At 38.3% G+C, this 121,896-nt stretch overlaps 1 protein-coding gene and 1 pseudogene across 2 annotated transcripts; one reads left to right on the top strand and one right to left on the bottom strand.

Moving 5' to 3' along the window:
* Nucleotides 1-358: 358 nt before the first annotated feature.
* On the bottom strand, nucleotides 359-65,894 carry CALCR (calcitonin receptor). The gene is made up of 12 exons (XM_082633023.1): nucleotides 65,820-65,894; nucleotides 52,760-52,916; nucleotides 49,880-49,990; nucleotides 44,855-44,967; nucleotides 38,862-38,953; nucleotides 30,729-30,855; nucleotides 19,290-19,443; nucleotides 13,139-13,199; nucleotides 12,992-13,058; nucleotides 10,276-10,494; nucleotides 7,815-7,856; nucleotides 359-733 (listed from the first exon to the last, which is right to left on the bottom strand). The coding sequence occupies exons 1-12, from the start codon at nucleotides 65,868-65,870 to the stop codon at nucleotides 461-463; spliced, it is 1,467 nt and encodes a 488-aa protein (XP_082489149.1). The 5' UTR covers nucleotides 65,871-65,894; the 3' UTR covers nucleotides 359-460.
* Nucleotides 17,303-18,002, top strand: LOC309810798 (ragulator complex protein LAMTOR3-like; annotated as a pseudogene). The gene has a single exon. The product of its transcript is annotated as a ragulator complex protein LAMTOR3-like (transcript).
* Nucleotides 65,895-121,896: the final 56,002 nt, after the last annotated feature.

Here is a 121,896-nt window from a genome sequence, read left to right as displayed (position 1 = left end):
AAAAAATTAAAAATCAGATCCATAGCCAAATACAGAAGTATCCTAATTCAAAGTTTAGAGTTAAAAGGAAAAACATTGACAGTGATTTTAATTTTTCAAAGGTATAAATGGCTCAAGATTAACAAGGAGCACCCTGTATCTGAACTAGGTCAATTTAACTGTGTTTTACTCAGACACTTTGCTTGCATTACTATGACATTTGTATCTCAGTCCTGGATGAAAGATGGAATTCACAGGAGTTCACAAGTGTTGCAGAGGGAGACTCCATTCTGAGACTGTCTCCCGGTAGCAAGAGTGTCAAGTAAAACTTTCTTCAGGTTCACTATGGACAAATGCACTTAATAATTCTCACAAATGAGATGTTTGCTCCTGGGAGGATGGAAATCACTTTAAATGCATGGTCGGTCTTTCTCCCAGGAAATGAGGGCTCAGTGATCACGATGCTGTATTTGCGTCACGTTCAAGCGGATGACTCTTGCTCGATGATTTCCATGGCGATGACCTCAGCACCCTCCATAACGATGACCTCAGCCCCCTCCTCGCCTAGGTTGTTGGTGGGCTCGTTCCTTGGCTCCTGATGGCAGATGTAGACAGGCATCTGAGGAGCCTCAGCCAGGGCGGCAGCGGCAGCGGCAGTGGCAGCAGCAGCGTTGGCGGCACGGTTGGCGCGGCGGCGGCCACTCCAGCGCTGGGCTTGGTATTGGTTCCATTGACGCTTCAGAGCAGCTTGGACCTGGAAGAGAAGAGAGAACCTTGTGTTCATACAATGGTAGGAAATGATCTGAGCCAAGTTCATGAGCACAGGTCTTGGAGCTTCTCAGAGGTTAGTGGAGGTTGAATTGTAATTCTCATCTAAAGGGCCATGTGGTAAATGCTCTGCCTGTGGAATATACCATCTTGGAAGAAGAATTTGCGAACTGGAGAACTGAGTTACTTGCCTCAACTACCACTGGCAAGGTTATTTGCTGTTTTGAGCAAAGTTTTCTTCATTAGCTCTTACAGTCAATGAATGAAAATTTGACTTGGTTTCACATTCAGTATGGTATCCACGCCATATTAGGGAGACAGAGTTTGAAACCTTTTTATCTGCTACAACCTCTGATACAGCAGAAGGTTTTATCTAAATCTATACATTATTGGTCATGAAAAAAATATATGGAAACCATTCCACAGTTCTGGATTTTATGATAATGGCCTCATACTGTTGATTTTCCTTTATCCAACGTGGCTTGAGATGGGGTGTGCCCGATAAAGCTCTGGTTAGTGGTTAACTAACCATGTCTTATTCATTTTTGTATTACCAGATGTCGTGGTGTTTGGCATAGAGCAGTTATTCAACAAATGTTTGTTGAATGGTTGTCAACATCCATTCTAGAATGATTTTCTCCCTCTTTAAGCCAAGAAAATGATCATCCATGACCATATTGTAATTAGTGCGTTAGCGTCTGGTGGTATTAGGGTGGGATGCTAAAACTGGCTAGAGTAAATTTGAGGAAGAGACTTGAATTCCTCCCTGAGGTGAACTGTAAACCACTAGGTCATCTACAGTTGTGATTAGGTCTTCTCTCTCACGCCATGGTGTATGATTTGGGGAATTACTCTTGAGCTCCAATGGGTTGCTAATTTTGGAAATTATCAGAAGCAACCACTTGTAATATTGTACCAGCAACGAGCTGTGTGGGAGGGAATGGTTGTCACTGGGTAACATCACATCACCTTTCCTTTCCTTTCCTTTTCCACTGATAAGGCCATTTCACTGGGTCTCATTTGATGCCATGAAAAAGTATTGAACTTTGGGTCAAGAAACTGATTCTGCCCACATTAGCCATGAAATCTTGGGTAGGATAGTTAACCCCTCTGAGACTCCTTTCTTCAGTACAACTCTTCTACCCCACCTAGCTGTTTGAAGGATTAAATTGTTGCACTGTGAATCATAGTGGCTTCTAAGATGTAAGTACCATACAAGGAGGCTATTATTCCTATTATTATACTCTTATTATGGCAGGATGGTGGCCTCACGTCTTCAGACTAAAGGAAACTCTTACATCGTATGTGTGGATATATATATATATATATTTGGAGGGTGGTGGTGTTAAGAAAATAAAAAAGAGCTCTTAATTACATAGTTTCTGATCTCATGTTCAGTTCTCTCTCATATATTCCAAGGTAGGTCTCCACAAAGAGTACTCTACAGCCTGGTAAAATATCTGATGCTAATACAAATGAAAGTTTTCTTCACATTGTGATTTGCACTGGCAAAAGGGTGTTGTTGGATCTTTTGGGAAAAGGAAAGAAAATACTCTTGGTGGGAAGATCACCCTAGGAATATGTTTTCAAATACAAAGGTGTTTATTAAAGGTATTAATGAATAAATAGTTCAGACTCTCCCCTTCCATCACTCACTTTGTCCTTCACTTCACTCCCCAAGAAGACAACTATGTTTCCCTATCAGTTTCTGGGCTTTTGCTTTGCAATCTGTGCAGTAGGGAGAGCTACAGAATTGAAGGGAGACTAGACTGATTATATCAGAAAGGATTGATATGAAACCACAGCTGAATATATCTGGGAAAGAGCATCCCTACTGAGTTATACTTTCAGATAAAACATGAGTAAATTTTACTTTTTGCCATGCAATGAAATTTCTCTTTTAGTACCTCTTCAAGAATCTAGTAAATATTTAAATTGCTTTCCAATTCTCTTTTGAACTTTGGATTTCTTTACAATGTATTTTCCTGTTGAGACTAACAAAGAGATAGTGATGCTTTATTTGGGTTGTACCATCTATTAAACAGGTCCTTAAATGCCAGGTTTATAATCTAGGAACTATCAAGTGCCCTGTTGAGGAATTAGGAAATATACTGGCTCAGCATAATTTTGGAGAAGCAATGTCCCCAGACAAAGGGAACTGATAGTTTCCGTGGATTCAGCATCTCTTAAATACCAACATTGTCTTTATAGCTAAAATGCAACACAGATATTTAGAGCTATCCGAGGCAGACAGTGCCCAGCAGGAAAAAAAAAAAAAGGAAGTCTTTGTTTTGCCTCATCTGTCCTTTTAAAACAATCTCCACTGGAGTATCCATGCATACTACAGAAGTACCCAGCATGAGGCCAAAGGGTTTGAAGTCTATTTCAATTTTCTAAAATTGTTACAGAAATGTTCATAGCCTCCTATAACTGTATTCCAAAATTATAACCTATCCTCTTGTGTGGAGATGGCAATCTGCTTCCATTTGTAAACCACACAGAGGCCCTTAGCAGCATGTGAAAGACACTTCAATTTAATACAGTTTAATAAGGGCAATTATCTCCTACAATACCACAGGTTGAGCCTAACGCTGCTTTGATCACAAGAATGTGGGCATTGAATCTGAAAAATACAGGGGAGACTCTGGTTGCTCCTGAAAAGCATCAGAAATGTAAGGAGTTGACCACGGGGTAAGTATAATATACAAAGTTTTGAATTACATAAATTAATTGCTCATTATAAAAGCAATTAACACAGATCACTTCACATTTCCTCGATTATGTCAATTTATTTATTGCCAACTTTAAAAAATAGAGCCCTGGTCTGATGGCTTGAAGACATAATTATTACACCTGGCTCTATTATTGACTAACTGTATAAGGTTGGTAACATTTGGGGCCTCCATTTCTATATTTGTAAAAAAGAAACCCAGGTTGGAATGTTTGTGGTTGAATTTGGATGTTTGTGTCTTTGGCCTTTGTTTTCCCGTTAAGTTCATTAATAAGCACTTGCAGTTATGTGCTGCTGAATGGAAAGTGGGATTTATCCCAGGAGTTCTGATTTTTTTTTTCTTTGTTTAGGACAAAGAAATCCTTGGTTAGCTTTGAGTCCCAAAGCTTTCTTGAGTCTCTAGAAAGACAATATTTTTGAAAACCAAGTTTTATTGAGAGAAAGAATTTCTAAATAGAAAAACTTATTTTTGCATATGAAGTGGTCTGAAAATAGAACTTTACTAAAAGCAATAGTATACAGCCACTATGGAGAACAGTATGGAGGTTCCTTAAAAAACTAAAAATAGAACTACCATACGAACCAGCAATCCCGCTACTGGGCATTTACCCAGAGAAAACCATAATTCAAAAAGAGTCATGTACCACAATATTCATTGCAGCTCTATTTACAATAGCCAGGACATGGAAGCAACCTAAGTGTCCATCAACAGATGAATGGGTTAAGAAGATGTGGCACATACATACAATGGAATATTACTCAGCCATAAAAAGAAACGAAATTGAGTTATCTGTAGTGATGTGGATGGACCTAGAGTCTGTTGTACAGAGTGAAGTAAGTCAGAAAGAGAAAAACAAATACCCTATGCTAACACATGTATATGGAATCTAGAAAAAAAAAAAAGTTCTGGGGGCAGGACAGGAATAAAGACACAGACGTAGAGAATGGACTTGAGGACACGGGGAGGGGAAAGGGTAAGCTGGGACGAAGTGAGAGAGTGGCATGGACTTATATATACTACAAAATGTAAAAAAGATAGCTAGTGGGAAGCAGCCGCATAGCACAGGGAGATCAGCTCGGTGCTTTGTGACCACCTAGAGGGGTGGGATAGGGAGGGTGGGAGGGAGACGCAAGAGGGAGGAGATATAGGGATATATGTATATGTGTAGCTGATTCACTTTGTTATAAAGCAGAAAATAACACACCACTGTAAAGCAATTATACTCCAATAAAGATGTTAAAAAAATAAAAGCAACAGTATAGCAAACATGCAGGATATGACATAGGGAGAGTCCCTTATAGACAGGAAGGGGAAGTGGTGAGTACAGAGCCCTTCCAGTACCTCCCCCCCCAGAGGAAGAGGAGAGAGAGATATAAAGAGACACAAATGACTTTGCATTTCCACTTCATGGAGGGAATACTTGAAAAAATGGAGAGAAGAAAGCAAGGAATAACAGAAACATTCCTGTATAGCAGGTCTTTCTCTTTGCTTCTGAGAGCACAGTCCTGAAAAGTGATAGCCTTGTAAAGAAGTCCCACTCTTGGCCTGGTACCAGGTCCAACATGGTGCCTGAGCAGTGGAGTGGCAGTGACTATGGCACGTACTAAAGACAGATTCACAGGCCCTTCACAAAGGTGAAGAAAGGGGCCTGAGTTTCCAGGCTCCTCCAGTAGCCTGGAAGGGAGGACTGGTGTCTCAGGATAGGGCTGGGGCCTGCAGAGTGAAAGGATCTCTAGGGTCCTCAGAAGTGAGGGGAGCCACCATGAACTTCAACAGGGGGTACCAGCATAATACTTGGAAACCAGCTGCCCATTTGTTCAAAGGCTTTTGAACTAAATATTTCCTAGAATTCTGAGACTGTTGTAAACTATTAGAGGCTGGTGGAATGAGCTCTTCAAAGCAAGCTAAGTTACAGCAAATAAACAAAATTTTAGTTTTCACACATTTCAATTTGTGACTATTAAATTGAGATCCTTCTAGACCTTGCTGCTTTGATCCACAAACTACTTTATCCACAGTACATGGGCAATAGCAAGAAAAATGAAAAAGGGAAAACCTGCACTGTGTTGTTAGTACTCTCAATTTTTAAGCTACTGCTTAGAAAAATTGGGCCTCTCCATAGGTGTAATCATCTTTTTGTGGTCTCTTAGATACTTAACAATTTACTGAAATGATTGGGTGGTCAATGTCCACACTCTTGGAAAAGCTGTGGGAAATGTCTGTTGCACAAGCGTGCTCTCATGGTCATCTCCTGATTCCTTGTACTGTAATGCTCAAAATTCCTTTCCTGCTTTTAACCTACCCATTGACTATCTGATCCATTTCCATAGTAGGAGTCACTGATAACATATGGATAATAAACAAAAATTAAAACCTTTATCTTCATTGTAGAACTGACATATTAGCTCCCTAGATCTCTGCTAAAATGTAACAGTCAGCCAGGCAAAGCCTGATCACAACCATGTGGCTGGAAATCACTTTCCACGTGTGTAAGTGCCCTGCCCATGTTCAGTGTTGTAAGACAGTAAGCTCACAGGAGGCCCAGATGCCTGCAATCCATGGGGCTGAGCTGATACTACATTTGCCACAGTACACAGTTTCTGTGTTATTAGAAATGTCACACTGGTACGTTCCCCCAGTAACATGATATTAACTAAAACGGGGATGGTTTCTTTACTTCCAAAAGCAGAGATAACATACTTGAATTAGAGACTTTAAATTGTTAGGAGCACCTCTGGGCTTGCTTTCTATGCCTGCCACTTCAAAGACGGCATCATGGATAAGACACAATCAGTATTGAAGTATTTTTACAAATGCATGCAAGCCTTTCATGTTTTCAAGGTATGCCCTTCCTGAACCTGATTTTTATATTAGCCCTATATCGATATTATTTTAGATGAAAACATTTATTTTGTATGCCACCTGAGCCAACTCAAAAGGCAGGGATATTAATTCACAGAAATTGATATGAAGATGGGGTGACCTAAGCCCTATTTATTTGTTTTTACTGTTCTTAAAAGACACTTTAACAGCTGGTAACAGAAGGATGTCTTTTCATTTCTATCCCAGACTTTCAGTATAGTCCCTAGCAATAGTGAATGCACAGTATATTTTTGTTCGATTAAGGAAAGAGTTGATGGATGGATGAATGAAGGAAGGAATAAAATGTATCAATTAAAAGGGAGAGCAGGGGCAACCATCTTGCAGTTTTGGGGTTGGAGAGGAGCAAGAGGTTTTAGAGCTGCACAGTATTACAGGTGCTCACTGAATATTATTTAACTGAAAAAATAAAGACTAGAAAATCCATTAAATATCAATTAATAATGGTTAGAAAATCATTCTTATTACTAACTAGAAAATAATACATTGATCTTTTAACAAAATGTGATTTGCCTTGGTATAAAATTATTAATAGGAATTAATTTAAAATTATCACAAATACTTTTATATTAAAAGTTATGAGGTGTATAAGTCAAGAAAGTGTACTAACGAAACTTCAGGAAGGAGTCATAGACATAATGCCGTGCAGTGGAAGACTTAGTCCATTTAATTGGAAATCAGGAATTCTGGGTTCTAGTCCTGGTTATAAACTATGATTGTGACATTGGGCAAGTCACGTGATCTTTCCGGAGTTTAGATTTCTCACCTGAAAAATGAGGGAGCTTTCAAATCATGTTCTTTAAAGCCCTGGAAGTTCTTAGGTACAAATTTAAGCAGCTCCACTTTAGTTTTACAAATTGGGCTCCCAGGCAAGATATCATTGGAAGAAAGGGAACTCTGGCTAAAAAAACCCTTAAAACACTGGCCATGTGGATCTCTAGATTTTACTGATCTAAATACGCAGATAACAAATTACTTATTCCCTTTTGAGTCTTAACTCCAGGGTGATTTTCAAAATGTTGAATAAGTGGTATGACACTGGCATCAAGCAACTGGAAAAGAAGTCAGTGAACCAGGACAAACTGGCTGGATATTGGTTCTGCCCTAGTGAGGAGTTGGGTCTTCCAAAGGGGATGGGGATGTGACTTAGATTCTATGGGAATCCAAAATAGCTTTCACTGTTGCTGCTCAGGGTGCTGACCAGCTTAAGGTATAATCCAAGGAAATGAGAATTTAGCTACCTGTCTGGATAATATCTTCAGTTGTACCACACAAAAACACAGGTAAGATTCAACTTGCAGTAGTGGAAAAAAATATGATCCAGCTAGTCATGAAACCCTGTAAGGTCAACTGTAGAAGTGAGAGCAAATGAAAAGTGCACAGAGGCCCTTTGGAGACTGTAAAGTGCTGGCTTTATATAAACGAGTGACGGTATTACATGTAACACACACTTACCTCGTGGTTGCAGAAGCAGTAAATGACGGCAACAAAGAATCCCTAAAAAGAGGAGGAAAAATAGAGTTGAAATTATTTTTGTGTGCATTGTGTTGTTTAGTAATCAATATAAACAGACAACCTGGAGAGGAACATTTCACTACGGCAATAGCAAGTCAAGGCTCGATGAAAGTTACTACCACTCGTGTTCAGTGCTTCACTACAAGAATATTCTATTAGAAATGCCTTTTTCTCGTTAGGATTCTATTGTTTGGCTAAAAAGACTACTCTCGTCAATCTGGTTAGTATATTACGGCCTTTAACATGGAGATTTATAGCAGAACGTGCTGGTTACAGGGGGTTTGAAAAGAATCTTTGTACCTAAGACACTTAAGAACTGAGATCTTGTAGCATTTAGTAGAGAAAACTTTTGCAAGCACGAGTGTCAGAGTCAGTGCATGGCTGCGGGCCTGGCTGTGCCCTGTGTCCTCGTGGTGAACTAGTGCAGTACTCTTCCCACAGCCAAGTCCACCTCTCCAATAAGGACGTGGACTAAGTAACTTCTGAGGTTCCGGTCACTACTCAGAAGATTCCTTGTGTCCAAGCTTTAACTGCCTATAGAAATGGCGAAACTAATAGATCAGATTATTAAAATAATTCCTAAACTTAATTTTAAGCCCTATTAATCTTGACCTCTTTCTTCACATTAAGCCTCAGCAGTAGAAAATAAAACTACTTGGACATGAATAATCGAGACAGCAAAACTCTGGCCTAAGAGCCTGTAGCAGACTCACTTCTGCCTTAGGACACACCATGTCCCACCCTTGCTTTCAAAGTACCTCACACTGTGCCTTCAACGAGGCTTTGGATCTGAAGCAAAGTGAACGGAAACAAAGCAGCCACTCTCCACCCCTGTGTGGCAGACATGGGACCACCTGGGACGACCCCCAAGAGGCTGCTCCATTCTCTCCCACATGAGAAGAGACCTGGATACATTTCCCTGTGTAGTCACTGAACTGTCAAAGATGGATTCCTGACATCCCTCTGACAGATGGAGGGGGACAGAGCAGGAGGCGTGGATGCTCTGTGCAAATTCATTACAGCTCCTGGAAAAACAATTCAATGCGTGTGTATGAAAGGAGGGTCTGAAAATTACTGTATGGGAGACAGAGTATATGCGTGGGTGGGACCAGCTGAAGGTCCTGGGAGTAATGGGAAAGCAGAAGCTACAAAGTGCTCACAAAACCTGGTTTCCTTCACAGTTTTGGCTGTTAGCTTGGAGGCTGTAAGTTATGAGATTTTAGGTCAGCTTTAGAGTTATATCTCCTGACTTTGCCACTAACCAGAAAAGTCCATTTCCTTATCTGTAATAGGCATGAGAATACTTACCTCACACATGAAGTGCTACAGTACATATTAGTGAATGGTAGCTATAATTATGATGATTTCTGATGGACAACGTGACAGTGTCAGCCATACCCATTCTCTGTGGTCTGCCTGACATTGTAGGGATGGCTAAAATATAGGTATTCTAAGTTTCTGACCTCGCTAATCAGAGCCAAGGCAATGAAGTGAAGTGACTGGAAACTGGCTTCCAGTTTAAGAGGGATATAGATTCCAGCTCGGGGTCCAGTGTTGGCATTTCACACTGATAGAAACATCTGCTTCTCTGCCCTGTGTTTTCATGGCATTAGCGACTATACTGATAATAATCCAGGTTGGAAAGCCAATTGGCATTGGTTACATTGGTCTTCAACAGTCCCCTCAGAAAAGCAAAACCAAATGTGGCCCTCAGATGCTGGGGAGGGGAAGGAAAGGTCAAAAGCACTGTGGGAGGGACTTCCCTGGTGGTGCAGTGGTTAAGAATCCGCCTGCCAATGCAGGGGGACACGGGTTCAAGCCCTGGTCCTGGAAGATCCCACATGCCTCAGAGCAACTGAGCCCTTGTGCCACAACTGCTGAGCCTGCGCTCTAGAGCCCATGAGTCACAACTACTGAGCCTGAGTGCCACAACTACTGAATCCCGTGTGCCTAGAGCCCGTGCTCTGCAACAAGAGAAGCCACCGCAATGAGAAGCCTGCACATCTCGATGAAGAGTAGCCTCTGCTCACCGCAAGTAGAGAAAGCCTGCCCACAGCAATGAAGACCCAACGCAGCCATAAATAAATAAATGAATGAATAAGTGAATGAATAAAAAAAGCACTGTGGGAGTAGCTCTGCAGTGGGTCAGTCTCTGGACAAATATATTTGTTTTCTAAAGATGTATTCTCAAAGCTCATACCTCCTATATCCTGTCTCCTTGCCCAATTTTAAGATTCAAAACATGGGAAAGCAGGAAGTGAGAGAGACAGAGAAGGTAACAAACGTTGCCTTCCGGGTAACACGTGTTCTAAAGGGTCATTCTTATCTCAGAGGAGCCCCAGAAAACTGTGGGCCCTGCACCAACTAGTTGAGTGAGTGGTTGAAAAAGTGCTTTCCCTACCTGGAAGTGAATCAGAGAGTGCATCACGTAGTCGTAGATCCGTCCAAGCACTGGGTGGGAAGGTCTCCAGGGAAGGACGACGAACTGGACCCCCAGCAGGGGCACCAGGATCAGAGTGGCCCTCACCGCCTTCAGGTACATGTGCGATTCCTCCTCCTGGGATTCCTTCATTTTCTTCACAAGCACCCGGACGATGTTGAGCAAAAAGAAGAAGTTGATCTGCAAAGATATGATCGTTCTGAGCAAATTCTCCAGGTCAGCACCCCTGAAGGACACCCACTTCCCTCAGTTCTTGTTTATCCAGTGTGGGGAGCAGACAGCGCCTACACGGGACACAAGTGACTGCCTGAGAGGTAATATAATCGGCTCCGTGTTACGAGAACACGGAGCATCAGCAGAGCCAAATACTCTTTTCAGACGTGAATTAACATTTCCCCCCCCTTTTCCCTATATGAGAAAATAATCTCCTGTATATGTAAGTATATTAGGTTCAACTCTAAGGAAGGTATTTTATTCTTTATTTAGGTTTTTATAATTTTTACAAAGGAAGTCATAAATGACACTTTTAGATTTATCTTTTCATTATGAAGATTTTTCCCTTAGGCAGGACTACTTAACTAAAAGTAAAATGAGGGCTGAAAAATTTATCTGTAAAGCTTATGCAGTGGAGAAAGCTAACCCAGACTTCTTTTTTTCTAATAACACTTTCAAAAGAAATCACTTCATTGAGGTATAATGTACGTTCAATAAAATGGAGATTTTAAGTTTACATTTGGGAAGTTTAGACAAATGTATGTACCTGTGTAACAACCACTCCAAACAAGAGAAGAGCATTTCCACCACCCCAGAAAGTCCCCTCTTGCCCCTTTGCAGTCAACAACTCCCGGACCCCACCTCCAGCAACTGCTGATTCCTATCATCACAGAAATGGAATAATACATGGTGTGTATTCTTTTGTGTCTGGTTTCTTTGGTTTAACATACTATCTGTGGGATTCATTTGTATTGTGTGTATTAGCATTTCATTGATTTTTACTGCTGAGTAGTACTGCATTATATAAATAATACATATACATAATTTGTTTATTCATTCTCCTGTTTATGGAAATTGGAATGGTTTCCAAAATTTGACTATTATGAATAAGCATGCTGTGAATACTTGTATACAAGTCTTTGTGTGGGCATGTTTTCATTTCACTTGAATAAGTGTCTAGGAGTGGAATGGCCTGTTCATATGGTAAGTGTATGTTTAACTTTGAGAAACTGCCAAACTGTTTTCCAAAGAGGTGGCTTCATGTTACATTCCCTCCAGCATTATATGAGAATTCCAGTTGCTCTTTACCCTTGCCAACACTTGGTACAGTCACTTTTTAATATCAGCCATTCTAGTGGATCACAAATTACTTTTGGCTGTAAAGATTACTTTTAAAACCAAGGTTGTTTTTAAAATTTAATTGATCATTTATTTAAAAATAATTAGAATAATTCTTCTAGGGCCTCCCTGGTGGCGCAGTGGTTGAGAGTCCGCCTGCCGATGCAGGGGATACGGGTTCGTGCCCCGGTCTGGGAGGATCCCATATGCCGCGGAGCGGCTGGGCCCGTGAGCCATGGCCGCTGGGCCTGCGCATCCGGAGCCTGTGCTCTGCAACGGGAGAGGCCACAACAGTGAGAGGCCCGCATACCGCAAAAAGAAAAAATAAATAAATAAATAAATAAATAAATAAATAAATAAATAAATAATTCTTCTACCTGGAATAGAAATAAATGTTATTACCCCAAAAATTCAAGAAAGGAAAGAGACCTTTAATAAACATTGAATTCTTATGGGGTGTTGTGTAAATATTCAAGACCCATGTTATTAGGTCCTTGTGAGCGCAGTTGAACTAGTAAGTACACCACTACTCTGAAAAATGGCAAAAGAAATTGAATTTGCATTGGAAAGGCCAGGAAAGTTAGGAAACAGGCCGGGTGATAACCCAATTTGATCAGTTACTAATGGATGCTTCTTCAATGCAGGAGCAGAATATGGTCTATGACTCCGACTGTTTTTATTTTTCTTACTCTTACCTGAAGAAAACACTATCTTTGAGGTTAATGGGGAAAATAATATCTAAATTTTAAATTTGATGGTTCTGATGATGGCCAACATACAGTAAACCATGGGTGGAAATAAAGAGCTTGCATATAGATTCGGACAGTCATATTTTCTCCTGGCCCAACTTCTTACTAGTCATGTGATCTTAAGTGAGTTTACTTGAGTCTTTGGGTCTAGTTTTCCTAATGAGTAAAATGTCTCAATGTATCCACTTGGAAGGTCTGCTGTTAGTAACAGCATGGCAAGGTATGTGAAGTGCCTGAAATGCTTTAAGTGCATGTTCAGTAGTAGTTATGATGATGGCTCATGGACCAAAGGTGAAATGGAAGATGGTTTCGTTTGGCAAAGCCCAGGGAAAAATGCTGCAGGGGGACTTTGTGGTCTTTCGCTTTCTTATCAGCAACATCTTTACCTTTGGTCTTTAACTAGGAGAATTTATAAGTTGTTGGAAAAAAAAAAAACACCTATATTGTTGCTATGGCTTGTATAGAAATGAGCTTATGCCCCTCTACCCAATTATAGTAAATAAAAATCATTTTTAAAAAGACTCAAATCAAATTGTTCTTATTATAGATTATCACTAAATTAACTGTTAATAATGGATTTAAAAAGCATTTCTCACCACTAATGCCCCCATGACAGGACCATGGATGATGTAAAGCAGGTTGGTGTCCACACTCAGCCAGCAACTAAAAAAAAAGAGGAGGGAATACATCAATACAATTGCATTTTATTTACAAATACATTAACTAAGAACCACAATACTTACTTGTCATTGAATAACAGTGCCCTTGCGATAGCATGGGCAGTGGTTGGCACCAGCGGGAGCCCTAAAATGTGAAAAAGTACAAAAGCTATAACTACAGTTTTATAAAAATTGTAGTTTACTTTCAAGAATAGTGGCAAATTTAATGTCTTGTCAACATATTGCCCTGATGTTTTTGTGCAGATTATCTTTGGTCAAACCAGGTAAAAATGCTCTTAGAACATCATGTGCTGTCAGAGAGTTTGGTTAACAGCATCCAAATAATTAAAAGCCTTTCACAAATTATCCAGTGTGGTAGGTACATTATTACTCTCACTATGACCATAATACCATTGTTATGCCTATGTTGATGATGATGACTATTAATTGAGACCAGAAAGCTTTTCATTGTGTGTGAACTGGGCTCTCTTACCCATGGGAGGTGGGTTGTTCTGAAGGGAAGGGACCTGAGATGGCATATGAAAGCCATAGTCCGATTGCTCCAAAGACTTCTTGGTGCTCTCAGTATTTCTTACAGGCTTTTTGTTTTTCTGTTTATATCATGTGCATTGATCCTATTTTCTTTCAACAAGAACACTTGAGAGTAGCTAGTACATACCCTACCCTCTGTAAGTTCTGGCTCCAGGACCTTTTTTTAAAGAAGCTCAGAATCTACTTCCCTGAGTAAACCTGAAGTACTAGTCAAAAACAACTTTGAGTTTATAAATGGAACGATGGAGATAGCTGCTGGCGATGCGTCCTGTCAGTCTGAGTCTTTTAAAAATCAACCTTTATTCTATAAAAGTAATCTAGAGTAAAGCTGTAACTTTTGTAAAAAAAAAAAAAAAAAAAAAAAAACTTCCTCAGATACACCCGTGCACAATAGAAAATTGATTTGGTTGACACATTTGTAGACAGTTTTTAAAACTATTATCAATTAAGAAATGTGTCTCAGAAGTGAATCAGACATCCACACTTCTATTTTCTGTGAATTATATGCAAAAAGAGACTCAGAACATCGAGTTTTCACCAAAGAACCATCTCAGCTTCTTAACCCATGAAGCATATAATTCAAAATAGGACCATCAAATGTTTGACTTCGAAGAATTTTGAGTCTATTTAACACAAAACCTGATTGTGTTTTATTCACAGCAGTTCTAACATCCCACTCAGGTTTAGAATCAGAAATTCACTCTCTGACTTTACTTTGAAATACAAATTTTAGAATTAGACAGCAAGAGAGGCAATATGGAGACTTCACTTCCACCTTGTCATTTTGTAGAAAGGAAAATGTGATTCTTACTTAATACAGAGAAGAGTATAGACCCATATCTGTTAATTTCTAGGGCTCTTCACCTGCCTCTAGCCATGATGTCACTTTTTACAGTTTATTTTTTCTTTCCTTTTCCTCTTCTTCCAGGCTTCAAGCGTCATAACAACCTTTTCCGCCCACTAAAGATGGTCAGAGTAAGAATAATCCTCTCTCCCCAGTATTCTTCTTCAGGAGTGCTGAATAAATTCTACTTGTTCATTATAAAAGTCCATGGGTGGGGGAGTTCCTTCTTTGATTTATAACAATGGGAGAAACAGCAAGGTGAAGAATCAATCTGAAGAGGATTGTAAATGATTTTTCTGAGAACTAAACTTCAGTGTTTGAAGTTGCTTCGATTTGAGAGAAATTGACCAGTAAGCTGTCCAGTGCAGACTTTTAAGGAAGTAACTACTGAAAGAAGCCTTTTTTCATTTTCTGTTGGGGGGAAGTTCACCACCAGATACTTTTCACCCAGAGGGTGATGTCCATACTGTCTCATAATTCTTTGAGATGGACTGGGTAATATTACAGCTGAAATGAATGGATGAGATGTACATCACCTGCAAACAAAGTTAGGTCTCAGGACGTAGCTTTCTTGGGTCAAATTTTCTGCTGTCCCACTTTCAAACTCTTTTCAAAACATAGGTTACACCTTATTTCATGGCATTGGACCTAAATTTTAGGACCCATTGTACTGTTTTGGTGTGAAAATAATTTCAAAAGGACAATAAAAATATCCACTAGAAATTTCTTCTCTGCTCTATTAAATTCTTTAAAGTTTCTGTGAAACTATTTTTGTTGAGAATTTATTTTGGTTGTAATTTTACTTGTTTTCCTCCCATCCAAAGATAATGCTTGCCTGAAGTTCTAAGAGAAGGCTATTGTTTTAAAAGAAGTCATCATAGCTGTCTTACAATTTTGTTCTCAGAATTGAGATTTGGTACTGTGATTTTTGAATGGTAAAGAGTTTGGTGGAATTTTAGTGTGTGCAGGAGTGGAGAAAGATAGATGTAGCCCAAGCATGTTAAAAAAAATAATTACATTTTAGAACTATACTTGTTGACTATCTTTCTAAACTATGGAAATTTAAATCCTTCTCATTCTTTTAAATGGATGATTCTGTGCTTACCTTACTGAATGTGATGTTCCTTAGGATTCTGCTTGAATCATTCTGATAAAGTTTTAAGTATTCTCTGATTAAGATATCCCATAAATATTTTACTTATTTTCATTACCTTCTTTTTGATACAACAGCTTGTTCTTTTTTCCTTTGAATTGTAACACACATGTACATGTGTGTTAAGCAGATGTCTTCAAAGAGCTGACTACGATGATGCTGAAAGTTTTATAACGAATTCACAATGCATCAGTATGGAAAAAGCAGTATAAATTGCTCCTTCCAGGGTGCTCTCATCTCTGCTGAATGTCACAAGCAAGAATAAATTTGCAGCCTTTTCCTTCCATGAGAAATTTTCTGAGTGTGGCAGACAGATGTTTTTAAATAGTCAAAATTGGTACAAGAAGTATGCCATACATTTTACTTCAAAGGAAATAAGTAAACTAGATCAGACAGAAATGGTGTCTGTGGCGGGGGGCCAGGGGGAGATGTTTTTTTCAGGTTTTCAGTTTGAAGGCATCTGACCAGTAGCAATCATTATTATTGTGATAATCAGAATTGCTATTGGGGGGAATTAAATTGTAGCTAGTTGATTCCTGGCATGACCAGTTTCAGAAGACTAGAGATCACTGGGGGGTATGTATGAAGCTGAGAAGGACAGGGAAAGGAAAGAGGGGCTTCTTGTGGAAGGCAGGGACTAAGAGAAAAAACAACAAAAAACAAGTTTGATTGTATGCTGGCCTCTTTTGAGGACAGGGAAAAACAGGAGGACCTAGCACCTGATGTGGGATGGGCAGGATAGTCACAAGCTTGATTTCTAACCTTACTGGATGGTTAAAAAAATCCAGGATGCTGGGCTGTTGCCAAGGTACAGCCCTTTTAGTAGCCCCACTGCATTTTGGCTCTTGACTTCCATGAGATACTCTAGAGTGTGAGAATTTCTCTTTCTGATTAAATTAGAATATCTTATTATCTGTTACTTACAACCAAAGAGCTGTAGCATCATCCGTTCAACTTTGAGGCAACCCAAATATCTGCCGTATTGACCCACCATTAAAGGATTATCCCATTGGGTTTGGGTAATGTATTGATACTTGGTTAAAATCCATGTGTTCCTATGAGGGAGGGTTGACAAGTAAATGAATATTGCATAGGGCCATCCCTGGCATAAATCGTGGAGAAGACTTTGGGCTGCTTACATGACTTCCCTGAGGCATTTCTATACAGTTGGTAACAATATCTGTTGGGCAGGGGTTTAACTACAAAGCGTGATGTTTTCAGAAAGCCCTCGGATTATCCTCCCTCCTCATGAAATCTTGCCTCTCTTATGGATATTTTAGGGGCTCCCCCAAATGCTGCATTAAAAGTCAGGCTTAGCTGAAGGCAATCCACAGCTTCTGCTCCAAGAGTCATAGTCACCCTGTCAGTGGAGAGTAAGGGCAGCCCTTGGCTCTATAGACAGTGTGGAATGGCCCTTGGGATCCTCCTCCACTATGGAAGTTTCACTGAATGTGTTTTTGTCCCAGAGCTTTTTCCCTCTCACCGCCTTACTATCTGTCTGCTTCCCTTCCAGCAGTGGAGCTGTTCTTTTAGCAGCCCTCGGGGAAAGGGAACAATTCTAGAGAGTCCCCAAGGACCTCAGCACCCTACCTTAGTCAATTTGTACAGAAGTAGCCACACCTCACAAATCATGTGACAGTGGCTTTTAGAGGAAGCTGTCTCAGAAGCTGTCCTCTGAAGTGACAGCTCAGAGAAGCAGGCAGCCCAGAAACCCAGGCGTGGAGGTTGATCCTGCCAGAGAAAGGGGTTCATGATGGCGGATGACCTACAACGATTCCTGTATAAAAAATTACCACATGTTGAGGGGCTCCATGCTATTGTATCAGATAGAGGTGGAATGCCTTTCATTAAAGTGGCCAATGATAATGCTCCAGAGCATGCTTTGAGACCTGGTTTCTTGTCTACTTTTGCCCTTGCAACAGACCAAGGGAGCAAACTTGGATTTTCAAAAAAATAAAAGTATCACCTGTTACTATAACACCTACCAGGTTGGTTCAATGCAATCGTTTACCTTTGGTGGTGAGTTTCATAGCCAGCAGCAATGCTAGTATAGGACTAATCGTCAGCCTAGAAAAGGAACTTGCTCCATTATTTGAAGAATTGAGACAAGTTGTGGAAGTTTCTTAATCTGGCAGTGGTTTCTATGTATACCTTATTTTCATTATATCAGACAGTGTCAATCCAGCAATCTTTAAACTACAGCAACACTCTTATCCGTGTACTCAAGAAAGGGCCCCTTTTTCCACCTTACACTAGAGAAAGAGCCTATAGATAGAATTTATGGACAGATTGATTGTTATTTTTTCTTGTGTAGGGCCTTTTCTTATTTGAGAGATCTGGGGATTCCACAGAAATGGTTCAGTCTATCACAGCTCCTATGGAGTTAATCCAGTCACCAAATATGCCTGAGATTCCATTCAGTGGCTCAGAATCAAAATGATACTTTGATCCACTTCAGCCATGAAGTGCTCTCTATTGTACAATATGCCAGACCTGCAGAATGAAGCAGACTCTTTATATTGTGAATGGTGAGAACATATTTTTCTTCATATTATTTTCTTTACATTGAGTGTGAGGAAGATAAAATGGCTTAGTAAAAGTAATAAAATCAGTACAATCACTAACTTTCCTTTGTATATATTATTTTGCAGTATAGGTGAGTATTACTAACTGATTTGATTCTTCTCAGAGGGTGCTGCTCTTTAATGGAAATGAAAATGATAGCTAATCGTTTTTTCTTCTATTCTGCTTTCTATAACCAGTGTTTTTTAATGTTTGTGTATTCTTTATAAAATTTAGATGTGATTCATTATTGAATTGTTTCCAATATTGGTATGTATGTAAACATGGTAGTATAGCCCTTTTTTTCATACTTGAGTATAAATAAAATAGTATTTTTAAAAGTACAGTTTGAGCACTACATAGGTTTTTTTCCCCCAGACTGTTTTTAAATGTTTAAAGACTACAATTAACTTAATTCACTCTTTCAACCACATGAATAAGTGACTGTTTCTCGTCTGGTTTGGAGACTGTTTCACCTAACATAAACTATCAATTGGAAAATAAACCTCATCCATGAGCCTTAAAAAAAAAAGAAGAAGAAGAAGTAGCCACACTTCAAACAGTCCCACCATAAGCTTTTCAAAGCCATTGCCATGCACTGTGAAGTCAGGTAGGTTCTACTTGGAGGCCCATGTGGTTATGTCTATTGCTTAGCTGGACTCCACTTCCTGAACCTTCACTAGAGGAGTCCTGCTGATGGATTGACAGGAAGGAACACTCTTGAGGAAGGGAAGTGGGTCCAGGGTAGGGGAGTACAGAATTCAAAATGTGAAATTCTCCTTTGCTCTACAAACAGGTGATAAATAAAACTGAAGGGGGTCTAATCAGATCTCTCAATCAGCGCATGTTTTCAGTCCATCTGTTAGCTGGGTTTGTTTCCTGAGGACATTCTCATAGTCATACCTCTCCTTCACTGCACTCACCCTCCCGCTATCACAGTCCGTGTGAACTTGTTAAAAAGCTTCTACCAAGTTCTCCTGGAGACTGAACTCCTGCCAGCACCTGTGTCCTGTCTCTCCTCAAAGGACCTCAGCCCCTGCCTGCTCTCTGACCAAGACTAGAAGACTGTGAATATACAGACAGAGGTAAAGGTGGCTCAAAACTCAGCTGCAGAAAATACATACCCCAGCCCAGGACATAATACCACCACATGCGTTGTCCCTCAGCAAACACAGACACCACGATGAGTGTGTGAAGATAGACCCCTTCGCAGAGCATCCAGAAATAGTTGCACGACATCATGTACTGGTGAAAAAAGTGCAAAATCTTGCAGATCGGCTGTTGGAAAGAAATGGAGATACTCAGTGGAAGACATCTGTAACAATTTGGCCGAGAACAGAGGGTGAACGTGAGAATGAGCCAAAGTATCTGCATTCAGCCTGAAAGGCAGTTTCCCCAAATGTCTATCAATGTGTCACCCTCTAGATTCGGAAATCAGAGTAATAGTTCATAGGTTATTAGTATTACATGTAAACAAACAGCCAACTAGGGCAATGGAAGCCTAGTCTCCCAAATGTTCTTTTCTCATTACATCCTGGTTACTTATATAGTCTAGACAGGTTTATTTTTCCTGTAGTGTGTCTGAGACCCATAATTTTTGATAGCATCCAAGGATTTGTCCCACAACTTTTAGGGCCCCTTTTCTATGGCCAGTGAGGAGAATAACACAGAAATTGTTAATGCTCTCCTGAAGTTCACTGATCTGCTAGTGATGTTTACTTAGCAGTAAAAGAGGAGAGAACCAGGTGGTTCATTTCTCATATATGAGCCAGGAGCTATGCTGAGCCCAACTGATGTGATTTTACTTTCATAAGGGAGCCTTAGTTTCTATATGGGGGTCCATGTGTTTGGGACACAGAGAGGATGGATGGAAACCTCGCTTGGTACTCTACTGATGTGGGATCCACATTTCTGGAGCAATCAAGATTAACTACATATTGTTGTCTGTACAGAAATAATTATTGCTTAAACTACATAACAGAACACCCTAAATAGTTCCCTAGTCACCTCTAGAGTAGGGCTTGTCATCTTGGCACTATCGATGTTTTGGACTGGATACTTTTTGTCGTGGGGCTGTCCTGTGTGTTGATGGGTGTTTAGCAATATTCCTGACCTCTATCCCCTAGACGCCAGTAGCATCCTCTACCCAGTCATAACAATCAAAAATATTTCCAGACGTTACCAGATGTCCCCTGAAGAGGAAAATGTCCCTGGTTGAGGAACACTACCCTAAGGTATTTAACTGTGCTTGACTCCCTCTAACAACAACAAAAATAAGAACAATTTAGCATGCAAGACTTTACATATTAGGGATGATTATTTGCATTATTATTTTATCAAATGCTCTGCTTTACATTTTGAATCTGACTGGATTTCAGGCCTTCTTTTTTACAAAGCAAATTAGCCAGAAAGTGACTTTCAGTATTGCAGTAACCTTTTCAGGACCACTTATTTCTATTCAATGCATAGCAATAGTAATTCATTTACTGGGAACCTGATGCACTGAGTCCTTTCAGAACTCATTGAACGTAAGAAGCAGCCAGCTGGGTCCATGAGAAGGCAGATAGTGTATTTTCAGAGATAGAATCAACCTCTGATTCTGACCAAAGTGGAACAGTAGTGCAGATAATTCAAAACATCAGGTAATCTAAAAGTAATTTATATTGGCTTACAAAGGCACTGACTTTATCTGATTACCTTCCTAATTGGCATTATTTAATATTATTATTAGTTTGCTAAGCAAATACTTGCTATGTGCACATGACAAACAAGTAAAATAAGAAATTCAGTTGATACTCTGGATTCATTTTAAAGACTACTCTTACTTGAAAACCCTATTCCTTCTGGACCAAGAGGTCCAGAGCAGAAGCTTTGGTGGCTGCCATTTGTAGAGGAAGGGATAAGAAGAGGGCAAAGATGATGGCCCAGGGAAAAGCTGGGGCTCTGTGTCATCCAAAGCAGCTTTGACTTCACATTTTATATGCAGCCAATCCTCATTATTCACTGTAGTTATGTTCTATATGGCTAGATACAGTAGCATACTAAGGAAAAAATTGTGAGATGTTTTGTTTTTGTTGGGCTTTAAAAAATTTGGCAAGGGAGAATTCAAAATAATAACCATTTCTTTTTTTTTTTTTTGCATTATGTGGGCTTCTCACTGCTGTGGCCTCTCCCATTGCGGAGCACAGGCTGTGGACGCGCAGGCCCAGCAGCCATGGCTCATGGGCCTAGCCGCTCCACGGCATGTGGGATCTTCCCAGACCGGGGCACGAACCCGTGTCCCCTGCATCGGCAGGCAGACTCTCAACCACTGCGCCACCAGGGAAGCCCGCAACCAACTATTTCTTAAAGGACATTCTGCTAGAGTTTGGTTAAACACATGTTATTATTTAAGATCCTTTGATTTTTCAAAATGGTGGCTAAATTTCATGAAGAAACTATGCTTATTTTTTTGTGTGTTCAATCCTGGACTAGGTCCTAGAATTGCGAAGACAAAGTTCAGTGCTTGCAATTGAGAAAGTCATCTTCTGGAGGGGAGATGAATACAGAAATACATAAATGCAGCCATGCACAATGACTTCTAAAACAGGTGATTTCTGTAATCAACATTAATACCATTAAAAATTCTTTTTTCAGGTACATAGCAAAGCCTGGCACCTAGATCATAGCAAATAAATGAATCAAACTAATGGGGTTTGTGTTATTAACATTAAATAATCCATTCAATTTGTGAGAAAATTAACAAGGAATGAACTAGTAGATTCTGCCAAAGTTGAACGAATTATTAAGCGTTGTCAAGCATTCTGCTCTTCCTCCAAGTTTTGCATTATTTGGGGGCTGCTATACAGACTAATTTATAGTAAAAGAGGTGGCTAACTATAAATTTACTTCTCGAATTTGCATGAACAATATTGTAGCAAAATGAAGAGTATGCTAGGAGGGTCTCTCTTTGGTTACTGGGGGCTATCAGAAGCACGTTTGAAAACTTATGGCAAACAGTTAAAACCACATCCTCCACTATACAAATATATTAATAAATAACTAAAAATATTGAAAAATTAGTTTGAAATGGCCTAAAGCATACTAACTCCATAATACTTTGTACCGAATCAAAGCTGCCAAGTTTATTTCTGCTAAATCTTGTTTTAAAGCAGAAATAAACTTTGGTGTAGGTTCTGGTGATCTCCAGCACTGTGTCTATAGGTTGTTCTGCCTCTGTTTCAGTGGTGTATATATCATTCCACCTCATGTGGGCATACACTTTTGGGGAATGGAGGTTGCAACTCCATTATCTTCCCTGAACTGCTTAGAACTGGAGTGGGAAATACTGTGGAGAGAAACTACTATTGTTTGTCTATAAAAGTGAATGGATCCAATGAGACTGATATTTGATTAGGTCAGTAATTTTCCCAGCTCTCTTTTGAAGTGTGAGAGTGATTTTGATACACAGAGAACTAGAAAGGACATATGGCTTACCTTTTTCCTCTCCATTCCTTCATACATCTTACAAGCTTGAAATGCCCTTTCATCTACCACTTGAAATTAAACTCTAAAGGGTGTGGGCATGGGTTATTGAAAGGAGTTCTTGAAAGCAGTGATGTAATAATGAAGCTCTCCAAAAATATCCAGTTCAAATATAAATAATGAAAAAGTTTATAGTAGTGCTTTTTCAAATTTTAGCATGCATCAGAATCACTGGGAGAGCTTGTTAAAACACAGATTGTGGGTCCCATTAGCAGAGATTCTGATTCAGAAGATCTAGCATGGGGTGGTAGATTCTGCATTTCTAAGTTAAGTACCGAGTGATGCTGATGCTATTGGACAATGGGGCACACTTTGAATAGGTTTAGGGTACAGAGGGAGTTTACTCAGTACCTGACTCCTGTTTTGGTTACTTGCTGGGCTTCCAGGACCTATAACTCTAACCATCAAAGAGCACAAGCTTCTTGTTCCAGTAGACTCACAATGCAATGAGAAACGTCCTGACTTTGATTCACATGTATACTAAAACTTCATGAGGAGGAATTACAGAAATGTTTGTCAAGATGCCAGTGCAGTTGATAAACCAAAGGGCAAAAGGCTTTCATTTCAACCTGAAAACTGTCAACTTGTACAGTCTTTAAAGCTAGTTAAATGAAGGAGAAAAATCCCCCAGTCAGAAAGTCAGCATTAACTTTGTAGGAAACTACTGCAGTCCTTCTCTAGAGAAATTTAAAGATACAACGTTTTCAATTAAATGTGAGTCTGTCATGCAATCCTGGGCTGATTTCTGATAAAGCCTCAGAGAAAATAATCTGTGCAACTGTAGTCACGATTGGGTGTGTTTAGGGAAAAAAAAAAACCAAAAACAAAACACTGGAGAAAAAAGTCCCATTTGAGATAAATACACTGGAAAATGATCCAGAAATTGGCAAAGGAAATACTCCGGAAGTGTTCAGGAAACAAAGCCAGAGAAAACAGAAAACATTTTGGGGAAAAAAAAAAAGCCTGTTAGAAATGTGGCAGGGGAATAAAAATTAACAGCTTGCTATACTCAAGGGTCTTTGCCTACATGCTGTAATGAGGATATTATCACTCTTCACTGGGGATTTTCAAGCCATGACTGAATGAGTTTTATATGCTCAGGCTTAGGCCACAGCCCTTTTTGGTTATTTGTGATCTAAAACCTCTGAGTATGTGCATTCTGCTTTCACACTTAGTCCTTTTAGATTTAAGCAGTATTTTACACATGCTCTGAGTTTCCACACCTCCCATGGTGTGTTAACACAGAAATGGAACTGAGTACACCACAGTTAGAAAATGATGAGTGCTTAAGTCCATGACAATGGTAACAACTCTAGTATAAATAATGATAGCCAGGGGCTCCCCTGGTGGCGCAGTGGTTGAGAGTCCACCTGCTGACGCAGGAGACGCAGGTTCGTGCCCCGGTCCAGGAAGATCCCACGTGCCGTGGAGTGGCTGGGCCCGTGAGCCATGGCCGCTGAGCCTGCACGTCCGGAGCCTGTGCTCCGCAACGGGAGAGGCCACAACAGTGAGAGGCCCGCGTACCACAAAAAAAAAAAAAAAAAAAAAAAAAAATCCATGCTGTGGGTGGATTTATAAATAATAATAGCTAACATTTGAGAGTTCTGACTCTTAAATGGATTTATGGATCTTAAGTATATTGGTTCATTTAATCCTCACAAGCAACTCTTTGAGAAAGGTACTATTATTATTGATATCTCTATCAAGAAAGTGAAGCACAGTGAGGTTAAGTAACTTGCTCAAGATTAATCTGTAATCTGTAATCTGGGATCTGAGATCCTGCAGTTCAGCGAGAACAATGCTGTAGTATTTGGAGCAATCTGCCTGAACACAGCTAATATCAAATTGATTATTGCTCCAAAACTTTCTAACAATTAACCAACATACCCAAGGGAGTGTACAAAACTTCTAGTAACTCAACGGAAAGTTTTTTGAGAATGAAAACAAATCTATAAGAAGTGCTGCATGACATTCATAACAGCTTTCTCAAAGCAAGGGAAACAAGCTGCAAATGTTGAGATGAAGACGCACTACATAAACCATACCACAAGATACCATTTGTAGGTGACTAATTTCTCATGCAGAGGTATCACCCAGACTGGTCAGGTGAGAGAAACTGGAGATTGGGTTGATGTTTATAGCCATTTTAGGAATAATTCTTCAAATCCATATGGAAACGTGGTTGATTATAAATAATAAATTTTAAAAGGAATAAAGAAATCCTCTATACTTTTCTGTACCATATGATCTTGGTTAAAAGACCATTTATTGGCTTTGAAATGTAAGTAAAGTGAAATAGCATAAACGACCAGGGTAAGATACCTCAATTCATTACCGTGTCTTGGCATTATTCTCTCTGCACTGTCCCTCAAATCCATCATACTTTTCATTCTCAATCTAATGTCTTTCATAGGCTACCAAAATGGATAATTCCAATACAGTTTTATCTGCCATTTGATCTCTCATCTCAAAAACTCTGCTATCGCTGTCACCTCCCTCACATTTACATGCTCTCCCTCCCACCAGCCTCCTCTGGGCTAGGTGGGAGGAGTCAAGTTTCCACCCGTGGTTTCATCAGTTTCTAGTGCCTCACTTCTGAGCATCCATTCCAAGCTGATCTTCCTGTGACTAAGATGATGTTCTGACATAGCCTATTGGCTCAACTGTCCTGAACAAGTGAGACTTAGAAGAAATTCACTTTGGTTTTCAGAACTTGGGACTCATTTGACTTTACTTATATAAGAGGCTATAGAAGATGTGACCCAATTGTTTTGGCTTTTGAGGTAAATGCTCAGGTTCCCAGTAAAAACTAATCTCACTGTGTTGTCCCTTTCAGACTCAGATAAAAAGTTCAGAGAGACATTTCTTTCTAGAAAATGACTAGTATGCTGCCAGCTTCCTTTAGATGCAGCAAGAACAATGCTTTTAATTCTACCTCCTAACTCTCTACATGAAGATCATCAAATAAGCAGACAGAACAAGAAAATGAAATTTTAGATATTATAGAAATGAAATGTTCAAATGACACAAATGACAATGGGCAATTTTCACATCACTCAATAAACTGAGGATTTATTCAGCCCTTATTTATTCGATGAGTTATTTTGAGTTTAACTTTAAAAAAAAAAAGTTGTGTGAAGGAATAAGATTCTCACCCTTGGTTTTACAGGAGAGAATCTGCCCAACCAAAAAACTTTCAAGGGAAGAGACTGACTACTTTGATGGGAAAGGGACCATAAACCCACTGGGATTCCTGCTGAGGAGTGAGAACACTGTTTTCTTTTGCCCCCAACAAAATAAACCCTTACAGAAGTAGTGTGAAAGCACGGGGATAATGCAGCCTCCTTTTACAAGAAATAACTTTCTTTTTAATATATCCCCTTGGGCACTGGGAAGGAAAATATTTTTACCTCTTAACTACTGATTCAGTGACCTGAGAATTGGGTCAAAATGGAAAAAAAACAACCCACAATTCTGTCTTTAGTTTGCTTAAGAAAGAAAGTCTTTTAAAATTATATATTCTTTTTTACATAGAAAATTATGTATTCTTTTTTATAGAAAAGAGACATGCTTGAATCACAGATAGATGGAGTGCTGATGGATGTGCTTTAGGTTATGACTTTGGTTATGTTTTTCATGTTAATTGCAATTTCAATAAATATTTATAGACTGAAAATGTCTAATATCTTCCCTTTTTCAAAAATTTCTTCTGCTAATTTTTTTTTGTCTGTCTCTTCTTTCTTGGGTTTTTCTTTATTATCTCCACTTTTCTTGGCTAGGGAGGACCTTAATCTAGTGTTTTCTGGAATGTCAGTTTTTCAAGAAAAATGCAGCATTTCATATAATTTATTTAGAGTAATTGATTTTAGAGTATCTGATTTTGCACATGACTTAGTAATACGTTGATGACATGACTCTCAATATTTGGATGTTATTTTCTCTGTCTTTTTAAAGGTGGGGAATTTTATTGCTGGGAAAGATGGGGTTTTTCTAGTTAAACCTGGTTAAACCTTTCCTAGTTCTTGTTTATCCCCTGGGTATTCAAATATATTACAACAGTTCCTTTATTCTTAATGCCTGCATTTGTAGTTTCAAGTGCAATTTACTTTAATAGTCATTTGGACAGGAAAAGATCCTCAAGAAATTAGACTTCTATGATAGCATTTATGACAGAATATGCATTTTCAAGATAAGGTACAATACAAAGTTTAAGACCTATGTCTCTCTTGGAAATAGTAAATAAGCAGTTTCAATGATGAATAACATACAAGATATATCTACCTGAGATTTCTTTCCTACTTTCTTTTTTTTTTTTTTTTTTTTTTTTTGCGGTACGCGGGCCTCTCACTGTTGTGGCCTCTCCCATTGCGGAGCACAGGCTCCGGACGCGCAGGCTCAGCGGCCATGGCTCAAGGGCCCAGCCGCTCAGCGGCATGTGGGATCTTCCCGGACCGGGGCACGAACCCGTGTCCCCTGCATCGGCAGGCGGACTCTCAACCACTGCGCCACCAGGAAAGACCCCTACCCTTTCCTGAACTAATTTTGCCTGCCTAGAGAGAGCAGTCCTGTGTTGTATGTGGAGGATTAGATAAGAGATGTACCAAAATCTCACTGGAAAACAAAGACTGTTCAAACAGAGAAAGTACTAACAACAAATGTCCCAGTTTTTTTCCTATGGGCCAGTTGTATGCTTCACAATTTACAAACGTCAATTAATTTTTGTCGTTGTGGTCTTTGGTTTTTAGCCTATGCTATTTATATGTATTTGGTGAAAGGCACATGTTTCCAAATTCTGTCCTATGGAAGAAAACAGACATTTGGAAATGTGGAAGAGGGCGAAGTGTGCTCATACACGCCCCGTTTTCCACTGTAAGTGGGCTGTGATTGGTGGCTTATTCTCATTTGAATCTCAGAGGAAAGGAGACTTCTCATTCAGGCACACAGAGCAAAATCAGACTTTTTGCTCCTTTGTTTTCCACTAAAAAAGAGACATACACACACTTTGAAATAGGTAAATAAATGACTGAGTCTCACATATATAATTGCAAGACGTAGGCAGCTGTTTCTATGTGAGGCTGCGCATATTCCTAGGGATTGTGAAGAGAATGTCATAAATAGATATTTCCCCCAAATGATATGAATTTAGTTCAGCCTGAAGACTAAAATTTGAGTTTGGGGTGCTCAATAAACACTTGATTGATTGGATGAAGTTCTACCTTTCAAGAGTTTTATAGTTTTTTCCTAGGAAGTTTGCTCTTGCATAGCTAAAAAAAAAAAAACCTAAGTCTGTTAGGTTAAAAATATATTGATTAGGAGAACCCGGTGTTAGTCATGCCATAAAGATAAACTTCTTTTCAGTTTTTCAAACTTATGTCACCTTGAGAATGCCTAATGTGACAGAGCCACCCTCCCATCTCCATATCCAGAAGAAAGCTTCCTATTAATTTCTCTGACTCCCCTATGCTCACATTCTCCCAGGGAATCAGCTGCTTTGTGGCTAAGCCAGGTCCCTAGATACCTGCTTACAGGCTTTATTAAAGGTTTCGAGGCAACAGGGGAGCTGGAAGGCAGAGCTGAGCTGGCTGCTTGGTGGCTAGGAGGCAGCCTGTGTGCTGTGACTGCCAGAGCACCTAGGAATGTCTGTCCCTAAAGTACCTATGAAAGTGAAAACATCTGTCAATGATAACTTACCTGTCTAAGAAAATGAAGAGAGTAACAGATTGGTTGGGAAAGTCATGTGCAGGGACCTAGGGAGCTAGCCACAGGGCAAGGGTTAGCAGTTACCTTGTGAGCAATCGTTTGCAATATCACGCTCTTGGGAATTTTTAAAAGCTTTATGCTTCTTTGGGACTCTGGGACAATCCCTTGGAAGTAAGGGCAGGTTTTTATTACTCTCATTTGATGGATAAGGTTAAATGGCTTCTACAATTTAATAGTGAACTCAGAAAAAGTCCTGAATGTATACTATTTCAGGAGGATAACAGGTTTAGTATGATCTCATAATGGATGAAAAGCCCCCATTACCCTACATCCAGAGGGTGGGCTGGAGGCATGACATGTGGGTGTGAGACCCCGCACAAGAGAGATGGGAGAGAGTCTATTCAAGAATGACAAGACCTCTGCTCCCAGGTTGGTGGGCTGATTGTTCAATAACTAAAGTGCCATTTCCTGGCCTACTTTGTACAGATAGTAATTTTCTCAGGGTTTTCATATTTAATGGGAAATGGGATGCCCCAAATTTGAGTTTTCTTTGCTGAGATATTCTTGGTTAATGGCTTCTACACCTGTTTTAATCTTAGTGGGAGTCAGCTTCTCTAATGAAATGGAGTGTGCTTGTCTAATTATGGAGAACCATTACTTTGAAATGGCTGAGCCAATATCTTTAAGAACAATCTTCCTAAGGAAAGAAATCAAGATAATCAAGAGCACCATGTGGTACAGAGGAGAGAGGATGGGCTTCTGCGTGGGACAGGTCTGGGTTTGAATCTATCTATCTAACTATCCACGGTGGGTAGGACAACTATCTACGTCTAACTATCCACGGTGTGTAGGACACGTGCCTTCACTGAGCCTCCATGTACTCAGTTAATAATGGGGAGATGGCAGGACAGGAATAAAGATGCAGATGCAGAGAATGGACTTGGGACATGGGGAGGGGGAAGGGTAAGCTGGGACGAAGTGAGAGAGTGGCACTGACATATATACACTACCAAATGTAGAATAGATAGCTAGTGAGAAGCAGCTGCATAGCACAGGGAGATCAGCTCGGTGCTTTGTGACCACCTAGAGGGGTGGGATAGGGAGGGTGGGAGGGAGACGCAAGAGGGAGGAGATATGGGGATATAGGTATATGTATAGCTGATTCACTTTGTTATAAAGCAGAAACTAACACACCATTGTAAAGCAATTATACGCCAATAAAGATGTTAAAAAAATAATGGGGAGAATATCCACCCTTCGCTGGGGTCTTGTGAGGATTAAGTGAAATGAGATTACTTTTCTTAAAATCGGTTGACATGAAAGACGAAAACTCATCAAGGTAAACCCATTCTGCACCTAAGACACGACTGTCTCAATAACAGATGCCATGGTTTTAAAAGATGGAGCGCAATGCCTTTCTGGATGTATTCACACTGCAAAAATTATTAGCACTGTGGATCCATTAGAAGCCAAATTAAGCTGCTTTCCCATGCCATGCCACTGTCACGCAGGATGCACGCTCTGGGCAGATTTCACGCATTTTTGTCATTGGGTTGGCAGAGCTGTCAAATGCCAGTTTTGAAAGATGAGGCTATCTACAGATGCTTGCATAACACAGTTAAGCAGAGAAACAAAAATGAAAATATCCCTTGGCCATTCATTGTGTGCTGGATAACTTCTGTTTGTGCTTTCAAATGCACTCTCTACCCAGCTCCTGGGCCTGGAGAAGTTGCTCTGCACATCTCCTTCAGGGCTTCCTCGCCCTCTGGTTTCTGGTTGAGCTCAGTTAATGGGGGCCATTAACAGAGACTGGGAGATGACAGTGCCTGAACTAGGGACATTTAAATCTTTTTTCTAAGTCATGCAAACATAGAACACAATAAAATTTATATGAATCACTAGAGTAAAGGCATAGCTACTTGCAGCTGAAGTGACTGGCCCAAGACCAGCTTGGCACCAGAATGTGTTACACCTGTAACCCATTAGTGACACACTGGGGCCACTGCAAAGCACTGCTTTAGTACACCTAGTATATGTGCTCAGTGAACTTCCCATAGATGTTAATAAATTATTGATTAGTCATGAAAATTCATTATTTATGGTATGATTCTTATTGGGCTATAACTTTATTATTCCCAGCCCTTTACTATAGCATATAACCATTACTTCCAATAATTACACAGAAATGATGTGCCTTGTTAAATGCAAAACTCAACTGTAAAAGTAAATATTATTATATATGTAAACAGCTGCTTAAGTAAGACAATGACACCATGTTCACTATTTATACTTACTATATCCTTAAAAATAAAATGAAAAACAAATCATGTAGTTCTTACCGGATCCCTTTTCACGAGCTCTCCATTGGGCACAACTTCAACCAGGTGGATGATGATAATGATAGAATTCAGAATGTAAGTCAGAAACATGTTCTTGTGCAGAGTCACCCTTTGGCACTTAAGGCTCCTGGATGGAAAAAGTAACAGAAAGCATTAACCAGTGCCAAAATGTCAACGTACCTGGAAAAAAAAAAACCCACTCTGTAAATATTTTTAATATTTTCTTTAGCAACAGAGGAAAGAACATATAGAAATAAATGAAGCTGTTTTCATCTTTAAGACTCATTACTACCTTTCTGCCTGATTTTTTACAGACAGTTTTCCGGTAGCTCATAGTTTTCAGTCCTCAGGGTGACTTCCTACAATAACTAAAAGAGTGAGTGATAAAAATCACTTTCAATTATAACAAATGTCATAAAATTAATTAAGAGAAGGACTTTTACAAGAGAAACTATTAGGGTTTGGAGTTGTGCTTCAGATGAAACGTCGACTCTCCACTGATGTAACCCAGCAGAAATTGAGTGGCAAATGGGATAACAGAGCCTGAAGTCAGAAACAAGGCTGCCTGACAGCCTGATTGAATCCATGTCCTTGGCCCATCACATACACAGATTTTATTAAGTCTCCTGTCATCCTTTTCTTTCATCATTTCTTTTAATACCTTCTTATTTCTTGTATTCCACCTGGAAATCAACCCTATGGCTCCTTCTTTCCATGTCCTCCTGATGGTGGAGCTCAGACACAGGCAGAGAATTCTAACTAGTCTCAAATCTGATCTCGTGCTGAGGCTCAGTGTGGTTTGGACCTGGGACCTATCCAAATGCACTGCTTGTTGGAACAGCCATGTCTCACCTCTGGCGTACTAAACGGTTTGCTGCATTTTTCATTCCTCTCTCCTCCACTTCATAAATTTGAACTTGTGTACTTGTGTGAATGTTCAACTAAATAAACATTAGTTTGAATATCCTATTTCACTTTTTTTTTTTTTTTTTTTTTTTTTTTGCAGTACGCAGGCTTCTCACTGCTGTGGCCTCTCCCGTTGCGGAGCACAGGCTCTGGACACTCAGGCTCAGCGGCCATGGCTCACGGGCCCAGCCGCTTTGCGGCATGTGGGATCTTCCCGGACCGGGGCACGAACCCGTGTCCCCTGCATCGGCAGGCAGGCTCTCAAGCACTAGCGCCACCAGGGAAGCCCCTCCTATTTCACTTTTTGATGCAAATGTAGACAGCCTGCAGGACAGCTATAACAAAATTGGAGTGATTATCCTAGATGAATTAAGATCTCGTGTTTACCATATTTGATCCAGTCAAAAAATGTTTAGCATAATGTGAGAAATTTAACGTTAACATTCAGTTAATGATGCCAATGAGTGATCATAGTAACTACTCCTTAAAAATATTCATGGAATAAACCTAGAATCCCAGGCATTTTGACAAGAAAATTCTGGGGAAAAATGAATCATGAAAATGCTTTCCTATATTTTCAAATCAAAGGAAAAATGAGTTGTCAATTATCTGTAGTAAAAAGTAACTTTAAGCAATAAGGGCAACTGTTAGAGTATATTTTGATTATTGTAGCCCTTTTTCAACTCTTCAGGAAGCACAAGTATTAGTAAATAGTTAATACAGAATATTTTAAAATCCTCCACTTGTTGAGCAGGGGTAGAATGCAGGAGGCAGCCAATGGTAAAGATGGGGTTTAGAGGAGAACTTTCTCTCTTTCCCTCTCTCTCTCTTTTTCTCACACACACCACCATGTGCTACTTTATGTAGCAGCAGAAAATTTTGTTAAATAAACTGAACCTAGTTGGTTTTTTAACAGTACTATAAAAAGTAGGATGCAAATTTAAGGCTTTAAAAAGAAAAAAATATTTATGTAAAACATCATGCCCATTTATACTGCATAAACTCTTCCCATAAAGTAACTGTTAAACCTCTGACCTGCCATTTTTCATACAGTCGTAATAGCATTTTATAATTCTTCTCACTGGGAGGCAAATATCTGTGTTCTCATTATTGGATTCAGCCTGGCTTAAACCAACGACAGTTGACATTATGCATAACTAAGGAGTATGGATGAATGCATCATTCAGCATTGTTATTCTCATGCCTGATTTTCTTTGGATTGGGTAGAGTTCAATAATCTGTCAATGGACATTAGCTTACAGAACTGGTTAATGTTCAGTCTCCTATGTAAACCAGAACTGCCCTAAATAAAATATACTCCCTCCACCTCCAGCTTACTCTTGGGTCCTTGTATCCCTGTTTTATTTTTCTTCTTAACACTTACTGCCTCCTGACATATCGTATATCTGTTTACTGCCTGTTATTTTCTCTCACTAGAATGGAAATGCTAAAGGAATTTGTTTTGTGTACCTAGGACAGCTTCTGACACACAGTAGGGCTTAATACTCTTTTTTGCATTAAAAATCTTTATATAATAGCAATTTTCTTTGAGCCATGACCACTAAACAGTTTTTCCAGTACAGAGAATTACATTAAATGCCAGATGATCTCATATTTCATACTTTGTATCATACTGAACATTTGCCAGATTCTTAACTAATATTGGACATTATCCTATTGTTCAACATTAGGTAAAACCTATATACAGTACTGTGTTATGTACACAATGAGAAAGTGATGGTTTAAAGCTGGATAAACTGTTAGGTTCCAAAGGAAGAATATGACTAATATATGAGTCTCTGTTTCTTGAAGATTTCAATTTCTCCTTATTGAGTTTTAAAAATTTTACTACACTCACTTGATGACATTTACACTCAGCTTTTTGAAGCAAGTTAAAGGTACTTTAAATTTATTAAAATTCTTTCAATAATCCAACACATATTACTGTGTATCCATTCTGATTTAAACCTTCTTGTAGATGCTAGGGATATATGGGTGAACAAAACAGCTTCTGCCTTCAGGGACCTTATATATTACATAATTATTTACTATTATAATAAATGTTCTGAAAGAGGTATAGGATGCTGAAGAGGATTAGCTGAACTTAAGAAATTATGTGTTTAATTGTTCTCAATACAAATATCCTGTTGCCTGAATGAACATGAGAGAAGCGGACATTTTCCTGTCAGACTTGAAATGTCTTTAGTAGAAATGGCATGAACCAGATGTTAGCTCTACTTTATTTCTCTTGATAAAAAAAAAAAAGAAACACAGGTATTTAGATGGACAGGATGTTGCTTACTCTGAGTGACAGGGAACTATAAGTACTATAGATTCTCCAAGAGTGGGAGGATAAGACAATATAATCTACTCCTGTCTTGGCCCAATCAAGGTGTCATTCACATGTGAGGATGAGGTAACGATTTACTTTCATATGAATCTCAAGATGTCACACTTTAAAGTTAAAGCTAAATGTCATATTTATGATTTTAATTTACCTGGTGTAAATCTTTCACAATGAAAACTTTGTTTCAAGTTATTGGTATCCTATGCATGTATATGTGTGCTTGCAGGATCTTGAAGCTGTATGAGAAGGTGCTTAATATTTGCCTTGAGTCTTGCAGATTATATAGATCAGTTTGATATCACAGGACAAGGCACAACTTTAAGTTTTCCTTTACTTAGGTATCATACCTTGTTCATGATGGACAAGAGGAGTGAGGGAAGGAGGGAATGTGAAATGGATTGCATTAAAACTCCTTGAAAGGGCCTCCCTGGTGGCGCGGTGGTTGGGAGTCCGCCTGCCGACGCAGGGGATACGGGTTCGTGCCCCGGTCTGGGAGGATCCCATATGCCGCGGAGCGGCTGGGCCCGTGAGCCATGGCCGCTGAGCCTGCGCGTCCAGGGCCTGTGCTCCGCAACTGGAGAGGCCACAACGGTGAGAGGCCCGCGTACCGCAAAAAAAAAAAAAAAAAAAAAAAAAAAAACCTCCTAGAAAAATTCAGAACAGTATGTTATACATCTTTCCTATCTGACAAGGACTTTATATCTTTGGATTTAGCACAAAATCTTTATCCTTAAGGAACTCCCTTTCAATCATAACTCTTGCTTCTTTTCCTATTACTATTGTTCTATGAGTGAACATGTGCCAAGAGATGACCAACAGTTATCTTTGGTGTCCTGCCATGTCAAGGGTGGGTTGGGAGAAAGGAGGCTGTTTTTGCTGCCATTGATTTAATGGTTTCTCTGGAGGAACAGGAAGGCAGCCAGAGATGTATAATAGGATACTATATAAGATAGTTATCTATCCATCCTCTGTAAAGATATGAAATAGAATAATAGGGAATACTGAGTAATAGATGAATCAATATTCCTTTTAGAGGTCCCAGTGGAAAACTTTTTTTTTTTTTGGCCAACGTGGTCAATGTAATGTAATGTAGAAAATGTAATGCAATGAACACACTTCTCTTTCAGCATATATCTCTGTTAACTTTCAGGCAAGAGTAATTGATATTCACAATATTTAATCAGCAAGTAGTACTTTGGTACCAAGTAGTCAAAATGAATGTTCTATTATTGGACCTTCCTTAAGAAAAAACAGTGAGATATTTTAGTATTTAGAATTAATATGCAGAAATGTAAATTGATAAATTGTACATGGAACTGATAAGTGAATTTATTGCAAACTTGCTTAAAATGGCAGGAAACAAACACAAATGTCCACTTATGTGACTTTCTCAAGCCAGTCTTCTCTAAAGGCATTTTTATTTTAACCCTCTTATTGACATTTACTCTTGGCACCTAGTCGTGAGGAGTCTTAAGTAATTTGATGGTTCTATTTAATTCCTTTCCATGGTATTACTCCTAACTATTTTTCCCAGTATAGGTCCTAAACCAAATATCCTAAAAAGGCTGTTTTCAACCTTTAACTGGTGGATCAGAAGTAACCTGTATATCATCCTGAATATTATTTTAACTCTGCCACTTTGTACAGTTAAGATCTTCAGTATTGCCTTTTCTATGATTTAAAAATTTTTTTCCTTTATCTTGAAGAGGGCCTAGAAGTTCAATTTTATTCTTTTAAAATAATGAAGACTTTATATACATTTCTACAGTCATTTTCCAGTAGCACAGGGAGCATGACTCTTATTTGTTTCAGGTTACACAGTCCTGCCTTTTATCTTCTCCTGAATGCTCAGAGTAAAATCACATTAAGATTAGCAGCATGCCTTAATGATCTCATTCTGAGAAATACCCCAGGATTTTTAGCAAAGTACTGGCAGTTCTACAGCCTCCCATATATTCAGTAACTCCTCTACAGGCCTTCCTGGCCTGCTGGCTTGAGAAGGACACCTGCAGGGTTATTCCTTTTTATAGACCCTAGAAGGCACATGTTAGGATTTTAGAGTGAGATTTCAATGGGATGATTATGAATGAGGCATTAGGTCTCAGAAGGAGAGCTGAGTGTAACTTCTCATTTTGGTTTCATGAACGTTTTATGAAATTGATTATTTGGATTTTGCAAAATAACTCAACCCTGGGCATGCAGAATTAAGCAAGGGAGTGATGATTGCTTGCTCAGGTTTCACACAGATGATGCCATTTAAGTACATAAATTGTAAAACCTCCCCTTGTAATGTGCAGTAAATATCACAAGGGTGATGTTGAGTGTTTGAAAAACACCTGGGAAAATATTTCTAATTAAAAGATAAAATGCAGTCATAGATCAGTTATTTTATTTTTATTTTCACAGCCACTTTGAATATTTCTGAAATCCAAATGTAAGAAAAAATGTGACAAATTAGAAACATACTTTAAGAAAAACAGATGGCATTGATAGTTTTAGTTTGGGCAGATTTAAGGTAAGATTAAGAACAGGTATAAAAATCAGACATGACTGCTTCTGGATTTGAATATTTAGCATATTAGCAAAATATTTAGCAAATAAAAATATTTAGCAAAAAACACATATGTGTGTTTTTTGTATCCTAGTCACCTTTTACTGTGTGCACCCCTAGAGAACCAATTGTTTCAGTTTGTGTCTTCCCATTGTTATATTCAGATTCTACCTATAAGACATGTTTTTCCTCCCAAGACTTAAGTTACTGTTTGGAAGGTTCTTGAAACAGAGAGACAGTAAGGGCAAAATCTGTGCTTCCTAGATAGTATGCCCCCACTCCCAAGGATTTTACCAGATTTTGTTTGGGGACTAACTGGAATTGAGAAATATTTCACTTTGCCTATGTGCTACACTTTTAAACACCCATCTTTAGTGGCTTAATAGAGAAATTATTGAAAGAACATTCTTACTTTCTTTGCTGATTTGGCTCTCATACCTCATCACTTATTTAAGTGACTGGAGAAGAACTAAGAAATCTCCCTTGACATTTTTTTATCTTTAAAGTCCTGTGTACATTTATTAGTTGCAGAGTTACAAATTTGGGGCTTTTTATTTCAATTTTCTTATGGTTATATTTAAAAAATTTAAAGAACAGACTTTTAGTGACAGACTTTTTAATCAAAGTTATATGAGAGCCATGATGATGTATTTTTGCTCTGTGGTCAAGTGTAGTTGAAAAATGAATAGACATTCAAAGATTAATCATGCTATGTGTTTACTCTGCTGTATTCTGATCATCATAATTGAAAAAATTATTCTAATAATTAATCCTTCATGTCTTGTTGCTTTATCAGTCTTTCTCTTGTTAAACCAAATATGGAAGAAGCTCACTCTGCTTATTTGTTATTATTTGCTACTCAGTTAAAAAATTGCTATTTAGTTATATTGCTTAATCAACATAAATTGATGATGTTGACATAATACAATATGTAATTATGATGTAAGTTATAGACAAAGATTAAAAATGGGGTCAAGGAGGGCTTCCCTGGTGGTGCAGTGGTTGAGAGTCCACCTGCCGATGCAGGGGACACGAGTTCGTGCCCCAGTCTGGGAAGATCCCACATGCCGTGGAGTGGCTGGGCCCGTGAGCCATGGCCGCTGAGCCTGTGTTTCCGGAGCCTGTGCTCCGCAACTGGAGAGGCCACAACAGTGAGAGGCCCGCGTACCGCCAAAAAAAAAAAAAAAAAAAAAAAAAAATTGGGTCAAGGAAAAACGTAATTGTAGTTGTATTAAGGGTGTGGTAAGTGTGATTCCCCCCTTGGTTTAATATTTTTTAGTATTGTCATGGCAATATTTTAACAAAAGTCAAATTAAGATTGTTCTTTTATATATGAATCACTATACATTTAATTACATATCACATCTTTTAAGTGTGGAGAATTATTTGTAGTCTGTGCCTATGAACTTTTCTTAATCATTTGTATAATATCACTAAAAAAAGTATCAGTGGAAGGAAATAGCACTGTAGCATGCCTCCTGCCTTTGATTTTTAAAAATGACACTAAATTTAGGACATGTTTTTAGGATCAAATTTAACATATGTTACTCTCTCACATACATTGTGGTCATTCCTAAAACTATAGAATATTTTAAATTCTCCATTATTGTAAAATCAGTATCTATATCAACTTAATCATTTTGCAGTAGGTAATGCAATCATTTGTATGGACACAGCCTCAGAATAGAAACCCTCATTGGAATTTTGTTTCTTACAGTTCTTAGAAGACACTTTCAGTTAACAATGGTAGGTGTGCAAGGGCAAAAAACTGACACTTGACAACAGGCCATCTTCTTCTAGAGGTTCTCCTTGACTCTGGCTGAGTTAGTCAAGGCCAAAAGAAACTTCCTTTTCTGGCTGAACATGATCATGGCCTTACCAGCCCCACTTCTCTTCTGGCCCAATCCACTTACAGTACAGCTCATAATTAAGCAGGGTGTGCTTGAACTTGCGGCCATGGCCTCCATATTTTAGAGTGAGGGTAAAAGAAGGAGGAGGATTATTTCCTCAATACTTCATGGAAGCTTAGCCATGGTAAGTGGAACTTTACCATGTTAATGCAGTGTATTTACGGGCTCACAGTATTATTTCATTTTGGGAAGGAGGCATATCGCCTTTGAAAATTATATGTATCCATCCTATTTTCCTCAAAGATAGGGTTAAAAAGCATATTTTAATTAATTTCATTTTTCTTGCTACTTCATGACTCCCAGTGTTACATGTCTTGTAATCAGCAGACTTCCCCCTGCCCAACACTCTTGCAGAGTATACCATTTATTTTAGTACCTAAGAGAAGAAAATAAAAGGCAGATGCTATAGCTGTACTTACCTAACAAGCATGAAAATCGCCAGGGAAATCACCAGGGTGAACATCGACATAGAATGACCCACAATAGCCAAGTAGTATAGAATGTATGCATTCTGCAACAACAACAAAACCAGTTACAAAAGCAGAAGGTGAATAAATTATTATAGAAGAGGGAAAACAGTTTATTTTTATAATTATTGTTTTCATCAGTGTATACATGTCAATCCCAATCGCCCAATTCATCACACCACCACCACCGCCCGCCGCTTTCCCCCCTTGGGGTCCATACGTTTGGTCTCTACATCTGTGTCTCAATTTCTGCCCGAAAACGTTTATTTTTAAATAGCGTAAATCAACAAATGTTTTTCTCCTTTAAAAAAATTACTACAATGATAAATATTTCAGAGAATTAAATTATATTGAATTATAAATTGGATTAATAGATTAACTTTCCTAAGAATATCAGTTTTACTGGAATATGCGCGACATGGTGGGAAGAATAGAAGATGGGATTCATCAGAGCGTTCTTTACTCAGAGTATTATCATTAAGTGTTTGTGTGACACTTATAGGTCCAGTCACTTCAATTTTCCAGACTGCAGTAGTCCTCATCTGTAAAATCATGTGGTTGGAATAGATGATTTTTAAAGCAATTATATGTTGTAAGGAACATCATTTAATACAGGGATACAGAAATATTGGATGTGAAAGGACGAGAAAAGATGACCCAGGTAAACACTAACCGTAAGAAAACTGGTGTGATATCATACAAGTCCAGATGTTAAGTCAGGATGATACAGCAGTGCTAAATGTCTATGCACCTAATAATATAAACTCAAACCACACAGAGCATAAAGCAAAAACTGACAGCTTCTAGTAATCAATAGAATGAACACAGGGAGGAAAAATCTAGCTATAGAAGATTTGAACAACATGCTCAACAAACTTTACTAATTCACATATAATAAGCATTGCACACAACATCTGCAGAATATCCACTCTTTTCAAATGCACAAAGAATATCCAAATTGACATACACTACTCAGTAAAGCAAATGAATATATTTCAAATAATTAAAATCTTAAATAGCATCTTCACTGACCATAATACTCTAGAAATCATTAATAAAAAGATAACTTAAAAAACACCTTCATATTGTTGAAAAGCAAGCAATATATTTCTAAATAAACACTGGATCAAAGAAGAACTCACAATGACATACCAAAACTTTTTGGATGTAGATGAAGCTGTGCATAGAGGGAAGTTTAAAGACTAAAATGCATATATGAGAAAAGAAGATTGAAAATCAATTACCTAAATTTCCATCTAAAGAAAATTAAACTTAAAGAATGTAAAAGAAAGGAAATAGAAATGATAAAGAGAACTTGAATATATATTGAGTGGATCAAAGACAAAACCTAGTTCTTAAAAAAAAAAATAATTTCAATACCCCTTAACAAGACTGATCAAGAAAAGGAAGACCCAAGATAAATGAAAATATATGTGCACACAAAAACTTGTACACAAAATGTTTATAGCACCATTCATAATAGTCAATAAGTGGAAATAACATAAATGTCCATCAACGGGTGTATGTGGTTTGTCCACAGAATGGAATACTATTCAGCCATAGAAAGGAATGAAGTACTTACACATACTATAACATGGACGAACCTGAAAACATCAAGCTAAGTGAAAGAAGCCAGTCACAAAAAACTACATATTATATAATCCTATTAATATGAAATGTCCAGAAAAGGCAAATCTCTTAGAGACAGAAAGTAGATTAATTTAATGGCTACCTAGAAATCCATCTGTTATTATTTGCAGCTGATATAATACTATACATATAAAATATAAAATTTATAAATTACTAACATTAATAAGTGAGTTTTATAAAAATTGTTGGATATAAAAATGAGAACAGTTTTAATACATAAACAACAAATAATAAAATTTCAAATGTGGCATTTACAATTGCATTAAAAAAATCAAATGCTTGAGAATAAATCGGCAGAAGGGGGACTTCCCTGGTGGTGCAGTGGTTAAGAATCCACCTGCCAATGCAGGGGACACGGGTTCGAGCCCTGGTCCGGGAAGATCCCACATGCCGTGGAGCAACTAAGCCCATGCACTACCACTACTGAGCCTGCAAGCCACAACTACTGAAGCCCGCGTGCCTAGAACCCATGCTCCGCAACAAGAGAAGCCACCACAATGAGAAGCCCGCACACCACAAGAAGAGTAGCCCCCGCTCGCCGCAACTACAGAAAGCCCACACGCACCAACGAAGCCAAAAATAAATAAATAACTTTAAAAAAATCTGCAGAAGGATGCGTGTGACCTCTACACAGAAATCTATAAAACATTATTGAGCGATATTAAAGACAGAGATGGGGCCTCCCTGGTGGCGCAGTGGTTGAGAGTCCACCTGCCGATGCAGGGGATACGGGTTCGTGCCCCGGTCTGGGAGGATCCCATATGCCGCGGAGAGGCTGGGCCCGTGAGCCATGGCCGCTGGGCCTGCGCATCCGGAGCCTGTGCTCCGCAACGGGAGAGGCCACAACAGTGAGAGGCCCGCATACCGCAAAAAAAAAAAAAAAAAAAAAAAAAAAGACAGAGATGAATAGAGGGATATATTCTATTCAATGTTTGGAAGATAAAGATCTCAAAATTTTCAAACTGATCACAAGGTTTCTTTGCATGTAAAATTTGACAGACTGCTTCTAAAATTTGCACTGAAAATACAAAGAAAAAATATAGCCAAGACAATCTTGAAGAAGAACACAGTGGTAAGACCTACTCTATGGAACATCATGATTTGTTATAAAGCCATTGGAATCCAGCAGTGTGATACTGGTGCAAGGAGAGACAAACAGACCTGTGCAACGCAGTCCAGAAGAATGTAGTGATATGTATGGCCACTTGATATATGATAATGGTGATGCCACAGGGCAGTAGGGAAAGGATGGTCTTTTCAATAAATGTTGCTGGGTCAGCTGAACAGCGATATGGAAAAAAAAAGTACAATGAATCCCTAACTCTAATTTTCAACAAACTAAAATGTGTGTTCCAAATTGAAAAGAAATAGCACCTCTTAGGTATAATCTTTGACCAGCAGTAGACATAGCTCAGCATTTAAATCTAAGTTCTTTACTTATGTTATTCCACATTGTTATATTTTCCAATGTTGCCTTTTATGTTTATGACGCCAATGGGAGAGACATTTAGGGGCAGGTGGACCTATGACACTCCTCTGACAATAGTGGATCGTTTCCTTCTCTATTTACTGATAGGTAGAACTCTCTAAGCACCTAACTTGTTTTCAGAGCTGGGTACCCTGTATTCTATTTTGTCTGGGAGAAAAAGAGACTGTAATATCCATTTGGCGGGTGAAAAAAACCCAGAGACTCAGAGAGGGCAATGGCTTGAAAGGAGGACAACATAATCTCTGGGCTTCTGGTGTTAAGTTCCCTCCCACAACAGGTTATTGGGTTGTGGGAGGAACTTAAGGTATTTTCAATAACTTATTGGGTCCTGGTATGAATGTGAATGCAGTGTAGATAAGCTGGAAAATTTCTATGGAGTTCTTTGAATTCCTGGGAGAAACGCACCATTTATGTACAAATCATTACCCTTGAACATTTTGATTCTTATCAATTTCCCTGTGAAGGGTCTGAGATTGAAGCGCTAATTCTGCTTAAAAGGCTCACAGAACAGAGCCCTTTGCTTGGTTATGTGTATTGCTAGACAGAAACAGATATTGCCTTGTAGGCCTCAGAGTTTCAAAATGAACGTGTCAACTCATCCTGAATTGTGGCTGCATCATTTCACTAGGCATTTACATATTGTTCGCCAGTTTCACTGTTGACACTGCTCTGCTAACGGTGCTTGTTTATCCTTGCAGGTAATGATAGTAAATCTGGAATAGTGGGTTTATACCTAGAGCTGATAAAAACTTCAGTATAGCTTGCAGGTCCCTTCTTAGGAGGTATTTAGGAATCTTTGCAAGAAAACGCTCAGCTCCTGTCTTTTTTCCCCAAGAATTCATTTTCTGGCTCTTTTTCTAACTTTACCACTAGACAAAAACAGGTGTAGCATTTTCTAACAGTTTTCCCTTTTAAATAGTTTACCATATTGAGTCCCCTTGCCATTTAAAGTACTGTTTGTAATTTGGATATACAGGCATGCCAGGATTTTATTTTTATCTCTGCATATTTTATTTGTAAGGAAATTTTATATAATTTAATTCATTTTCTTTCAGTTGCCTCCAGAATACTTTCAAAAATGTTTGTGCTTCTGAAATAGAATTGTCTAAATGTGTAAGGTTAAATCAACAGCTCACAATTTATTTGCCATTTTTGTATCATTCGTAAGACTGAGAAGTGTTTGTTTTTTTAATAAATTCTAGGTTCATTTCTTTTTTTTTTTTTTTTTGCCTGTATATAGATGGAAGATTTGTGCATAGAATTTCAATCATTATGTTAGGTGCCTAGAGGGGAGTATTTATTCTTAAAATACTTTATTTCCTTCTCAGATGTGGCCAGAGTGTGTGAAAATGTCAAATGTGGCAGCACTGAGAATTGTTTATTTGGATGTGCACTCTTTCCAACAATTCAGTTAAAAGAGTTAAATTTTTTTTCTGTAAAATAATCAGCATTCATTCAGGAAATTCCTTACTCATTGACACGTCATTTCTATCAGACCTTATTAGATAAATAGCTCTAGGATGTAGGCATGTGTCTGACTCTCAGGGGTGACTTAGCAATTTGTGGAAGCGGTAACTGGCTTTGGTGCCCTCAGCCTGTGCCTGTGACGAGATGTCCCTCTAGTCAACTGGTCTCTAAGCTATCTATTCATCTTCTTTTTTTTTTTTTTTTTTTTTTTTTTTTGCTGTACGCGGGCCTCTCACTGTTGTGGCCTCTCCCGTTGCGGAGCACAGGCTCCGGACGCACAGGCTCAGCGGCCATGGCTCACGGGCCCAGCCGCTCCGCGGCATATGGGATCCTCCCAGACCGGGGCACGAACCCGTATCCCCTGCATCGGCAGGCGGACTCTCAACCACTGCGCCACCAGGGAGGCCCATCTTCTTTGTTTTTAATTGTTGTTTATTTTGTTTTTAATGGAAGGAAAAATTCCTATACTCGTAAAGCTTCTTTATAGGAAACAAAAGCACTGATGTGCGTGTAGCTTCCAACTTCGCAATAACAGAGCATACAGGCCTATCTTTGAAGGAAACAATAGGTTTCTCTTGCAGCCACGAGGGCTGCGCAGAGATGCCCTGTGTGCTAAATGCTGACCAACGGTTTCTCCCAGCTCTGTGGGGAGAGGAGGCTGGTGGTAGACTTAATGATCTTTTCAGATTTCTTTAGCATCTGAAGAAGGCAGTAGCTATCTGCCCCCCACTCCCCCGCCCCGCCCCACTGGCTTAAATGTTTCTAAGCAAAGATAGTAAAAATATTTAACAGCCAGTAAGACACAAGAAGTAGCAAGTTAGAATGGACTTCCACTGAAAATAATCTAAACAGCCACACTCTTATCAGTGGGCTGATGAGAAGCCCCATTCTTAGAGTTCCTTCAAGGCTTGATAGTAGAACTGTCATAGACATCTCAGGACAGGGATGGGGACAACCGTTAGCTGGTGACTTGTGGAGAAATCTGTAGTTTTGGAACTCTTCCAGGAGAAGAGATGTTAAGGCAGTTCCTGGAAATGCTGCCTAATGTCTGGCGCTGCAGGGAATCCCATCATTTGCTCCATGGACACGTTCCCCTTGCCACAAATGGCCTGATTCCACACGCTCACAGAACTCTCACTGACTGAATGCCAACCAAGAAGTAAAACATCATTTTCTCTAGTGCCACTTCATAGAGTCCCTAGAATTGACAGGTCATTATCTGATTTCCTTCTACAAAATAGTTGGCGTCTTGGTAGCAGGGGTTTTACAATTAGGCATAAATTTCCATGCATAGATGATGGCATTCTCACCCAATACTGAAATTTGAAATAGAACCTACCTGCATTTTCTCAGGAGTGAAAGCATTACACATAGTATAGTTGGACCAGGATATGTTGCTGTCAGGGTGCGTGTACCAAAGCCCGTCTTCCTCACAGTACTTTGTAACTTTTTCTGTTAATGAAACAAAACGTACTATCTCAAAATAGCAAGAAGGAAAAACAATAAATTAAAGCTTAAAAGCCATTCCAAAGTGTTAATCACTTTATAGAACTTGAACGTGAATACAAGTCAATAGAGGCTACCTCAAATCCTGCATTATACAGGATGCTTTAATATGCATTGCTTCAATTTAGCTTCAGCAAAGTCATGTGAAGCACTGTTATCTCCATTTTACTTTGCCAAACTTATTCTGAGGTATTCAGACTTTTTCTAGTTCTCCAAAGTACCTCTCCAATGCATTTATTGCTTAGAGATCATATAACAATCCTGAACTGGTAAAATATAAAAAGAGATTTTACCAGTGTGTTTGCAATCCTCACAGTTTTGATTTTTGATAATTTCATAGGGATATTTTTGAAGCATTGTTCTTCATTGGCAAAGGCAAAGAGCTATCATACCTATGGAAAACCCTTTTATATATGGTTTTTCTTTTAGCACAAGGATATGGAAATCAGAATCATATACTAATATTTGTCATTGTTTTAAAGGCTAAGAAACAATTAATGTTAAAAATTTATTTTGCTGAAATATTACTTAGATCTGATAACATTTAAAATAATTCTCTATCAGAAGTTGCGGTTAGTCAAATCAACATGCTAAGAGCTAGTATGAAAATTATTTTAACTTTGGCAGTTTTTAGGGTGAAATTCATAATTTTTCATTGTATGAATGAAACAGATACTACCAAACTCAGCACAAGATTTAAACTGAAAATTGTAGACTTGTTTGTAATATGTCTACTCCAACAATGATTTAAAATGGATGAAAAAACACATTTTTCAAAGAAAAGGTGTTTTAAAACGCCTATTAGAATCATCATTGCTTAATGTAAATCTGTTTCAATGTTAAGTAGAAAAATTTTAAATTGCGAATTTACTATGACTGCCATTGGACAAAAACTATTTAAAGAATCACCACTGGACACCAACAATGCTTCCAAAAGGGTTAGCACTAATCAGCAGGGGAAAATTGTTGTTGAAAACTGGTCAATGATTTAGTTAATGCTTTGTCAACGACCATTCTAAGCTTACTTGCAATTTAAAAAAAGTGGTTTGTAATGCCGCATTTTATCTTTAACATATTGTTAGAAAATAGTTTTGTTTTATTGAAATGAATATAATTTGGTTTGTACAGAGTTATGCAGCTATATAGGGTAACGTGTTCTACGGAAGAGGGTGTTCCTCCTGAGGAAGTCCTTTCCAATCACAGACGGCACTGTAGGAAATATTGTTTTGTTTGGATTTAACTCAGGTCTGGATCTAGGCATTTCCTGGTTCTAACTGTTGCAGCTATCAAGAATCTGTCATCCTCCACCTGGCAAATCTTTCAATATTTGACGGAAGGCTACGTCTACTCTGACTTCCCTTTCTAAACCAAACACCCCTATTCACTCTCACCACACATGCTGTCCCCTCACAGCCTGAAGCCTCTCTGCACGTGCTCTGAGATTGGCACTTCCCTCTAAAACAGTCTAAGTTTGAACTGCCCCGTGAAGAGGCAGCATGCTTCCTTCCATCTAGATTCACATCGAGGAGCTTTTACCAGATGCTCAAAACCCAGTCCCCAGAGATTTGTGTTCCATTAATCTGAAGAGGTGCCAGACACCAGCATTTTTAAGAAGCTCACTGATTCCAAAGGGTATCAGGGTTGAGAATCATTGTCCTCAACCATATGTTGGCCACCTTAGCTCTGTCCCATTACTGCTGATTGAGTGTTTGACTCCTGCCCTTAAATCCCTTCTAATAAGGATTTGCTTTTTATACTCTAGCATATTCCTTCAGACTCTCGGCCTCTTTGGAATTTCAATACTGTTATTCACTCTTTCATTACCTACCCGTCTTTTACCAAGCACTTTGTTTAAAATGAAATCTCTGTCATTTCATTAAGCTGTTGTATGTATCATCAAGATACAGCTTGGGTCAATGGTAAAATACTAAAGAATTTAAATTTGTTGAATATAGGTATTTTTAAAGGTTTGCCTTTCTTTTAAAGTGGATTTGTCCCCCAGCTGAGAGGAATCTAAAAATCAGGCTGAAAAGATGAATCTATGCCTGGAAACCCCTGTTTTGTGACCCCAAACTTGCCTTTTAGTTAATAATTACAGCCACTCTGGCAAGAGCCCATTGCTGCTTTGGAACTGGCCTTGCAGCCTTGATTGCAGGACAGCTCTTTGTGCCACTCATGTTACCTCTAATGTGGCTGTCAGATCAAGATTAATGAAGCATCATTTATTGGGAACAGTCAATAAAGACCTGGGGGACTACTATCAAACAGCATTTAGTTAGAGTTTACAGGAAGGTAGTGCTGAGCAGGGCATAGCACTAAGCCCTTTCTCTCTTCACATCCCAACTCTTCCAACAAAATGAGAATTCCTGGAAGTGGCTGGCCTGAGCTGGTTTTAAAAGTGTCCCACTGTTATCCCATTTCCATTATCACTTCTCACTGGGGTCGCACTTTGTATCTCATTCTTGAAGGAAGCACAAAAAGCATCTCCCAAACATCGTCTCAGGGATAGACTAATTGCTCTAATCTGGATTCCAGAAACGTTCTTGCATAAATTTTATTGTAGGACTGCTGTTTTCCATCTTAACTGATGTCCTCACTTTCAGCCTGCAGGAAATAACCTCTCGTCATTCACAGACAATAAGTGTGGGTAACCAGATGGGCTGGTTAACCCTGAAATGTGGTAGAAAGTCTGACCCAACAAGTCTTGGAAAAATCTGAAAGAGAAGGTTGATTTTTCCATAACCTCTTAAGCAAAAAACAAACATTGAATCTTCTCTTTAAAATGCTACCTCTAGTCCAGACCAGATAATTCAAAGAAGATCCTCTCTTGTCAGGACCCTGGCGTCCCCTTCCTCTAATTGGGTGTTCTAACTCTCTTCCCTGGCCCCATTCCCTAGAGGTCACTGAAGGAAGGAGGAAGATGAGCACCGTGAGGTGCAGCGGGGTTACTGTGCTGTTATTCCACATCTTATTAGAAGAGATACGGAGCTTGAGGTGGAATGACCTGTGTTCTGGGAGCTCAGTCCCCACACCAGTCAACTAGGGGCTCTAGTTTCAACATCTAGATCCACCTGAACGCCTCCTGCAGGCTCAGGCTCGCTGTACTCTCAGGAACAAAGCTCACCCCTTAACAGGGACTTACGCAATGTGTCTGTAGCTGGACCCACTTAGTTTCAGCATCAGGATCTCCTTTGTAATGAAGATTATACTCCTTTTTAAGTATCTTAATCCCAGGTTTATTTCAATGGGACAGATCTTCTATCCAGTCTCCTAGAACGGAACTTTTCTGGCCCTGATACCTACAGTTCCTGGAGCTGGGCAGCTACTACCTTTTATTCCTCGGGGACCCTCTTTCCTCTATGGCCTGTATCAGTCTCATCGGATATCGTGCTCTGCCTCTTACTGGAAGAGCTACTGAGTGCACTGGCTGGGCTTTGTACCAGCCACTTTCTTATCTGGACTTTATTGTTTAACACAGTTTCATCTTGGCTGCACAATTTAGTCACAAGCAGAACATTTAAACATCTTGATGTCCAGGTTGCACTCCAAACTAATTAAATCAGAATATCTGGGGTGGTACCAGGGATCAGGATTATTTTTTAAAGCTCCCCAGCTTCTCAGCCAAGTTGAGAATCACTTACTACTAGCAGCTATCCAATCCCATTTCCCAGCCCCAAGTGTCTAATCTCTGGATTGAGGCTGTTGTACAACCTCATACCTACTTTTCATACATCCCTTTGCCTTGGCTCCTGACCACTCACCACTGAGCATCTTGGATTCCAGACCTCCATTCTATTCGGATAGATGACAATACTAAGATGCATAACTTCAGCCCCTAGCTTCTCACTTCTCTTGGCAGCTGGTACTCCTGCCTATTCATCCCCGCCCAACTTCTAACCACACCAGTGAGGCTAGACTGAGGCCTGAAGGAAAACGATGTTCTCCCTTGAAAGTTCTGAAAGTACTTCAACCTGCATAAGTTTGTACAGTGATTTAGAAATATTATTTCTCAAATGCTTTTCCAACACTGTTGCCCTTACTTAGAAAGAAAGGGATAGGTGAGAGCTCAGGAGACTTGGGTTCACTTGTGGTTTTATGTCAAATATTATGTGAGTATAAAATGAGATACTATATATGAAAATGTTTTGGAAAGTTAAAAAATGATATTCAATGAAAATATTCCCATGTCACTAATTAACTTTAGTTATAAAAGTAACACCAAATTCACTTAACACACATCCGTTGGCTGTTCATGTTGGGCTGGGCACACAGCTGGGTCAGTACAATCCATTTTAATAGTACCAGTCTTATTTACTGCACATATTTTAGTAATCTACTATTGGAGCAGAAATCTGGTAAATGTCTAGAGTTACCACCTTCTGATTTATCTTCCCTACACATGACAGTTTTATATAATTTTCAAGGTTACATCAAATTTCCATTATGCTTGTTCTACCAGCCCAGTACGCACAAACTCTACATCAAGCATTTGCATAAGTCATCAAATGTGAGACAACTGAAAAATTTTTAAAACTACACATTTAAATAAAACTGTTCAGTTTTAGAAATATTAATTTTTTATTAAAATTTATATTTAAAATATATAAAATTTTCATTTTTATCTAACATTTAATATAATTTATGACTAAGGGGCATAACCGATCAGCAATGTGACTTAAAAAATAAGGGCAGCTTGCGATTTTATACAACTGGGTAATATTTCATTTATGGAAATTCTTCAGAATGTGCTAAACTGCATAGAATATGACTTGGTAGTATATTTTGTATCTGATTTTCTTTTCAGAACTAGAAAAACACTAAAAGATTCACAGCAAAATATAAAATAAAAATACTCTACCTGCTACATCAAAGTCCGGAAAATAATCTGGGCAGTGCTGTTGGGCGAGCACTCCAGCCGGTGTGTCATCCCAGCAGGACCATCCATCCCAGGTACGGTTGCAATACAGACCTGGCCATTTAGAAAGAAATTATATTACAGTTGTCAAAAACTGTAGAATCCTCAGCAGGATTTAACAGTGCATAGACAGTTATTCTGGGACTCTCCACTTGGACATGGAAATACTAAAACAACAGTAGCAACAAAATAAAGGTATTAACTTTTCCAAGTACGAAGGAATTTCCTTTTTTTTTTTTTGTAGGACATTCTCCATTTGTTCCTCAAAAGGTATCTGTATGGAATCTTTCCTCCAAAATCTTTCCTTTAAAATATCTCCAGAAATACTATGAAAAAAACTCTTGGAAAGTAATGCAATATTACCCCTGGATAAAAGGCTTTGGAACATTTGTAGCCTACTAACCATTAACCTTCAAAGGGGTTGCCTTAGGTAGTTCTATTGTTAATCCAAGGGTGATGCACTTGTTCAGGAGATGCATTTGCAGCCAGTTAATGGGCTACATATAAAAACAGTCTTATTAGTTTAGAATCACACCATCACTGACTAAAATAATGCTTAGTTTGATCACTTTATGTATTCTTCAACATTGGCTCCAAGTGGTTTCTCAGCGCTTTCAAAAATTAAATCTACTTTTTTTTTTTTTTGCTGTACGCGGGCCTCTCACTGTTGCGGCCTCTCCCGTTGCGGAGCACAGGCTCCGGACGTGCAGGCTTAGCGGCCATGGCTCACGGGCCCAGCCACTCCGTGGCATGTGGGATCTTCCCGGACCGGGGCACGAACCCGTGTCCCCTGCATCGGCAGGCGGACTCTCAACCACTGCGCCACCGGGGAAGCCCAAATCTACTCTTGAAGGGGGAAACTTTTAGTGCAATTGTAAAAGTATCTATTTTTTCATACACCTTCTTATTGATACTAGTGTGAGGCTGGGGTCAGATTATGAGGTGTCTTAAATGCCATCCTAAGGAGTTTGGGGTTTTTTTTTTCCTGTAGGCAAGGTGGAACCATTGGGAATGACACGAACAAATGTAGATTTTAGTGAGAATAAGAGGGCTTTTAAGGACAAGATTAACAAAGAGGATAAGGGCTTTTAAGGATAAGATTTTTAAGGACAAGATTAACAAACTAGGTGACCATTGTAACAGATATTAAATGTCTGAAGTAAAGCACTATTAGTGTATTTAGGAATATTAATGAAATGTAATTAACGGGGTGTGGATGTAAAACAGGCAAACACAAGGATGACTCATAAATATTAATCCTGAGTAAATGGCTCAGTGGTGGTGTCACATGCAGAAGTGAGAATCCAGGAGGGATGAGTTTATGAGTGAGGTAATGGTGAGATTTGAAAATACTGTACTTGTGAAATGGCCAAGTGGAAATGTGTAGTAAATGTATGGGAGATGGACGGAGAGGATTAGGTGAAAGAATAACTGCATTTAAGGTGTTTCATTGCATAGAAGCCTGGTGTAAGTTCTCAATTTCAAATAAAGGAATATTTTTTGTTTGAAAAAAATTAAATCTACCCCAAAATGGAAAGCTATTCAAAAGAATGAGCTTCAGGCTTTGAAGGCAGTTTTCAAAAAAAAAAAAAAAAAAGTTTTAAATAATGATCGTAGCACAAAATTTCATCCTCCCAAGATGACTAAGACCAAAGCGAAGGAGACTGCACTCACTCAGTTTCTGAAAATATCAATTTTGTGTTTCTGTTGTTTCACTTAGCTTCAGAGAAAGGGTTTCTTCTTTGGGCAGAGTTACATATAATGCCTTTTCAGGTTCTTAAACACTGAAACCACTGCACACAGAAGAATGACACGTGTCTTTCAATTGACTCTGTTTTTTGTTTGAAGGAAAATGCTAAAAATAGGAACTATAAATTAAAACCTTAACTGTTTGATGGCAAACCATGTGTAGTAAATAGAGTATATTCAACTAATTTTCCCCCTAGGAAGCAGTGTATTGTCTTAGAATACAGGAGGGTGTAAAAGATCTTGTTGGGTCTTTTCAAGTGCTTTAGGGGTCAGGGGAGAGAATTTAAATGAATGTAGCAATGCTTGGTCATCACATCCTCTCTTTTGTTTTCCCCTGGACCCTCTGTAGCTAATAGAATATGCTTGGCGCTAAGAATATCTGGGCAGTCGCACAGAGCATTCTAGAGAAGGTGATAGATAAACAATGTCTGCCCAGGAGATATCTTTTTCTAATTCCTCTGGGAACTGGGTGTAGAAAAGGAGAAGGATTAGCGTGAGTTGCCACCCCATTGACAGGTAAGGGAAGATACTAGATACTACCTAATTAACCCAAGCAAGACAGAGCTTTGATAGGCTCTGCCTCAGGCTAATTCTCTGCGCACTATTTTCCAACTCTCCTCCTGTCATTCTCTACTTCCTTCCCTCATATAGTCCTATATTGTTCCTGCTTGCCATGGGTGAATACTGGGCTATTGTAGTAATTTTGTCGTCAATGCAGATATTCGCCCAAAAGCAGTCAGGTGAACTTGAGCAAAGAAACTAGGCATGTCTGCTGTATGAAATACACAAACATACCATGGTATAAAAGCCACTGTTAAAACTACTGGCATATTAAATTAAAATTAGTCAATACATATTTACCCACAGAAGAAAATAAGCCTTTCCTAATGTTTGAAACACATTCACATACATCCTTCTTTTTACCTTCTCCTTGGTATGGGGGTAACTTTTGCATTCTTGATGTTTGAAACACACACTCACATACATCTTTCTTTTTACCTTCTCCTTGGTATGGGGGTAACTTTTGCATTCTTGATATTTGAAACACACACTCACATACGTCCTTCTTTTTACCTTCTCCTTGGTATGGGGGTAACTTTTGCATTCGGTCATAGCATCTGTGCTGTGCCTCCAACAGTCTCTGCTTTCCTAAAAGGTAGAGAAATGGCTCCGGCTCTATTGTTGGAGGGTGGGTGATCTCTGAAGTGGCAGGAAGAACTGGAATTGGTCGCTGTATTAGAAAGGAAACTGAGTTACTTATAGGGAGTAGAGATGGGTGAATACATAATGAAACAATCAAAAAGTATGAAAACGTTTATTTTTCCTTCTGTAAGCAATAATTATGCATGGTCTCCATGTGGAATATTTTTGCTTTATAATTAAAAAGTGTATTTACATTTCATCTATAAATTCTAGAAAAAAAACCCTAAAATTTTCCTATTTGCCTTCATTCTATTCATTCTTGAAAATGTATAGCACCCACACAAACTCATGCACCTCTTTACAAGATTGTTTTAATTTTATCAGTGTAAAGTTTAGAAGTAAACAAAGCAAATAACCTGATTTCCAAAATATATTAAATCAACTTTGCTTTGTTTGGAACTCCTAAGAATCACGAATCATGTTATTTAAAGTAGCTATATTAGTGCAATAAATACGTTTTAATTGAATTCTTTCAGCTGATTTGTTTGTACTTAGATTGCACACACTGCCAAAAATTTACCCCATTTATTCCATAGAACAAATAAAATCTGTTCTTCTGAAATAGTCTGCTTTGGGTAATTGGCCTTAATCTCTTTAAATTGGTTTCATCAGCAGATGACCTATACAATGTATCATTTTCACTGCTGAAAATCAATGTAAATCTTAAATATTTCTCTTAGAGCTTTTGAATTTTCAGTACAGACTGACATTAGGTTTATCAGTCTGTTAGTTTTCACTACCATCATAGGTCCCATTAATCTAAGTTGTGTGTGTGTATGTATCTGAAAAGATGAATGTCTGACAAATTATCCTAAGTTGTGTTTAGATAGATTTCAATTTCTTTTGTGGCTCTGATGTTTTTAGTAGTGCTTGAATCTGATTTTTTTATATCCATGTTCTGTATAGAGTTTTTTGAAGAAGACTTGCAAGGTTCAGCCTGCATTGACTTTTTCTGAAGTTAGAAATTCTCCTTGCTTTCTATTACACCTGTTGAAACACTTTTAATTGGCCTTATTCTGTTTAAATTATTCTAAGACTGAAGTTTCCCCAATGTACTGATAGCAGAAATAGTGTTATGTACCTTTCTCTATTCTCCAGTCTCTAAAATAAACATCTTTATTAAGTTGACCTGTATACCCCAGGATATTCATGGTAGATCCTCACTGTTTCCCAGTGTATCTCACTGTGTAGACAGGGCATCCTGTCCTATGAGACAGCCTATCACTAAAGGCTAAACTGTACAGAGCACTAGACAATAAAAATTCAGAGTAGAGAGAGATCATGGGGCAAGAATAGTTGGGAATGACTACAGATACACGGTAGAATTTGAATTGGATCTTGAGTATATGTACCATCACATAGGCAGAGAGGAGAGGGAAGGCTTTGTGGATGGTAGGAAAGGTATGCAGGTAAGTCCAGAGGAAGGAAATGGTATGTGTGAAACACTGTACTGAAACCATACTGCCTGGAGGGGAGCATATTTGAGGGTAAGATATGAAATCAAGGAAAATCAGATAATACAGGGCCCTGTGAGAACGAATACAAAACGTCTGGGACATGAAAGGCTCAATATATTTTAGCAAATATTTTAAAAACATGATGAAATAAAGCTGTCTTGCAGTTTTTTGATCAGTGAAGGTTGCGAAAGGAGAATGTTAATAAAATTCATGTGGTAGGCATCAGATGTCCACAGATTAGTGCTGGGGAGGCCAGCCAGGCAGCTGAAGGCATGGACTAGATCACCTTAAGATGGAACAAGAGCGAGCAACTCAGCACTTTCTCAAGTAATAAAAGCACCAAGGTATATTTGAATATAAGGAATGGAGAACAGTAAGAGTCAAATAGCCCAGATATTTTAGCCTATACGACTAGAAAAAAAAAAAAATGGTAGCCTCCTGAGAAAGAGAAGACATTAAGAAAGGAAAACTTTACTCGGAGAAGGTAAGTTCTCTTTTGGACTAGATTTGGAGGTGCCAGCAAGTCATCTGAGTAGAAATCACTTGCAAACAGAAGAGGATGAATACTTATTGTTATAACATTACTGTTATAACTGTAGATGAATACTTACTGTGAATATATTTGACACTAAGTGTTAAGATTATTTCTAATTTTAATGCCTCTAGAATTTGTGACAAGAAATTAATGAACCGACAATTATTAAAGGTGTACAAATCCTTTACCAATGTAGCTGAACAACATTATGTTGTAATATGACCCCTTTCCCACTGGTTTTAAGATCAGTCAGTCGGCAAATAGTCATTGAACTTGATGAGCCAAGTATTGAGCTAGAGGCTGAGGATACGGTGCTGAGTAAAACAAGCACAGATCCTGCCCTCGTGGAACTTACAGTCCAGCAAGAAAGACCAACACTGTAAATATTTCCAGACACCAGAAACTGTGAAAGGTAAAGAATTATTAATCGTTAAATGCTCAGATATTCCATTAAGAATTGAGAGATGGTTTGGGAGTAAGAAAAGTATTTTGAAGAGATTTCATGTAAAGCCTTCTTTTTGGATTTTATTAGCCTACATTTGTATGAATGTGTGTTTTAATAATTTGACTAAAGATCATGTAACCATGATCTTTAATTGATTACAGTGTCCTCACAATAAGATACAAATGATTGGTTCACCTTATGCATCTATTTGATTCTTTGTGGCTCTATTCTTAGAACCTTGAGTTGATATGAAAATCATCATTTGATATTATTATTTCTGGGTCATTTTCCCACCATCTTCAAATCAACTTAGAAGATATATTATGATGTTATATATAAATCTTTTCTGTCACTTATTAGATATTTTAGACATTAGGAACTACTTTGCTTAAGTTTGACATTCTTTCCAGAAGTAACATTCTGAATTCTACTTTTAAACAGACTAAGCAACCAATTAAATGTTCCTGTGTTAGTTGGAAATTCATGGAGGCCATGGGGAGGCAGTATGTGCAAGAACAGCCAAGTGGAAACCCTATACCTGTATTTTCAATGACAACATTATTTGGTTTAATGCAGTTTTAACACCAGTAATAGCAGAGATATGACCATCTCAAAAAGTAGGTGTAGTTCACGTAGACGACAGTAGCATCGATCTTATCATTCCTCCAATGTTGAAACAAAACTCCAGTGAACTTCCTGTAACCTGGTCCAACAGAGATTGTTTCAACACTGACGGAATGAGGAATCAGAACTTCTGCCCTTAGAAGAACCATAATAATCTGAGGCCGCTCCTGGTCTGGTTCATGTTTGAGCATTGACGGTGCAATTTTTCCAGTGGTAGCCGAATGTTTCAGTGATTCTCTTCGGAAAATAACATATACATTGAGGCATTCTGTTATGTATATAACATACAGATATATGTAGATATAAATATATAGCCATTACATCTATATAATTCTGATCATGGAATCACTACTGCTTAAAATAACATGTAAATTTCATAAAATTCACTGATCATTAACTTTATGCTAATTATTTCATACAGTTAAAAATAGTTAGTGAGGTGGTATAATTTTCAGCAGTAAAGAGGTAAAACAGAAGCAGTAGTGATTAAATCATCAAGCAATGTGAAAAACAATATTCCACTTATCATAAGTGTTATGTTTATTCTATGCATTTGTGGAATGTAAATATATAATTTTATGCTCACATGAAGATAGAAATGAGACATTAAGGGCATGTTGCTTTTCTGAATAAAGACTGAAATTCAAAGTTTTGCATTCAAGCCATCTTGCATGATTCTTCCAAAATCAAACAAAAACCACCTCTTAATTGTTGTTGTCCTATGTAGCAGTTTAGCCGCCGTATATGTGATGTCACTCCTAAAGGCTCCAGTAGATGGCGCCACACATACGACCACCAAGCTGCCACTGACAGCTGTAGTCCGCAGCCGAAACATCACTGTTCTTTCAGTTAATACTTTGAGTGCCTCCCACATGCCAGGCACTGTTCTAGGTTCTGAAGATTCAGCAGTGAACAAAACTGGCAAGGTTCCTGCCCTCATGGAGCTTACATTCTAGAAAGTTTCATCCACACTAATCATGGGGTCCAGAGGTAAAGCAATCTATTTGAATGGCCGTGTGTTTATGCAATTCCTACATTTATGTAAGACAATCAGCCTCCTTGTGTGTTACAGGTGGTTTCTAGAAGTACAGAGACAGAACAAGTAGAGAGGTGTTCTGTGTAGAACTTTGAGGAATGGTCCAAACCTACTGAATGTGGGGATCCATGCTAGTGGGTTGAAGGGAGACATTCCTATTGATTCCCACAGACAGAACTGCTCTAACAGGACTATGAATCCAGAATCCACAAGCTGATGTAAACAACTTTCCATGTCACCATTCTTAATAATGATAATGTCTATGTTCAGATTATTTGTAGCTTTCAGTTACTCATACCTTTCCAAATAACAAAGGATAAAATAGAGCTTTGTAAAGTGTTAGCCCTGCTTCTTCTGGGTAGGATCAGATGCCTGGTTGGTGTCCTATGTACTTTCTACCTGAGCATTATATAAACAAAACTGCCGTATATTATCATAAACTCAACACAAATAGGAGAATACAGCTAAGTGAGCAACAACAACATAAAGTAGGTTCTTCTGAGAAGCATTATGTTTTCATCATTGTTGTCATTGTCATCACTACCATCTTTTCAGCACTAAGTGCCAAGCACTGTTCTAAGCCTATTGTATTACTGCAGGTAAGAAGAGAAAGTGAGTGGGTAGTTTTGGTAAAAGTAGATGAGGCTAATGGAATGAGGCGACACAAACTGATAGTTTTTCAAGGCCATTTGGAAATCAGGTCGATAGAATTCAATAACTATATTAGTAGTGGTTAGTAATGTATCTAAGAAGTGACATTTTAGACCTTCCACCCCACAGAAATACATCTACACGTGGAACAACTCCTACAGAACACCTACTGAACGCTGACAGAAGACCTCAGACCTCCCAAAAGGCAAGAAACTCCCCATGTACCTGGTAGGGCAAAAGAAAAAACAGAGACAAAAGAATAGGGACGGGATCTGCACCAGTGGGAGGGAGCCGTGAAGGAGGAAAGGTTTCCACACACTAGGAAACCCCTTCATGGGCTGAGACTGCAGGTGGCAGAGGGGGAAAGCTTCGGAGCCATGGAGGAGAGCGCAGCAACAGGGGTGCGGAGGGCAAAGCGGAGAGATTCCCGCACAGAGGATCGGTGCCGACCGGCACTCACCAGGCCAAGAGGTTTGTCTGCTCACCCGCTGGGGCGGGCGCGGCTGGGAGCTGAGGCTCGGAACACAGGGAGAGGACTGGGGTTGGCGGCGTGAACACAGTCTGAAGGGGCTAATGCGCCACAACTAGCCGGGAGGGAGTCCGGGAAAAAGTCTGGACCTGCCAAAGAGGCAAGAGACTTTTTCTTCCCTCTTTGTTTCCTGGTGCATGAGGAGAGGGGATTAAGAGCGCTGCTTAAGGGAGCTCCAGAGATGGGCGCGAGCTGCAGCTGAAAGCGCGGACCCCAGAGATGGGCGTGGGACGCTGGGGCTGCTGTTGCCACCACCAAGAGGCCTGTGTGCGAGTGCAGGTCACTGTCCACGCCCCCTTTCTGGGGAGCCTGTGCAGCCCGCCACTGCCGGGGTCCCAGGATCCAGGGACGGCTTCCCCAGGAGAGCGCACAGCGCGCCTTGGACTGGTGCAACATCACGCCGGCCTCTGCTGCAGCAGGCTCGCCCCGCACTCCATGCCCCTCCCTCCCCCCTGGCCTGAGTGAGCCAGAGTCCCCGAAGTGGCTGCTCCTTTAACCCTGTCCTGTCTGAGCGAAGAACAGACAACCTCCTGTGACCTACATGCTGAGGCGGGGCCAAATCCAAAGCTGAGACCCGGGAGCTGTGAGAACAAAGAAGAGAAAGGGAAATCGCTCCCAGCAGCCTCAGAAGCAGCGGATTAAAGCTCCACAATCAACTTGATGTACCCTGCATCTGTGGAATACATGAACAGACAACAAATCATCCCAAATTGAGGAGCCGTGTGCATGAAAGTTTCTTGGTGCTGCAGCCAGGAGTCAGTGCTGTGCCTCTGAGGTGGGAGAGCCAACTTCAGGACACTGGTCCACAAGAGACCCCCCAGCTCCACATAATATCAAATGGCGAAAATCTCCCAGAGATCTCCATCTCAACACCAACACCCAGCTTCACTCAATGACCAGCAAGCTACAGTGCTGGACACCCTATGACAAACAACTAGCAAGACAGGAACACAACCCCACCCATTAGCAGAGAGGCTGCCTAAAATCATAAAAAGTCCACACACCCCAAAACACACCACCAGACATGGACCTGCCCACCAGAAAGACAAGATCCAGCCTCATCCACCAGAACACAGGCACTAGTCCCCTCCACCAGGAAGCCTACACAACCCACTGAACCAACCTTAGCCACTGGGGACAGACACCAAAAACAATGGGAACTATGAACCTGCAGCCTGCAAAAAGGAGACCCCAAACACAGTAAGGTAAGCAAAATGAGAAGACAGAAAAACACACAGCAGGGGAAGGAGCAAGATAAAAACCCACCAGACCTAACAAATGAAGAGGAAATAGGCAGTCTTGGAATTTTGGATTCCAAGATCCAAAATCTTGGAAATAGAATAGACAAAATGCAAGAAACAGTTAACAAGGACCTTAGAAGAACTAAAGATGAATCAAGCAATGATTAGAAACACAATAAATGAAATGAAAAATACTCTAGATGGGATCAATAGCAGAATAACTGAGGCAGAAGAACGGATAAGTGAGGTGGAAGATAAAATAGTGGAAATAACTGCTGCAGAGCAGAAAAAAGAATGAAAAGAATTGAGGAGAGTACCAGAGACCTCTGGGATAACATTAAATGCACCAACATTCGAATTATAGGGGTTCCAGAAGAAGAAGAGAAAAAGAAAGGGACTGAGAAAATATTTGAAGAGATTATAGTTGAAAACTTCCCTAATATGGGAAAGGAAATAGTTAATCAAGTCCAGGAAGCACAGAGAGTCCCAAACAGAATAAATCCAAGGAGAAGTATGGCAAGACACATATTAATCAAACTGTCAAAAATTAAATACAAAGAAAATATATTAAAAGCAGCAAGGTAAAAACAACAAATAACACACAAGGGAATCCCCATAAGGTTAACAGCTGATCTTTCAGAAGAAACTCTGCAAGCCAGAAGGGACTGGCAGGACATATTTAAAGTGATGAAGGAGAAAAACCTGCAACCAAGATTACTCTACCCAGCAAGGATCTCATTCAGATTGGATGGAGAAATTAAAATCTTTACAGACGAGCAAAAGCTGAGAGAGTTCAGCACCACCAAACCAGCTTTACAACAAATGCTAAAGGAACTTCTCTAGGCAAGAAACACAACAGAAGGAAAAGATCTACAATAAGGAACCCAAAACAATTAAGAAAATGGGAATAGGAACATACATACTGATAATTACCTTAAATATAAATGGACTAAATGCTCCCACCAAAAGACACAGATTGGTTGAATGGATACAAAAACAAGACCCATATATATGCTGTCTACAAGAGACCCACTTCAGACCTAGAGACACACACAGACTGAAAGTAAGGGGATGGAAAAAGATATTCCATGCAAATGGAAACCAAAGGAAAGCTGGAGTAGCAATTCTCGTATCAGACAAAATAGACTTTAAAATAAAGACTACTAGAAGAGACAAAGAAGGACACTACATAATGATCAAGGGATCGATCCAAGAAGATATAACAATTGTAAATATTTATGCACCCAACATAGGAGCACCTCAATACATAAGGCAAATACTAACAGCCATAAAAGGGAAAATCGACAGTAACACATTCACAGTAGGGGACTTCAACACTCCACTTTCACCAATAGATAGATCATCCAAAATGAAACTAAATAAGGAAACACAAGCTTTAAATGATACATTAAATAAGATGGACTTAATTGATATTTATAGGACATTCCATCCAAAAAGAACAGAATACACATTTTTCTCAAGTGCTCATGGAACATTCTCCAGGATAGATCATATCTTGGGTCACAAATCAAGCCTTGGTAAATTTAAGAAAATTGAAATTGTATCAAGTATCTTTTCTGACCACAACACTATGAGACTAGATATCAATTACAGGAAAAGAGCTGTAAAAAATACAAACACATGGAGGCTAAACAATACACTACTTAATAACGAAGTGATCACTGAAGAAATCAAAGAGGAAATCAAAAGATACCTAGAAACAAATGACAATGGAGACATGACGACCCAAAACCTATGGGATGCAGCAAAAGCAGTTCTAAGAGGGAAGTTTATAGCAATACAATCCCACCTTAAGAAACAGGAAACATCTCGAATAAACAACCTAACCTTGCACCTAAAGCAATTAGAGAAAGAAGAACAAAAACACCCCAAAGTTAGCAGAAGGAAAGAAATCATAAAAATCAGATCAGAAATAAATGAAAAAGAAATGAAGGAAATGATAGCAAAGATCAATAAAACTAAAAGCTGGTTCTTTGAGAAGATAAACAAAATTGATAAACCATTACCCAGACTCATCAAGAAAAAAAGGGAGAAGACTCAAACCAATAGAATTAGAAATGAAAAAGGAGAAGTAACAACTGACACTGCAGAAATACAAAAGATCATGAGAAATTACTACAAGCAACTCTATGCCAATAAAATGGACAACCTGGAAGAAATGGACAAATTCTTAGAAATGCACAACCTGCCAAGACTGAATCAGGAAGAAATAGAAAATATGAACAGACCAATCACAAGCACTGAAATTGAAACTGTGATTAAAAATCTTCCAACAGGGCTTCCCTGGTGGCGCAGTGGTTGAGAGTCCACCTGCCGATGCAGGGGACACGGGTTCGTGCCCTGGCCCAGGAGGATCCCACATGCTGAGGAGCGGCCGGGCCGTGAGCCATGGCCACTGAACCTGCATGTCCAGAGCCTGTGCTCTGCAATGGGAGAGGCCACAACAGTGAGAGGCCTGCATACTGCAAAAAAAAAAAAAAAAAAAAAATCTTCCAACAAACAAAAGCTCAGAACCAGATGGCTTCACAGGCGAATTCTATCAAACATTTAGAGAAGAGCTAACACCTATCCTTCTCAAACTCTTCCAAAATATAGCAGAGGGGGGAACGCTCCCAAACTCATTCTACGAGGCCACCATCACCTTGATACCAAAACCAGACAAGGATGTCACAAAGAAAGAAAACTACAGGCCAATATCACTGATGAACATAGATACAAAAATCCTCAACAAAATACTAGCAAACAGAATCCAACAGCACATTAAAAGGATCATACGCCATGGTCAAGTGGGGTTTATCCCAGGAATGCAAGGATTCTTCAATATACACAAAATCAACGTGATACACCATATTAACAAATTGAAGAAAAACCATATGATCATCTCAGTAGACGCAGAGAAAGCTTTCGACAAAATTCAATGCCCATTTATGATAAAAACCCTGCAGAAAGTAGGCATAGAGGGAACTTTCCTCAACATAATAAAGGCCATATATGACAAACCCACAGCCAACATCGTCCGCAATGGTGAAAAACGGAAACCATTTCCACTGAGATCAGGAACAAGACAAGGTTGCCCACTCTCACCACTCTTATTCAACATAGTTTTGGAAGTTTTAGACACAGCAACCAGAGAAGAAAAGGAAATAAAGGGAATCCAAATCGGAAAAGAAGAAGTAAAGCTGTCACTGTTTGCAGATAACATGATACTATACACAGAGAATCCTAAAGATGCTACCAGAAAACTACTAGAGCTAATCAATGAATCTGGTAAAGTAGCAGGATACAAAATTAATGCACAGAAATCTCTGGCATTCCTGTACACTAATGATGAAAAATCTGAAAGTGAAATCAAGAAAACACTCTCATTTACCAATGCAACAAAAAGAATAAAATATCTAGGAATAAACCTACGTAAGGAGACAAAAGACCTGTATGCAGAAAATTACAAGACACTGATGAAAGAAATTAAAGATGATACAAATAGATGGAGAGATATACCATGTTCCTGGACTGGAAGAATCAATATTGTCAAAATGACTCTACTACCCAAAGCAATCTACAGATTCAATGCAATCCCTATCAAACTACCACTGGCATTTTTCACAGAACTGGAACAAAAAAATTTCAAAATTTGTTTGGAAAAACAAAAGACCCCGAATAGCCAAAGCAATCTTGAGAACGAAAAATGGAGCTGGAGGAATCAGGCTCCCTGACTTCAGACTGTACTACAAAGCTACAGTAATCAAGACAGTACGGTACTGGCACAAAAACAGAAAGATAGATCAATGGAACAGGACAGAAAGCCCAGAGATAAACCCACGGACATATGGTCACCTTATCTTTGATAAAGGAGGCAGGAATGTACAGTGGAGAAAGGACAGCCTCTTCAACAAGTGGTGCTGGGAAAACTGGACAGGGACATGTAAAAGTATGAGATTAGATCACTCCCTAACACCATACACAAAAATAAGCTCAAAATGGATTAAAGACCTAAATGTAAGGGCAGAAACTATCAAACTCTTAGAGGAAAACATAGGCAGAACACTCTATGACATAAATCACAGCAAGATCCTTTTGGACCCACCTCCTAGAGAAATGGAAATAAAAACAAAAATAAACAAATGGGACCTAATGAAACTTAAAGCTTTTGCACAGCAAAGGAAACCACAGACAAGACCAAAAGACAACCCTCAGAATGGGAGAAAATATTTGCAAATGAAGCAACTGACAAAGGATTAATCTCCAAAAGTTATAAGCAGCTCAATAGCAAAACTACAAACAACCCAATCCAAAAATGGGCAGAAGACCTAAATAGACATTTCTCCAAAGAAGATATACAGACTGCCAACAAACACATGAAAGAATGCTCAACATCATTAATCAGTAGAGAAATGCAAATCAAAACTACAATGAGATATCATCTCACACCAGTCAGAATGGCCATCATCAAGAAATCTAGAAACAATAAATGCTGGAGAGGGTGTGGAGAAAAGGGAACCCTCTTGCACTGCTGGTGGGAATGTGAATTGGTACAGCCACTATGGAGAACAGTATGGAGGTTCCTTAAAAAACTAAAAATAGAACTACCATATGACCCAGCAATCCCACTACTGGGCATGTACCCTGAGAAAACCATAATTCAAAAAGAGTCATGTACCAAAATGTTCATTGCAGCCCTATTTACAATAGCCCGGAGATGGAAACAACCTAAGTGTCCATCAACGGATGAATGGATAAAGAAGGTGTGGCACATATATACAATGGAATATTACTCAGCCATAAAAAGAAATGAAATTGAGCTATTTGTAATGAGGTGGATAGACCTAGAGTCTGTCATACAGAGTGAAGTAAGTCAGAAAGAGAAAGACGAATACCGTATGCTAACACATATATATGGAATTTAAGAAGAAAAAAATGTCATGAAGAACCTAGGGGTAAGACAGGAATAAAGACACAGACCTACTTGAGAATGGACTTGAGGATATGGGGTGGGGGAAGGGTAAGCTGTGACAAAGCGAAAGAGAGGCATGGACATATATACACTACCAAATGTAAAATAGATAGCTAGTGGGAAGCAGCCACATAGCACAGGGAGATCAGCTCGGTGCTTTGTGACCACCTAGAGGGGTGGGATAGGGAGGGTGGGAAGGAAACACAAGAGGGAGGGAGGGGATATGGGAACATATGTATATGTATAAGTGATTCACTTTGTTATAAAGCAGAAACTAACACACCATTGTTAAGCAATTATACTCCAATAAAGATGTAGAAAAAAAATTACGATGTAACTTTGAATAAATTAAGATCATAAAAAAGTGACATTTTAGAATAATTAAAGTCAACGTCATTTAAAAATTTCCTTTTCTCTAGAGAGTATCAATGTGGAACATAATGAATGTTTTAGAAGGAAACTGATGTATCAAATTTTTTATGGACCAACCCTCCAAATCCAATAGGTAATCCAAACACACAGAAGCAAAATTTATGTTACAGTGAAGAGAGCACAAAGCCATTTAAGTACCTTCTGCAATCATGTTTGCTAATAAAAAAAAAAAATGCCCACAAACCATAAGACACCTGTTGTGCTCATGCAAATATATGAAATTCCTTCAGTCTTTGAATTTTAAAATGTATTAGGCAAGAGTTTTGAAAAAGTGACTTTTTTTTAAAAACATACCAAAAGTTATATACTTTTTGTAAAAAAAACAAAAACCAAAAAACGGTGACTGGATAATACTCAAACTTTCTTATTATCTAGTAGTTACTTTATCATTTCTTCTATCTATGTCTAGCTGTATGCTTTATGAAATAAAATCTTAAAATATTTACATATAGTTGATCACATAGGATTTCATTTGAGATGAATAACAATATCAGTATGAATAGAATATACCAATATTTCTGCATCTATAGAATATGACATAAGGTTTAGACATTTACAGATGAAAAAATATTCCAGTAGTTTCTACAATATTCTTGTTTAAAATTTATTTTGAACAGCATGAAGTTACCTACATTTCCAAGTACTGGATTACTTTTAGCAAATTATACTGTACTTTATCTGAAGATGAAAATAACATGACAGTCTTACATAATAAAATAAACTATCCTCATTCAAACAGGTATAGAAGGGCTACATTAGCAATCATTCCCATAAACTTTGATGTATAACATTACAAAATGTAAATTCCCTTAAAATTAAGTTAACATGTATGAAATGTTAGTAATAGTTTTCCTTGAATAATATTAAGAGGAGATTTGTTAACAAAACATTAAAGAAATTATAGTTTGGTTTTTGGAGAACAATGTCTACCCTTGCAAATGCCCAATCATAATCATACTACTTCAGCATTCTTGATTAACATAGCTTAAAATAACTTTGTTTCACTTACATTCAGAAAGAAGAAGAGGGTCAAGCACCAGCGTGTAAGTGTGAACTTCATTCTGGGTTTTTGCAGACGGTCTTCTAAGACCTAGAAAAATATAAAAGTAACAAAGACATTTAAATTAATACAGCTCTAATACTGACTGTGGCCTTTTTTTCTTGTCTATTTGACTTGAAGAAGATCAATGTCCAAAGACACCCTCAATACAATCCATGTAAGTACAGTAAGCTTGTGAGGCAAATGCAGCAGCATGTTCCATTGCCCTTCCCCTCAGCCAGGAAGGCTTGTCTGGTTGTTGTCTAAAGTTCTCCCATTAAGAAATTCTGGAGTCCCCTTTACATATCAGGACATAAATAAAAGATTCCGAGAAATCAAGAGCAATCAATGTGGACTTCAATTAACACATGGCATCAAAAGAACTGCTGAAAAATTTCAATGGAACTATCCTCAAAAAGTCACCTCAGTGGACATGAACAAATAAAATCTGTGCTTTGTAAAGGATTAATAGCTATGCCTTCGAGGTAATCAAAAGCCAACTTTTATTTAAGTAGTCTTATTTGCAGCCTTGAGTATTTTTCTTTCCTACAAATTCTTCAAGCGTCAAGTTGCTATTAAGAATAAGTTTATTCCACAGTAAGTCTTGTTTGTTCCCTAAGAGGTCACCAGTCCTACTCAAGAGCGCAACAGTCAGAAACAGGCTGCTTTGTCACAAACAAGAGCTTTTTGTTACTCTGCAGGTAATTTTACACAAGGAAAAATAAAAGAGTGAAAAAAAATTTAAATATATACATTTCGTCAGTGGGATTTGTGTGAAAACTATTTCAACTAGGGGTGAGTGGTTATCATTGCGTCTGACACTCTACTCATTATGCCACTTTTAGGTTTTACATATTCTGCTAGGCTTGAGTTAGTATCTACACTGTATGCCTGTTGGGCTGCACCTTGCAGGCCTGTGAGCCTTGAGACCAAAGAAATGGCCTGGAGACAGCAGTGGAAACACCCATGGTTTACTGGAGAGGGTTTTTTTTTTTTTTCGGTATGTGGGCCTCTCACTGCTGTGGCCTCTCCCGCTGTGGAGCACAGCCTCCGGACACGCAGGCCCAGCGGCCATGGCTCACGGGCCCAGCCGCTCCGCAGCATGTGGGATCTTCCCGGACCGGGGCACGAACCCGTGTCCCCTGCATCGGCAGGTGGACTCTCAACCACTGCGCCACCAGGGAAGCCCTGGAGAGGGTATCTTAAGCAAAAGGTCCTGGGGCAATATCCCACGTTTTACAGCTGATAGCAGGCAGGACATGACAGCAAGTTTTGCAACTTGGGGGAGAAGGAGGTTACCATTTATAAGGGGAATTGACATCAGGTTGGCTCAGTTACCAGGGGAACCAGCAGCTGGGGCAGGGAGCAAACACATAGGCAGGTAGTTTAAGCTCTATAATTAAGAGGATTGGAGAGTCACCTGAGAGAAGCAGAGCCTGGTCGTGCAGGGGATGTACAGAGAGCAAGGGAGCAGCCATCTTGAATGACCTGACGATACACTCCCCTCCTACACACCCTGCAGGACCCTTACAATCTTGATCCGCCCCTTTTCCGTGATATCCCTGGGGTCAGGTATACAGAGGAACACTCCAACCAAATACCACACATGCAATACAGACACCAGCGGCTAAAGAGTATCACGAGTCCAAGAGGTGGGCAAACTTTGGAGCCAGGCACTTATCAGGTCAATTTTTCATGGAAGTCCAGATGAGGATGACAATGTCCTCTCGTGACAGGGACCCAATCAAACTCCTTTCACAGTGAGGCCACCACTGTCACTCAGTCCACAGATTCCCTCCACTTAGACTAAGGAGGGAAGGCAAGATGTTTCACAGGCACAATACAGGGGAGATCATGACTATTAAGCAAAATACAAGCAGTAAGAGCACGCTGATATCACAGGGCCCCTGCGTGTGGTTTCTGTCCTGGCCGCAGGGCCACACCACCTCTCCATCCTCAGTCCACACAGCCAGGGCCGAATACCGGAGAGGCCTGTAGCAACGGACCACAGAGTTAATATGATGGTGCCTTTCTCCAGTAGGGGGCCTGTATTGATTACCTTAGTAGTTTTAGGTGGGGCTGGGTAGAAGACAGGTGAGATCTGTAAATCCCTTTTTTTTTTAAAAAAAACATCTTTATTGGAGTATAATTGCTTTACAATGGTGTGTTAGTTTCTGCTTTATAACAAAGTGAATCAGCTATACATATACATATGTTCCCATATCTCTTCCCTCTTGTGTCTCCCTCCCTCCCACCCTCCCTATCCCACTCCTCTAGGTGGTCACAAAGCTGTGACAAAGTGAGAGAGACACATGGACATATATACACTACCAAACGTAAAACAGATAGCTAGTGGGAAGCACCTGCATAGCACAGGGAGATCAGCTCGGTGCAAATCCCTTTCTAATCCTCTTCCCCACAAGGCAGCAAACCCAAACCACTGGGGACTTACCTGCCAGTCCTAGGGTCATTTATGATGTGTTCCCCTGGGGGTAGATCCTGTGTCAAGGGCAAAAGCAAGTTATTGGCCTGACCGACCGTTTAGCAGCAGTCGTTAGGTGGTGGACAGTTGAGCTTGGATTGTGTTGACTAGTTGCTTCCGGGTTAACAGGGCGTCAGCACTGGGACGATAGCTCCTGGGACATATCCTCATGTTGGAAGAGAGAGTTTTCTGTGTCAGTTGCTGAGTAGTCCCTTCATCCTTTCAATTAGCCCGGCAGCACAGGGGCTGTAGGGCAGGGGGAAAGGTCAATGTACGGCATTTGTATTGGCCCATTCCTGAACTTCATGCACCAGTAAAGTAGGGTTTTTGATTTTTTTTGGCCGCGTTGGTTCTTCATTGCTGCGCGCAGGCTTTTCTCTGGTTGCGGCGAGCGGGGGCTACTCTTCATTGCGGTGCGCGGGCTTCTCATCACGGTGGCTTCTTTTGTTGTGGAGCATGGGCTCTAGGTGTGCAGGCTTCAGTAGTTGTGGCTCACGGGCTTAGTTGCTCCGTGGCATGTGGGATCTTCCCAGACCAGGGCTCGAACCCATGTCCCCTGCATTGGCAGGTGGATTCTTAACCACTGTGCCACTAGGGAAGCCCCTAATGTGGGGTTTTTTTGCATTACTCTATGACTCCGTAGACCTCGAGTAATGGCTTCCACCTGTTGTCACGCACTGTAGGCTGCACACACCTGTTGTTCCACGAAACAATGCTGTTGCTCTGCCCCCTTCCACAGCTAGACCAGAAGCCAAGGACATTCTGCCGTTGCCACAGGCCCCAGCCAAACCCTCTGGTGAACTGGCCACCTCCAACTGACAAGCCGGTCCCGAGGTAACACCCCTAAAGCCTGTGTCTGTAGTTGTTTAAGGGTGGTGGGTCGGGGGTATGCTCATCTTACCCGACCAGCTAACATCCAAGTATTTGATAGATAATCCAAGTTCTTACGCTTTGTATTCACCAGCCATCCCCATGCAGTCAGATGAGCCATGAGCACAGGGCTGCTACTTTCACACCAGAAGAAGGCTCTAAGGTTAACAGGATGTCATCAGTATGACGGAAGAGAAAAACATCTCCCATGGTAGGCAGCTGCCACAGAGCCCCACACGCTAGTGGACGGCCTCCTCAGGATCACCTCTGCAACTTTCCATACCCCAGCCTTACTTTCCGACATCTCGGCGCTCACGGGAGTTTTTTCAGCCTCCTGGTTGGCTCACCAGTGGCTGGGCTGCACTTTGCAGGCCTGCAAGCCTTATAGTTGCCCAGCCTTGGGACCAAAGAGCCTGGAGACAGCAACACTCAGTGGCTTATTGGACAGGGACTCTTAAGCAAAAGGTCCTGGAGCAACACCCCACTGTTTGCAGCAGAGAGCAGGCAGGCCGTGGTAGCGTCCTTCACCACCGGATGGGGTGGGGCAGAGAAAGAGGCTACCATTTATAGGGGAACTGACGTCATGTTGGCTCAGTTACCAGGGAAATCAGCAGCTGGGGCAGGGGGTAAGCACGTAGGCAGTTACTAATTAGGCCCTATAATTAAGGGGATTGGATATTCATGTGAGAGAAGCAGGCCTGGTGGATCGGGAGATGTACAGAGAGCAAGAAAACAACCATCTTGAGCGGCCTGACCATACAGTGCCTAATATACTTGTCCCCAAGAGTAAATTGTATTCAATTTACATATGAGCATGCCAGGAAATTGAGAAAGTATAATTTTCAAGTGTCATCTTATATGCTGATCATTACCCCTTGTTTCTGACACTTCAAGCCCACTAGTAAGTTGAAAACACATTCATGTATTGACAGCTGAGGCATTACAAGGGATGCAAATACGGGTGAGACGGATGAGATGTGGTTTCAGTACAAGAAACTGAGCATGGGGGGGGATGGGGGCAGGGAGCAATATGAATGATGTAAGACATGTGCTAAAATAACTATAATACAGCCTGGGTAAAAAGTTCAATAAAATGGCACAAATACAGCGCTTCATAAAGGATCATTTCTGATTGGGGGAACGAGAGAAGGATTTGTATTTTGACCTAAAATTTGAGAACTGAATAGGGTTTTAAAAAACAAAGACCTACATAGGCAGAGAAAGCAGATTAAAAACAAGATGTGGAGATAGAAAAATTTAGGGGTAGCTAAAGGATAAGAAATACAAAACTTTAATTTAGCTGGAGCTTAGAGCTTCTCAGGAAGTGAAAATAAGGGTAGTAAAGTAGGTTTTGAGTGCCTAGAAAATTTATTACCCAAACCACCTTTTGGCACTTTGTGTGCCTGCCACACATTTTCATCTATGTATGTACACAACTTAACAACCTAGCCAGATGCAAAACCTCTTTCAGAAAAGGATTATGTTTTAGCTATCTATGTATCTCTGGCACTTCACACAATCACTCACACGTGATTATTATTTTTGATAATAATGGTGGTTTGTGGTCTGATGAATTCTAGGAAGCACAGAACCCTCTTGAATGTATTGTTTTTCCTTTTGATTCCTTGTACCCCCATGTCAGTGACTTCCACAATTATCCATGAACTGTCCAAATAGGAAACCAGGGATGGTCCTTGATTCCACCCACTTCCTTATACCTGACATCTAGTCTCCATGATTCCCATTCTATCAGCCTTTGGTATCTTGTTAAAGTGTTCACCCTTCTCCACCACTTTAGTTCAGAGCTCCATCTTTCTCATCAGGACCCTAGCAACAGCCTCATGACCAGTTTCCCTACTTCAAGTCGCCATCTCTCCAACCCATTTCCTATACCAAAATGAGTGTAATTATATCTTCCTTCAGTGATTGCCTCCAAACTTTTAAGGAAATGCATAAAACCCTTGGCTAGGAATGTAGTAATACAGGGCCCCCTTTAGCAACAAGCACCAATATGATCATGGAGGGAAATAAAAAGGGATAAATTAAAGTCTCCTAGATTGCTAGCTTCGGTACAAGGACAGATAATGAAGGAATTCAGCAAGGGGAAGTAGGGAAGAGGAGGAGCTCTTCTCCCTTAACTGGGAATATTATTACCTGCGTACTGGATGAGACTGATTTCCTGATGTGAAAGGTAGGACTTTTGAAGTGTTCACACACCTGTGAAATTGATACAGCTTTCCTTAGTTAGATCCTACTTTTTTTTTTTTGCGGTACGCGGGCCTCTCACTGTTGTGGCCTCTCCCGTTGCAGAGCACAGGCTCCGGACGCGCAGGCGCAGCGGCCATGGCTCACGGGCCCAGCCGCTCTGCGGCATGTGGGATCCTCCCGGACCGGGGCATGAACCCGTGTCCCCTGCATCGGCAGGCGGACTGTCAACCACTGCGTCCCCTACTTTTTAAGAAGGAAATCATAGATGTACAATGAGTTTCTAAGGGTCTGTTGAGTATGATAGTCCTAGGATTTCGTCCCTGAGAGAAGCAGGATGTATGGAACATTACAGGTGTTAAGAATTAAAAACCAGATCTGCTCTTCCCATGAAAGTCCTGCTCATTAGTTCCAAATGTGAGAGCTAAGCACAGTGAGAAGCCAGCTTCTCTATGAAGGTGAATATGGGGCGATTAGGCAGTTAATTGGCTTATTCTATCTATGTGACATATGTGATGTCACTTGATATTTTATAAAGTATCAGTTGCTTGGTTTTGACTAAACGGTATCATTACAATGCGGAGCAATAGAAGCGGTGGGAGACTTGTCACCCTTAAGGTGAGTGGAGCTGCGTAGTCATCTTGGCCTAGGAAAGGGGAGGTCCAGGCTTTCAAAGCCCCACATACCGCGTTTACATTTGTACCATGAACAACTAAGGTGAATGAAAATAGATCTGAGTCTGAACACTTGGAAATGACAGAGAGGTTTAGCCAAGAAACAAAGTCCTTTCTTTTTTCCTATTAATTAAAGAGGTCTGTAATTTTAAATGGTCTTGCATTATTTTGAACTCTTAACAAATTCCTCATGTGTAACTTTATAGTATATCTGGGGTGTACTGCACCTGCCTCTAGTCAGAAAATTTCAACTGTAATTGTCCAGGTTTAAACAGTGCCTTGTAGATATGCCTCTCTTTGAGAAAAGTGGGTTTTTAAAAATATTTATATATTTATTTATTTATTTATTTATTATTTATTTATTTTGGCTGTGCTGGGTCTTAGCTGCAGCACACGGGATTTTTGTTGCGGTGTTTCATGGTGATTTGTGAAGATAGGAGAAAGAACGCATAGGTAGAGTTGTGAAGAAAGACAGGGCTTTAAGAATTTAAGGGAGATAAGGCAAAAAAGAGTAGAACCAGAATGAGGAGTGAAGTAATTCACCTTCTTAGGATTCTTCAAAGAAAGAGAAAAAAGAGTGAAGAAAGTTAATAAGAGTAACAGCTGTGGAAAACCCAAAATGAATGAACAGAGCCCTAATATTAGCTGAACAGATGATTAAAGGATAGGTAGATTGCAGGGTGGAACCTAGAGAAAGACTAATGTGGAATTTTTGACAGGCAGGAATTTTCTAATTCAGTTTTTTAGAAGTTAGAAATTTTCTAACTTTCTAAGCTTAGAAAGTTGAACCTGGACCCAGGTAGAAAAGGACAAAATCAGGCAAACAGTAGCTAATGGAGATAAACATGCAACTTAGAAACTTTCAAATTGTAATGGGAACAGGTGAGACCGAGAACTTGTGATCAGACAGTCATATGGTACACCTGGAAGATGACTCCAAGAAAACCAGAACAGAGCTTAACTTTGACATCAGATTATTTACTTGCTTCTTGATGTTTCTCCTATTCTCTACAACAAGGACATTGTTTAGTCTTGTAACCCTAGAACCTAGAAAAGAGTCTGGAACATAGTAAATGGTCAGTAAGTATTGGTTGCTTTGTTTAAGGGATGAATTCGGGTCAGAATTTGGTAAGGCAGGGAGGATTATTCTTTACCCAAAGAGCCCTAATTATGGAGCCAAGAGATTCTTATTTTGGCTTCTGCTTTTATTATTTCTTTAGTTTTGGGCAAAAAGCTTCACTTCTATGCCAGTTTCAAACCGATTCCGTATCCATATCCTCCTTGAATAGGAGAAGAATACACTTCCATATGTAAAGCAAATTGACCCCCCTGGATCTGTCTCAGTAGTTTAGCTACTTAGGGCAGTGGTTTCCAAAATGTCTTTTAACCACTTTTTTTTTTTTAAAAACAAAAGCTTTTGTGGAAGCCCACATATAAGCCAGATGGACTTGGAATCTAAACACCTGATTGGGGAGTCTGGTTTAGAATATAGAAATTAGGTAACCTTGGACAGTGTGGTTCAGTCACTGAGTGGGACAACAGAACATGCATTGCTCTGAGTCCACAAATGAGCACCCATCACTCATCTCATCTCTAGAAAATTGTATTCCTGTGTTGCAGGGGTGTGCTGGTTAGTGGAAACCACTCCTCCGGTGAATAAATAGCATCTAACTCACTAATACAATGATGGTGATTAAATAGACTACTCTTCATTTAAAGAGAACAGATTTCCTTGGAAAGTAAAGTTACACTATTTTTATTTTGGGGGAAGAATATGAAATGTCAGTGTCTGAAAATAATGTGTCTATGCTCATAGATCAGCATTTCCAAAAGTGTACTCCATAGAATAGTGGGAATCCCATGAGAAGCAGCATAAAATAAAGTTTCCATGGCCAAAGAAGTTTAGGAAACTAAGCGTTTTCTATATTCCTCTTAGAGATGTACCAGAGACATTAGCACTTTAAAGTATCTAATTTTCCTGTACCAGAAACACTAGTTTGACTTTAACTCTTCATTCTCCAAACCTGTTTGACCCTGAAAAACATTTTTAATAATAACAATTATTGATCCATGTACAGAATATACTTTGGAAAATGCTCCTTTGGTTCAATGGCAATTTCTAACACACCATAGTCAATTTAGCCTGTAAGCCATGAGAAAGAGCTGCCCTTTTACTTAAAATTTTCTTTTTTTCTTCTCCATGGAGCAAAAGTGGAATTTCTGGGCTTCCCGGGTGGCGCAGTGGTTGAGAGTCCGCCTACCGATGCAGGGGACACGGGTTCGTGCCCCAGTCCGGGAGGATCCCACATGCCGCAGAGCAGCTGGGCCCGTGAGCCATGGCCGCTGCGCCTGCGTGTCCGGAGCCTGTGCTCCGCAGCGGGAGAGGCCACAACAGTGAGAGGCCCGCGTACCGCAAAAAAAAAAAAAAAAAGACATCTCAGAGGCGATTGCTCCTTTGGAACATTATTTGTCAAGAACCTCTTCTTTACTTCTCTGGCTATGAGGAGTAGGATGGAGGGGTATGGGCAAAGCGTAGAAAAGAGGAGGAAGGCATTGCTTATCTAAAAACAGCTGTGGCATTCTGTCCCCCAAGGCCTAGAGCCTGTTTCAGATTTGAAATTTGGCATTTCTTTTGAAGACAACTCAATTTAATATGGTCCTATAGATACAATCCAAGTGAGTAGGTAAGTGAATTTTGTGGAACCCTGGAACCACAGGGTATGATGGTTTGCTGCCTTACCAGTGCCTTCTGTTTGGACAACTCCTTGATTATATAACCTACTGGAAAATCATTCTCCACTAGTACAGGAACTGATTTGCCAAGGCATAATGTGATCATAACCCCAATTTATGTGGCTACATTAAGCAAAACAGAGTGCCTTCCTGCTGCTCATCATGAGTTTAAAATCCCATCTAAATCCAGGCTCCTAGTCTAGCTGGTAAAAACTGGCACCCTCTGAATAGGGAAGCTTTTTTTTTGGTAAATAGGTTGGCACACAATGTAAAAGGAAGAATCTAGATGAGAAGTGAAGCAGAATAAAAATGATGCCATATTGAAAAAAATTAAGACTTTTTCTTTCACTCACATCAATGACCTGACATAGTAAGTGCTCAACAAACATTTATTGACTGAAACAGAGAGATCGTCTCTAAGCAGTCAGGTAGGCAACGTTAATAAATAGAGAGATCTTGGAGAAATGGTTCAGAATCTTGTGCAGTTCAGAAGGGTGTCACTACTCAAATGGATATTATTAATGGATAATTAGATAAAATTTGGTCAATTAAAATTAATTTAAGGGAAGGGCACCGGAATCTTGTGGATACTTTCTAGTACTGGATCTCCAGTAGCAGCCGTGAGAGGGAAACGGGAGATAGAAACTGTTTGATTTAATTAAATTTAATTAAAAATACATCATGAACTTATTACATGTGCTTTAATGCCATCTCAAGATATTTAATTTCAATATGTGAGAGGTTGGGAGAAAAACAATTCAGTCTAAAGGGTCAGTATGAACAAAGACGAGGATGCGGGAATCACTGAATATATTGAAGAAGCTCTAAGTGGGTTGTTTCCAAACTCCACGTTCTTATTCCTTACATATACACTGCCGTATAACAAGAAAGAAGGAAACTCAATTTTGGACAAGGAATTTGAATTGTCAGCAGGGTCTTCTATTTGGAGACCCTAAAATGCACCTGATTGTTATTAGCGTCTTCATATGTTCTTTATAAGCACTTCTGTTGAGATCAGCGATGACAGATATGGGAAGAGGAGTCAGTGAAGTGTAATGGAAAAAAAATACTGGGCTAAGGAATAAGGGCTCTATACTCCAATCCTAGACCCACCTCAAACTCACTACATGACACTTAAGCACATTACTGCACCTTTCTGGACATCAATATAAAATTAGACAATTGGATCATAATTAAGAGTTTTTCTTACTCCAATACTGGCTCTGAGTTGCAATAAAATAAAAAACGTTTTTTGCCGACAGAGATAGCATAACAATTAGATAAATATTGGGTCTATTTGACCCTTCAATAGAAAATTAATATAAACAGCATTTTCCACATTGTGTTCTCTAAAATATGATCCCTGTGACCACTTATTTAATAACTCATAAATAAAAGGAAGGAATAGTTCACTGGGAAAAGGTTTGAGAAATATGAAATACCATGTGCTCTTTTCTGGAAAAGTTTTATGTTTATGTTAGGATATTAAAGGTTCTGAGAAGTCCTGCAACAATGGATCCTTTAAATTCATTTAAATTAGCTGTTGTTACTAATTATATCTACCAATAATAATGTGCAAAAAATACTCGAGGAATGAACAGGCAAGCTTGGCTAATAGTTGGCATTTGATTTCAGTGAATGAAAGGTGTGTTGCTTTCTCTTTATTTGCAGAAAAGACTGTAGTTATAGGCAAATGTTGCAGACTTATTAGCATTTCTTTGTTATATTGGAATAGAAATTGCAGGACTTTGCCATAACTTGTCTGGATTACTGAAAATCTGATGATTAGATGACTGAGTTGGTGCTTTGTTTTGAAAGTCCACTTTCACAAATAACTCTTTAAGTCAAACTTTAAAATACTTAGGTAGAATTCAATGTCATACACATATCAAACCATTCTCCAAATACCAACAAGAGTTTAAAATGGTAGGTTTATGATTTTAGTCCTTATATACATATTATGGTGTCCTTATACACACTATTGAAAAAATCCTCTTTTAGAAAAAGATATGCCTGATTTGATTAGATGATGGAACTGGAAGGGATTCTAAAGTCCAAATTTTCCAAACTTTTCACTGAAAACCCACTGAAATGACTTCCCTTAAATTGGTTAGAAAGTTAGTGAAAGAGCTCTGGTTAAACTTAAACCATAGATTCCCAAACTAGCGTACACTCTAACTTACTACCCTGCCCCCTATCAAAGGTTTTCCCTAGCTGGATTCAACCTTCTGCCAGTGAAGCCTCTGAGGCTTGGTCTAGTTGGGATAGAAGTAACCCATGACCACAGTTCATTTTCTTGTCCAGTTCAATTTCTCTTAATTACCTTCAGGAATTCTGTTTGGTTCTGATCTCAAGGATGTCTTAGGGTAGAAGGTGCTTAGCCTGGGACAAAATGGGTTAAATAAAGAAATAACCTGTGCTGTTATTCAACATATTTAACAACTGTTGCTACTTAAACATCCACCAGTCAGAACAATTGCTGGCTGTTAACCACAGGCACTGTTATACCGATGCTCACCAGCTGTAAACCAGCCATGGCGTTCTCCACTTCCCTCCTCTCTTCCATAACCTTGCTATTCATTGTGCATGTATCTCTACATTTGTGTTTGCAAAAATGGAGGTGGGGTGGAATAAGGCAGAGAGCACTATTTTTTTAATTAAAAAATTTTTTAATTTCTGATTCTAGTGATTAAGAATATTTTTCTTTTAGTTATTTATTTTTAATTAAAAATTTTAATACAATTTTAAAGGTTACTTTCCATTTATAGTTATTACAAAATATTGCCTATATTCCTCATGTTGTAAAGAGAGCACTTTTTGTATTTATAAATTCACTCATTATATATTACTGAATCAGATGCATTTCTTGCTCTTATGACTACAGAGAATGCCTGAGTGGGAGCTACCCTTATGCACCCACATTCCTGAGATTCCATACAAAGATATTTCACCTACCACCTTACAAGGGACAAGCTTGCCCCTGTATTTTCAATTCCAGTAGCATATATTTACTAATAGAGAAAAGTGCCATCAAATGTAATTTAATCATTACAAAGCTTTCCTTTTCTTATTAAATTATTTAAGGATCCATTTCCCTGAAATTTGAGCACCTTGGAAATTATCCTTTTTGCATGACTGTGTAAGCAGTTCAAAAGGTTCTGTAAAATTAGCTGGATTCCCTTGAAAAAGCAGGGAGATTAAGCAGGATTAATGACATCAGGGATGGTCAGCCAAACTGGATCCCTAACTGTCAGCCATGATGATATAGCTTCCATCATAGCAGTTGTTTCCCACCATGACCCCAAGAGCTAATGTTCAAGGTTCTGATCCAAAGGACACTTATCTAAATAGATGGTGTCCAAGTCAATTTCAAAGTGGTGATCTAATATTTCAGGTGAAGAGAACATTTTGCAACCTGCTTTATTAAATAAAGAAAGTTTGGTCTTTGTGACGAATTTGTTTATGACTTGCTTTGCCAGTTCACTTTTAAAAAATTAAGTATATAAAGAAGTTATGGTACATAAAACAAGACTTATCCAATCATAAATTTAATTAGGAACACCAAAGAAGTAAACTTAACGAATGTGATTTGGTTTAGGAATGTAGGTTCGGGGTTTTATTTAGTCTTGCTAATGGGAACGTTCCCTGTGGTGTAGCTTTGGAGCACAGAATAAGAAAGCTGTAGAGAGGAGGGAAAGTTATGCTCATCACACCTTAATTGTTTGGCCCTGCTTTCAATCTGTCTTCCAGTAACTGGAAGTATAATTAAAAAATGTTTGACAATAATCCCCCAAAAGGAATACTCCATAAATTAAAATAAGGCACTTAAATCAATGGGAGTGCCATTTCAGCGAGGACCATTCTCTATAATTAAAGCTCCATTCATGATACCAATAGCAAGTTGCAATAAAAAAAATGAGTTAGTACTAAATTAGCGATACATTTAAGACAGAATGTCTGATGGTCTTTCTAATTACATCTCTTAAGAGTGCCCTGATGGTGATTAGGTGTTAAAAATATATTTCACAAATGTAATTACTAAACTATAAAGGGAAATGAATCACAATGACTAGTGAAAAAAGTCACAATACACCGATAAAAACAACTCCTAACAAAACACAAACAAAGGCAGACAGTTTCAGTGATATTATAGAATATGGCCCAAGTTTTCCATTTTACTTCTTATGACCGTTTTGCTTTTTGGAAATTCCCACCAGCAGGAGAGAGAACAACAAATTCTTACATTCACATTTGCCTTTACTAATATACACTATCATTGTAACATTATTTAAATGTAGCTGAGTAGTTAAAATTTGCAACATCTGTGTTTGAAATAAAGGCAACCCCTGACTGCAAAATAACAGACTATAAGGTAGTTAAAATATTTAACCTCAGCAACATCTGGTACGCAAAGAATGCCAGAAAGAATTATTTAACCACATATTATTTCCTCTGTTCAGTAATTTTTTTTTCTTTCTCTCACTGTACGTGAAATCTGTGATCTGCCATCTTGAGCAGACACTCAAATAGTACTTGTAAACAATTAGGTCTCTATGTCTACCATAATCCTTACATTTTAAGACGTAAGAAAGATAAATGCTTAAACTGTTCAGTGACTAGGCTTGTGATCTATCTTTGATAAAAAATGCCAGATTGGCAACTCTATGTAAATTACACCCATGTTATATCTTGAAATGATATCTTTTTTTTAGCATGACATTTCTCAGGAAGAGACAAGTGTTATATAAGTTATCCAAAAATAAGTAAATAAATAAAAACCAAAACCCTCAACAAGAAAAAACTCCATTAAAATTTGGGCAAAGAACTTGAATAGAATGTCTCCAAAGAAGATACACAAATGGCCAATAAGCACTTGAAAAGATGCTCGACATCACTAATCATAAGGGAAACATAAATAAAAACCACAATGAGATACCACCACAGTGGGAAGGTGTGGGGCAGGGGGTGGTAACAGTTTAATGGGTATGATTTTCAGTTTTGCAGGATGAAAAATGTTCCGGAGATAGATGCTGGTGCAACAATGTGAAGGTACTTAAGGCCACTGAATTATATATTTAAAAATGGTTAAGATGGACAATTTTATGTTCCGTGTATCTTACCACAATTAAAAATAGAAATAAAAAATGATAAAGAGAAAGACACCAGAAAAAAAGCTCTAAATGACTGGCATCATTCAGAGCTCATCACTGACACAGAGGGAAAGGATAAAGTGCCTGACTGGGGTGGGGCTGAGGGGGAATAACTTGAATGGGAGTCTGGAGATACGGATTCAAGTCCCAGCCCTGCTATTAGCTACTTGTGGGAAATTTAGCGAGATGTGGAAAATGAGAGCCTACTATAAGCTCCCTAACTTTCAGTAACTCTACAATTCTATAAAGATGGAGGATGGTGACAACAGAATGGAGTATTAGGCTCTGCAACACTCAGTATTCAGGGATGAAAGGAGGAGGAAACTGAAGGGGCTTTTCTGTGGGAGAAAACTGCTGACAGACCATTCCTGTGTTCTAACCTGCAGTCAGCATCTTGGGACCCAGAGGACACATTTTGTACTCTTCTGTCTCCCACTGGGGCAAGATCACGGCTCTCCTCTGAATGGCAGTGTGCCAAACAACAAAAGCTCCATTTAATAATACTGCTTAGAGAGACGAAGACACCTTATTTCTTTGGAGAATTTTCTTGGAAAGAAGTCATTAAGGACATCCATTCCTGGATAGCTCCAGAATGTGGCCAAGAAATAGAAGACATTGCATCAGGGCTATCAGCTATTTAATAGCTCTTCTCTTTTCCTTGGGACATCGCACAATTCCTTGTGAAAGAGCACTAAGACCAAGCTGCCTTGCGCTACCATCAAAAACAGAGTGCTGTCATTAAAATGCTTCACTACAGTGATTTTGCCCTGGTAGTAAGCACATGTGTGGTGAGTATTGAAATCATCATAGAAAGGCAAAAAGAAAAAGCATAAGACAAAATTGAATCATAAACGAAGACAAAGAAACACATAATAAGATTTCAATGGAAATAAGTTAAACAGCCAGAGGTCATGAATGAACTACTAACAATTATTACAGATGTACTGCCTGTGTGGGAACCAAATAATGGTGAAATGTATACCATTATGGGACAGGTATTAGATTTTGGTCACAACTAAAGATTTCTGTATGAAGTCTTTGTTTGATCTCTTACTCAGGGTTGTATGCGAGCTGGAGGGTCTCGGCTTTCTAGCTTACTTTCCTAAGCAAGAACTTCTCTTCCAGAAAGTGGTTAATATCAGAAAAGAATAAAGTCCCAAAGAGCCAAATTAGGGTTAGTTTAGTGAAAATGAAGAGTAAGCAGTGTAATTAGAAGGCAGCCGAACACTCCCTCGTTGAGCACACACACAGTTAACATACAATAGGGTGAGGAAGTGGTAAAAAGTGGATGCGTGAAGCTGTCATGTCAGTTAACACCTGATTGAGAAAGCATTAGTGTAACAGCAGCATTTCAGAAGGGCCACCAGCTGGCGGAGCAATGAAAAGCAGGAAGGGTAGTGAGCTAGGATTGAAAGGGGCAGAGTGAATGGTCAGGTAAGGCAGGCCTATCCACGCTCTTAATGTTGGGGTTCTTGAGACAGACTGGAAGTTGAATCAGGTCCCAAGGAAAGAAAGAATTACCGAGAAAGCAAGCACAAGAAACCACCCCTACATCATTGTTTGTGCAGGACTGGAATCAGGATGATGACGTTTGCATTCCCGCGTACAACTGTTTGCATGGACAAGATGAAGACAACTACCTCTTCTCCAGTTTTATCTATAAGAATCAGTGCTCCAAATTTCACAAAACCTCGAATCTCTGAATAGTTTAAGAGTTCCAGGATTAAAGCTATAATATGTCATTGGAGACCCTCAAAGAATCTTATGGAAGCATAGATGCTAAGTACAATGAAAACTTCTATTGCCATTTGGAATATACCCAAAGACATTTTTTTCAGTCAGCAGAAGGGGAGGGGATGAGTTAAAGCAAAATGTAATATATTTTCCAGTTGGATATACTACAATCTCAGAAGTGTGACTATCAGAAGGCATGTGGACTCACAAAGGAGGGTGGGCTTTTCAACACACTCTAATTACAGCATAAATGCAATTGTTTTTAATACCATTTAGTTGGATTTAAACCTAAATTCTGCTTCTGTTGACACTGTATTCTAACGTGATGGTTAGAAAGTCAAACAAAACGAAAGTCATGACTGTAAATAGTAGTTGAGTGGTCTATTGAGTTGGGTCATTGAAATATTTTGACTTAACCCTGTTTAAAATGAAAGTCCAGGTCTTAGGGCATCACAGGTAGAGTACTGCTTTTGTGAAGACCTATTTGTATGATAATAGTTGTGTGCCTAGAATGGTGGGTGCTTGAGGCCTTATTCTCATCACGTAAATTAATTCTCTCAAAACAATCCTAAGAGAGAAGGTTTGCAGGTGAGAACGTGGCAGAGCAGGGATTCAATATCAGATCTCGAAGGTCTTGTAGTCCATGTACTTAATGACTATGCATTAATGTCTTCCTGATTTTAACTTCTATAGAGCTGGCTTAAAAATTGGGGATTTGAGTTCCTCTTTCCTACTCCCTTGTTCAAAACTAAATAAACTAGGTACTCAGTACAGAAAAAACTAAGACTTTCCTACTTCTCACGACTCACAAAATGACTAACATACCTATGCACTCAGCAATCATGAATATTTTGGGAAATAATTTCAAAGAGACTGCACTTATATTATACCAAAACAGGTGCCAGAGAGAGTGAATCAATTAATGAAGTGAAAATTTCAGGCAAAAAGGAATTAGATATTGTGTAGATATATGGTTCTCACACTTTCAGTTTATGGGTAACTTGAGTGGCAAAGGAATTCAAGAATCACTTGTCCCATACATTTATGCCTTCTACTGCATGTATGTGTACACAAATGTATACTCAATAAATACATATTCTGTTGTGGACTCGACAGAAAAAAATGTTATTAGTTCATGCTAAGAATAAAATTGTGGACAGTGATTATAGACAAACAGATCATAAACACTGATGCTACAAGAAAAATTTTCATAAACCATCTATAAAAGCCTTGTGACCTTCATTTGTAGGTTAACAATACTAGATATTTTTCCAAACAGGTCTTTCAGTTTTAGATACACCATAATTATGGAGTACAGCACTCTGAAAAATTGGTAAGACGCATATAACATGATCCAAGATTTTCATTTTTATAGGATATAATATATAATTGTCATGATTGGGAAATGTATAAATCTTTCAACATTGCCTTTGTAGCGTTATAACATCAAGGAAAATTTTATACATGTATTCCTTTAGGAATGTATTTTAGAATTCAAGTTAGTTTTAAAGGACTCTTCAGTTGGGGTTTGACTTAAGCGTTGTTCAATTAATGATACTTGAATCAAGGACTCTGTTCCAGCTACATTTTTAATTCAAGGACTATGTTTAAAATTCTAAAAATATTTAGAAAATAATTCCCAAGTAAATTGATAGAGTTTTGAAAATTAGAAGAACAAGGACTTAGACCATCTACATGTTCAGTGGTTAGAAAGAATGAATTAATAAGGTTGTCCTTCCTTTGGGACCTATACAACAAATTAACTTTGACATTAAATTGAAAGGCTTAGAGAGATTTTTTCATCTTACCTTTTAATGCTATCTTTATGCATTCACTTAAGTTATTACATGCAATATGATAGATGGTCCCTAAATAAGATAATAACAGTGGCTCCCTGAACTAGTAATTGCAAGCTGAAGCAGTTTAAATCTACTAAATTATGTTGATATTTGCTCAACTGACAAAAACAAAATATTTTCCAAAACAAGGTGTCAATGTAGTAAGTTTTAAAAATAAAAAGTAAAACTAAGATTTTCTGTCATGAAATCAAATTAGTTAAATGATTTAAAATGTTTTAACCACTCTGGTTATTTTGTGTTAATCACAACAGAAAATAATTCCTATTAGGTTTAAAGTTTGTCAATGATTACTGTCTCTTAACATTCAGATATATATTCTAAAATAATGGGAGATTTTCTAATATGACTTTATATAATAAATCTCCAGATATAATTTTTTTCTGATTTCTTGAGGGTCCATATGATGGGACTAAAGTTCCTTCCACTTTCCAAACACTGTGGAAAATAATAAAGAGTTCTTGTTCATTTTTTCAAGGATCTTACTAACATTCATGTAGCATTAATAAGCATGAAGATGTAGTATAAACTCAGACTATTAAATGTGGAGGGGATATATGTATATAGTTTATGTGTGTCTGTGTGTGTATGTTTGAGATATGTTGTTAAAGCATGATTGGCTTTCAGCTTTTCAGGGATGTATTCTTGATGGAGTTGTGTTGCCTTGCCCTTTTACAGAAAAAAGTGATGGACATGGTTTTCAAATTGTACCAGGCTCCCATAAATAAGCTCTGACTTGTGAAAGATTGTATTCTCCCAAATGGCAGCTCCAATATAAATCTCATCCCACATCATTTTATGATGTGATGTGGACACTCCTCCTTCAAGAGGTTGTGTCTATATTCACTCCTTTCAATTTGGGGATACCTTAGTAATTGACTTGACCTTCAGAGTATGGCAGAAATGGTTCTTCATGACTTCATAGGCTCAGCTATAAAAGGCTATTGGTTTCTCCTTGGCTCTCTCTTTTTCTTGAGACACTTGCCCTTGGAACCCAGGCACCATGTTGTAAGGAAGCTCAGCTTATAACACATAGAAGGGCCAAGTATGGGTGTTCTGATTGACAGTCCAAGCATCAACTGCCATGCATGTGATGAAAGAGGCTTGACATGATTGTAGTCCCCTACCTATAACTCTTCAGGCTGAAGCCCCAGACATCAAGGAACAAGTCAAATTGTTTCCCCTGTGCTCTGTCTAAATTCCTGACTCAGAAACAGCCAGAGATAATAAATGATGATTATTGTTTTAAGCTACTAAATGTTGGGGTAATATTTTATGCAACAACAGGTAACTGTAATAAAATATGCCTTAAGGGCTCAGGAAAAAGATTGAGGAAGAGTATTTGGGTCTAGTTCCAGCTCTGCCACTAAGCAGGTGTGTTAGTCTAATGTAACTAGTCATGAATAAGATACAATACCCTCCAGATCTCAGTTTTTCCATCTTCTAATTGGGAAAAATTGGACTAGGTCCCTTTCGGCCCTAGGATCCATGATTCTGTGATGGGCCATTCTACATAAGGGTATATCATGAGGTATACCCAATAGATATTTGTTGAATGAATGAATGAAAAATTTAAAAATAAAGTAATATAATAGCCATTAACTAAATACTCTGGGAGCTTTAGTTCTAAACAGAGTGAATGGGATGGAAATGATGTACTGATTATCCTAATCACATTGCTGCATTTTACAATATCCTCAAACAGAATGAACTGCTATATGGAAGATAAATGTTTTTGCTTGTGGTTTTCATGATGAAGAAATATAGATCAGCCATCACCACTCACCACATCCACTTTACAGATATGAAAACAGGATAGATAGTATTAAAAGTCACATAGGTAATACGTAGTAGCAAGTGCAAGCTGGGGACAGGAGAGGTATTCAATATTGCTTCAGGATTGGAAACACTAGGTCTTCTCAAGTTTGGATGCATATTAGAATCACCTAGGGAGCTATAAAAACACACTGGTTTCCTGGCCTCTCATTCAAGATTCTGATTCACTGGGTGTGGCCCAGGTGTGGGTAAGGAAACATCCCTTTAAGTTCCTAAGGAGAAGTATGGCTAGAAATTAACTTTAGCTCTTCATTTTACACTTGCCTTTCATTTTCCCTGAGATCTCTACCTGAAGAGAAACAGAGAAGAGAGGAAAGAGGGACATCTCTGAGGAGGCATTTGGTATGCTTTTAATTTTAATATCTAAAAACAAAATGATCCTTAACTGAATAAGGGAAATAGTTATTTTAAGGGAAGAAAATTACATGAATGTTTCTTTCCTATATGATTCTTCTTTCTGGATCATAGAAAATCCAACTTCTATGTTAAAAATCCTGTGTGGCAGAAATAAACTATGACATAAGGAAAACACTACACTATGAAGCTCTAACTCAACTGAACCTGAATGATGATCCACTCCAGGTAAGTTGGCATCAATCGGTCAATCTCAGAAACACCAGCCCATATGCCCAGGAAATATTAAGATGACCTTCAGCAAATTAGATTGAATGTTTTCACTTGTTTTCACATAAATGATTACTATTTCTTTTTTTTTTTTTTTTTTTTTTTTTTTGCGGTACGCGGGCCTCTCACTGTTGTGGCCTCTCCCGTTGCGGAGCACAGGCTCCGGACGCGCAGGCTCAGCGGCCATGGCTCACGGACCTAGCCACTCTGCGGCATGTGGGATCTTCCCGGACCGGGGCATGAACCCGTGTCCCCGGCATCGGCAGGCGGACTCTCAACCACTGTGCCACCAGGGAGGCCCTACTATTTCTATTTTTGAAAAAGGCCTTTTAAATATAACATTATAATAATTGATAACAATATTAAACATAGACACACACACTGGACTTCTTTGTGTCTATGAAGGCAGCCTGACTCATTGACTCCTTAGGACTACTTTCTATCTCATAGCTTTAATGAGGATATATTTTCTATCCAAGATAAGGAGACCTTGTTGAGCACAATATTGACCCAAGGAGAAATTTAAAAGGGATTAGTTTTATATAATTATATAGAAAATCTAGAAATAAGTCTAATTCCCATGGGAACTTATTGTAGGGTAAATGTAGCATCTTATATTGGTAGGGAAAAGATGGATTACTTAATAAGTGATGCTGAAACAACTGTAAAGCCAGTTGGGAAAAATTTTGGTTTCTTCTTCATTCCCAATATGTAAATAAGTCAGATGGATTATTAATGTTAATATTTTAAATTAGCATTACTAAAAATGTTGCTTCATAACACTGATCTCCTTGAAATGTAATAGAATATAGTCATTTAAAAGTTATTTGTTAAAATGAATGTGCGAGAACACTTCATCCATGAGTGTGTCCCTGGCTTAATCAGGTTCTAATATATTTCTCTTCTTATTACTTAAAACCTAGAAGAATTGAGAATTGATTTAAGTTTTCTCTCCAATAGTTCCAAACGAAAACAGTTGCCTACTTCATTCTACATAGTAAATTTCTCTCCATCAGGACTTCAAATAGACTGAGAACTCTTTGAGGACGGGACATATTCTATCGATCTTGGTAAGCCACAATCAGTGCTTAGCAGAGTACTTTGAAAAAAGCTTCACTTTAAAAGTACTAGTGGGGGGCTTCCTTGGTGGTGCAGTGGTTGACAGTGAACACGGGTTCGTGCCCCGGTCCGGGAAGATCTCACATGCCGCAGAGCGGCTGGGCCTGTGAGACATGGCTGCTGAGCCCGCGCGTCCGGAGCCTGTGCTTCGCAACGGGAGAGGCCACAACAGTGAGAGGCCCGCATACCACAAAAAAAGAAAAAAAAAGTACTAGTGGGACTTCCCTGGTGGCACAGTGGTTAAGAATCCACCTGCCAATGCAGGGGACATGGGTTCGAGCCCTGGTCTGGGAAGATCCCACATGCCACAGAGCAACTAAGCCTGTGCGCCACAACTACTGAGCCTGCACTCTAGAGCTCGCAAGCCACAACTACTGAGCCCGTATGCCACAACTACTGAAGCTCATGCGCCTAGAGCCTGTGCTCCACAACTAGAGAAGCTGCTGCAATGAGAAGCCCGCACATCGCAACGAAGAGTAGCCCCCGCTCGCCACAGCTAGAGAAAAGCCCACACACAGAAACGAAGACCCAACGCAGACAAAAATAAATACGTAAAATTGAAAAAAAAAGAGGAAAAAAAAGTACTAGTAAAGCAGCAAAACATTCCTTTTGATTGCTTTTTTAAACCTAGAGATTGTTTCTATATTTTTAAGTCTAAACCACAATAGTGAAATAAAATTTAGGTCAGTATAAAGAAGTTTCCAATAAGTAGATATTAAAAATCTAATATGTAGTTACAATATCTAATATTTTGATAATGAGATAGGTTTCCTTTTGAAGTAGTGAGTTTCTAAGATCCCAAATCTATCAAATGTGTTTATTACTGCCTAGAAATTTCTATAATGGATGCCCATATTTTATAGAAATTTATTTTAATAATATATTTGTAACTCTAGGACTCTCATTATAGCCTTAGGTATTTACATTTCCTATTTCCATACTTAAATATTTTTCATCATAGGGGTAACAATCACTCATTAAATAAAATGGAAAATATGTGTAGAATAAAGAAGAAAATTGGCTAGAGTCCTACCACCCCAAGACAATCACCTCCAATATTTTGGTCTATTTTTTTCCCAAATTTTTGGTACATATATTTATAATTTTCTCTTCCAAGTTATAGTCAAATTATAACCTTATATCTCATATATCTTATTTATTAATTTTATTTCTGTTTGAGGAGAAAAATGCTTTCTAATACTAAGTAAGCAAACAATTCCAATTTGTTCCATAAACGTACTGATTATGTTCTCCTCTTAAAAGGAGCTCACATATGCAACTGATCTCACAGAATTATCAAAATATTAGGCTTGGGAACAAAATAAATAAAGATGAAAATGATGTATGTGTGTATGTCTGAATGTGTATAATTTTTATAAATATCTGTACTTTAGCCCTTTGTCCCTAAGTAGACAATGAGACTCTACCGTCTTTTTCAGAAAATTCATTCCAAAGACACTCATGATAATATAAGCTTTAAAGTCAATTTTGTGTCCCTATTGGTTTACACTATAAAACTGAAAATTTTAGGGCAAGTCATATCACTTCTGCAAGCATCAGTCTCTTCATCTTTAAAAATAAAAGGCTAATATAAATATTTGCCTTACAGGGTTGTTTGTAGAATTAAAGCAATTAATGCATGCATACTTAGTGCCTTAGCACATAGAAATTGCTTCATAAATGTCATTTATGATTATCACTCTTGGGAAAGTCTTATAGTCAAACCTCAAAGTAATCTCAAAATTTTGAGGCTGAAAATTTTTTTCTTTTCCACGCTTCGGTTAAATAGAAAATGATAATCAATTTTTTGGAAATAATAATCTTTTAGAAATCACTTAAACATATCTATCGTGCCCCTGTTCTACACATTCCTATTTTCTCATTTGACCAATTCAAAAAATACTGAAAAATATGACCTTTTAACACTGACTCTCTGCTGTACTTTTCTCCAATTCTTTGACTGTCTTATAGAACCTGGATTTAGTATAACAGAAGTTGTAGGCCTACTAGGGACTTGCAGGCTACCTTAGAAGCTGGTAAGATGTCTTAGAACTATGTTCAGACTAATAACATAAAATAACTAGCCCATCACAGGCAGAGAGCCTTTCAAGTTGAGGTTGAGAGCAGAAGATGACGTAGAGCAGGTCGTAGTGTATATATTAAACACAAAGCGAAAGGAGCCAGGATCTAGGAACTTAATTTGCTTTGCCAGACAGCAATCTAGCCCTTCTGGATATCAGTACCACAGTTTACTCATTGAGATCAAGGCTGGGGTTTTATTCTAGGGATTTACATCTTGAATTTATCAATTTGAAAGTTTAACAGCCAGTTAGGAATTAGACTGACAATGTGTTTATTTATTTCTTCCTTCTTCCTTTCTTTCTTTCCTTCCTCCCTTTCTTTCTTGCTTTCTAAGTAACATCCTTATTACAAGTGTTCTTAAGCATTACATGCATTGTAGAATGTGTATAACTTCCATTCAGTGATTATTTCTTTGACTATAGAATTTTTTTTTTGTAATGTCTTTATGTGCTTTAGAGACTTTTTCATGTTAAGTTAATTTAAAAGCGACCGCGTGCTCTTGGGAAAAGAATTATTGTGTGTGGGGAAGAAATGAGTGCTTAATCCTAGGAGAGATTATGAGATTTAAGGAGAGAGAGTCTGTGTTTGACAATTTAAGATTATGAACAAGTATAAGGTGGCAAAATTCTAGTTTGGATCACTCCATTCCAGAATACATGGCATTAGGTTAGCTATCTTTTGATACAAGGTTAATGAAATTGTTCCAAAGAGCATAAAGTATGGGTCAGAAAATAGTTTTTAGAAAAATCTATTTTTTCTTCAAAATTGCTTTTTTTCTCCAAATTTGGATTTGTATTATGAAATGCATTTTTCTTTATAAGGAGTGATTGTATACAAACGTAGCTCTAAAGCTTTTAACAGAACTTCAAATTCGCTTGATAACATATCTTCTTCCTTCTCTGTCAAATAGGTGGCTTGGCAAATGAATGAATTTCAGAGGAGATATATATATATATATATATATATATATATATATATATGTATATGATAATATTTATGTCATATTTTTACATATATTTATATATACTAAAATAAACATAAGTACATATTTATACAACTTTATATGTATGATATATGTTTTATAAGTTAATATGTATTCATTAAAAGGTATACACTTATATTTAAATTTTATATTTAAATATTACCCATTTCTCCATTTACAGGGTATCCTAAGGATCTTCATATAATTTTAAACTTTAATGATTTCCAAACTATAAATGCTATGAACTTATAAAAATGTCATTTGAAATTTTAATTACTTACATTTATTTTATACTTATTTAGTTTTGTGATTTTTGAGTAATAAATTTTTTATTTAAAAAATTTTCAAAAAATTGTCATCTGATTAAACATGACAAGCAACTGAAGTAGGTAGACATCTTCAGAAAATGACTGAATGGTTCTCGAAGGAGAGTATCCAAAACAATCTTTGCCCACTTCAAAATATTGTCTAGGGATAGCTCTATATATAAGCTTCTGGGACAAAACAGTGGCCCACAGCTATTATAAAAGATAAGCATGAACAACAGAAGCACCTCACTAAATAAAAGCCCATTACATGAGGGCAGAATTCTGTGCTACTTCATGTGGGTTTGCCCTAGTGGGAAAGGAAATGCTATCTTCAGGGTTAAAATGATTAAAGCTGAGGCATCTTTGGAGAAAACAGACCTGCTCAGTTTTAATTACAGAGATGAAGTTTTTGTTATTCGTTGCCTCAAAGTGTGAACAATTAAAATTCAATTTAGTAAGCTTATTAAAGAAGCATAGTAATCTAACCTCTTATTTTAGGTTCCAGAGTATAAGATACCATTGTCTACTGCTCTGCAATATTAGGTTTTTTTCCTCAAAGAGTCTAAAACTGATCAGTAAATGCTCTGATACCTCTGATTAGTCCAAAAGTTAAGTCTATGTTTATATAAATTCTGTACACTACCAACAAAGGTTAACACTAGCCTGATCACTTTCAGGTCCCCTCCAGACACTACTCATTTTTGTATAACCAGCGCCTTGCACAGTGTTTGGTCCAAAGTACACCTTTAATAATGTTTGGGAAATTGCTGTGAAATTTTAAATTTTATGATATAATATAAAAATAAGCTCTAAAACATTATTCTCCATTTAAATATATCAAAATTGATTATTTTATTTGAAAATGTAATATAATCTTAAAAGACTTTACTGAAGGCTTCCCTGGTGGCGCAGTGGTTGGGAGTCCGCCTGCCGATGCAGGGGACACGGGTTCGTGCCCCGGTCCAGGAGGATCCCACGTGCCGTGGAGCGTGCTGGGCCTGCACGTCCAGAGCCTGTGCTCCGCGGCGGGAGGGGCCACAGCAGCGAGAGGCCCGCGTACCGCAAAAAAAAAACAAACGACTTTACTGAGAAAAGAATTAGAAGTACATCTTACTCAAATTTAGCCTTTAAGGAACAAATTAAACACAAAGAAAAAGTTGCTCTGAAATTTCCTAAAGTCACAGTTCATTAACACTAATATCCTATTTTACCCCAGAATACTTGGCCTCATGAATGAGGCTTCTGATTTACCCTCACTCAAGTTGCTAACTTAGGCTGAAACTGATATATAGTATTTATCCAACTTTATTGGAGATTTTGTGAAAGAGGAATGTTTGGCTTTATTTCTACAGGAAACCTTAGTCTCCAATTTCTCTTGGAGGAATGTTGCATTTTACAGCTGTAGGAACTGGCCTGTAATATGACTGTGGGAAGATTAGTTTATTTTAATGCCTGTTGCATACATGGATAAATAGATTAATGAATGAAATCTGACAAATGAACATACAGTAAAGATGTAAGTATGTATTTAGTTTCAAAATAAAGCAACAATTTGAAGAGCCACAAAGCTGCATATTTAATACGATTTTTCATTTATTTTTAAATCACCCCATAAATGCTGGGTATCTTTTCATGTGTCTTTTAAATTTCTTTTAATTTCATGTTTAAACATCTTGTATCTTGGACTTACATAACTTTGACAGAATGTAGGGTCAAGGCACAGTTCCAACCACAGTTCAAACAGAACACTAGGTATTAGTGTTTGTTCAATGAGTGAATGAATCAATGAATGGAAGGATGACTAAGGTTTGGGCAAAGTCAGTGCTACCAGTCTAAAACATTTACAGTAGTCATTGGAAAGATAGTACAATAAAATTAATGTTAATATATGTGAAGGTAAAATTTTCCTTGGTGTTTAGATGAACCATTCAATTTACACTCCCTTTATAATAGCGAAGTCTCACAAACATCACTATTTCTACATTTCTACATTTAAAACAGGGTTCTTTTTTTTTTCACTGCTCTGTATCAGTGCTCATCTTTTACAGCATAAACTCTCAGGTAAACTGGGTAACCAAACTGAGCAAAGATATACTAATAAGTATTTTGACCATTATTATATTCTAGAAAGTTAAGTTTGAAAAGAGCTCTTTTCCATTAATGGGGTTCTCATGTAATTATGTGGCAGGTCAATATAACTGTCCCTTATTATGGAACTGAGAAAATACAGTGTCTGAGAGGTTAAGTGGTCCTCATAGGAATTCAGTGGCAGACAGAGATTGTAAATCTATAAATCAAAATATTCAGATTTTTGCTTAGTGAAAGCTATGGCCAATTCTGCTAATTTTATATAGGAACATTAGATATATGCTGTCCTGACAGTGAAGAATACTCCTTAGTCCCTTCCTGACTGCTAGAACTATTTGGGGACTCAGCAGGTGGACCAGTTTTTACATTCTAGAAACTATATAGATTATGTAACTATAGACTTTATTCTCACCTTTTTTTTTTTTTTTTTTTTTTTTCTTTTTGTGGTACGCGGGCCTCTCACTGTTGTGGCCTCTCCCGTTGCGGAGCACAGGCTCCGGACGCGCAGGCCCAGCGGCCATGGCTCACGGGCCCAGCCGCTCCGCGGCATATGGGATCCTCCCAGACCGGGGCACGAACCCGTATCCCCTGCATCGGCAGGCGGACTCTCAACCACTGCGCCACCAGGGAGGCCCCTATTCTCACCTTTTAATTTAACTTTAATGTCACATTACACAAAAGGGTTGGCTCAATTTCATTTATTTGGATCAATGTAATATATTAGACAGGAGGTCCATAATTTCCTTTATATAAAAAGTGCATAAGATTATCCATAAGTGGTGCATTTTAAAATTCATTAAAGATCCTGACATGTTCTATTAGCAAGTTTCCAGGGAGCACAGATGGCAATTAATCACACAGGTGTTGGTGATTGAGGAGAGCAGGAACATCTATGAAAAGAACTTCTGAATCTCCAGAAACAAATAGTAATATTATTAAAGGCATCTCCTATCAACACTCCAACTTTCTTAGATCTTTATATAAATTCTTTGGCTATTAAGCAACACATTGTACACCTTAAACTTACAAATGTTATATGTCAATTATATCTCAATAAAGCTGGGAAAAAATAAAAATTTTTGCTCATTTTAGAGTTTTCCAAATGGCTGAGTGATGGAAAATCCATCCTAGCAGAATAGATCGTCCTTTAAGCCAGTGGCCCTCCAAGTGTAGTCCCTGGACCAGCAGAATCCACATTGCTTGGGAGCTTGTTAGAGATGCAAATTCTTTGGCTCCACCCCAGACCTACTGAGCCAAAAACTGGTGGTGAGGCCAAGCAATCAGTGTTTTTACAAAACCCTCCAGATGATTCCCATGCAAGCTAAATTTTGAGAACATTTACTGTAAGCTACGTGGAGGTGCCTGGAAAAAAAGGCTCCCCAGAGAGAACACAGTGGAATGTAACAAAGTATTATAACTTATATTATATTTAAATTATAAAACATCATTTGGGGCTTCCCTGGTGGCGCAGTGGTTGAGAGTCCTCCTGCCAATGCAGGGGACCCGGGTTCGCGCCCGGGTCCAGGAAGATCCCACCTGCCACGGAGCGGCTGGGCCCGTGAGCCATGGCCGCTGAGCCTGCGCGTCCAGAGCCTGTGCTCCGCAATGGGAGAGGCCACAACAATGATAGGCCTGCGTACCACACACAAAAAAACAAAAAACAACAACAACAAAAAGAAACATCATTTGGTCATGGACAGAGTGTTTCTTCATTTTGAGCTCATTAGAATGTATTTAAATTAATAATTCATCAACATAGAACTATATGGATGCTAAATGCAATTTCATTCTGTGAAGAAGAATTTGCTTTAGGCAATGGTGGAATGGAAGTTATTCAATGTGGTAACCTAGGCTGAGTTACTGTGAAAGTCTTTGCAGGCTGGCAGGGACCTGAGATGCTAAATTATAGCTGTTGGTGTTCCATATGTCCATCTTGCATGCTCTATGACTTCAGGAATATTTCCCTGAATCATACATTTCCTTTACATATCAAAAAAACAGGGCTGAAAATTATAAACCATCTTGGAAGATGAAGAAATGAGCAAATTGCCAATCTAGGGAGCCAATATGAAAAATAGTTCTTTAACTTGAATTTATTTTATTTTTATATATTCTTCAAAGCAATTCCAGAATTTCATGGAGATATAAATATATGTGGTCATACAATTATATTTGCATTCTTTTAATCCTACTTCTTTTATTCTGTTCATTCTTCATACTGGTTTCCATGTCAACAGTGCCAATTGTAAAAGCCACTGCTAATGGAAGCTTAAAAGCAAACCAACAAAAAGAACTCTGAAGCTTTAGGTTAATTGAAACAACCCAAAGATTTGGTGGCCAAAGTCTTAATCAAAATTCCTTCCCCCGTGGGGAGGGGGGAGGGGCAATATAGAGGTAGGGTATTAAGAGGTACAAACTATTATGTATAAAATAAGCTACAAGGATATACTGTGCAACACAGGGAATATAGCCAACATTTTAAAACAACTATAAACAGAGTATAACCTTTAAAAAGTGTGAATCACTATATTGTACAACTGTAACTTACATAGTATTGTACATCAACTATACTTCAATAAGAATTCAATTGTAGCTAAATTTTTTATATGATGAAATCATCATCAATCAATTATCACAAAAGTTGATTTTAAATTATAGCTGAAGAATATTTAGTATACTGAATAAATAAATCAGCAAAGCTAATAATATGGTTAACGTTCACACTGTATTAAAAATATCATTCTTTCTGAGGTTTTAGAAAAACAACTTATACAAACTGTAGAAGGAATATGAGTTTTGTTAGTATGACCGCTGTTGAATACTCTCAAATACTATCTATAGGTAGCCATGCAGAAGTAATTCCCATAACTGTGTGATATGAATAAAATAAAGTAGTGGTAAACTAATCAAAGTTCTCATTATTTCAATATTTTCCTCCTTGTCAGTTTTGGGAAGGATACTGCATGAGTAAGTCTCTCTAAAGGCAAGTGCAGGCTCTATAACAAATAGCTATACACACAAGCCCCAAAGAGATTATATCCAGTGTTGGAAGGGTTTAGCTCCAAGAGTGGGACAGTGATGAAGACAGAAAGGGACCACTTTTCAGTCTTTCACAGTCTCCTTCACTATGCACTAGTCATTCATGTATCTGTATAAGTGCTTCTGTTGTATGGGCCAACGTTTGCTGCATCTCCTTTTACCTTAGGCAGATATTCAGGAGGTTAGGTTAAAAAAGATCTCAAGCAGCAGAGAATGTAGTTTATTGACAGGATACTTTACAGATAGATAATGATAGTAATGAGAAAGCTGCATAATTGCTCTTCATGGTGGGCCAAAACCTCAGTCAATGGCTGATACATATGGAACAAAATTATTAAGGCACTTTGTTTCAGAACTGGAATGGCTCCCAAATTAGAACAGATCCACTAACAGTCCATCTGGCTAGGTTTTGGAACGGTGGACAGATTGTGGCCTGTGGAAGCAATTCTGTAGAATAAAAATGGCAGGGGTGTTCCTTTGCCAATAAACCCAGAGGACTCTGTAGGAATTCAATACATATCTATATCAGAGAGGCTTGATTGCTCACATCCAAAGTAGAAAAATCTCAAAAAAAGACGTGAGTATTCAATGTCATTGGTGTGAAAGAAAATTTCCCACTTCCTGGTCAATGCAGACATGCTTGTCAAACTACATGTAGGATCAACTCATTTAGCTGATATGCTTTATAAAAGATCAATGTACTGCCAGACTACTGGGGAAAACAGTGCTCTGGCTTCCCTTCATATGACTGGTATACACAGGAGCCACAGAGAACCAAGGCTTCTTTGAATCATGGTTAAAATTAGGGCTGGACTTAAAATTTAGGAAGAAAGTGATCATATGTTCATAAAGGACTAGCAACTCCTTTAGTTAGTTTAGCCAGTTTCAAATACTACCTTTCTGCTTAAAGAACCAACATGGAATAAAAGCCTCCAAAGGATTTATAGTTCTGGGATCAAAGAGAAGAGCTTTGATTTTTTTTTTTTTTCTCTTAGGCACACGCAATCTAACCCAGGGAACACAGCCAGGGAGATCACCCAGCACGGACCGGGGCTCCTGGGCTTTGTGGTGTAACGTAAATTGGAGGAGCGAAAATCCTCTTTCTCCTTGTCAACTCACAGCATTAGTGTAATGAAAGGTTGCAACGCTCTGCCAAACCAAGGACAAGCAGACAGGAAATCCTGCAGTAATAGAGGAAAGCCCAGCAGCGTTGGGTGGTAGGGGACCTGGGTCACAATAGTCACTCAGTAAATAGTCTACTGAATAGAATAAATTAATTCTAAACTCAGCTCTGCTGATAACTACCTATTCAACCTTAACTATTTTTCTTTCCTGAACTTTCACAAAACAAGTGTGATAATGGTGCTTACTTCCCAGGACTCTGACATTCTAGAGGGACAATACCTAGAAACACGTCTTGTGAAGGGTGAGGGATTAAAGATGGTATTTCTCTAAAAGTCACCTGGGGACTAACATTTTAGGGGATAAAATTGGTGCCAATTTTTTCATTTTTATTCTTGTTTTATTTAACAAAATTTAGGTAATCTAAATCGAAGAATACTCCCTTTTCCAAGGGACTGTTACATGATTTTCATTTGAACAAGCCAAAAGTGTGTCTGATGGACACTCATTTTTATTATATTAAGTAAAATGCCCAAGAGATGACTCAGCACTAATTATCCAATATGACTTTATTTTTGCAGGAAGTTCTAATCACCTTCCTAATCTGGCACTCTTTCCTCCAGAAGCCTGACACGTTTTACAAATTATGCTTCATATTTTCAACTGAAATACTGGCCTTTGACCACTGTTGAAATGCCAAGACCAATGGGAGGGATAAAGCGCTAAGTTGCTATTGGTTTTTATGTTTTTGTGTTAATGAAACATCAAAGCTGAGGTTTCAGTGGGGGATGGTATTGAAGGAAAGATCAAAAAGACTTGGCATTGCTGATGCTTAGACACAAACTGGGAAGTTAGGGTGAGGAAATACACTGATATAAAAGGGTGTTCATTTCATCAGTTTACTGTGGGTTCACTCTGAATGAAGAGTAGGAAGACAGGGGCCTTTGCTCATGAGGTTTAAGTAGATCTAAAATTTACAGAGATAAGCCACCAATATTTTAGTCTTTTTCCCCCTTGTCCAGTAAGTTTTGAAAGTACTCAACTTTTTTTTCTGCCACAAATGTTATTTCTTTGGGAAATAAATCTGGGGGTCATTGTTCACAAATTTGGTGGCAGTCTGCTTTTACCTTCCTGATGTCTATTTAGCAGTTGGTATAGATACTCTTATTACCCTAGAGACTAGCTCTCTGTCCCACATTTCTAAGTGGAAAAGATGCCACTTTAAATAGAATGTTCTAAAGAAGAAAGCTGACTATGGACATTTTCTCAATGTCATAAAATTCTGTATCAAAATAGCTAAATACAAAACAAAGAAACACAATTTACTACACACCCATCAAATGTTTGGCAAGTATTTCACATTATCTCTAATATTTACAACAGCCCCAACAAGTAGGTATTAGTAGTTCCTGTTGAGTAAAGCACAGGAGTAAATAAATGAGCCAGGATTTGTAAACTAGGAGAAGCCCATTCACTTCCCTCTGTACCATCATGCCTCTTAAGATGGGGTCTCCTCAGTCACAAGTGCTCAGAGATTGCAAACCTGACTCATTCAAAAATAATTGTCATTCTTTTGGATAAAGATGTAAATGCAGTTAGACATTATTTGCTTCTATCCATGTTAGTACCCCTCCCCCCAAAATTCCTAAGTTTAACTAATTATGGTATCAAGATAAACCATTCTTTTGAAGAGTCTGCATTTCTGATGATGATAATGAGGGATTAGTAAACACCTATAGAACAGTGGTTGCAGAACTGAGTACAATATGGAGGTCAAACAAGTTTTATTACATTTTCTCTTCCTCCCTCATTCTTCAGTAAAATTATTGTATTCACAAGGCTTTACTGAAGAGAGACACAGATGCTACAAAAAATATTTACCCTTACACAAGTCCAGAGAGCCTACTGGGTGTTTAGAGTGTTTAGAAATAGATAAATAATCCCATACAAAACCATTCAAATACACAAAAGAGAGAACACTTCCTGAGTTATACTAGGTATTTTATGTACACTGTCTCAATCTATATAAAAACCAAGAGAGAGAGACTGATTACTTCATCTTATACAGGAGAAAAATGAGATTCAGGGAATCTTACTAATATCATTAAATTAGTCAGTGATAGAGCTGTGATGCTAATCTTCCTAACAGTAACCTATGTTGCCTCTCAACATTATTTACAGATTATTTTATGGCTATTCATAGTAATTCGCCCATAATTCCTCATGTGAATACACAGAAAAATAAGTGTTAAGTTTCACTGTCATTGAATCTTCCTGACCTGTGATTTTTAATTCTATGCTTATGCTCTATTTCTCCACGTACAGTCAGCATTTCTTCTAATTATAAGACATAGCTTATATGAAATCCTGGTAATTGCATAACTGAAATCTATTGGATAATTTATACCAAACAAGCTGAAATGCAAATTTTATTCTTCATATTAAAAAAAATTCCACCTGGCTGGGTACTTCACCATGGAAGCTTAAATTTCTTAAGTGCATAGGCCTGTCTTGTTTAACATACACTCAAGTTTGCGGTTTTTGAATGAGTGAATGAATAAACTAATGTCCTCACTGAGACCAAAAGGTACCTCTCCTTGGCTTAGTAGTTGTCACTTGAGGTATATAGGAAATTGCCAAAGAATTTCAAAATTGAAAGAATTTCATATTGAAAACCAGAAGTAAATAAGCTTGGTTTACCTACTCAGGGCTGGATATGCTCTTTAAGCAGTTGCCCTTGGCCTAAGAGGCAGCTTGATTATTTCTCTGATCTAATTATGAAGTTAGGTATAAACTGAGCCAGTGTGGGACTTTTGAACTACTAAACCATACTGAGCTCTGTCTGCTAATGCCATGATATTAAAAGTTCTCTGGTTAGAAACAGAATTTTCTATTTTTTTTTAACTTTGGAATAGTTATTTGCATCCTCTCAAATCTTTCAAGGTACCTTATTAACCCTTGCTGTATTAAATAATTTTACCTATTTATTTAATATCATATGTGTTTATATGCATTTACCAAAACAGAAAATGCATCCAGGGTAGTATTTTGCTATTCTGAGGAGAAGGAATAAGTTAGTTGGTAAAGCTGTCCAGAAGTTCTTTCTCGTTTGTAGTCATTGATTTTAAGCTTCGAGTGTGTGGAGGAAGTATAAGAGCATTTTAAACGTGCAAAATAAATCTAGAGCTGTTTTCTATGCTAAAGGCTTTTTGCCCTCAGACAGTCACATGCTATTTCATGGAAGTGAGTGGCACACTTTGCCACTAGTCCTGGGCATTAATTTTTTTCCTGCTCTACTGATCAGCTTAAAGAGATCATTATTTCTTTAATTTTAATTTTATTTTATTTTTAACATCTTTATTGGAGTATAATTGCTTTTCAATGGTGTGTTAGTTTCTGCTTTACTTTTTTATAAAGAGATCATTCTTACTGTGCCATGCACCTCTATTTAAGAAATGTTTCCTGTTAACTGATTTTGGAAGGAAAACCTGGAGACTTCAAGAAAACTCTGAGCTCTTCTCACAGTATGGAAAAAAATCAATCTCTAAAAATTATAGAGAATAGTAGAGAGCATCATCTTTTATTTTTTTCCCCATGAGGAAAGCTTTTTGTTTCTCTTATATATGTTGAGTGATTTCTTAACTCTCTTGTATTTTTTCATGAAGTTTCTTTTGAGCTATTCTTGATATAAAATATTAGTGATGTGATATAAATATGGACTGTGGATTAAATAATAGTTTTGTATCATTATTAAATGTACTGATTTTGAGACCTCAGCTGCGGTTATGTAAGAGGATATCCTTATTCTTAGAAAATATACACTGAAGTATTTCAGAGTGATGAGGCATAAATGTTTCTAACTTACTCTTAAATGGTCCAAAAAATAATCATAAAATAATGATAAAGCAAATGGATTGGTAAATCTGGGTAAAGGATATATAGGAATTCCTTGTGCTATTCTTGCCACTTTTTTATATGTTTGAAAGTCTACAAAAATAAGTTTAAAATTAATTAATATTAAAAAAAAGTTGTGAAACAATTTTCATCATTTTAAACGAGCAACCATTTATTAAACTGTGAAGTAATGAAAAGATTTTTTTCTCTTAAGTTCTGTTCCAGGTTTCAGGTTAAAATGAAATGCCCTCATTGACACCATTTTCTAATATGTTTAGTGCTTTAGAGGAGAAGAATATAATTTATCACTTTGAGTGAGAAAGTGCTCATTTGTTAGGTTATCCATAGAACCTCAGTGTATAGGAATGGATTAAGACAAAAGCTGGTGGTGCAAGGGGGCACAGAGCCCATGTTTCCAAACAGGCTTTTGTCTCTTTATGATGCTGCATTGGACAATGTCCTGCAGGTTTGTGGATATCAACTTTGTATAGCGTTTTATTAGTCTAGTCTTACATTATACTTTTTCAACTTTTCAACTTTTCTTTTTGGTAGTAATACAATTGAATGTTTTTCATATCTAAAACATAAATGAGTACTTACAGGTATAACTATATGTCTCATCCCTTTTTCATTTTGTAGAACCCCATGCTTTCCAACTTAAATATTTTCTCTGGTTTTTCCTATTATTATTACTTTTAGCTTAGTCTATGTAACTAGCTTCTTATTTGATCATTTTAAAATAATTTTGTTTTTAAAATTAACAAATATAATTCTCCTATCAATCATGTAACCAGCTTGTTACAATTCTTTCCATGAATCACTTTCTACAAACCTCTTGTCCTATGCTATGCTTTAAACCATTTTTTACTATATATATGTACATATGTATAATATTCAATTATATATAAAATTTACAATATATGAATTCAAAACATCTGGATGACAAGTCAACATTTTTATTCTCTTCCATAAGGTCAAATAACATGTTTGATAGTTTTTTTTCCTCCTTACCAAATTAATGAAGTTGACTAGTTGTTATGGGACTCTTTTAGGCAGGGCCTAAGACAATTCATATTATTCCATTCATAAATGTAAACTTACTTTATTTAGAATGGGTACTATTAAATATAAAGCTTTTCAATCTTTGTCTAGTAGAATATTAGCCAGGTAGTATGTGCTTAACATGCACCTTAAAAAAAAACAAAACTAACTGATTTACTAAATTGTAGCACTGATCACTTCGCTATGATGATGGATAATTAATGAAGGACATGGAAAACATAATAGGGTACTAACTTACAATTTAATTTTTAATAAACCTAAACATTCAAAATACGTAAATGTCACAAAGTCTCTTCCTTCATTGGGACAATTGTGGTTACTGTAATAACAAAAACAATCAAGAATGTACAATTATATGTTCTGATGAAAAAGCAGACAGACCTGGATAAACTTTTAGTGTGTTTGATTTTCTGGATAGGTGATTAACTGGTTTATTCTTGCCCTCTGGGATATTCCTAGCATTTTTAGTGCAAAGAAGTGTTTATCTCCTGTCTCAATTCCTTCTGCTACAGTTTTATGACAGTTATTCTTCTTGCACCTTCAATAGAGGTGGTGAACATTTGGTCAGCATTATCAATCCATTTAACAGCACTGTGTGCTCAGATCCACCCTCAGGTTAGTGTTTCTCTCCTGGACTAGACAGTTCTGATCTGCTTAATGTTCTGTTTCTCTATTTTTAAAATATGTTAGTCTTCTCTCCTGTACTCTAATGGTTCTTAACCTTTTCTTGGTTTGAAGACCCTTTTGAGAACCTGATGGAAGCCATGGAGTCTCTCTCCAGGCAGATAGGCAACCATTCAAGAGTCTGTGCACATTTCAGGATATAGTGCACATTTCAGATAATGGCTATTGAAATAAGAATCTCCTCAGGTGGTTGTGTAAATAGTAGATTCCTGAGGCTAACTCCCTGAGTACTAATTGGCGACAACTGAATAAGCACCTAGAATCTGCATTTTAATAAACTCTAGGTGACAATGGTGTTTGAAGATTGTGCCATACTCTGAGATATATGAAGACTGCACCGTACTCCTCTGGAGTCTAGGAGCCTCAGATGAAGAATTTCCACTCTATGTTCTCTCCAGGTTTTATGTTTCTTAGCTCCTAGAAGAATCTAAACCTAGAGACCTTACATACTTTATTTAGTATATAACATGTTAATCCATATCTCCAGGGTAAGGATTTATGAAATCCCAATCACATATCAAAGTCCCATTTCCTCTCTGAAGTTTTCTGTGAATGTTTAAGCTCCTAATGGTTTACATTTATTGACTGTATCACTTGTTTGGCAAAGCTATTATGTTTATGTATTTAAGATCTTGGTTGCTATTTAGAGGAGGCATATGATTATCTTATTTCTCCCATTTTGATCTCAAGCTTTTGAGGACAAGGATCTAGTACAGATCCGTATGACCACTGATTGCTCAGCCCAGTGTCCCAGGAAAAGTAAAAAACTTAATAAATATTTGCTGGTTGATAAATGCATGATTAAAGGAAAAAATGTTCTTCTGAAATCAATAATTCTCCTTAAGAGTCTATGACAATGTACTCTTTGGCCAATGACATCCAAGGAGTCATTTCCACATGGCACAGGTCTCTGGAATCTGATATATGTGACCTAGGATAACATTCCAGATCTGATATTTGTTTGTTGTGGGTTCTTGGGCAAGCTATTGAATGCCTCTAAAAGGCTCAGTTTTCCCATATGTAAAACAAGGATAATGAGAACATTTCCATCACAGGATTGTTGTGAGTATCAAAATGAATTAATAGAGGCAAAATGCCCAGCACAGTGCTGGCATATGGCAAGTACTCAGTAAGAGTTAGTTGTTTTTTGATTTCTTGGTGATGCTGGCCTTTTATATCATGTGGTAAACAAAATTCTAAGATGACCCCCCAAATTTCTGCCCCCAAGTGTACTGTCCTGGTATAATCCATTGTCATTGAGTTGGGGCAGGACTGTGAACAAATTCTAATTCACTCCCATGATTAGGCTATGTTATATGACAAGAGCAAAGGGTTTTTACAAATATAACTAAGGTCTCAAATCTATTGACTTTAGTTAATCAAATGGAAGATTTCCTGGGTGGGCTTGAGTTAATCAGGTGAGTCTTTAAAGGAATTGCACCCTTCCAGAAATTGAAAATTTAAAGAATAAAAGGACTTATGGCCATGGCTACATGACAAGAAACTATAGGTAGCCTCTAGGAGCTAAGAGCAGTCCCTGCCAATAGTTAGCAAGAAAATAGGGACATCAGTCCTACAACCAACAAGGAAACAGGACCCTCTATCCTACAACTACAAGAAATTAAATTCTGCCAACAACCTTGAAACATCCTTGGAAGAGAACTCCAACTCTGATGAGATCAGAGCAGGACTGATACCACAATTTCAACCTTGGGAGACCCCACCCAAGCAGAGTACCCACAGCAGCAATAGAAAACTAATACATTGCATTAAAAAGCTTGTGAGTGCTGACTGAAGTTGAATAAAGCACGAATTACACCTTAAGTTTTCAAATCTGAAAAAAAGTTACTTGCAAATAAGAGAAAGGAATAGGTAAATGAACCACTTTCTGTTTCTGTATATGCTTCCTTTAAAATTCCTATTGTGATTTGGCATTCCAAGCTGGTTTTCCTAACACCAGAACCAAATATATGTTAATTATTCATTGTATACAACATCACAGTGTTTCATTAAGAAATAGTTTATGGCCCTCTTTTTCCGTGACACACAATCAATACATTTTGAAGCATTTTTGTATGTTTAATACGTTTTCACAATGGAACATAATTCTGAATGCGCTTCTATAATGGAATCATGACATGTCTTAGTTGTGTGTACAAACACAGTCTCTACTTAAAGACATTCTTTTCAACATAACACAGCTAATAAAATTTCTAAATATGATCATTTTATATTATTAACCAAAAAAACCAAACCCAGAGTTAAATTCTTGCTTTGCCATCTCAGTGATTTACACATATAAATTAAAAAGGGAAAATAATCAGTCAAACAGAGACAGCTAGAGTTTGTCTTCCATATTAAACTGAAATAGATTGAAGTTGGGAAGTGTTGATTAAGCTTGTACCAGCCCTTGTGAAGCTCTCTGAGAAGACACCATCTTTTAGAAGAGGGATAGGAAGCAAGGGAATGTTAGAGTTTATAGTAGAATGCCAGATATTTAGTAGAATTTCTCCAGGTCCTTTGTCTATGTTAATAAAGATATGCATCACCCCAAAAGTAGAATATCTGCAATTCTAACCAAGCCTTTTGAAAAGATAGAGTATATAGGTGTAATTTAGAGCTGTGAATGTATAATTTGGCCACTACTAACTTAAACATTTTCAATTCAGCAACTTAATAAAGAAAAGCATTTACAGTGTTTCACTTTACTAAATAAAGTACATGAGTCCACTGAGAAGTACCTCCCCAGGGAACCTAATGTATATTTAGGCTATAAAGTAGGTGTAAAGTTGGATCCTTATTTTATTTTCTCCTGCCTTGTCAGATATTGAACATATACCAAAACAAATGAGAATGCAAAAAAATAGCATTAAAGGAAAACCATGGAAGATCTAGTGAATTTCATTATATTCTTTAGTCCTAATTGCTGAAGAAAAAAATCCAAAAACAGGATATTTATGTCCTTTATGTAGAACATTAAGCTAGAACTAGTTTTGCACAACTCCATTTGAGCTTTCAATTTAGCTCAGCTTTGATTTTGACAGTTTTAAGTGTCTGAGTGGGTGTCTTTTTTTCTTAATGTTTTCCCTTTGTAATTGACAATTGTCACTTCAAGGTATTTTTCAAATAATTTTTTCTAGGATTTAATTATTAGATATATCAAAATAATGTGGGATTTTTTTTAATCATCAAGCATTTACAAAAATGTGACTGATAATTGATAGAAAATGGTCATAAACAATCCCAGGTATCACTAATCTCATAGAGGAACAATTAAGGGGGAATATGATGGGAATTCCTTTGATAAAGGAAAATACTACACAGCATACACACATGAGCTATGAATAATATATTTTAAAAGAAAAAAACACAATTAGCTATAACCCTGAAAGCAATATTATTATTTTTATTTAAGTGTTTTATAGGAAGATCATCACTTAGCTGAGATGTGTTAGACTTAGGTTTAAAAATTTGAGGGACATTGGTCCAGGTAGTTTTTTTTTTTTTTTTTTTTTTTTTTTCTGCGGTACGCGGGCCTCCCACTGCTGTGGCCTCTCCTGTTGCGGAGCACAGGCTCCGGACGCGCAGGCTCAGCGGCCATGGCTCAAGGGCCCAGCCGCTCCGCGGCATGTGGGATCCTCCCGGACTGGGGCACGAACCCATGTCCCCTGCATCAGCAGGCGGACCCTCAACCACTGCGCCACCAGGGAAGCCCGGTCCAGGTAGTTTTAAAAATATATTATTTGTCTAGATCAGATGCAGGGGCTACATACTGAGTTAGAATTTTACTGAAAGCAGTGAAGGTACGGATGCGGCAAATTATACTGATATGGAAAACTTGTATAAAAAGGGAAAAATTAACAATCAATTCTGAGAATATATGTATGAGATTGAAAGATGTAAAACTTTTAAGAGCATTTATTTTAAGTTATCTCCTTATATAAATAATTTGGGAGCATTTACTATCCAGAGAAATGAAATGGCCAGCCTACAATAAGGCCGAGCAATTGATTTCAGTTCTCATGACTATCTTGAGCTGGATTCTACTGTGGCTCCAGGATTTCACTCAGCTCTTTCCACTATATTAGCAACCTCAATGACTTTAAATATTGCGTTAGGTGTTTTCACAGATCCACAGAAACAGAATGCACAAAAGCCAGTCCAATTTTTTTCTAGTGCCTTCCAAATGGAATTCTGGGGACTGGCAAGAAGTATAAGTTTCTGAATCTGACCTAAGTGTGGAGTTTGGAGTACTGCCCTGCCTAATGTATTAAAATTTTTAAAAAGATAATTAAAATATTCTACCAGTCAAACAAAATGTACCTGTAGCCAAATCTTGTGTACAGGTCACTAACGGTTCACTTCTACTCCACCACCTTTTTTGGGAGTGATCTCATTTTCTGTCATGGCCACTCTCTAGTTCATGTTCTCAGTGTCTTGCGGGACACTGGCCTCCCTTCAATTATTCAAATGCACCATAGAGCTGGTGCATGTTCTGATTCCTTTCTTTGGATCAGAACCCTGATTTGTCCTTCAGAGGGTTCAGCTGAAGTATCACCTCTTCAGGTAGGCCTTCTCTGACCACCCTATTATTCTTTATCCTATTGCTTTCCTCTATTGCATTTATTATCATGTATATTTAAATATTCTTCCCAGACAGACCAGTGTTCATCTAGTCGCAGTACTACGTGTGGCCTATAGCAGGTGCTCAGTAAGTTTTTGTTGAGTGAATGAATGAATGGATGAATGGATGCTCTAAGAGTTAAGGGGAGGTCTCCTGGAGGAAATGATTTTTAAGTTGAAAGCCCAAGAGATCTAAGAGTTAGTTAGGCAAAGGCCTGCTGGGTGGGGAACATTCCATGGCAAAGGCTGTGATGGGGAGAGAGCATGGTGTGCTCTGGGAACTGCAAGAAGGTTTCCTGTGACAAGATTCTAGAGAGTAAGAAGAAAGAGGCAGTCCATGTGTTTGTATGGCCTGAACTGGAGGACCCATGTCAAAGAAGGGCAGTTGTTCTGTGCCATGGACATCACAGGTCTGCTGGGGAAGAAAGCAGACAAGCAGAGAGCTGCAGAGATGAGAGCTAGAAAGTACTGCCAGGCTTCTTGCAGATTTTCAATGTCTAGTTCCATTCCCTAGAGGGCGGGGTGGGAACAGGGAGAGGGTAGCTGCTTTCAGTTTCTGTAAGCTGCCCTAGGAGGCTTCCAACAAAATACTAGCTGCTAAAGAGACTGCAAATTAGTTTCTGTTGTGTGCAATCAAAAATATTGATTAATTCATCAGTATTTGAGGGGCTGATAGTTCAGTTTTGGACTTGGTGAGTTTTTGCTAGCTGTGAAACAGTCCCATGAGTACAGTAAGTAAGAAGACAAGAGTCAACAGTTAGGATACGGTTCTCTTGCGTGGAGGGCAGGTAAATACACTGTCCACTTAAATATAGTCACTCTATCTTTGGTAAAACTGTAGTTGAAAGTATTTTGTACTGAAGCTCAACATTTTTCAGAAGTGGAACCATGAGATAAAATTTTGTTTGAAGTGAGATCCGGTAAAAAGTTTATCTTTGCTGATACACTTTTTTTTTTTTCTTTTTTCCGGTACGCGGGCCTCTCACTGTTGTGGCTTCTCCCGTTGCCGAGCACAGGCTCCGGACGCGCAGGCCCAGCGGCCATGGCTCACGGGCCCAGCCGCTCCGCGGCACGTGGGATCTTCCCGGACCGGGGCACGAACCCGTGTCCCCTGCATCGGCAGGCGGACTGTCAACCACTGCGCCACCAGGGAAGCCCTGATACACTTTTTAACTTTTTTTGATCTTTATGTAACCCAATGTGTTTCTTTATTTCATTTATTTACAGGAAAATTGGAGGCAAATTTAGCGTCCAATGATAATTTATTTTAAATGCCTAGTAAAGTCTACTTTTTCTTGTTCCTTTAAAACAATTTGTATTCTGCTTTATCCCCACTCGTCCACTTTAAAAAAAAAAAAAAAGCTCAAACTTGAAGACAACTCTAAAGAAAAGATATACATCTTCTTTATATTTAAGTGGTATAACAGAGAATGGGAATATATAAACACCAGCATTCCTCTGTAAATCAACTTAATTCAACCTCTCTCTTCCCCATTCATCATCAATCAGGAAGGATTTAATAGAAAACAGTTCAATATCAGTAGCAAAAAATTCAATTTCATTAAGAAAAATAACAAGTGATTTGGCATTAAAACTCACTGTAGCCTTGTAAAGGCTGCAAAACTTCAGATGTGTGTTGAGTTTATAATTTGTAACCTGTGATTGCCATGCAAATTCACTCCACTGGGCTGAACAATAGATACAGATTGGATTATAAACTCCAAATTAGCAAAATCAAATTACTGCTTGTAAATGAAACAGGAAACTGAGCACTGAATTCTTTTTAAGATAAAAGAGCAACAGAATTTAAGTTAACTTATAGAAACTGGGGGAAGATACATTCATTGCTGCATTTGCATTAAATATTAACTTCAGAACAATATATCAAATACTTTTATAATTAAAAAATGAGCTGCTGGAGTGTTTTGTTTTATGTTCTCTTGGTATTTGTCAGACAATCTATGGGCTAGAGGGTATCTCAAGGTTGTGACTTGTAGGCTAACAGACGAAAACAGTTTGGCAAAGTGCAAGTCAAGTTCTATTCCATCCATTCGTCTATCTACAAATATGAAGTTTACTGTGTGGCTGGAAGTAGCCACTCCTCTGAAAGGGCTTGGCCTGTCCCATCCACTATAAACGGGATCTCTGGAATTCTAAACAATCCCCATAGTCTGCTACAAGGCATTAGAAGGGTTTCTTTTTTCTTTAATTTTATTTTTTTTTCATCTTTTCTTTTTTTTTAATTGGAGTATAGTTGCTTTACAATATTGTGTTAGTTTATACTGTACAGCAAAGTGAATCAGCTATATGTATACATATATCCCCTCTTTTTTTGGATTTCCTTCTCATTTAGGTTACCACAGAGCACTGAGTAGAGTTCCCTGTGCTATACAGTAGGTTCTCATTAGTTATCTATTTTATACATAGTATCAATAGTGTAAATACGTCAATCCCAATCTCCCAATTCATCCCACCCCTGCAAGAGTTTCTAATGTTTGTGCTTTCTGAGAAGCTCATTGATAAGCATTATGTTAAATTTTACTTTAGTGATTATTTTTGGATTATAAAAACAGTATGAACTCTTTACATAAAATTTGGAAAATTAAAAAATGTACAATAGAGAAAAAGTCACCCATACTGATAAATAACCATTGTTGACATTTTGATGTATTTACTTCTCAGTCTTTTTTCTATGAATACAAATACATATGTATATGTACATACATATATATGTATATACACACACACACACATTTGTGGTCATACTATACTAGTTTTTTTGTCAAGTTTTTATTATAATGTGAGATTTTTTTCCATGCCAATTTTTTAAAATAAAAAATTACTAACAACAAATACTCTGTCAAACCTGCTATATTTAATATTTTTATTATTGGTTACTTGCATTCCTTTCTGTTAATGGTCTCTTCATAATTATTAAAATTTGTAATTAGGGTATATTTATATGTGATAATAACTGCTATAGGACTTCCACCTTTTAAATTTCAATGGAACTAAAAGTAAACAAAACACAGTCTGAATAACAAACAAAAAGGAATGGCAGAATAAAGGGAAACTGGAAAATTTACAGTATTAAGACCAATCATGCCAATTATGACAACAAACATAGTTGGAATATATTTTCCCATTAAAAACAATAACTTTGGTTTTCCCTGGTGGCACAGTGGTTGAGAGTCCGTCTGCCGATGCAGGGGACACAGGTTCGTGCCCCGGACCGGGAAGATGCCACATGCTGCGGAGCGGCTGGGCCCGTGAGCCATGGCTGCTGAGCCTGCGCGTCCGGAGCCTGTGATCCGCAACGGGAGAGGCCACAACAGTGAGAGGCCCGCGTACCACACAAAAATCCCAAAAAAACAATAACTTTTACTTTGGTTAAAAAATTCCAACTGTCCCTGCTTACACTGATAAGAAACCAAACACAATGATGAGGAAATGTAAAAATAAAATGGATAAATAGGGGCTTCCCTGGTGGTGCAGTGGTTGAGAATCCGCCTGCCAATGCAGGGGACACAAGCTCAGTCCCTGGTCCGGGAAGATCCCACATGCTGCAGATCAACTAAGCCTGTGCACCATAACTACTGAGGCTGCACTCTAGAGCCTGTGAGCCACAACTACTGAGCCCGCGTGCTGCAACTACTGAAGCCCGAGCACCTAGAGCCCGTGGTCCACAACTAGAGAAGCATCCACAATGAGAAGCCCACGCACCGCAACGAAGAGTAGCCCCCACTTGCCTCAACTAGAGAAAGCCCGTGCTCAGCAATGAAGACCCAACACAGCCAAAAATAAATAAATAAAATACATAAATTTGTTAAAAAAATAAATATGGATAAATAAAATTGATCTGATAGTAAAATAAAATGGAAGAAGCATTGAAAATTGAAATCAGATAGTATATTCTCCCCTTTTTACATCTTAAATAAGGCTGGATATTATAATTAAAAAAAAAGTCTTCCAGTTTTATAGGCAAGCATGGTATATTTATGACATTAATTTACATATTATTAGTGAATTTGAACATTTGCATATATTTTGTTTAGACTCCCCTCCCCCCTTGATGATTCGCTTTCCATTTTCTTTGCATATTTTCACGTAAGTTTAATTCATTTTTTGAAAGAATTTTACACCACTTCCTATAGTTGTATTGTTAATAATTTCCCTGTCATATTGATGACAATTTTGCCTTTATTTGTCTTTGTAAATCTTGTTCCTGGTGATTTTTTTTTTAACACATAGGAGATTTAAGTGTTTGTGGTCAAACACACCAGTTTTGTACTTTATGATTTTTTTCTTCTGCTTTTTTCTTTAGAATGGTCTGAGATAAGTATTCAGCTACATCTTTGTCTAATTCTTTCTGAGTCTTTTAGCTGGAAGTTGGGATGAGACTCATCATCTCTTTATAAAGGCAGACTTGGCCAGGAGGAGCTTGTGGCAAATCTTCCCACAGCCTTCCTCCAACTGCTAAACAGCAAGGATATTTATGTCACTGTGAATCTCTACACCTGTGCTCAGTGATTTCATGCTGCTCATGGCTCATTTCATGCCGAGCAGCAGGAAAGGCTGCTGTACAGCTTTCCCAGGCTGAACATGAACTCATCTTTTTGCGAGTTGTAAGCTGTCCCACACTTTCCCTGGACTGCCAGAGAAGGGCCGAAAACACATTGCCTGGTACTACTGCCTGGGCTTTCTCTTTAGGCTGCTTCATGTAAGAGGTTGGACTTGCTGCATGTTAATTTGGTGGAAATGAAAGAATGAAATACCCATGAGGTAATGTATCTTGGCTTACTCTGTCAACTGGGAGGTCCTATTCAAATGCTATTCCTGCTGATATTATTACCAGGAAAAAAGGAACCTATTAGACTTCAATAAAATATGACTTTCTTGTATGCTGTTTTTCATGTCATAGATATGAAAAATCCTGAACTCTTGCTAAGTGTAGAGTGCTGGTTTTGTTACATTTAACTTAGAAAGGCAAGAGGATTTTGACGGTAAATATTAAAAGAATTTGAACTATGCAATGAAAATTCTGCTTCTAGGTGCACAGGCTCAAAGGAAGCAAATTTTGGTTAAGAAGTTGCATTTAACAGAAATGTGGTATCTCCTAGTACTGGAATTATATTAAACCGAGAAATCCAGGTCAGAAGACCTTGCTTCCTGGACTTCAATGATGTTTTGCCAAAAAAATGATGGAAGCCCCATCTTTGGGGCAGCTGATGTTAGGCTGGCCAGGACCCTGAGAACATGTTTTATAAAGACCCTATGCTGGCAAGAGGTATAGAGATGACTTCATGGGACTTCTGAGTCTGGAATGTCTTTGCTTCTATTACCAATTATTTTTGCTGGATTTTTGACACAGTGTTTTAATTTTTAAAAATCTAAACAAAAATAACTATAGACTTCCTGAAGTTAAACTTTAGTCCTGCTGCTACTCTGAGACCGACCTCATATCACCCCTCTTTCCTCATCAGACAAGGGTGGGAATTGGAAGGAACACAGGGAGCCTCCTTACTACTCTCCAGGCTTGCGTCCTCTTGCACAAAGTGTGGGTAGGGACTAAATAAGTGAAATAATGGTAAGGGACCCTCTTAAACATATACATTTTAGTATACTTTCCTTTATTTAAAAAAACACTGCTACGAATTAACAAACTGAAAATACTAATATGGAATACCATATTCTCAGAAATTTTTTCACCATAATTCCCCAGGCAATATAATTGGATATTAACAGCTCATTCTAACAAGGTCCCAGGCATCATGCTAGGTGTTTTAAGATAAGGCAACCCCATAATCCTGGATTTTCCAGGAAAGTCCTGGCTTATTCCTGCTGTTCTGATGTAATTATTAGTAAGATCTCTGTTCACTTGCAAAAGTGTATCAGTTTGAATAAGTCATATGGTCATATTATTTATGAGAACAAATATCTTTTCTCTTAATAAAAACTATGAGAAAGATACTATTATTATGATCCCCATTTTGCAGATGAGTTACTGATTTATAGAAAGGTTAAGTAATTTATCTGAAACCACACAGTTTGCAAATGGCAGAGGCTGGAAGTCAAACCCAGGCAGTGTGGCTTCAGAGCTTGCCATGGCGGGTCCCCAAGAGCTAAGTGACTTCTAATTTACAGTATATTCTTAGAGTAGAGCAGAATCTACATTCAGGTTTAAGTTCTCTTCATTGGGATAAGCTGGTTTGTGTGCCTTCATTCTCATCTCTCTTCTCTCACAGAGTGGTAAAGAATGTACAAAAGGACATACTCTCAGAAAGAGCAGGTCTACTAGCCTGGAGAAGAAAGTACAGAACTGGGATGGAAATTCTCCTATTGACCCTAGCAACCTCCAGGAAGCAAGGAAAAAGGCCCTTGATCTCATGGTATAGACCTCTCAGGAATGGTCATGTGGCTTGTGGGAACTCTACTCTTGAAGTATTAGCAGGAAGACTTGGATTAAAAACTAGAGTTCTAATATTCTAGCCGGTAGCTAGGACGCCCAGTTAGTGTGACATGAGGACATTACATGTTAATTTACAGAACACACTTTCCTTTGAACTTTATGTTATACATAGTGTAATAGACAGCACTGCTTTTTGTCGATCTCTAACTCCTAATGTAGACATTTTGGGTGTAAAAAGAAATAAATGGAGAGTACTAAGTGAATTGTATTTTTAAAATGTCAGTTATTATGTTAACTGGCTTACATTTTCGATCCTTAAAACTTCCAGTGCCTTAAAAATGAGGAGCATAATATTTTATTTGAGTAGTTTTTATTTTGTGCAGTTTTGCCCATGACAACCACATTGTACTATTCCTCATTCAACAAAGAATTTGAAGCAGGCCACAGTTAATTAACTCCTCTGTTTTATGGACAGGAAAATGGATAAGTTTAGGATCTGCTAGAAGTCATATATGTCAGGCATGCGGAGTTTGAATGAGAATGCGGATGCTCTTCTCCCAATCACAGCACTAGCTAATCCCATGCAATTATGTTCCGTCATATTGGGAAAGTCACGCCTGAGTACGTATTCAATGCGAGTCCCAGCAACTCAATGTAATGGAATCAGCTATTTCTGGATCCATTTGATTTCTGTATGTATCATGGGTTCTCAGATGTGCCTTCTCATCAAGGTCTTACAATACTGTGGGGGAGAGTTTGTGGAATCACCCTGGTTGCTAAGAATGAGAATAAATGACTGTTTCAAGGCCACACTCCTCTGACTCTAGAACGTTGCTCACCCTGAGATTTCCCCAAGCCAGTGGCCTTCAGATAGGTATACATGTAATCCTGGCTATGCAAACACTTTCAAGGTAGAGGGCATATGAATAATTTGGGGTTTAAACTTCTAGATTCCCAATCTCTCTACATATACTCTTTCTTAAGACTGATCTGCCTTAGAATTTGTCTGAGGTATGCCAAGTTCTTTTTTCTCTAACCCCTGTTCACAAACAACCTTCTTCTACTTTACAAAAGAACAAACAAACAAAACACAAAAGTCTACCTTTCATCATTAGTGCATCTTTTGGGGTGTAAAGAACCTTGCTGGCTCCAAATATTAGTGTTGGATTGGTAAAGTGAATGACTGTAATGATTGACTAACAAATATTTTTGCAAGTCTTTTCTTTCCATAAAACTGTAGGAGGATCTAAATAAGTTGTTAAGCTTAAAAAGGATTAGACATAGTTCTTAATTTAATGGTCAATCACCATGCGATTTTGACCTACAACTAAGGAGGAGTTCAAAGAACTGAGGGACAGAACTATAATAAAACTGCTTCTATTTCATCTGCTTTTTAATGTTAATAAATTCAGCACCTAGGTCAGAATGACCAAAAATATGAATAGAATTGGTTACTGAACTCTGTATACTCCTATCAATATATAATCTTTACCAGTGGATATTATGAACTAATGAGGACAAGGAAAACAGAAAAATAAAACCCCACAAACAAAACATTTCATCTGTCTCATTAAGAGAAGCATTTGCAATAAAGCTTTACTTTAGACATTTAGTAATTTTTAAAATTCATGATATGTTGTATTGTGAAGTTGTTAACTGATAATAATTGTAATGATAATTTAATCTAGAAGAAATTCTTTTTGTGTGTATTTAAATTACTATTCCCTGGGATTCTTATTTAGATTTACATTTGTACAGTTTTTTTTTTCTCCTTCAGAGAATTGTAATGGAACGATTACCAACATTTTCAAGTAAAAATTATTTTTACTTGAATTATTATTTCAAGTAAATTATTTTGTCAAGTAAAAAGGGTGTTACCTTGAGTATAAATTACTTTCTTATTTTCAGGAAGTTAATGGAAATATGAGTTAAAAGCATATGACAAAAATAAATGAGGTAGAATTTCCAATTGTTAAATTTCTACTGATCATTCAAGGAAGGATGTCTGGCTGGCCATTTAGCCGTTTTGTGCCTTTGTTTTATCATGTTTACAATGAAGGAGTTAGATGAAATCCATTTATTATTTTAGCTGCTGAACTCTCTATTCAGAGCAATCTTAGGTGAGGAATAGAAAGCTTGAGTTGCTCTGGTGGAACTTCACTGTGGCCATGGCCGGGTCCTCTCCTTCATTGCCATGGCAACCTTGGAAGAACAGCAGGAAGAATTCATATGGAAAACAACTCGCCTTGGAGGCCCAGGGGTTTAACAAGACCCTTTCTGACTCAAAAATTGTAACTGAAAAGAAAAAAATATATCTAGCCTCCAACCTCATGTGGTGGTGTAACCTTAATTCAGAGCTTGTTCATGTACTAATTTATAGTGTGATCCGCTCTTTTGCTTGATACGTAAGAACAAGAAGTAGTAGCTTTAGTAGACTCTGGGGTAGGATGTTTGTTTTAGGTAACAGCAGATGTTCTAAATGTTGACCACTTCGGAGTTTTCTACTTATGTCCAGGGAACAGAGGGCTTGCTTCTGGTTAGCCTTATTGGATTTGCCAGTGATTCACTATGAGAAATGTGCAATTAGATGTAACCAATTTATTTGCCTAAAACAGTTAAAATAATACGGTCCAGCCAAAAAGTTACTTTTAATATTCTATCTTTAACTAAACTGATTGCTGCTCTATGTGTCTCCAGTGTACAATGAGACAAGACCACACAGCGCATGGGCACAATGATTGGCCGGGAGATTTACATCAATCAATGTTAGAGACTAAGTGATGATAAAGTACTCTTAGACCTCCTGTCTTTTATATTTAAGGGCAATAACATTTTTCAGGTGATGCTCATAATTCTCAATTATGATGCCCCTTTCAGTTAGGGAAGGTAGAGCGGGGGAAAAGGGGACATCTGGTACAAAAGAAAGAATGAGATCTTCTCAACTGTGAAATTTTCCAGTTTGTTTCTTGAGCATTCTCAGCTTGTGGACCATTTAAAATACCTAGCTTAGGAAGTTGATATTAGATAATATGAAGACAATTACTCTGGAGGCTGAAGTGACTGATTATTTTTCATAGAAACTTTCCTGGGAGAATCATTTTATAAGATTTGTGGTTTGGGTATCAAGATGAGAAGATCGAAGTAAAAACATTAAAAGGTTGAGCTTAGAATTTATTCAGATCATCTGACTAGACAAACCCTCTGCAGACTGAAGGCTTGCCAGAGACCTTATTAAGTAGAGTGAATGGGAAATGCAAAGCTAATGTCGTGCTGTATCTTTGTAACTCAATTGAGATGTAAAGACCATGAACAGTGTTTAAATATTATTATAATGACAAGTACATTTAAGAAAGGCTATCCAGGAGCTAATCTATCCCAAACCACCATATGCTGCTGAGGGAGCAGTGCTTTAAACAGTGCAAATAGGCAATTCAGTTTTAATCACTAAAAATCTTATCTTCTGGAGGAATCTGACTGGCAACATAATTAAACGCGACAATTTGCTTCAGAACACAATGATAGAGTTCATCATTTGCTGCACTTTAGCTAAATACAACAATATGTCAAAATGTGAGGTGGAATCTTTATTATTTTTCCCAGTAAGAACATTTGATCAGCTTTGTTTCTCAAAATAATGACTCGATTAAACAGTGTATACTACGTAGTGTACATAGTGTATGGTTTTATTTCCTCTATAAAGAGAAGTTAGTGGAGAAGTTTGTCCATTTGATCAAGATTGGCAGATTTTAATATCTTTAGAATTTACATTTACTGTAACCAAGAATTTTCATTTGTGCTAAACACACACATGCGTGTGTGTGCAAGAAAATGAGATATGGGGACTGGAGCAACTGGAAGTGTATTAAACAAATACCGTAATTGGATGGATTAAAGATGACAAAACACATACTTGAAATATTCAAAACCCACTTTCAATCTATACCTGCTTCTACTTATTTCTAGGAAAAAAATAATTGGAAGTGTAAAATATAAATATATGGAGGAAGGAGGCATAATGACTGAGTATAAAGTTAACGAACAAACACGCAAACAAGATATAAAAGCTCAAAAATTATTTAATTTTGGAATTATTTCCAAAAATGAAACAAATACGCTTGAAATGAAGTAAATATACTCTAACAACATACATATAAAGCAAGTCCTTCCTGAGACTGTTTTTTCATCCAAGTTTAAGAAAATTCCTTTTAACAGGAAAAGCCATTAACAGAGTGTTAGCACTCTGCCACCTACTGGATGACTTGTCAACTCCCAAGAAATGCGCTCAGGAACTCGAATAGTGTATTTCAAGAGCAAGGCTTCCTACCTACAGCATTTGGTAGGAATAAAGCTCTGGGATACATGCAGGCAAACTTTTCCACCCCGTTTGGCAATAAGCTATTTACCCACTTATTATGGGAGGCTGTTTGCCGACATGATTCATATGCTCAGAATCAATCCCTTAATGTTCCAGCAATAAAAACGACGACACAACAAGTTCCTTCAACAGGTTTTTAAGTGCCAGCTACATTAGAGTCCATTCCCATATAGAGAATAATAATGTTACTTTTAGGCACCAGGCCAAAAGTGACAGCAAAAGTGAAGAGGAGTTTGGCAAAAGGTCGTAGGGGCTTTTATCCCCCTACCCTTTGAGAAAACAAATAAGAGGACCATCCTTGTGGGGGGCATCTCCTGGATGGAGTGGACAGAACGTGCCAGTACGTCTACTTTCAACAAGGGGAACCTGTAACTTCCAACTGTAAGGGTCAAATTCTGTAATATTTAATTTTACAGATATAACAAATGTAAGACTAAATCATGATATATGAAGCCAACCCAAGTAGAAATTACAGAATTTGGTAAATCCAACTGAAATAAATGTTCAATATAGATAATTCAAATTAAGAAAAAGGCTGGCCAGCAGTGAAATGGAAAATAATAATATTATTATTATAATAATAGAACAGGACATTACATTTAAATATTTATACCAAAGTCAAAGAATGTCAAAGTTCAAAGTACATGGAGAGCAGGTAGACCTCACTTCTACAAAGAAGTAAACAAACTCAGGAGGTTAAGTGGTGGGAACAGTTTAATGCAGAGAAAAGGTTGTATCAAACCCTAGCTTTGTCATTTACCAGCTAAGTGATCTTGGCCATTGTTAATTAGCTTCTCAGAGATTTAAGTTCTTCATCTGTACAAGGAAAATGCATGATCTAACTTAGAAAGGGGCTATGAAGATTAAATAAATATTAAAATAAAATACCCAGCTCGATTTCTCAAAGACTAACTGGTGCTTAGTAAATATAATCTTAAAAAAAAGTCACAAAACCTTTTGCAGAACTAGAGCTGGAACCCAGGTGTTCTGACTGTTGATGTTATGCCCTTTCCAAGACTGCACTGTTTCAAAACCTTAAAAATAATTTTTAAAATAAGATTCAGCTCCACTGGTATGCATATTGATGGGCATATGCACATGACTTCAACTAAACCAAGGTCAAAGCCTGACCTTTGTAAATTAATTGATTGTCCACATTTTATTCAGCCCCATCTTTAGAAAGTCATTTGCATGACCTGAAGTATGGGTGAATCAGGTTTGACATTAAACCTTTATATTAAACCACATCTCTGTAATTAGCTCTCTTTGGTCTACTTCTATCCTCTCTGGAGGACGTAACTTGATTAATTTCAAAGTTAATCTTTGATGATTAGCACTATCTTTATATATGAAGTATAGCCCATTAATAGATTATTATATCAAAGAGAATTTATGAATCTCAAGCAACAAGCAATTGAGGGACATCATAAGAAGAAATGCTCAAGTAGAGCTTCCCTCTTCTCTAAGTAGTACCTGCCCCCATAAAAAAGGGATTACTTTTGCCCATTAGACGTGGTGGACCATCTTCAGTAGAATATGTCTGACAACCCCTGGGAAAAAAACAAAGCAGTTCTTCCTCATTGGGTGGGATAAATGGAGAATCTGTTTCTATGATAATGGCAAAAGTATATATCTTTTTTAGCTAGCGAATGGGAATATGAACCCCTAACCACCTTCTTCTTTCAAATACATAGGGTTGGTTTAGAGGGGGAAAGTTTTAAGAGAAAATGGTCTTTCACTCAACTATGGATTGTTTTTAAAATCTGCTGCCTCCTTGCTTATCAAACTTCTGCCATGGTGGTTAAGACTTCACTGACAAAATGTTGCCATCTTGTGGAAGAGGGTACAGAATGGTTTGTTCGCTCCATAAAGGACACATGTAGGATCAAAGGTGTGACTCATAGGGAAGTATATTTTGGCTCAACATATCAAAGAGTTCTGAGAGCTGTTCAATAAGGTGAGAACCTGGAGATACTAAGATGGGACTGGGTATTAGGGACTGGATCCTTTAACAGGTGGAAGTTTGGTCCAGATAACCAGCAAGATCCCTTCTCACACTAAGATTCCATAGTTCTAGGTTTACAAAATTCATGCCGTAGAAAGATATTCATGAAAATTTACTCTCTATTGTTTTTTCTTGGGTTTTTTTTTTTTTTTTTTTTTTTTTTTTTGCGGTACGCGGGCCTCTCACTGTTGTGGCCTCTCCCGTTGCGGAGCACAGGCTCCGGACGCGCAGGCTCAGCGGCCATGGCTCACGAGCCCAGCCGCTCCGCGGCATGTGGGATCCTCCCGGAGCGGGGCACGAACCCGTGTCCCCTGCATCGGCAGGCGGACTCTCAACCACTGTGCCACCAGGGAAACCCCTCTCTATTGCTTTTTGCACAAAAAACTTTGGAGGCATATTAGTACAGTGGTAAGGACGCAGAGTGTGGAACCAGACTTCCTGACGGCTCTGCCAATGGGCTTTGCTCATTATTAGTGGTATCACCTTGGGCAGTTACTGATGTTTTTCTTTACCTCAATCTGCCCATTTGTAAAATGTGGTTAATAATAGTATGTACTTTTTGGTGTTATTATAGTGATTCACTGAGTGAGTGCATGTGCTCTGATACAGTGCCTGGTTCAAAATAATCCCTGCATGCCCCCCTCCCCAAGTGTCGGTGCACTCTCCCTTTCTACAAAATACACACCCTACTCTGACTACACAAAGGGAATGTATGTGTAATCCCAAAACAAGCAGGGATGGCGACTATGTGGTACAAATCCCATGACTTCCCACTCCTGTAGCCATGACAGATATTAATCTTCTAGCATGGCACCCTACGCTACTGTGCCTAGATGTGATGTCAGCATCCTTCTCAACACAGGGCTCTAGAGTAGACAAGTGAGAAGAAACGTATTTGTCATTTCTGCTTTTGTTAATTTGTTCAAGACATTCTAATTTAAACTTTAACTGTGAAACCTGTCATGGTCACTGGATAAACCTCAGATTGACACATCCACTCCACTTTTTGCTTCAGTGTGATATTTTCATGGTGGCCTTTGTAAATTGCCACAAGATTTTGGTTTTATCTGTTTAGTTTTTCATATAAAGAGATGTGCACTTTTAATAAACCATCATGAAAATTGGTATATAAAAATGTGCTTTGTTAGAGGTACCATTTCTATTATAAGTCATCTCTTTGACAGTGTATGTATTTATTTTTCATGATATTTCATTTTTTAGAGGCTGGCAAGAAAGGTTTCAACACTTGCTAGAAGAGATTTTTCCTATTCCTTACAGATTAAGAGCCATCTCAGAAATGCGAACTTTCCTCAAAGAAAGGAAATCTACATGCAAAGAGATCAAAGGAGACAGAAGTTAGACAGCACAAGTGACCTAAATTAAAGATGACCCTGTCATAATTTGTTTTGGAAAAGGGATTGATATTCATTACCAGCCTTTTCTTAGAACAAGATAGCTAAACCTAGAGGGAATGAGGGACCTAGGAAAACTCTAAGGATACAGAGTCCAGCAATAATCTGTTGGGAAGAGCAGAAAGTTTACAACCAAGTAGCAGCAGGCTATTTCTAGTCTATTTCTAAGCACTATGTTTCAAAGGGATGTCTCAGCTGCAGAGATCAGACAAATGCAGAATTCTGAAGTCAGAGATGGTGAAGGGTCCAACTGCCAGGCCATATATAAGCACGTCATTTTATAAAGTACATAATATCATTAACATTTGAGCACTTATTCTGTACCAGGTACTGTGCCAAGAGCCTTACTCATTCAATCTTTATTGACACAATAACTCTGATGGGTAGGAACTAATATTCCTCTTGAATGGATGAGAAAAATGAGGCATTGCAAGGTTAAATTGTTTGCCCCAGGCCATGTTGCCAGTAACCAGCAAGGCCAGGACCTGATCTTAGAATCTCTGACTCCAGAGTCTTTGTACTTAACTACTACACTGAGGGTCCTTGTGGTTATGAGATAACTGCCAGGTCCTATCTCCCTAGGGTCCAAGGGCCAGTGGGAACTTCACTGCAGGCAGGTCCCACCCAGATGACAGAGAATGTCAAAAGAACTACTATTCAAGCATCAATACTCTGCACA

The sequence above is a fragment of the Mesoplodon mirus genome (genome assembly GCF_964341445.2).
Source record: "Mesoplodon mirus genome assembly, chromosome: 9".
NCBI classification, from domain to species: Eukaryota; Metazoa; Chordata; class Mammalia; order Artiodactyla; family Ziphiidae; genus Mesoplodon; species Mesoplodon mirus.
This window is presented reverse-complemented; position numbering and strand designations above follow the sequence as displayed.

What these genes read in the sequence shown, in the direction of transcription:
- CALCR (XM_082633023.1), bottom strand. Translation starts at nt 65,870, where the DNA reads ATGAAGTTCACACTTACACGCTGGTGCTTGACCCTCTTCTTCTTTCTG. An exon ending in CCCTCTTCTTCTTTCTGAAT is followed by an intron (nt 52,917 to 65,819) that starts GTAAGTGAAACA and finishes TTTCTAATACAG; the next exon opens with CGACCAATTCCAGTTCTTCC. An exon ending in ACTCTCTGATTCACTTCCAG is followed by an intron (nt 7,857 to 10,275) that starts GTAGGGAAAGCA and finishes TCCTCTTTTTAG; the next exon opens with GGATTCTTTGTTGCCGTCAT.